Below are 107,085 nucleotides of genomic sequence, written 5' to 3'. Positions count from 1 at the left end.
ATATAAAGGCAATTCCCCTCTTAGGCGCAATTCCCCTCTGATTGTTGACTTTATATGGCTTTTTTTTTCTAACAAATGAAATTTACATTAGTTCTAAACTCGGTAGCAGAATTTACGGAATGATTCTGCAACGCCATCTTCATAAATCCAAATTTGTCTGCTACTTCAACGCATTCAGAGAGAGATTATTATAATAAACAAGAGCAAATTACATACAAGAAGCAAACATAAGGTCCTTAAAAATTGTAAATTTTATATTTATTGTTGTTTAATATTTCAAGATGAATTTTAGTCAGGACGGCCACCTTTCTATTTGAAAAAGTTTCTTATATTAATTGCGTAAAGTATATATTTTAATGTATGATTTTTGATTTAAAAGATTTAATTTAAAGTTATTCTCCACACCACTTCATGTTAATGATTCAAAAGTTCATAGAAAAAGTCATTTTGTTCCAGTTATTTCTTGAGTAAACTTTTAAAATGTTGACAAAATCAACCGAAATTTTGAAAGCTTTCAATTTTATTGTCCATAACTGTAAGAAATATTTTGCAAAAAGCGTAGTAGTTCGTAGGCCTGTTTTTATACAATGATATTAAAAAAATGGAATAAATAACATACCTATACAGTTAAGCCAATACAGTAACTAGTAACGTCTGTAAGAGTGACAGAAAAAAAAATTCTTTGCTTGTTTTTGTTATTTGCGGTGCTCTTATAATTCAGTTTTCTAATTTTTATTAGTAACAATGTTTAAAATGTTAGAAATGTTTAAAAGAAACTCAGCAACCCACTCATTTGTTTGCTTTTTAAAAATAAAAACTTATATGAAAAATAAATTTGCAGCGCTCGCTGCTGAAGGGTTTCTGCTACCGATGTTCTAATATTACTCATTAAATATTTACTTTAAAATACGCTGTGCTGGCAATAAAAGTTTAAAACATTGTTAGCACGAATATAAACAAATCAATAGCAAAGCTATCACTAATTTTCAACCCTTCTGATTGTCGCTACCTTGTATATAGAATCTAACTAGTTTTGGATATCACACCTTTATTTTCAAGAGCTTCGAACATAAAATCATCCAGTAAATCACCCGGGCGTTATTTTGATGACTTTAGTATGCTAAAATTGGAAGCCTTGTGATAACATAATTGTTATTGACAAATCATTACTAATTAGTTTAAGACAAAGTTGTAGAAAAGTTTATGGCGGTCAATCTAAGACTATTAGCATCGTTTGAGCACAAAAAAGTTGACATACATTTTTACAAGGAACTAAATTGCTTATTTTGAAACATTTCATAATCAAAATCTTCCAAGAGTATAACTGAACAGATTATTTTACTTAACCATAAGGTCTGTCAAGACTTTCATGAAAGCAAAACTGACAAAATCATGAAGCATACAGCGCAGTATTATAAACGTCGTGTTATTTTTTTTTAACACAGGTACCCTCACATGTGACCAATGACGTCAGTTCCAGCTGATCGTTTATAAGCAAAATGGCGCATGTTTGGGTTGAGCTATGCTTCTTCACATAATTTAGAATGCTAATTAACGTGAATTAATTAAATAAAGTGCCATATCGCACATCAAATTTGTTGAAATATAATTCTTTTTCTTAACTTGGATTTATTATTTATGTATTTTATTGTAACAGTGATATATTCTTGTTTTGCGTACCTGGCAACTAGTTTGTTTATGTTCTACGTGGTTTCATGCCTGTCTTTGTGTTAAGTAAGAAATGTATAGAGAAAGAACTAAAATCGTTCTAAAAGAATATTTGTATAACAATATAGAATGTGTCACTTAAGAAAATTGATACTGGACAGGCTTGACTTACTCAAAATAGAATGTAAAGAACAGTTGCTAACTAAACAAATGCCACGATTCAACTGCCAATCAGGATCGAGATGCCCACTCTATGTCACTTGAGGTATCCCATTATAGGGAAATAGTCGATAGGTCTGGGTCTATACTAGCAGAATCACCTGTTTTAAAATTTTGATTTGGTGTATTTAGAAATAGAGACAATAAAGAAGGTAAAATACTAGAATAGCCACCTCTTGGTGACGTTTTGAAATCTCGCCAAGTTGACATTTATAACATGGATCAACGTTGCTTTTTGATTGTTAAAAAACAATTTAAATTATAACAAATTTATTTATAACTTCATTCATACAACTTCTAAACTAATACCTTGTCATACGCAAAACATCATACATACTTAATTTACTCATAGAAAACCAGGTACCTCTCCTAACACTCAGACAAACATCACGCTCAACCACATTCAATCCACGCTTTCGTCATCTCCATTCAAAACCATGCTCTGTATCCTTTCGCTTTGTCAAACTCTTTTGATCTCCACATTTAAGGCATTCATATGTTTTCTAAATTAAATTTTGATTCATACACCATTAAATCATCGCTCTCTTACCTTTTGCATTCAATAAAGTTAAAAATTCAGTCGTCCATTCGCTCGCCATTTCAATCGGTACCGCACAAAAAAATTTAGAAAAGCATTTTATAAATCTATTTACCTTACTCAAATTCCGAAAAGCCATTAAAGGAAATATTTGAGATATCGTCTCGTCCAAAATAAGGTCAACGCACTCTTCAGTTCACTGGTTCATTGTCAATAGATCCAGTCTTAACTTCCACTAATCCGGAATGGAAAGTCCCACCTTCGCTTCCATCTTATGTGTTGGAAATACCAGAACGCTTAAATGAGTTTGAGATAGTCTATTCGGAGACGGCCACCCAAAAGCCAATCACATCTTGCCGAGTTAACATTCCTGGCAAACCTTTTTAATTTCCCAGCAAGGGACTTATGATTATTCCTAATGAATAACAACTATTGTCTTCTTAATACACTTTTAAAGGGCGCCATGCACGAAACATCTGCTGGCTGCAGAAGGCTTGAGCACCCTGCTGGAATTAAAACTATATTTGTATCCAGACTTTTTAATTTTTCAGAGACTCGAGATTCTATGGATTAAGCCAGATTAAAAATTAACCACTAAACGTCATTCCAATTTTAACTCCAAAACCTTGTTAGCCGTCATTCATCCATTGACAAAGCAGGTAACTTTAACGTGTTCTGGTATTTTATTTTTGAGCCCCTTTTTAATCCATAGCCATAATCCATTTTAATCCTTATTCAATTCCCCCTCTTTTTTATTCCACATCCTTATCTGTTCCACATTCCACCAGTCTCAGCACATCCCTTTGTATGAAATATTAGGATTTCTTTTCCTCAGTCGTGGCTTTGTTTCTTCCATCCTTATCTATTCCACATTCCACCAGTCTCAGCACATCCCTTTGTATGAAATATTAGGATTTCTTTTCCTCAGTCGCGGCTTTGTTTCTTCCATCCTTATCTATTCCACATTCCACCAGTCTCAGCACATCCCTTTGTATGAAATATTAGGATTTCTTTTCCTCAGTCGTGGCTTTGTTTCTTCCATCCTTATCTATTCCACATTCCACCAGTCTCAGCACATCCCTTTGTATGAAATATTAGGATTTCTTTTCCTCAGTCGCGGCTTTGTTTCTTCCATCCTTATCTATTCCACATTCCACCAGTCTCAGCACATCCCTTTGTATGAAATATTAGGATTTCTTTTCCTAAGTCGCGGCTTTGTTTCTTCCATCCTTATCTATTCTACATTCCATCAGTCTCAGCACATCCCTTTGTATGAAATATTATGATTTCTTTTCCTCAGTCGCGGCTTTGTTTCTTCCATCCTTATCTATTCTACATTCCATCAGTCTCAGCACGTATGAAATATTAGGATTTCTTTTCCTCAGTCGCGGCTTTGTTTCTTCCATCCTTATATATTCTACATTCCATCAGTCTCAGCACGTATGAAATATTAGGATTTCTTTTCCTCAGTCGCGGCTTTGTTTCTTCCATCCTTATCTATTCTACATTCCATCAGTCTCAGCACGTATGAAATATTAGGATTTCTTTTCCTCAGTCGTGGCTTTGTTTCTTCCATCCTTATCTATTCCACATTCCACCAGTCTCAGCACATCCCTTTGTATGAAATATTAGGATTTCTTTTCCTCAGTCGCGGCTTTGTTTCTTCCATCCTTATCTATTCCACATTCCACCAGTCTCAGCACATCCCTTTGTATGAAATATTAGGATTTCTTTTCCTCAGTCGCGGCTTTGTTTCTTCCATCCTTGTCTATTCTACATTCCATCAGTCTCAGCACATATGAAATATTAGGATTTCTTTTCCTCAGTCGCGGCTTTGTTTCCTCAATCCTTTTCTATTCTACATTCCACCAGTCTCAGCACATCCCTTTGTATGAAATATTAGGATTTATTTTCCTGAGTCGCTGTTTTGTTTCTTCCATGTGCCTTTTACTAATTTTCACGCCAATTGACTTCGTAAATTTCCTCAATCTTTCAGCTTCGCTACGCTTTCTGCCTTTTCTGTCAGACTTCACAGAACTGGCGTAGGAAGCTGAATATGTATTCGAGGTCCTTCGACCTATAAAGAAACGACAAACGCAAAATTAAACAAACGAGATGAAAAATAAAAGTTGCGATCGCCTTATTACGATCACTGGTTACCCATTGGTCAAATGCTTTTTCTTTCTGGATTGACTCCGTTAAACGTCACAACATTTCAAATCGCGGGTTGCAAAAACTGTCTCAATTGATCATCGGATTGGTTTTCAAATCCTGTCTATGTACGTGTTTCAAAACGTCACAGAATACTTTTCCTTCTTCAGTATTCATATTTATATTGGAATCAAGCCAGTAAGTTATATTGGAGTCAAGACAGTAATTATGCGTTAATAATAAAAAGAATATAATAATACTTTAAACTATTATTATGTAAATGCATTGAAAATGCCTGCTAATGAAAAGAAAAACAGCAGCGGTTGCCATAGTAACGCATGCGCACTGTTTACTTTACTCTTGAACACAGTTGAAAAGTGTGTGTACGCCATCAAATCCAAACCATGACCCATTTTGCCAATGGATAAAAATTAAATAATAACGATGATTCAAAGAGCAAGAGATCAGAAGCATAAATGGCGAAAAAATAAACCCTTTTACCTCTTTTTCTAACGAAATCTAACTTTCGCATAGGTATAGATATCAAATAACCAATAAGGTTTAAGAATTTTGGTGGTGTGATCGGACGTTCAAAATAATCGCCTCTAAATATCTTCCGGAAACCTAGTTTGGCAAGATTTCAAAAACTTGCTTGGCGAGATTTCAAAAAATCACTACGGTGTGGACTATTTTAGGTTGTTGTTGTTGTAGTTAATTTACGTCGCACTAGAGCTGCACAATGGGCTATTGGCGACGGTCTGGGAAACATCCCTGAGGATGATCCGAAGACAATATAGTATGTGTCTATCAAATATAAGGTTAAGGTTGAAGGACAAGGAATTTAGTTTAAATGAATTATAAATAAGAAGCGAGAAGATATTTTAATAAACAACGACAAATATTTTAAAACGAAGCGTTCTATTTATGTATCAAATCTGTTGCCATCTGTTTTTATAAAAATGTTAAACTTTTCTCCAATGTTATAAAATTAAACTTATGCGAACCTAACATGATGATCCAAAGACAAGCCATCACAATTTTGATCCTCTGCAGAGGGGATGGCACCCTCGTTTCGGTAGCCCAACGACCTGCACGCGAAGTCGAGCACTTTACGGTAGAACAGTTTAACGAGGACCCATACCGCACACCCTCGGTCCCTACGCAGACTGATCCAAGTGGTTTCCCACTCGCAAACTGTCCGCAGCCAGTGATGCTTGACTTCGGTGATCTTCTGGGAACCGTGTCTTAACGATCAGTCCACTGTGGGACTGGGCTATTCTAGGATTCACCCAATTAAAAATATATTTTTACTAGTGGGCTGCGCCCCCTGCTCACTAACGCTCGCCAAACCCCGAAAATTGCCACGCAAGCTTCGCAAACCAAGCTCGCTTTGTTCGCTACTAATAAATTTTTTCGCTAAAAATTAAATCTCTTTAGTAAATACTAAGTCATGAAATTTATCAAAAATCGTCAAATAAATTCGTAATATATAAATTCGTGAAAGAAAAGCACTTTCGACAAAATACTAAAATAGAGATCTATCGACAAAGACTACTCACTTCTGCCTAGCTTAATAGTATCAGACTGCGCAGCTGATAGGGTGAATTTCGGAAGAGTTTCAGTTTCCGTTTTTAAAAGCTCTATATTTTGAGCCACCTCAGCTAGATTTGGCATGTGACATTTTTAGCGGCAATCATTGGTCGATTTACTAGCGTTGCCATTCGGGTAGTTGTAATGAGGCTTTTTTTGTCGCCGTGTAAGAGAAATATATATATAGATTTTTTAATATATATTTTATAAAAAAATTTAACGCTAACTATATTTAAAAAAACTTACAATGTCATCGAAACCAACGCCAATCTCGTTCTGTTCTAAAAATTTGGATAAAAAAATAAAATAAAGGGGGCGTTCAGATACTTACATTGCATGCTTCATTATTTTTCTTGCTTTTGTTAGCCTTGATTTCTGTCAAGCTCTATTAATCTAATGATATTTCTTTTGAATACATTAAATGTAAAATGATTATCTACTATAATCTTGATAATTTATGTTTTATAAAGTTTAGTTTACTTGTTATGAATAAAACGTTTATCTATTTCTATTAAAATTTCTTTTCTTTTCATATCTTACATTATTTATTAATATTTTACGTATGAAGGATAATGATTAGTACCTAATTAAATTACCCTAATTCGTCGCTTTGAAACTAAACCGTGGTAACTCAAAAAAGCAAGTTTTTCAGGAGAGCGATTTCAAACTTTCCGCGCTAATGCTAATCGCGGCAATGCGATGACGATTTATCTGCTCTCTAAATTAACTTTATGGAACTATAAAGATAACAGGTTGTTTTTCTAAAAGGGTGACTTTTTTTACACGAACTGACCCCAAAATCTCATTTTTCGACTTTTTTGAGTTACAACGGTTTAGTTACAAAGCGACGAATTGTGCTTAGCGTCCTTTTAAATGAAGGAGACTTTAAAAAAAGTGGTTGTACAAATATTTTCTTATTTTGCTGAAAACAATATAGTATGTGTCTATCAAATATAAGGTAAGATTGAAAGACAAGGAATTTAGTTTAAATGAATTATAAATAAGAAGCGAGAAGATATTTTAATAAACAACGGCAACTTTTTCTGAAACTCTTCTTCGTAATCTTTTAATCATTTGAACGATTTTCTCCCCCCACCCACCCCACCATGCTGCAGTGGGTGGGTAAAATTTCCACTGTATCCTGAATATTGAAGCATCATTAATGATTTTCTCCCAATCAATTGATTTCAACAGATTATCCGTTCCAACGAAATTACTTCCATTGTCACTATACATTATTTTGGGCCGTCCTCGTCGAGCAATGAATCTCCTGAATCCTAACATGAAGCAGCTTGTTGGCAGGCCTTGAATTAGTTCCAGATGCGCGGCTCGATATACGGAGCAAGTAAACAAGAGAATCCAAGCTTTTTTTGCCATCTTGCAAATGAAGCGGGCCTGCTAAATCTACCCCAGAAACTTCAAATACCAAAGAATCGCGAATTCTATCCTCTGGTGAGGGTGTTGGCACAGATTCCACTCCCCTTGAATCATGTCTTCTGCATCGAACACATTTCAGAATCACACTTTGGATGGTTTTTCTCCCTCTCAAGATCCAAAAGTGTTGTCTGATATCAGCCAACACAAATTGTACTCCAGCATGTAAAGACTTCAAGTCGTCGCTTTGAAACTAAACCGTGGTAACTCAACAAAGCAAGTTTTTCAGGAGAGCGATTTCAAACTTTCCGCGGCACAGGCTTTCTAAATTCTGTTTTTAAATCACTCATACCTAAGCATCTTGGAATTTTGACATCATTCAATAAGGACAAATCATCATGCCAGGTCTCAAACTCTTTTCGGTAATTTTCTGGTAATTCTATATCCCATCCTATTTTAAGAGTCCAAGTGTGCTGTACTATGATTTTAGGAGGTACAAAATGCCAAGTGGATCGAAAATCTTTTGAACTGTAAACCAAACACATCTTCTTGTTCGGGTAGGTTTCACTTAATATTATTCAAATCCCAAAAGATGCTATCTTGCTGTTTGTCCCAGAGTAATCCCAACACATGAGTAGGTTTTTCAACATTGGAATTGTCGTGCGAGTATTCCCATCCTCTGAGATCAAAACATACACTATGTAACAATTGGGTCGATTCCTGAATAAATTTCTCAAGCTTGTGTTGACTAGGTACTGAGGTTATGCAATTGTCAACATAAAAAGACTTTTTCAAACTATCAGCAGTGTCTTTAATATCTGGTGGGCCTGCTTCTGGAATTGCATTTATTACTGCAGACAAAAGGAAAGGACTACACATGAGTCAAAAAACTACTCTATTATGTCTAAAAATCTGGCCGGACGCGAGTTGTAAAATGTTCCTTAAAAACTCTTCTGTTTGGTAGGTAGTGAGAAGCTTCTCAGATTCTTGCACCAATTCTGTTATTTTAGAGTCTTCCTATTCATTAAAAACTGCATCATAATCTTCGTATCTGCCTTCAGCTTTGAGCTTCATTGAAGTTGAAATGCATCTTCTTTCAGCAACGGACTTATTTTGCTGGAGATAATCTTTAGCTTCCAGCCATGGCAAATGAACTTCGTAACGCCCATTTTCATTCTTCGTGACTGTTTTCTGAAAATAATCAAATGCTGCTATCTCTAACTCTTTTCTCGACTTGGTCTCTATAGGATCTCTTATACCTAAAATGTCAATATCTCATAGTTTTGTTATGCTGCAGGTCTGAGAAAGGAGTGAATTTATGATGAGCCTTGCAAATCCATTTTCTGTTTCTTTTGGAACTCTCCCCATAATAATCCAGCCTAATTTTGTTTCTGTAGTCGTTAAACCACATTCCAGTTCATACATGTTTCCAGTAAAAAGTTGTCCACAAATGTCAGCTCCAATGAGTAATTCAATTTCCGGGTCACATTTACCCTAATCTGTTGTCCAAATTTTCAGCTCTTTCAACCAAGGTCCTTTTCGTAGTCTTGGCAAATTTCCGCAAATAACATTTTGATCCAGAACTTGAAAAGTACAGTTGTTATTATCTTTCAAGTTTGCAACTGTTATGTTGTAACCTTTGTGAGATTCATTCTGTATACTGGAACCTCCAAATAAAATATGTGTCAAATCTTTTGAGCCTTTTTCCACATTACCCATTTTATTGACTGTTTCTTTTAGAATATACGACTGCTGAGAGCAACTTAAGACAGCAAAAACAAGCTTTTTCGTGTTTTATCTTTTCTAGTGTTTCTTCATAAGACACCCTAAATCCCTAGTTGGAGTCAGATTTATTATTTTGAGTAGAAGAAGAGAACGACAGAATATTTTACTTTCTGATAGTCTCGTATCATCCTCCTCATTCATCAAAGCTATTGATTCTGGGTAAAATTGCCAAAGAATTACCAATATAGAGTTGTCTACTAATGTTCCGAAGGACATAAACCAGCCTGCCATTGTTTTAGCAGACCTGAAAATCTGCATTGTGGTGCAATTCCCCCGCCATATTTGTTTAATCCTCTCGATATTATTCGGGATCGAAAATACTGGAATACGTGGCACAATTTGTTGAACATCTATCTCCTTCCGCATCCTAACAAACCAAAGCTCAATAAGTCTATTCATGTTACCTGCACAATATGCTGCATTTACCTCTCTTATATAGTTACCTATGTAGTTACCTTTTTCTCTTATATAGTTACCTATGTAGTTACCTTTTTCTCTTATATAGTTACCTATATAGTTACATTTTGATTCACATTTGTCAGTGCCAATATAGCCGCATCATAAGCCTGTGGAATATCTGCGCCTACAGAAACCTGCACCAGCACTGGATATATATCCTGTACCGGAGCAGGAGTTGAAAGGAGTTTGTTTTAGATTTGCTAGTGGGGTTCTTGAACGGATCGTGATGAATTTCGTGATTGAGTTGTAGGTGAACTTCGTTGAAGGGGAGGTAAACTGCACATAAAAGAAGCATGACCTTTTTCTCCGCATCGCCAGCAAGTAATATCATGAACATAGTCAGTAGCAGGGTTATATTTACGTCTTTGTTCAACTTGCGAATTGAAAGTTTTTGACTGTGATTTCGGTGCTGAAAATAAATTGTTAGCTGATTGGCATGACATATTTTCTTGTTTGAAACTTCGAATTGCATCAAGTGCGGCAGCTCTGTCAATTAATTCTTCGACGGTCATCGAATTCTGAGTAGCTAAGGCAATCTGCCATTTTTCTTCTGTCACCAATTATCATAGAAATGCGATCAGCTTGTGGTATAGTAAACGGAACTTTTTCAAGAAGAGCATCCTTAGCATAAATATAATCAACTAAACTTTCATTATTTTTTAATTTACGAGGCGTCTGATGAGCTAAAAATTCTTGCATGTAATACGCATTTTAAATCTGGCAGTTTTCCATGCAGTCCAGTCATTATTCGAATAATTAAAAATTAAACTTATGCGAACCTTGCACAAGGAATGCGAGATGCTCCGCTTTCTGCCAAATATTCTAAAAAGTGGTAGAGAAATTAAGAATAGTGGGTGGCTGACTTTTGTTGATTTGTGCAAGCAATTTAAAAGCCTCACTAAATAATAACTGGAATAAATTTGGCATTTTATACATCAGAGGAGCTATTTGTACCGCGGAAAAGGGAAAACACTGGTAGTGAAACCAATTTATAGCTATCTTCTTTTCGGTAGCTTTATATCACAACCCAAATATGACTACTAACTCCTAGTTCGAGTTATAACATAAACAGAACTGTTTCGTATTAGGAAAAAAGTAAATATTGGCCGATGATTTATAATCATAATAAAAAAATTTAAAAAATCTAGAAATAGTTTTGCTACCATTATTTTTTTCCCGGGTTACAAACAGCTGTGCATAAGTTTGAATTAATTTCACGTATGGTTAGGCAAATTAAAAATTATTAATACTATACTGTAACATAAATTTGATTATCATTAGAAAAATTTAGTAACGAACGGGACAAATTGGTAGTTCTCGTTTATACTAATGATATAAAAATCTTTATTTCAAGCCTTTTCACAATATCTTTCTAAACCTTAAGTGGTAGGCAACAGAAGAAAATATCCTCTGATTTTAAACATAATTGTACTGTCAATTTTGTCGTAAAAGCACTTTTTAAATCATAGCTATTATATCTTTAGTGCTCATTTGTGGCCACATTCTGGAAAAATTTAAAGAATATTCTGGAAAAAGATGGATGAAAGAAGATTTTTAACTGCATCCTACACATCACATATATGTTTAAAATAAAAATGTTTATATGGACCTAACGATTTCGTAAAATTGAAACCTTTAAAATGTTTAATTACCTCACGAAACTTTTGTCACCACTTTTTTTTTCAACTTGTAACCATCCTGTCATGGGTTTAATTTTTTTTTTTTTGTTCTTTACGCTTATGATAATTTTCACTTTTCGTAAATGGAGATTATTATAATTTTTAAAAAAATTTGTCTCACTAATCGATTAAAAAAACATTTTTCTCATTAGAACTAGCCTCAACATATCTTGATATTAACCTATTTTCCACCTTGGGGACGGATAATTCATAAAAGCATTCGTACAGAATCAGGATGTAAATAAATAAAAAATGGTAGCTTAAATGTAGGCGTTGCTAATTAGACAGACTTACTTTGCCTTTACTTTAATTATTGTTAGTTTAATCATATATATAATCAATGTTACTTCAAAGTATAACTAAATAATTTTCTTTTAAACTAAAGTAATGGTGAATTAAATAAATTAAACAATTATAACCCCACCCACAAATAAACTGCTAAAGAACTACTTTGGTTACCAGTTTTATCTTTTTACCTTGATTGATACTGTTTTATGCTGGCACGTATTTGTGACAGTCGGCGCGAAAGGGTTAATAATTATTTTATGTTAATACAGTGACGTGTATTTTCACTAATTTTTCTTCTTTTATTTTTAAGGGTATTGAAGACATTTATATAAAATAGTAATTCAATTAGAGTAAACTCTTTCTGTTGAGGAATTTTTTAACTGCAGTAGTTTAATTTTTTTTTAACTTGAAACGGTTGTTGACAAATTCGAAATTTATAATTATTTATTTTGAAATTAATCATATGTTTTTATAATGGATTAAAGTTGCAAGTTCTGTTAATAAAATAAGACAAATTTCATTTAAAAAAAACTAGTGTTCAACCAAATGATTTGTTTGTTCATTGGTTTAGCTAATGACGCATTTTATTTCTCAAATAAAATATTATTTATCTCACAGGAAATTTTTTTTGTATCTTAATAAATGTAATTTAAGCTTAATTTAATAAAAATATCGCATTTTATAAAATTTCAATGGTTAGCCTAAAAAATTTATACGGTATAAATTTATAATAAGAGAAATATTTTCACGATAAAATAATTTTGTTTTAATAAATTAGTATTCATCTTTTGTTTAAAACATATTCAAGATTTAGTTTAATAATAAATTATGTATAATCAAAACAAACTCTTAAATTTTAGATACTTTAATTTTTATTCCTTAAATTTCGCTAGAGAATTAAATTAAACAGCATCGTAAGCCAAGTTACTTTACTAACAGAAAGATAAGAATTAATGTATTCTTCATTAAAATGTGAAAGGTTTTCTGAAAATTTAAATTGAATTTGCAAATCAAATCCCAACAGTTTATCGTTTTTAATTTTCGAAACCTTTTTTTTTTACCGTTGTCACGTTTCTAACATATCGTGAAACGTGAAAACATGAGATAAAAGATCTATTTTTACTTTAAGCCTTCTTTTTTTAAAATTTAAATCGAAATATTTTAAGCAATGTGTTATCATAAAATTTTATAACAATATCAGTCAGTTTTGATTTATAATAAAATATTGAGAAATACTTATTTAATTTCTGAAAATTTGCAAAACGCAAGTTCTTTTTTTAACATGATGCGCTGTTATTTTAAAGGTAATGTATGATATTTTATTATTCTTGAAGATGAGGAAAAAGCAAATAAAAGTTAGTATACTCGAAAAAATAAACAAAAGCATTATTATTGGATTTTATAATCAGATTAAGGCACTCTTATCAAAAAAATATCGATTTTTAGGGAATAACATGTCATTTTTATAATTTCTTAACTAAACTAAACTCAGTGGCGCTACAGCCCATAGAGGGCCAATGCCTACTGTGCCCATCTCAGTTTTCTTGACCTTGTGCTCTGGGGTGCAGGAGCAGATGTTCCGGTCAGGTGGTCAGCCGAACGCGGAACCCCCAGTGTTTAGTTCCCAAGCATGCTTGGTACTCATTTATCGACCCACTGAAGGGTTTGAAAGACTGAGTCAAACTTGCCCGTCCCGAGGATCGAACCAGGAACCTGTGGCGCGAAACGCTACCGCTCAGCCACCGGGCGTCTTTATAATTTCTTATGTGTTATAATTCCTTAAAATTTTTAAGCTTATTCAGAAACCCTATCTCCTAAACCACCGCTGCCCCTTTATTTTTTATTTTATAATCGTCTCTGAACAGCCGACCCAATTTTTGTTTTTGATTACTGATATTCAACTCCGTAGACTTGTAATTTTGAATCAATCCAGAAGACAAGGGAATTCCCGGATTAAGTGTGGGGAAATATTTGTCTTTGTGCAGGACTTTTTGATGGAGCAAACTCGCATTTGCGTTACATGGAGAGGAAAACCTTCCATGGTTTGCCTAACGGCAAGAGGACTTTAACCCATAATCCGTCTACCACTGAGGATATTTTACGTCAGCTCTGTGGTCGGTGCTAGCCGGATGCGGAATTCGTATCGACCAGCCATCGCTGGGATTCAAACCAGGTTCACCTCATTGAAAGGCGAATGCGGCTGCGTATTTTACAGTGTTGCTATAACAGTTTAGTTCTGTTTCTAATAGTTATTTATGGTTGTGGTTTGTTTATCTTTAGCCTACGCCCTTCATCTTATTAGGAAAATGGACAAAAATGTCAATATGAAAAGAAAGGTACAGTTTTGTGAGTAAATGTGAAAAAAGATTTGTAAAATGAATTGCGAATAATTTTTTATTGCTTGAGAAAATTATTCCAACATTAACATAAAATAAAATGTTTTTTTTTCTGAGTAATATGATGTTGAATAATTGAGAATATGATGTTGAATAATTGAGAATTTTCATCTATCGCTTGTAAAAATATTATAGTAGCAACCAAAAACCGAAAAATATCTCCCCTAGTTACAAACGATGTTTTTCATATTCTGCTAAGATTTCCATGCTCCGACATTAGTTATTTAATAATACAAAGAGTAAAAGTTAAAAATCACCTCTATCTTTACACTACTTTAGAGCATACACCAATTTTACTTGATCTGTATTATCAGGTTTTTGCCCGTGTTTTTAACCAACATCGCCTTACCTTTTTGGGAAGCACGATTTTCTGTATAAAAGACTTGTTAGATAAAAATCATCATCCTAACATCTTTGCATTTTTACCCGCTATTGGAATTTTAAGCTGTATATAATTGTTTCATACTTCTTACCATTTTAGTAAATTTACCGTGAAGTTTTATTGATTTTAAATGTATATAACTTTACAACATTGTTTTAGAATTTTCACAATCTTTTCTGATTTTATAAATGTGCTTCAGTTTACCTATTAATCTGTTTTTAAAACCGTGTGTTTGGCGCAGCATGTCCTTTTTTGGACCTTTGTGCCAATAAACCCTAAATTCAATTCAATTCAATACCTGTTTTATCATGAACCGTTTTATTAATTACGTCAATTTTGTTAGACTAATTTATTGTACTACAGGTTTAGACCCGATTACGAAGTCCAATCCTGTCTTTTATGCAGCAGAAAGGAAATAATAGTTAATACAATATATTACATTTTAATGTATTTTAAATAAAAAAAATTAAAGGTTACATGAAATAAAAACATATCTCGCTGACGATCGCGAGAGAGAAAAAAATATCAGATGAGCAACATCTCGTGAACGAACTTGTTTATATCAAAAAAGAAACTACTGTTCACTTCAGTTCAAAGTTTGGAAGTAGAAATTGAAGTAGCAGTCTCAATCTCACAACTGCGTCAGGGGGCAGTTGTCGTTTTTGAGTTTGACTCAGCAGTGAGGATACTGCAGTACAAGCCTATTATCGGGGCAGATTTTTTGCGACATTACGGTTTGTTGATAGACCTTAAACATGGTTGTCTTAAAGATCCGCTGACCAATCTTGTCAGCACGGGCACTAAGTCCGCGGATGACACACCTCAAGTAACTTTAATTGCAAATGACGCTGCTTATCGGGATATTTTGAACAAATACAGTGATGTGATACGCCCCTATTCTAAAATCAGAGAGGTAAAGCATAATACCGTTCACAGGATCTTAACTCGCGGACAACCAGTTTTTGCGCGACAGCGTAGATTACATCCGGTGAAATTAGCGGCAGCCAAACGCGAATTCGAATATATGTTAGAACATGGTATATGCCGCCCTAGCACATCAAATTGGTCTAGTCCTTTACACCTGGTGCCTAAAGACAACGGAAATGATTTCCGACCGACTGGAGATTACAGAGCATTAAACCGGATCACAATTCCGGATAGATATCCTTTGCCCCATTTACAAGACTTTTCCAGTCAATTACACGGTAAAGTTATTCTTTCGAAAGTAGATTTAGTTCGCGCATATCACCAGATACCAGTACACCCAGACGATATTTTCAAAACTGCAATAACAACCCCATTCGGCTTATACGAGTTTTTATTCACGCCGTTTGGATTATCCAATGCGGCGCAAACATTCCAAAGATTCATTAATGAAGTTTTGCAAGGTTTTGATTTTGTTTTTGTTTATTTGGATGATATCCTTATAGCAAGCAGTACAGAGAAAGAACATAAAAACCACATCGAAATGGTTTTGAAAAGACTCGCGCATTACGGTCTTCGCATAAATTTAAACAAGTGTGTCTTGGGTGTCCCGGAATTATCCTTTTTAGGTTATTTAGTAAATAAAGACGGAATTAGGCCGCAACCGGAACGCGTTGAACCAATCTTAAAATGTGCATTGCCTCAGACCACAAAGGAATTACAACGTTTCCTTGGGTTATTGAATTATTATCGTAGAAACATTAAAAATGCTGCCCATATTCAAGCCCCTCTTAACGATATGCTTAAAGGCAGGAAAACTAGAGAAGAAATCACATACTCTGGCGCAATGTGATTTCAAACCCGATAATAAAAGTCGCCTTTTTGTACCTGACCCTATTTCAAAATTAACATATTTAGTGGATAGCGGTAGCGATGTTTGTGTTTTACCGTACAAGCGACACACTTTTAAAATTAGCAGCGAAAATAATATAACATTATATTCCGCGAATGGTACAAATGAGCAACATCTCGTGAACGAACTTGTTTATATCAAAAAAGAAACTACTGTTCACTTCAGTTCAAAGTTCGGAAGTAGAAATTGAAGTAGCAGTCTCAATCTCACAACTGCGTCAGGGGGCAGTTGTCGTTTTTGAGTTTGACTCAGCAGTGAGGATACTGCAGTACCACTACAGGTTTAGACCCGATTACGAAGTCCAATCCTGTCTTTTATGCAGCAGAAAGGAAATAATAGTTAATACAATATATTACATTTTAATGTATTTTAAATAAAAAAATTAAAGGTTACATGAAATAAAAACATATCTCGCTGACGATCGCGAGAGAGAAAAAAATATCAGATGAGCAACATCTCGTGAACGAACTTGTTTATATCAAAAAAGAAACTACTGTTCACTTCAGTTCAAAGTTCGGAAGTAGAAATTGAAGTAGCAGTCTCAATCTCACAACTGCGTCAGGGGGCAGTTGTCGTTTTTGAGTTTGACTCAGCAGTGAGGATACTGCAGTACGTATTTTACTTTTGATTTATTTTTTAAACTTTTTGCTTACCGCAGCCTGTCGTTATCGGGGCCTTTTTCCATTAAACCTTACATTCAATTTATTTCAACCCATTTATGTTCAACATTTAACTACTTTCATATTTTCTTTAACAAGTATGTGCATTTAATTTTGCATAATTCCCCAAATTTCTATTGAATTTCGTTGATTATTTTTTGAGGTAAAATGTCAAATAATGAGTAAAGAAAACATTATTTATATAGTGCTTAGTTATAAATATTTAGTGCTCGTAGTTAGCTGAAAACTGATTTAATATGAATGAATATTTTTTATAAACAATTTTATTATTTTTTTACACAAAACTAAGAAAGAGAAAATGTGGTTTATAACTATCTCTCGTAATAAATTTTTTTTAAATGGATAAAATGTAGCAAAATGTTAATACTTCACCTTAAGGTATTCTTTTTTTTAAAACTTCTTTTCTAATAGAAATTTCCTACACTATTATTCTTTCCGTTAATTTTCTTATTCATGAAATACCCAATTACGTTTGTTGAGATCAATTAAAGCGTGGGGTAATAGGAAACATATTTTCTTTTTCAAAAGCTCTATTTTTAAACCCTTACTGGAAGATTTAAGATAATTATATCAATTTAAAATTCCATTTTCCCTTTAATGAGTTTCGACGATAATGTATCAATTGATTTACATAGTTTGATTGTTTTGGTTCTAAGTTGAAAAGTGAAGTAAGTAAATTTTATTGGTGTATATTTTATGACATTGTCTTTAGAGGCTTTGAGTATTAATATTAAAATATCTATAATTTTAGCTTTAAATGAATATAAATAATAGATTTAAATTAAAATTGATGATTTCTTATAAATTTCCTTTTGGGTTTCCGAGTGATTTCTTTTATTTTTAATAATCGCAACGCTGCTTTTCTATTACTACAATTTTATAGGGTTCCCCAAAATTTCCGGTTTATCTGTAGAACCATATATAGAATTTCAGAAAGTTTTATGCTTGACTATAAAAACCACAATTAAACCATGATTTCCATAATTTTGCTTTTCTTTGGTCTATTCATGAAGTAAATGCATTTCTTAAAAAAGTCAACAACAAAAAAATATCAATATTTTATTCAAATACTTTAAATGTTTCAATGTGGTTTCAGAAATACAATATTTATGACGAATACAATATTTTTTGAAACAAATAAAGTATTAAATTTGTTCAAATATTTAATATTGTAACTAGAGCAGTTTACAATAGTTCTATCCCTACAAACTTATCTTACATAAATTAAATTGAAATGTTATAAAAGAGTGACAATTTGTTGAAAGCAGGATACATCAAATTAAGAAATTTTTCTTTTAAATTACAAATTTTGAAAAAAGTTTTCAATCTTCTAAAACTGAAATTAAATTTTAAAAAATATAACAAAAAAATCTGAATATTTTATTCGAATACTTTAAATGTGGTTTCAGAAATACAATATTTATGACGAATACAATATTTTTTGAAACATATAAAGTATTAAATTTGTTCAAATATTTAATATTGTAACTAGAGCAGTTTACAATAGTTCTAAACTTATCTTACATAAATTAAATTGAAATGTTATAAAAGAGTGACAATTTGTTGAAAGCAGGATACATCAAATTAAGAAATTTTTTCTTTTAAATTACAAATTTTGAAAAAAAAGTTTTCAATCTTCTAAAACTGAAATTAAATTTTTAAAAAATACGTTTTTTGTTGAAGTAAAAAAGAAAATAAGTTCCACCGTTTTCCTTAACAGCTTCCATTTTCTTTCGAATATCTCGATTCGTTATTCATCGCCAAAAGCTTTGAATTCATCGCTTTCATAATTATTTCAACAATCCCTGCCATAAAATCTTGATTCGATTAAAGAACCGTGGCATAACTAGGTCTTTCATGTTTAGGCTTGATTGTATTTTGCCAAGAATGTATGGAAAAGATGCTCTAGGAAATCTGGCGATGATTTTACTGAAAAGAACACAGCTCATTTCATTGTTAATCTCGGATGAAAAGAATATCTTCCTCAGATAAGTGTGATGAAATTCTTTTGTGAAAGAGACTTTTTCGATTATCTTGAAGAAAGGAAGAAACTGAAGATGAAGAAAGGTGTTTAATCCTGAAAATGAAGAACTAGTTTTCTTTGAATCTATTTTTAAATAAACGTCATCAAATTTTCATAAAGATCCGAAGTATTTTATAAAGAATGCAGGGGAGATAGATATTGAAATGTTAATGTAAGGTTGAAATATATTTTTATATTGTTGTATATTAGTTAAGTTCCAGCTTTTTATTTTATTTTAATATATCATAATTTGTTTCGTAATTTTTGAAGGATTATATGGAACGCAAAAATTGTTTTTCAGAAAGTTATGAATCTTTGATTCAAGTACAATTTTTCCGTATATTTAATATATTTTTTTATAATTTTCCAATTAAAAAAATACGTTTAGTTGTAATAAACAGAAGCTATTTTTAGCTAGTTGAAATTTTCCTATTTTATTACCACGTTTATATAAACTTGCCTTCGTGTATGTCTGTCCGGGTGGAATTTTGTAATCGATTTTAAACTAACTTCCCGACTAGCTACAAACTTTAAATTTAGCACACAGTTCAGAATTGGATGACAATGCATGAAAATGAAGAGAAAAAAGACATGCAAAGTAAAATAAAATTAAAATTTAAAAAAAAAATTATTTTCGAGATTGTCTTTTGTTGTCGATTCCATTATTTCAAATTATTACGTGTCAGGTGAAAAGATTTTTGTTGTCGGAGTATTTTTATTGGCTGAAAAATCACGTGGTAGGATCCAGTTTTTCCTCATTCATTTCCGTTTTGGTTGTCATCAGCATAAAACTAATGAAAGTCGTAAAGGTATTGTTTTTCTATAAAGATTTTTGTATCCCTAATTTAAAATAAAAGTTCTATTACTTTAGTGGTCTTGTAGTAGTCTTGACTACTCTTGACTAAGAAAAATAATCTAAATAAAAATATATATTTTTAAAAACCACGTTTTTTGTAGTGAAGAATAATAATTAAAAAATAATAATTTTTTAAAAATATAAAATAAAAATTGAAAAAATCATAGTTTAAAATAAAAAAATTCAAAATAAAAAGTAATATTTTTAAAAACCACGTTTTAGTAGTGGAGAATAATAATTAAGAAAAAAATTGAAAAACGAAAAACGTGGGGCGCATGAAATACATAACAGTACAAATACAAATTTTCTTACTCATACACATGCACAGCCACATATACATCCACATACATATGCATATACAAAAGCATATTCCACATTCAGATACAATTACTGATATGCATACACATATTCTCAAGAGCACGCATACACACACTAATATAACATTACTGTTATGTATTTCATGCGCCCCACGTTTTTCGTTTTTCAATTTTTCTCTTAATTATTAATCTCCACTACTAAAACGTGGTTTTTAAAAATATTACTTTTTATTTTGAATTTTTTTTTTCCTTTAAATTTCATGTCATTTAGGGAACAGCTTTTGAAAATTAAAAAAAAAATTTAGCAGATTTAGCGAGTTATTCATTACTGTAGTGTCGAGGCGGTAGCAATATAGATATTGACCATCCTATTCCAGGATCCAAGATTACGAAACAAAGTTCGGAGTGGACTGCTCCATTTTTTTAACAAGTGGAGAAAGGTCACGGATGTATGTCGACCTTTTTCCAGAAATAGGTAAATCAGACAGAATTCATTTTCAAAATTTAGAAAAGGTCACGGATGTATGTCGACCTTTTTCCAGAAATAGGTACATCAAACAATTCATTTTCAAAATTTAGAAATCGAAAATAAAACATTACCTTTCTAATGACAGAATCAGGTTGGAGGCCTCAAGTCTGAAAAAAAAAATTAAATGTGGTGACAAATGTTTAATGATGATGTCCAGAATTTCAAAAGGTTTTAGTTTTCTACGAAATTTCTGCTGGTTCGATCTAAGATAATTATTTAATATACAAATAATTTTTGGTAAATAGTTAACCCCTTAATGATCGGTTAATTTTCAAGAAAACTGTCATAAAAGTGTCTATTTTTTTATCCCTGAAAATTATATGAAACTATGTGTATGAATAATATATATTTTCATTTTTGATTTGTTTTTAGCTTGAAATTTAAAAAAAATTAATTTATAGAAAAAGCCAACATTCAGTGTTAAATGTTGGTTTTCCAGCAAGCAATGAAAATTTTAAAAATATGTGTTTTAAAAATATCGTGGTACTGCTATCTGGCGTGTAAAATGAGAAATAAATTGTTTTCCGGGCAAAAGAAAAAATTTATTAGTTTCCAGCCCGTCAATATCACGGGAGCGAGAAATAACGAACGAAATCTCAACCTTTCACTTTCACGGGAGCGAGAAGGAAGGATTTAAAAAATAAATTTTATCTTGAGCACAAACCAGGTGTATTCACAAAGATCCTAACTAGATAACTTTGCTAAGATTACAAATACACGCATTTGATTAGTGCTGATTAGCTGACTTTAGTGCTGGCATCTGGTTTAAAATAAACTATCTATTATTTCCTTAAAAATATCCTGGTACTGCTATCTGGTGTGTAAAATGAGAAATAAAAGGTTTTCCGGGCAAAAAAAATTTGAATTAGTTACCAGCCCGTCAATATCACGGGAGCGAGAAGGAAGGGGTTAAAACATTTTTCACGATTTTTTTCTACCGGTTTTTAAATTTGTTTCAGATAGGGGGCACCCTAACAATGCGTTAAAGAAAATTTAGCTGCTCCCTTCTGGCCACACTTGTATTAATTTTTACTTTTTATCGTATATTTTATTCAATTATTTTTCTTGAATTGTTAACTCTTTACTTTTAAATTGCGGTTAATGGAACCATTACGTAAAAGCAATTTTAAAAGTTAATTTAATGTTTTCCTTTTAATGTCTATCACTAATAGCTAAACAAATTTATCGCCTAAATTTCCTGCGGCAAACATCTTGACTATAAATAAGTAATAATGAGTAAAAGAAGCCGCTGCTTTACCGCTAAACTTTTTGAAATGGATTGTATCGCAAGCTTTAAATTATCATTTGCGACTTCAGCAACCATTTCGCTACTTGAACAAACTGTATGTTTTGCGTTGTTCTTAAATTTCATGCTTGCAATTAGCTCATTAACACAGCTGTACTTCTAAAAATGAGCTTTATGTTATCAGCAGGATAGAATCCCACGGGGCTCCACTTTCAATTTAATGAATAAAACAGCACTTAACAGTTTCCGATCGCTGCACACATTTCACTTCATAAAATTGCGAACATTTTACGCTCTTTGGAATGAATAAAGTAGATGAAATGGAGACATTATCCTCTTCTGTAATGTCTACAATTTATCATATGTTGTTTTTAGGCAAATTAATTTAAAAATAAAATGAAAATTATATTTAAACTGTTAAGTACAAAAAGCCCTTTTTATTTTGAAGAATCTTATAAGCAATCAGCAAATGTTAATAAGTCATTAGGTACATATATTTACGTGAAAACTATGTATAAAATTAATATATTCACTACGTAATTTTTGTTTCAAAATAATATTTTTCTTTATTTTAAGTGGAAGTATAATTTATATTTACCATTTTATTTCTGATTTTTAACGTATTTGTGTCTAGCTTTCTTTTAAAAATATGGTTTTTTTCGGAATAAATGTTTCATTATTAACATTTATTGTATATAAACAAGATAATTTTCTGTACCATGATATATTGACAATATAAATAATTGTATCTGTATCCGAATTCAAGAGGTTGTGCTGTTTCAAAAATAAAACGATAGATATCAGGAAAGTACATTCCTGTAAAATTGTTATTGAAACGAAACCAAGTTTAAATTAATGACCATGGTCTAAAACACGGGGTATAGTAAATATTTGCTGCCATTATTTATTTTAAATGTAAATGCCTGAAAAAATTTATTATTTTTGGGCAAAATTTTGAATCTCCAGCTAATTTTTATTTTTTTAAAAAAACAAGCAGAAAAAAATATTAAAATATAAAAAATTAATAAAATTAAATAAAAATTTATTTAAATATTTCTTAAAGAAAAACAAACATAATAATAATTTAAGTTTTCCTCCTTTAAAATACTTTTCCTTTGTGAATGAAATAAATAAAAATTAACGAATAAATATTTATGAATTTTATAAAATACTTTTTTCCAATGAAGAAAAAAATTAATTTTTTCAAAGAATAAGCAATCGAAGAAAGCAAATGTTTTGTTGAAATGCAATTTTTAAAAAAATTAAAAGTTTTTTTTTTCTTTAAAACAAAATTGTAAAATTTGGAAAATTTTTACTTTTAAATAACTCCCATTTAGCTAGAAAAAATAACAGTTAAAACTAATAAATACATTTTAAAATTGCAAATTTATTGAGTAGAATACTAGAACTGGGGTATTTTAACTTTTTAGTGCCAGCTGAACGCATTCTATCATGGAACATTTTACCTTTTTATATCATCAATGTTTTAAGATGGTTTACTAAGCCATAGCATAACATATTATCATCTACCATCAAACTTTTAATCACCATCGTGAACAATATAAAGATTACAAAGCTTTTTTTACAGATGGATCAAACTTTTCGAAACACGTTGCAACTGCTGTCGTAACTGATCATCATATCATAACTAAAAAAATTTATCTATGTTCATCAGTTTTTGCTTCAGAATGTCATGCAATTATTTTAGCCGTGGAACACACTTCTTCTCAGAATTACAAAAAAATGGTTGATAGGTACTGACTCAAAGAGTTGTGTCGATGCATTTAGTCACGGAGTAAGTAAACCTCATGCCATTTTACCCCTTATTTTAAAAATTTACAATAAATTTGCGAATGATAATTATGATATTCTTTTATCCTGACTCCCTGGTCAAGTTGGAGTTCCAGAAAATGAAATGGCAAAAACTACTCAAAACATTTCAAACCGGCCACTGACATATGCAGGTATTAAAAATGTTATAAATAATACATTGGCTAAAAGATGGGAAGCAACATGGACGAAAGAAATTAATAATTAACTGGTTTCAAATTAAACCATCAATAGTCCCTTTTAAACCATTAAACATGCCTAGAAAATAAGAAGTCATAGATTACGAATTGGTCACACACGTTTCACCCACAAACATTTATTATTTGATGAATCAGCTTCTGTGTATTTAAGATGCCAAGAAGCTTTAACAGTAATACATGTTTTAACCCAGTGCATTAAATACAAACAAGTTAAACAACAGTACTTCAACCATGAATTTCCAACTTTACAGGTTTTAGTTGGAGATACTTCTCACAAAAATGTTATTAGAGACATAGGTTTTTACTCAAGTGAAAAGTGCGGTATAGCCTAATATGGCTCTTGCACTAGAAATAATAACTAATGTGTAGAAGAGATAAAAGTTAAAAAGTGCAATCAGCTGAGATAAAACTGCCGTTTTTTCAGTGATGATTCTAAAATCTTACCATTCGGCGACGCATGCTCATCTCCCATGTTTTTTTTCTTAAATTTTAATAATAAATCAAACTTTGGGGGGACATTTTTTGTTCACCCTAAGTTTTCATTAATTTAAACATGGTTTTGTTTCTATAGGAATTTTACAGACTTGTACTTTCCCTGTTAGTATAAACAAAAATCTATTATTACCACTATTTGTGGTTGGGCACTAAAGGGTTAACTATCAAAATTTATTTTGTGTATTTAGCAAGAATTAAAATTACTTAAAATTTAATTGATGCGCTAAGTATACAATAAAATTGGTCCTTAAAATTATTTTGTATGATGTCCCTCTAAAAGAAAAAGAATGAACTTAATTTACATTCCAAACGTCTCCTACTTTAAAAGTAAATAAATAAACTTTGTTAACTCTTTTTTTTTCCCACTTAAATTCGTTTTGGTGTTAGGGGAACAGAGATATTCTTTTACACAAAAATATATTAATAATCTAAGCAGAAGTTGTTTTATTTTAATCTAAATGGTTCTATTAGTTATGAGCAATTTAGCTAAAACCCTGATTCCAAGCCACTCTTTTCAAAAAGAAACTTTATTTGTCCCAATAAAATGTGCGAGAACGCAACGTCAGAGATAAATGGGTTAATAGTCAATTCATGTTAGACCTTTTCTAAACATCTCAAATGTCATAATTGAATCGATGATTGCGAAAGCCAGTCATCTTCACTTTTTTTTCAAAATTAAGATTCTTGCATTTTTAAGTTTAGCGAACGCAGATACATGGCTAAGACAGGCCTGAAAGGAAAAGAGGAAAAACTGGTAGTGCAACTATTTCAATAATAGATGATTTTCGGAAGGAGTAAATCTAATCTTATTAATAAACAATTCATTACTGTAATTTTTTCTCGGGGAAGAAGGAATTCAATCTATAAATTGCTTCTGTTAAAGAAAAACTTGATAGTTATGGATATTTTATTACATTGCTTGTAGTGATAATAAATTAGTTGTGTTGCAGAAAAATAATGAAACGTTTTTACTTCTTTAAACTTTCTTTTTTTAAAAAAAGCATCTCTGATTTATTAAGATATCTACATATCCCGCAGAGCTTAAAGCTATGAGAATATTTCGTAAAAAATGTCGAACAGCAGTTCTTTTAAAACAGATCACTTAAAAAAGCAAAACTGAGAAAATTAAAGAACTCTCTAAAAACTTCTTGCGTAAATATTTAATTATGTTTAGTTATTTTTCTATTTACTTTGTTGTTTAAATAAATAAATACATATAATATTAAAATATCACATGCATATGTAATAGAAAGTGAAAAACTTACAACGAAAATTGGAAAAAATTATTTCAACAAGTTATCTAAGTGTTTTATTTACCGCAAATTGTACTGAATTATATCTCAGATCGAGTTATTTCATTTTTCAGAATTCCCAAATTAATTAACAATTAAAATGAAAAGCATTGATAACGAGGGAAGATATGTCAAAGCGCTTGGTTGAAACAAAATAATAAATCGTTTTTTGTCTCAAATGCTGTATTCCATTCTTAGATAATTATTTTTTGCACCGATAATGAACTAAAGAAGAAATTTTTAGAATATAATTTCTTTTAATTCCCTTGGGAGATTTTATATGCATGCTTAAATCATTTTTAGGCTGTGGTGCTCGAAATTCTTTTAATTCCAATTTTTAAACTGAAACTAAATATAAATACACGTTATTCGCTGCCATGGGTAAAAATATTTTGTCGTTGCTCTATGAATTCTATTTTAGTTGCTGAGTATTCATTAAATATCGATTGAATTACAACCATATTTCTTTTATGAATTAAAAGAGAGACTATCTCGTGTTAGTAGATATGTGCTTCCATATATCGCTCATGGGCTGCAATATCGGCGCAACTCATAAAATCATGTTTTGAGATAAAGTGGGTTTAAAGTTTTCATTACTCAGGAAAATGCATAAGAAATGATTTAGTTTGCTTAAACGAAGATTACTTCAAGTTATGAGTCTTGCTAGTATTGCTGCTGAAAGGAATGTGTTTTTTTATATTTACACCTGTTCTTAATCCAAAACGCGTGTTTTTTGAATAATGCCACTGTTGTAGATCATGAGGGATATTTAGTAACTCCATGTATTTAAAATGTGTACAGAGAATTTAGTCCAACTTCCTTTTTTTTTATCTTCAAGGTAGCTTCGAAAACAAAATTATTTTTTTAAAAAGAATAATTTTTCCCTTTAGTTTCAAAAAATATTTAACTTAAAAAAGCGATATTGCAGAAAATTAATTAAATATAGGGCCGGGATAGCTTCGTCGGTAGGGCGCTGGGCCCATGTCCAAGAGTTCGTGGGTTCGAACCCAGCCGGCCGAAGACTCCCCGTGTAGTAAAGTGACTGATGCATGTTAAATCTGTCTTGTCACAAAAGTCCTCCATGTTCCCATAACAAATCAATACCTCTGGGGGTACTGGATTGGAGATCGATCATTCTTTGATTCAGGTCAAAATTACGATCTGTGGATGTATGAATGGGTTCGCTTTATAAGCAGATGTGAAGTATGATGTGGCGAAGTCGAACTCTTGGCCATAGATGGCGCCACTGAAAAACAAGAATCGCACTTTCTGCCTTAAATTTGCTCGGTTTCACCAAGCAGGCTTGCCCGTGTGGCAAGTGGCATTAGCACCAACCATAAATTAAATATTTTTGGAGGAATACTAGTACACAGTTTCATCTAATCCAATGAGATAGCCAGGAATATTCTGAAATAATGACCAAAAAAAAAAAACTTTTTCACTATATATAGCACTAAATTAATACAATGACTTTTCTGTACTATAAAACATATAGAGGGGTTTAAAAATGAAAGAAATTTAATAGCTTTAAGTTTAAATCAGTTGGCTTTTTTTTCCGTGAAACAGACTTTTGAACAGAAATCACACAATAATACTTTAAGCTTGTTCCTCTATATTATTACATGCTTAATGTGCCTATCTTTTACTACGAGAAACATTATCGAAGATTTCTACCTGAAGTTTAGCCTTTGGGGGCTTATACCACTATGTATATATGCCCCACTATGAAACACCAAGATGTTGGAGCTGCTCTTAATTACCTGTGTTGGAGCAATTTATTAATTTGGTTTCTAAATTCTCTATTGTATTGTTTATTTTTGTGAGTTGCGCTTAATCTTTCATAAATTGTAAACAAATTAAATACACCTCTGTTGAAGAATGCAATGCAGCAATTGATTGTATAGTTGGGCATGTTGCCATTGATGTATATTTTGTTTGATTTTGATAAAGTCACGGGTGTACGCCCAACAGCGCCACTTAAATGGGCACTTATCGATCTTAGACTCCTTTCGTGGTGGTAGCTATAGCGGTGAGCCCAGTTTTTATATATTTTAAAGATAGCTTTTAGATATTTTAAACATGATACGAAACCTGCATCAAACAATTAAAAATATGACTAAGGAAGGAGTTTTGAGACGTTGAACGTATCTGAAATAAATCTTCCTATTAAATAGAATTTGCTGAATTAAATTGGTAGAGTAAAAAATAAAAATTTTCTAATTGATTTTTTCGAACTAATGGTGTTGGAAAATAGAAGATCGCTGTTTTTCATTCTTCTCCAACAAAAAATGACCTTTATGCAATAGGCTAAAACAAGAGAAAATTAAATATTACGTGATTGAATGTTCAAACGTGTTAAACGTTTTGATCTATTTCAGTTCAAAATGTTTAAAAATAAGAAAAGCCAGTTTGAGTGGAAAAAATGTAGTTAAAATATGATTTAGACAACACGTGTAATGATTTTGAACAACCTATGTGTAATAAGTAGCTTTTGAAACAGCTGCGACTGTATAACAGATAATAAACAACTGTTACAAAGATACTCTGCTGAAAATGTCATACAGTGATGGTAAGTCTATAACTAATTTTAACGGAAATTATATGAGCTACTTTATCAAATCAATTCCACGAAAACGAGAGAGTGGTACTAATTTGCATTGTTTTTGTATTTTTTATATAAAATACTTGCACCAAATGTGACTAATACTCTAGTTAGTTAAACTGATAGGCTGCAAACTAAATTTGAGCAAAACTATATTGAATTTAAAAAATAAGTAACTATACTGACTTACCTGGTATAAAGTGTAAGTTGCCCTTAACCGGAGTTGAGTTACGAATAGAAAGTTTAATGATTTAATAGAATCTGTAGAATAAAACTTAATGGAATGAGTAGAAGTTCAAAAAAATTTTCTTCAAATTCATATACAAATGAACTTTTCAGATTTACTTTTAAACTTTTTTTTTCCGTTTAAATTTTACTACTCAAAAGAAAAATTTAATAAAATTTATATAAAAAATGAATTAATCATCTATAAAAATATTTTGTTGAATCTTGTTTAAAAATTTGATAAAGCTAGAGAACTTTCGCAGTCCCTCAGCTGGAATAACAACTTATCCTAACACGGTTATTTCATTAGAATGGCTGCTTCACTGTTACGCTAAAAAAAGAAATTTTTTTTTAAAAAAATAGCACATTAATATATTCGCTTTCATCTATTCTGCATATTTTAACTGTAAAAAATAATGAAATATATTTTTCAGCTTCATTGAAAAATAAACTAAAATTCGAAGAAAATAAATCAAAAGATCGCCATCATACTGAAACTATAGTAGATTGTAAAGTATGTACATTTAGATATTGTAATAGGTGTATGTAATGCTCCTTAATATTTACTGTAGTAAAAAATTATGGTTTGAATGCTAATCACATCCTTTTCAGTGTTCCCGGTTCTAGAAAATATTTTGAATTTTTTAAAAGAAAAAAAATTGAATTCTTTTTAGTGTAGCCTTTGACACTTGTACTTACTTCTTGAGGAACAATTTTCATTGCAGTTATGAAATTACGATTACATTGACATTACGATTACAGGAATGAACAATACAAGAAAGACTGCTGGTAAAAGTATTTTTTTTTCTATCAACAGTTGCATTTGAAAGGCAAAGAAGCTGAATTCAGTTTACGATGAAAAACCTTAATAATTACACACAAAGAGACTAAAATGTTAAAGTAAGACATTTTTTTTTATTAATGAGGATTTTTAATAAGCTAAGACTAGAACGCTCGCCTCTCAACAACCCACGCTCAAATCCCCGACATGAGATAGCTGATCAATTTGTATACTGATTTTGGCTCATACCGACTTCAGTACTCACTTAAAGAACCCCCAACCTAGTAACTGACGAATTATGTGTTAGAATTTCCTTGACGTTCGACAAACCACACCATATTACGCGAATGCGGGATCCAAAAGTTTCCTTGTCTTCTGGGTAAGATAAAATATTGCAACGGAGTTGATCGTCGATTATAGATCGGCTGTGAAAGACCGGTTAAAAAAAATTCATAATCAGCTTTTATTGTTCATATTTTAAATGCAACTTTTTTTAACCTCAGTTGCTTTTTGATTTAAAAAGAAATTCCTCTTTTATTTGAAAGTAATATTTTTAAAATTTTATAAACGAAAAAGAAGTAAAACAATTCAAAGTAACAGCCTGAACTCCATTGACACACTGAAGACAAACTCAGTAATTGATCACGTCATTTCAGTTCGCCTGCTATTATTTTGTGATTTACAGACGATGCCCTCAAACTTATCAAAAAAGCACTTTTTTTGACAGCTTCTAGTCTTTTTCCACCATTGTCTTTCACTTTGTTTTCTCATTTTGGCAACATGTCTTTCGGCAACCAATGACAATGTCTAATATCGTTCCTGATGGATAAAGCTATTTGGAAACTGTCATTTATCTATGAAGTTTCTTTCCCTTCTAGAGATAAAGAAGAGAAAATCTATCACTCTTTTTAGAAGAAGAAAATCACACATTTTTGTTTATAAAAGGCCTATTTTTATCATTACTTTCAAAAGAATAACCTACTTCGATTAAAATGTGAATTTTAAGTTAAAGAAGTTCTTCGAAGTTCGCCAAAGAAATAACTAAAGTAATAACTAATAAATAACTAACTAGAATAAATAACTAAAGTTTAAACCCGACGCAGCAAATTAATTTTAAATTACATATCATCATACTTCTCTGAAAAGAGTAGTCTAGACTTAATGCTTAAAAACGTACAAATGCTTAAAAACGTATTAAACTTTTTAAAATATTGTCTATTTTACGAAATTTTCTTTTTCAGATAAAAGTATTTTTAAAATCGATTAATAATCCCAATTTTTGCATGTTTTTATAAGTCTGAAAAATTTACATTGAAACAACTCTCCAAATTATAAAAAAAATCAAACGTGAAACAAACGCTTTTTATTTTCACAAAACTATGCGGTGATTCCCTGGAGGAGGGTCAATTAGAAATTATTCAATTTTTTTATTAGTATTACGAAAATTACTTATTCACATTTAGTATTAAGATATTTTACTTATAGATACATAATTACATATTCTTTGTTCACAAATATATTAATTAGTTTCATGCATCACGTAATGGACAAAACCTTGAAACTACCTTGTAACTTTTTCTTTGATATATGTAGTTTGCGACCATAATTAGCAAATTGGAAGCCTAGTTAAATATTGATAAACCTTAACTCAACAATCATGAATGTCATAACGATAGTGAAAAATAGCATATTGTTTACTCAAGCAGCGTTTCTTAAGACGAAAAGTTCTTTGAAGAGCAATTTAAGTTTACTCTATTAAAATCCCATGCAAATTCAAACATATAGAGCGTTCTGCAAAGCTATTTGTTAAGGGAAATTGAAATTTTATTTTATAACCGTCGTTGAACAGCCGACCCAATTTTGGGTTTACGACTACCAATGTACAACCCAATCCAGAACACAAGGGAACTCCTGGATCAAGTATTGGGAGAAATATATATATATATATATATATATATATATATATATATATATATATATATATATATATATATATATATATATAGTATTAAGTAAAATTATATATATATATATATATAGTATTAAGTAAAATTATATATATATATATATACACACGAAAGTACATTCATAGTATAATAGTATGTAAGTATATACGAGCATTCTACGTGCACGTAAGAACTTTTTTATTCATAAGATATATGTAAATATCTACGCATAAAAAAATTCATGTACGTACGTGTACATATGTGAATTCATGTATATATATGGTTTGTATATATATGGTTTGTACGTGTATTGTAGTATGTTCATATGTATGTACAAAACGTTTGTATCATCTTGCATTATACGTCGGCATATACAATGTAGGCATGTATAAATGTGTGCATATACAAGAAATATATGTATTTACTACAATGTATGCACATACATTATGTGTATATAAGTCAAATTCTTTAACCATCAAGACTATGTCTTTTCATGGACTGAGATGCAAAACATCGTTTGCTTAAGTATGTCTTATATAAGGAATTTAACCATAAAACCAAGGCAAGTAGGAATATTTATTTTTATGTTATTTTAACTTACACCAGCGTAACATTATTGTTTTATATAAGTTCTTACAGTTAGTTGTGCTAAAAATTGTTTATAACAGTTTCGTTATTTAAGTTCATTTTAAAATTTTGTTCCAATATCTATAAAACTCAATTTCTTATCCTTTTTGAAAGCAAACAATAAGCTTATTTTAAATTCCTAAATATAATTTTACTTAAAAAATTAAACGCTTTTTTGTCATGTAAACATTTTTCTGAACTAAGTTATATAAAATTATGTTATATAAAAATAATCAAACATTTTATAAAAATACTTGGAAAGGATTTTTTATTGAAATATTTGTAAAATTATATAAAACAATTAAAACTTACACTTCATTTTAAATATCATTTGATTTAGTCATTTAAATTGCTTGAGTTGTTATTCACGGTCGTTATAATTAAGGTTTTGAAATTTCGATAACTTACATAAATTGTATACCCCATTGCCATCTCTGTGTTGTTTTTCACACACGTTATCGGCTCCTTCTGTTTCAAACTTCTCAAATTATGTCGCCTGGAAGTGACAAAGGATTTCCGAAATTTTAATTCTTGATTCTGTCATTCATCTTTAGAAAACTTTAAATAGCCTGGTGGCGATAAAGTTTCATCATTAAAAATTTTGTATAACTTTTTCTATATTTTTAAAGTAACAGCAAAAAAGACAAAAGATTTTTTTTTTTATAAAATTGCCTATACTTGCATAAATTTTTATAATTATTCCATTCGTATTTTATTGCTTGTCTCTCAAACAACTGAAAGCTTTAAAATTTATTTTAAAATATGAGTAATCTAAACATTTCTAAAGTGAAAAAATAACGCTCAAAGCAATTTCTTGAGAAATTAGAAGGAAAAAAAATGCGAAAAACTGAAATTGTCTCTTCCACCATTATAGGGTAGTGTACATAATACCTAGGCAAACTATAGATTAACAAATGCTATTTAAGCAGAGTATGAAAACAATTCTATTGATGCTATTATATAAATGATAACTGTATTCCTCAAACATACAAAGATTATTCTGAATACAGTTAAAAAAATAATTCAAAATACATAAAGAAAAGTGAAAGTTGCACAAAACAAAATTTATAATCTTCATATAAAGAAAAAGAAATTAAATTAGCCTTTTTATAATAAAATAGTAGGCTTAACTGACATTTTAAATTACACTGCATTACATTCGGAACGAACCTGAGACGTATTTCTTAATTGTCGGTTTCTTTAGCGCAGTATAGCCATTTTTGGCTCTGGTGCCCATAAACTCCATCCAACCAATCATCTGGAATTCTATTGAATGCCTAGGAAATATGTGAAATATGAATAAATTTACACAGCGATGTCTAGTTTTTACGCATTTGATAGAATGGTGGATTTCAAACTTTGCCAGTAATATGTAGACATACTACATGAAATGTCTAAAAAAAAATATTTTATTATCTTATCCTCGAACTTAACTATTTTTGTTTTTAAATTATTAAAAACTTTTTTTTAGATTTTTCAAAGGGCTTTAAGAGATAATGATAACTGTAAAAATAAGTTTAAACTTAACCCGCCGATGTATCATTACTTTCTATCAACCTTTCAGGTTCAAAACTAGTTGCTAAAAAACAATTATTTCACAGATTCATTTGCATTAACAGTGTTCAAATCTGAGTAATATTTGATTACATCTGTTTCAGTAAGAAGAAGGATTTAACTACCTTCTACAGGAGCACATATCACAAAACACAAATTTTGGATAGAAATTCGAAAAAGAAAATGTCAAACTGAAATTGTTTCTTCCATAATTGTAGTGTATATAATGCCTAGGCAATCTATAGAATGACAAATGTTATATATGGCAAAGTATGTAAAATAATATTCCTGTTGAGTCTATTATATAAATGACAAATGTATTCCTCAAAAATACAAATATTCTGAAAACATTCTAAATGCCGTTAAAAAATAAAATTTAAAGTAATTAAAGAAAAGTGAAAGTGCACGAAACAAAATTTATGATTTTCATGATGAAAAATAATAAAATAATAATAAATTAAAATAAAAGAATAATAATTTAAAATTAATCTTGTTATAAAATAGTAGACTTAACTTACATTTTAAATTACACTTCATTAAAATGTTTTACTATCTTATTGTGGAATCTAGTTTTTTTTAATATTTACAACATTTTTTCGACTTTTAAAGAAGCTTTAAGAGAGTTTGTTAATTGTAAAAAATAAGTTTAAATTTTACCAGAATTTGCCAGTGTATTATTCAATTGATGCTTCCAATCAATATTTTAGGATCAAAACTAGTTGCTGAAATAACTAGTTTCTAAAAAAAAATTCGTTCACGGATTATTTTGCATTAATAGAGCTCAAATGTAAGTAATATTTAATTACATCTGTTTCAATAGGAAGAAAGATTTAACTAACTTCTCTCAGAGCACCTAACACAGAACACAAATTTTGTTACTACCTTGTTAATTTTTCAAATTAACATTTTTTTCAAATACGCTTATTGAATTAGATAAATTTAAAAAAAATTATTTCAATTTAATTATTTTGCATAAGATAATTTAAAATAAAAAGATAAAGCAAGTTTACATAAAACGACTGCTTGAAATTTAGATATTTCAAACGGAAGCTTGCAATTTCGTCAGGTAAATGATTTTCTTTTATTATTGCATACTTAACTCTAAAATAAACAAGATTATCATAAAAAACTATATTGTTTTGGTTAGAAATCATAGCATTTTTTGTAACTTTTATTTGCTTTCACAATTAATTTCATGAAAAAACATTTTTAATATGAATAATTGAAATCATATGTGTTAGTTCACCCAAATTAGTGGAAACAAATAAAATATTAAGGCATTTTATCTTAACAAACAATTGTATTTGAGGTTTGAAAATTCTTGTATTCGGCGAATCGATGGAACGAAGCACAAAAACAAGTTTTTTGAAAAACTGGGTGAAGTTTGGGGATTTCGTAGATGCATGATCAGTCAAAAGTTGTAAAGTCAGGAATTCGTTGCATGATCAGTCAAAAGTTGTAATAATACTTTCCCTGCATATCCCGGACCATTCTTTTCTAATCGTTCGCATCGTTAAAACTCGTAGGTAGTAGCATGCATATTAAGTGCCAACTATTTCTGAAGAAAATATGTTCAGTCATAACATAAAATTACTTACTTTTGCAATTGAAAACTGTTAATTGAGAATTTTAAGAACTAATATAGTTGCTAAAAAATAAAATTTTATCTTTATCGATTTACCATTTTTCAATGTTTAAAAAATCATTATAATATAGTAGATGGCAGACTCATTGGCTAAAGATGCTTCTTTGGAACCTTTACAGCCAGATATGCCTTTCACTTTCAATAAGGTCTTTGCAGAATGCAAAAAAATGTTTATGGACCTCAGGAGGATTCCTCCTCCACGTAGTTGGTATTTCAGAAAACGTCCTGGAGGTGCCTTGCTTTTTGAGGACCTAGAAACCAATAGACTTTGTGTCTCTCGCTTGTTCAGGGGCGAAAGACTTTTCGACTTGGCACTTGTAGGATTGCTCAGGCTTCGCCCGAGCATATTCTAAACTGTATTGATTTTAAGATCCACGAGGGTTTTTCAAAACCTCATCTGTTTTTGAACTTATGGTTTTAGTCTAACTGGGATGGACCTCTTGGGGATCAGAAACAACAACATTATAATGTAAAGATAACTGAAAAGACAACCTCTATGGGTCTGATCGGGGGTAATCAAATCCCTGTAACTTAAGAGTAGAGAGCAGGAGTGGTAATTACCAGGACGGCCGGGTCTCTACTTTAACAAAGCCACACTTACTTACACATTCCTTTAACTCACCCCCCTGTTGCAAGTACTCCCAAACTGTAAATATTCATTAGTGTTTATTTTTCCATTGTACTTCAATTTTGCCTTTTTTCATGTACTTTTTATTACTTGTAATTTTATTATTACCTAATAATAGCAAAATGCCATTTATTTTCTCTCACGAACTCCATTTTGCTCCCCAAACTTTATTTTTTTCATGTATGTATCTTAGTCTAATTTCAGGATGAATGGGAAAAATGGCCGTAAGGCCTCAGACTCCCAGTTCCACTACAACGATCGAATGGAACTGAAAGGATTCCTGTTTTTAAGTTTTAGAATGTGTATACGATACCTCAGGATCGATTCCGTGTTATCGGAGTCCATTAGGTGTTAAAAAATGAACTTCAAATTTAGTCAAACGGTATTCTTATTTTGCTCAAATTTATCTAAATATATTGAATGAATTTAAATAACAAATAAAAACAAATGACGAAACTCTGGGACTGGACAAGTTTTAAACAATTTGTAATATTTTTTTTCAACTATAGAAGGTATGCTAAAACTCTAGCTTTGACAATATTTACTATAAAATTTTGAGTTATAAAGACTTCAAAATTAAATTTTGGATTGAATCGATTGAAAACGTAAAAAAAGATGGCAGGGACTTAATTGGCAAACATAAATGCACCAAAGATTTGTACAAACGAACGAAATGAATGGGAGAGCGAAACGAAATGAATGGGAGAGCTGAAGAGGACTGGCTCAGGACAATGGTGCCTGAAAAAAGAGATTAGAGGCCTTATGTGCCAGACGTCGCGAAGGGGATAAGTAGATATGTCTGAACTGAAGCTCAAGCTTTATTTAATATAGCATAATTTTTGGTACTTAAATGATTATTATCATATTTTTTCGTTTATTGTGTTTAAAAGCTGGAAAAGTTGGCTCATCTTCACTGGTATTTTTCTTGATAATTGATATTTTTAAAGTGTCGACACGATCCGGCACGAAAATTATAACTGTATTTTTTTTTTCAGAAGTAAATGGAGGATCCGGATCAGGCTTGGTTGAGACAAGAAAGGAGATGGAAGGTAACAATACAAACTTTAGCATTTGATCAATTTTTTAATATTTTTTAAATAGTACTTTTGTAGAAGATTTTATTGGTGATTGTACAAAAACTGATTTAGATTTCGAGTCATTAATACTTTGAAATCGAGATAATTGTCAAGTCTATAATTTGTTTTAGAAGTAAACGGATTTACATACTTGGTAGAGATAGGAAAGGAGATGGAAGGTAACAAAACAAGCTTTAGCTTTTGATCAATATCTTAATATATTCCAAAAAATACTTTTGATAGAAGATATTATAGGTGATTGCACAGAAACGGATTTAGATTTCGAGTCATCAATACTTTAAAATCGAGATAATTCTCAAGTCTATTATTTGTTTATATCATTTGTATTGTTGTGGTTAAAGTTTATTACACATGAGATGAACTAGACTCAAGTTTCAATAATTGAAAAAAGTACCTTTCTATGAATCATTCGTAATAATGGATTATTCACAAAAAAAAAGCGTAAAAATATAGCAGCTAATAAAATTAATGTGTAAATCAAGAAGATTTTATTAAAACGTCTGTGAATATTTTTTTATAAAAGATGTTGAATCACTTTTAAAGCCCAAAGATTGCTTGGAGTATAGCATTCTTTGATTGATATATCAAAGACGCCATCTTGTATGGTCTTTGCAAAAGAATTTACTAAGTGGAAAAATTATAATATTTAAAGTAATCAAAACCGTTTTCAAAAATTGAACTACTGTGCTAATGCTAAAAAGAGTAATTGCCTCATATACAACTGTGATAAAAATTTATAATTCATAATTTAACTATTAATTGTTATTGTATAAGAGGTAAGAGGTTATTGTTCAACTTTTTCAAACAGCGGCCCGCCAGGTGATTAGTGAGCGGAATTCTGACCCGTGGGCTCTTTGCAGTTGGACAGCCCTGCTGTAGCTCAAGACAACGCATGATATTTAAAATTTACTGCAAAAGTTACCTTCTCTTGTACTTTAAAATTGCTAGCCTTGGATATTTTATTTTTCCAGAAAGAAATATTTAAATGATTTTCTTAACTCTTTTTGTGGTTTTTCGTTAATAGCTTATTTAACCTAAGCTTATAAGCTAAGTTACTAGCTTATTTAACCTAACAACTATCCGATCGGTCAATTTCCTTACCGGACTGAAAGTGTTATGGACGGTCGTGATTCGATTATGATCTGGAAGGGTTAAAAATGAAAGGTGAAGTAGCTAAAATATTAAATTTGAACAATTAAGTCGTAGAAATTTCACATTTCTGTAAGGTTAATCATCTTTTTACCTTCATTTTTTTTCTTTACATTTTTGAGGGGAAAAACATAAATGAAATTTTTGAATTACTGTTTATCTTTTACTTAGTAACAGAGAATTAAATGTGATTTTTTTTCAAATAGATTTTGCAGAGATTCTGAGCTGTAAAATTTGTTTAGCAATCCAGAGTCATTATTTTAATATTTTCCGTATGAAATTAACACTGCTTAGGTTTTTAAGTTAACACGATTTTGTATTGACACCCTAAGAGTTAACGTCAAAATATTTTCTGAAAATAATTGTTTACATCAAGGATTTTATTTTTGCAGGCATGGAGGAAGTTTTTGCTGGATAAGCATTTGACCAAGTTTCAAGAAAATAACAGGATTAAATCAAGAAACAAACATTGTGTTTACGATATAAAATAAATGATTTTTATCTATTTAATAAAGAATTTTTATCTAGCTTTGATAATATTTTCTATAAAGTTTTCAACTAAACCAACTCGAAGGCTAAAATTATTTTATTATGAAAATGATTCATTATTAATAACTTATAAGTCTTTCTTCCAAACCGTTTTCAAAAATATTTCTGCTCTACGGTGCAGCTTGTATCGAAAAAGAATTTATTTTTGTAAACAAAACAGGTAGTCCAGAGATGCCAACCTGCTCCGGACAGCAAATATACATTTAAAGTGGTAGTTTATCAATTGTGATTCTTGGTTTAATAAATTCAATTTAGTAGATTTTTATCCACCACTATTTTTAAATAATTCGTAGGCTTATAAAACTCACTATTTACAATACTTACGTAATACTATACCTGTTAGAAAGCAAGCATAATAGTGAAACATTTGCAAAATTTACTTTGTTGTTATTTACCATTTTTTTAAAAATTATTTTGGCGTGTCCGGAGCAGTTGGTATCTCTGGGCAACCATTTAACTAACTCTGATTAAAATAGAGAATTATTCGTCCTTGGATTATTTTTATTTTATAATCGTTGTTTACATGTGTAAGACCAGTGTATTATGAATAATTCGCAGCAAACAATTTCTTTCTTTTTTTCTCTCTCTGAAGCTTAAAAATGAAACTGCTGAAACTATTTTCGTATAATCTAATGAATAACCGTTGTTAGTCTATTGATTGTTAGTCTCGCAGTGACTACTCTTCAGTTTTCTGTTATTCAATTGAGTCAGTTACCCCCCCCCCCAGGGGCACACTCTTGTGTGACGGGTACGGCGTACCCGGGGCCCCGAGCTGGACCTTAGCATACTTCAATTTCTTCCTTGCGACGGTCCTGTTTTGAGTTTCTGACCTTCACATTTAAGTACATTGACCTTCCTTCCTTCCTCAGTGGCACGACAGCCCCGGGTGGGCCCTGGCCTTCTCAATCAACTTCCTCCAGGCCTGTCTCTGCCTGGCAGTTGTCTTCCAGTTTGAGACTTTTAAGACTGAAAAGTCTCTTTCCACGCAGTCGGCCCATCTCAGCTTTGGTCGACCTCTGGGCCTTGATCCGATGGGCTGAGCCGAAAAGATTATGTTTGTCGGACGCTCTCTGACATTGTACCTAGTACATTGTACCTCTCTACATTGACCTAGTGAGCGAAAATTATTTTATTTACTTTCAAATTCTGGATATTATTTGCAGAATATTGGTTTCTAGACTATCGATGTATATTTTTTCTCTCGTTACGTTGATATATTTATATATATTATCTTGTTATTCTTATTTATTATATGATATATTATCTTGTTGCAATTCCTTATTAGATATCGATTCTCATTCTTATCGTGGTTGCCAGATTAACTGGTAAGGACTTTTCGTCTTGGTCCGGTGTAATATTGGACCCTGATGAGAAGAAACCACCCGCGTGTTCGCCGTGCGTGGAGACCCGTGTCCCTGGAAAAGGAGATCCTGGTAGTTGAGGGGCATCTTGGTACCCCAACACACTGCTTTGGCCCCTGCTTCAGGTAAACGGGAGGTGCAAAGTGGCCCGTATGCATCAATCGGCCAGTCACTAATGTCATCTGTTGGCTAGGGTCAAGCCCGGAGTCACTTTCTGGGCACCTCGTTAAGGGTGGAGGCTGCTTCAGGGGTGACTTTCGGGCGTATAACTATTGGTCAGCATTGATGTTGAGTAACAGATTTATATCTATTCCTCGCATCCCCTGAGTTGGACTCCGTGGTGGGTGGTGCCGCCGATAGTGGAAGTTTTATTTCTTTTCCTATGGCTGAAAATGAACAGGTGTTCAGTTCCGCTCACCAGAACAAAAGCGGAACAGCCTCATCACCTAGTTTTAATCTATCAAATTGCTCGAATTACGACCCCTCCAAGTCAAAGTTCCTTGTTTTAAGTTCTGCAGAGAAGAAACTCTCCTCTATGTCACCTTTTCTAGTCCAAAAATCGCTTGAGACACACATTGGAAATCCAAAACATGTCAAACCGATGCCATCTGGAGACTTATTAGTTGAAACAAATTCTACCAAACAAACAACTTCACTTCTCAAATTGAATCAAATTGGAAACGTTAAAATTACAGTAACCCCTCACAACACTCTAAATATTTCGAAAGGCGTAATTTCAGAAAAAGCATTACAATCCATGCCAATCTCAGAAATTTTAGAAGGTCTCTCTGATCAAGGCGTTATAGATGCACGCCACATAACAATCAAGAAAGGTTCAGATATATTTACAACTCAACATATAATTTTAACTTTTAATAGTGCTGATCTACCTATTGATATTAAAGCTGGTTACCGAAACTGCAAAATCCGTCCATATATTCCAAATCCTTAACGCTGTTTTAAATGTCAGAAGTTTGGTCATTCTACCAACAATTGCAGAGGGAAAGAAACCTGCTCCCGCTGTGGCCAACCTGGACATTCATTCAGATCCTGTTCATCTCCTGAAAAATTTGCCAACTGTAATGAAGATCATTCTGCTAATTCCAGACGATGCTTAAAATGGGAGCAAGAAAAGCAAATTTTAAGCATAAAAGTAACGCAAAACCTTTCCTACTTCGAAGCTAAAACTAAATTTTTAAGCTCGCAACCTCGACCAAATGTTTCGTATGCCGCAGCAGTTATGAATCCGATCTCAAATACCAAACATACTAAATCTGTAGGCTGTCAATGTGACTTTACAGAATCCGAAGCACAAAATAATAAGCCTAAAACAGTATTGCCCAGACAAACAGCCATCCAAACAATATCCTCCCAGTCTCAACAAACGAAAAATCCGGAAAAATCTGCATCTCCTTCACCTATACAAAACACATCTGAAAGCCAAAGATACGTGAAATTGACGCCTCAATTAATAAACAAATTACAACAAAAACTGACTCAGTCTCCCGTAGCCAGCAAGCTTAAATATATACCAAAAAGTAGACAAAACAAGTTCCATAAAGACAAGTTAAAAAAAACAAAGAACTTTCGCAATCTGATGCAATGAGCACCGACGAAGATAACCGTGACGAACTACCTTACCAGCAAATGCAAACTGACGAGGGGTTGGAGGCTCCACCAAACCTTTGTCCGAAATCTAAACTAAAAATTAAAAGATAATAAATGGCCAAAATAATATCCTGGAATTGCAGAAGTTATAACGTTACAAAACAAGACATAATTGATATTATAAATAAATTTTCCCCTTGTTGCATTTGTCTTCAAGAAACCGCTCTCAAACCAACTCAAACAATTAAACTACATGGTTACAATATAAACAGAAAAGATAACATCAATAACAATAAAGCTTGTGGCGGAGTCATGATTATGACGTCCGCAAGATATCCGTCTAATATGTTATCGCTAAATACTAACTTGCAAGTAATTGCTGTTCAACTATCCCTTCAAATTCTCTTAACAATTTGCTGCATTTACCTTCCTCCCGGAGATAATATATCCCAAATTGATTTAGATAACTTGATCGGTCAACTCCCGCAGCCATTTATAATATTGGGAGATTTCAATGGCCATAGCCCTACTTGGGGAAGTCCTGACTCAAATAATAGGGGTCTCCAGATGACCATCTTCTGTGTCTTCTTAATACAGGGGAAAGTACCTACTTTCACGCTCCATCGCGATCATTTCATGCTATAGATTTAGCCATATGCAGTCCATCTATTTATCCATATTGGTTATTTCATGTTCATGACGACCTCTTCAATAGCGATCATTTTCCATTAGTACTTACTTACACAGGCAGTAACAGCTGCATTTTATCCAAAACACCGCGAATAAAATTAAACACTACGAACTGGGTTAAATTCACCACCTGGATACATATTGACGAAAGCATAGTAAACCAAGCTGATATAAATCTTGCAGTTGATCATTTCACAGATATGATACTAGAAGCAACCAAACATAGTTCAAAATTGTCATCCACAAAATTACCAAAAACATCCTAAACCATGGTGGAACAATGACTGTCAAAAAACCAAGAAAGAGCAAAAACATTACTGGCAGATTTTTCGTAAACATCCAACCACTGATAACCTTATTGCTTTCAAAAAAGCCCGATCAGTGGCCCGAAAAACTCGACGAAACGCTCAAAGAAATTCCTGGAAAAATTATATCTCTTCCATAAAGTATAACACACCATCAAATTTAATCTGGAATAAAATAAGGACGATTTCTGCTAAATATACAGCACATAATATCCCTATTCTTAAGTGTAATAATTCACCAATCTCAGATATACACGATGTTGCGAATGCCGGTGCTTTTGCTCAAGTTTCCAGCTCTTCTAACTACCCAGAACCATTTGCTTCAATAAAAAGAAATAAAGAAAAAATTAAACTAAAAACTAAGAATACAAATAGCAAATATAATGAACCCTTTACATTCAACGAAATTCAAATAGCTCTAAAAAATATTCATCCAACAACACCTGGTCCTGATGATATTCACTACACTATGATTCAAAACCTTCCGGATAAAATTTTAAGTCTTCTCCTAAAACTTTATACTAACCCTTGATTCCCACATTGACTCTGATTGAGACTGGATCATTCCATTTATTTCAAAGGTGGAGAAAGTAGAAATTGCTGCGCATCATTTCGGCGCACGTGCTATACAGTAAATCCGATTGCAATATCTTCTTTGAAGACACATAGGCTCCTATTCTTTCTGTAAGCAGATTTTTAAAATTAAAATGACGGCGCCATTTACCAATTTCGGACTTAAATATATATTAACTTATACATTTCTGATAAGTTTTAAATTAATCTGATGTTTTTAAATATCATATTTTTTACACTCTGATTACATTTTTTAAAATCGTAACTAATTTTATATAGTGTCTGAAATATTATTTTATATATCTTCTTGTATTTTTATGAAGTTGAGGTAAGAAAATCTAAGTAAAATATAGAAAGAGCTTAATGAAATTAAAGATTCATCATAATATAGAATTTTTTAAAAATAAAGATGATAAAAACGCATGGGCGGAAATTATTTTATTTTATAAGCATATTTGTATATTTCTCTATTTGCAAAAGATGTATTTAATTTTTTTATATATATTCCAATCTCTATGAATGGATAATCGTGACTATTCTACAAAAAATAAATAAATAAATAAATAATCAAAATTTATTCTTTAAAATTTAATTTCTTATGCAATTAACAGATATATTTAATTACATAAAAATGCTAAATTGAACGTTATTTCTATCTTCATTTTGTTCAGAAGAAGTTTTAAATACATATTATTGCATTGCCATGTGCTAATAATGTAGAGAACCACCAACAGGAATAAGATGAATAAAACATGAAATCCCATTATCCTTATGCGCATACAAAGTGTAAAGCCCAAAAGTGATTTTGGTACTAATTGATTTTAGGAACTATGTGTTGGCGACTTTTTTTTCACATATCTTCGTCTATATGAACATTGATATATATATATATATATATATATATATATATATATATATATATATATATATATATATATATATATATATATATATATATGGAAAACATCACAGCTGTCCAGTTTGTGAGGAAACAAAAATTTAAAAATGCAGAATAGTTCTTTAATTTTAAGAATAAAAAAATTATTTTTCCCACCTTCTATTAAATATCTGCTTAAATATTATTTTTTAAAAACACCTTTTAGTTAGCTATTAAATATCACAATTTCTATTTAGAGGGAAATAAAACCACACACACCGTGATGGCGAACATGGCTACATGGTCCCTTTAATTGATAAGTACCTTTATAAAATAATAATTTTATCTTATGAAAGAAATTATACTTTTATATTATAATTTTATTTTATGAAAGAAAAATATCAAAAGAGTTCAAATACATTTATTTAGTGAGATTACCTCAAGAAAATGAAAATAACGCCACAAAAGTTTATAAATGGATAATTTTTACCAACAATCTGAAATGATATAGTAAATATGAAGAATATTATAATTTTCCAATAGAAACAATAAGTTATTTGTTTGACACACAGATTAAAGATGGCACTATCACATTAAATTATGAATTTGAAGCGTAAGTAAAATAAATATTTTTACTTGTAACTAAAATACATAACATATACCTTTCTTATCTAAGTTTTAAAATTTGAAGTTTTCACTTAATTATTCTAATGCACCAAGTTTTGAAAAAAAAGATCAGGAAAAAAAATCATCACCATTCATGGAATATCTGAGTTTTAAAACGTATTAAAATTATTTCACCAGCAGCAAAAAAGAGCCATAATTACTTTTATGCATTATCCGCCGACGATTTTCGCCAATTTAAAAAAATAATTTTGTCTGTCGTTCAAATTTAAATATTTTCTCATTTTTTGTATGAATAAGTTATATTTGTATTTTCTTTATGATCAATTACTATGAAAAATAAATTTGAAAGATACCAAATAACTTAACGAAATAATGGCGAATAAGAATCTTTTTTTGGCAGAATTTCCGCAATAGCACTGATACTAAAATGGCTGGCTGTTTCCTATTGTCAACAGCTGAACCGTGTCATGTTAGAAACTAAAAAAATAATCACAAAAATTGGTTAACTTAAAGCCTACAAGGAGGAAACAGCTATTTTTTATTTTTAAATTAATTGCCAGTACAAAAACCGTGCAGTTTCGCTTGGTTATTGGCCAATTTCACTGACTTACTGAAATAGATACTGAAATTATATATTTCGTATTATATGAATGAAAATCATAAATACCGAAATGAAAATATTCTCATCTTTTGTTTGAAAGATGAAAGTAATAGGCTATGTGCTAAATGAAAAAAAAATTTATTACAAGAAATAAGCCAAGAATAAAAAAGATTAAGCATGGATGCTACATTAAATTTGCATAAAAAATTTCGAACCAAAATATTTACTTCAAAAATTGAGAAATTTGTGTAATGATTTCATTTCTTTTTACTATCATAAGAAAATAGCCTATTTGCAGAAAATTCGGGGAGAGTTTCATCAGGATACAAGCTTGAAGAAATTAAGGTTTAAAATTAAGGTCATACAATTGTTTAATGATGAGTATTATAAAAGTAGTTTAAATGTATGCAAATAAAATTAAGCATATAGTAGAAAGGAATTGCGTTAAAAATATTGAATTCTGAGTTCATTTATCCTTTTCTCTATTTTTTTTTGTTGTTGTTTTCTTTTAGGAATTTTGAATTTCCTTTGAGGATATATTTTTTTATTGGAAGGAATAGCTTTCCATTCTTCAGAAGTGGGCAATTCTGAATTGTTAAACGCTTGCATTAGAGCACGAATATTTTTTAAACCATCTTCAATTTGCTGTAAATTTTCAAATGACTGAATGGATTGGGCATCACTAGATATATCCTTGCAATATTGTTCTATAGCTAATTTTTTCTCATTCATGTCTTTCCGAGGTTTTTTATTCATCTGCTTTAAAATAATGTTCTTTTCAGTATTCTTAGAAATTTCGTCATCGTCAATAACCAGCATATTCTCCTCGGATGTACTAGGGCCAATATCCTCTTCGACTTTCTTACACACGTTTTTAAATTTTTGGCATACAAAGTGAATATGCTTGCAGGTTACGTATCTTATACTAAAGTCTACACAGCTGCACGACATAGTGTGAATGCATATATTGCAATCTATGCATGCAGTAGTGCAACTACAGCTACTGCTCTCTTTTTCCACTTCATATGTAAAAATTTTTCCATCTTCCTCTTTTGATACGATATATTGTCCATCATTCATCTGCATAGCTGAATACATTCTGGCATCCATTTTAGTGCTTTCCAAATGGCGTTTCATTATAAGGTTGACGCGATTCGTCAGCTTACCGCGTTCAATAGCGATAACCCTATTGATAAGTTTTTTTGCCATTGCCTTCATTACTGTCTGTTAGGATTTGTCCAGTCTTTTCATAACTACACCGCCAGATTCCTCATATTTGATTTGGCGGTGCCACCGTTCTAACTTCATATTCGTATTTATTTTTAAACCCTTTCTAAAGCAATATGCCCATTTTTCTGCTTTGGACATGTAATACTCCTGAAAATAGCTGAGAAAAGCTTCTTCCTCTTTGTATTGTACAAAAAAGTTTTCAGCTAACTTTGAAAAAGTAATTTCATCCAATTCATGTATTATCAGCTTCATGTCTTTTTTCATGTTTTCTCAAACCACTTCATTTTTTACTTTGGAGTTGAGGTTTTTATTTAAACTTTTCATAACATGCCAGGAACATAGCAAATGTCGCGGTTCGTTTTTAAAAGATTTCACCCAGGCATTCAAAAATGTTGTTGTGTCATCGGTCATCATGACACGGGTTACAAAACTTGACAATCTTTGTTTAATAGCATCAAAAAATGGTTCTAAACTCTCAGAAGCAATTCTCTTAGAGAAGAAAATTGCTACTGGCAAACCCTCGTGGTTTTCATCATGGACTAAAATTGTAGTTAGGTGAAGCCCATACTGGTTAGTGCCATGGGTGTCATCTAACATGATGCACTCTTTTCCATAAAAATCCATTAACTCAATTTGAGATTCAGTGGCTATTCCTAGCAAAAATTCTTCTTCTTCAATTCCTGGATATTGATTTAGTTTTTCACCGATCGGCTTGTATATTAGAACAGGATTACTTTCTTCCTGCATCATTTTCTTCACAGTTATATCAACTGCCATAGCATCATCGTTATGCATAATATTGCTAACATTAAAACCTTGAGCAACATTGTAAATATCCTGACGTATAGTAAGTCCTAATCGCTTCGTTGGCGAGAACTTGGCTTGAATTTTGTCCATCACAACACTTATTGGTATCCCAACACCAAGCATATTAGCCAACGTTGCACGGTTTTCTTTTTGCAAGGGAAGTTTTCCTACTTCGCATTTATGACCTGCATGAGTTGATTGATATTGCACAGTTATTTGAGTAGCTTCGTGAACAGTTTTTTTAGTAGCAGTGATCATTGCTGGACAAGTGATGCTAGTTTTTATAGATCCTGTATATTTCGAACGTCTTTTCCTTTCTATTTCACAAGGTTTGTAAATACCACTTCTGTGACATCTGTAATACCGAGTTTCTGAATTTTCCTTTAGTAATGAGTTTTTTAAGATAAAAGAAGAGACAGTTTGCTGCTCGATGTCACTTTTCCACTGGTCAAAATCAGATTGACAAAAAAATACCTTATCATGAAAAGTTAATTTAATTTCAGGATGTTCCGTTTTTATATGATTATGGAGATCTATAATTGTTCGGGTTTTTAAACTGCATAGACCGCAAACTTGGTTGCAAGTTGCATTGTTTATAGAGTGAACATTTCTTTCATGCCGGCGTAGATTACTGTTTTTGGAAAAAGTTTGAACACAATGTGCACAGGAAAATTCATTCACTTTTTGCGAGTTCATGTTGTCAATATTATTTTCGGAAGACAATACTTTATCCTTATCCATGTGATCATTAACCAAGTTCTGTTCCGAGTCGTCAACATTATTTTCCAAAATCAATACTTTATCCTTATCCATGTGATCATTAACCAAGTTCTGTTCCGAGTCGTCAACATTATTTTCCAAAATCAATACTTTATCCTTATCCATGTGATCATTACCTAAGTTCTGTTCCGTGTCGTCAACATAGTTTTCCGAAGGTGGCCCTAAAAAGAGCCTTTTTGTTTTAAAATCATTGGACATAGCACAATGTTAGCAATCAAACCAACGCGTTATGTATAAACTTGATAGCCAAGGATGAGAACATGAGAGTCAGGGTTGCCAGACTTTGAAATTAAAAAGTACTACAACTTTATCTGAAAAAATACCATAAAATACTACATATTTTTGAACGCCATCTGCTGCAGTAATTTGGAAGTATAAATAATATTAAAAGGATAAAATGCTATTAAATGGATAATAATACTATTAGAAAGATAAAATAAAACCCAGAAAGCATGTAACCTTACGACAACGTTGTGTTTTAACTTTATTTTCATTGTCACGAAAAGGTTTGCAGTAAAAACCTTTTTTCAATAAAGCAAAAATATTGCAATTTCCAACCTTTTTTCCTAAAAGGAAAACTAAATGATTTTTAAAGCTTTTTTAAAAAACATTGTTACTTAGGCTAAAAAATAAGCAAATGGCAAACCTTAATATTTTCATTTTTGTTCGTTGTCATGATAAGGTCAGCAGAAATATAAAGCTGAAACCTTTTTCCAAGGAAAGAAAATAAGGCAAATATTAACCTTTCCAGCGAAAATATTAATAAATAATTAGAAAATATTTTGCAAAAAACCTCATTTTAGGGAAAGCAAATAAACGAGTATAAGACCATGCTTTTGGATTGTTTTCTAAGGTCTGCGAAAGTATGCAGCGAAAACCTTTTTTTAAAGTTTTCTTGTAGTCACGGTTTAGATTTAAAAAGTTGGGAAAACATTTCTGTTGAGTCTGAATCATATCAAGTCAAGGGCTTTACCGTCTTCCTGTTATAACGAGAAATACTTTAGCAGTTTTCGAGTTTTGCTTTTTTAAGAAAATGTGAACCCAACAAATAAAAGTTAACGTTAATTTTTCGAAACTTTTCATTCGAATAATCACATTAAAAATGAATAAAATTTAAAAAAATTTCATTTTGATCTTCAATATTTTTTTTCTTCAGAAATTTAAATTTTTTTTAAAAATTGTCTTTAGGGGTCCTATGCGTTGCGGTTCCTTTAAAATGTGTGGCCTATTCTCGTTTATGTTACCTCATTGCAGACCTAATTATGGTATAGCACTAAAATATCCGCACCAAGAGAGTTTTATTTAAAATATTCGATACAAAAAATATACAAAAAATTCGCCCAACAGTCCCTTGTGAACTAGATGGTCCACGATTTGTGACTAACGGCGTGATGGTGACTATAAAATCAGCATCACGCACCTTCCGTTTTTATTTTCACGACAAGCTGGTACCTGCTCTAAAGCTGGGTAGATTCAAAGCCTAGACCCATAGCTTTATTTCATCATATCTTAGGAGTGAATTTAAAAACTTTTTGCGCACAAAACTCACTGTATAGTGTGCAAAATAAGAAACAGACCTCCCTGAATAAATTTTGATCTAATGACCGGATCTTCACGTTTTGTGACTCAATTTTAATGGTTCGAAGGGATGGCATAGGCTAATTAATGCAGACGATATTTTAACTTACGAAATCAGGCGCAAAATTTTACTTTCCCTGATGTACATACCTTTTTTCAGACGCATTTAGATTTTGAACCCCCAAAATATAGTGGGTTGCCGCAGTCTGGGGAATATGTTCCATATTGTTTGATCAGGAGAGCGATCCAAAGTTTGGATCCCTTAATTGTAATTTTACTTTTTGCGTCTTTCGCGATATATCCAGATCTTTTTAAACAAGTTGAAAAATTTTGAACAGAATTTAAAAATTCGTTATTCTAAAGACAATTACACGCAAAAAATTATTTTTCGTAGGCATTTATTATTTTTTATTATGTTATTAAATAATAGCTGTAAAAATTTTGAATTGTAAGGCATACAACTTCTTATTAAATTTTAATGTAGGTAATTTTGCATGGCAAAACACAAAGTTGAGTTAAATCGGTTGAATTGTTCCTGCGTATATTTAAAATTCGATTTCTCAGAAACAATTTAACCGATTTTGCTCAAATTTTATATTCTGCCATGTAAAATTACCTATTTCTAAAGGATGTAAAAAAATACATACCTCATAATTTAAAATTTTTCCGACTATTACTTTATAAAATAATAATAAAAATATTTACTAAAATATACTTCTTCCATAACATAATGGATAAACGAATTTCATAAATGTGTGCAAATATTTTTCAATTCGCTTAAAAAGCTCTTGAAATATGGTGAAATACGCAAAAAGTAAAATTAACATTATGGGAATCAACTGTTGGACCGAGCTCCTGGCCAAACTATTTAGACCATATTTCCTTGATTGCGGCTAACCTCTAGATTTTGGGGGTCAGAAATCTAAATTAGTTGGAGAGAAAAAGAAATTATTTAGAGAAAGTACGATTTTTGTCTGATTTCGTAACTTAAAATATCGTCTGCACTAAGTAATAAGCATTTTTGAGGTTATAGTCCTAGAACGTGAAGATCTGATCATTAGATAAAAAGTTATTCAGGATGGTCCGTTAAATTTTTGCACACTGTATAAAATTTCAATAATATCAATTGAATTTTTACCGATCAATGTTATAAGGTTGAATTTTTCAACTCTATTTCACTTGGTAGAGTTAAAAATATATTAAGTGCATTAGTGGATGTATCTGTATATTTATAAATCTTATTTTTTATTCATATAGTGTTTTTATTTTTAGTACTTTATTTACAATTTAACCGTGAAATTAAAAAGTTATAAATTCTGATTATTTTATTTTTGAAGAATAAAATTTATTTATTTATAAAATTATATTCAAGAATTTCTTTCTTTATCGAAAACAAAATAGCTAATTAAATTGTATTAGCATTTTTCTAATGTAATTAATGCTTGTAATCGTTTTTGATTTCTAGTAATTTATTTTTGTTCAATCATTATTTAGAATAAATTAAAATTGTAATCGACACCTAATTCTGGACAGCGACTAGTTGAATTGTATATAACTAACTGATGGTCAGCCCCAGTCTACCAGCAGCGACAAAAAATGACGCAAGCGGCCAACTCATCCTGGTGTGAGAGATCCCTTTGACGTCGGGCTAACAGTAAGAGATTTCCTGAACGCAAATGTGGTGAAATTTTATCGAAACAAATTTTCATAAAAGCACAAGATGGTCTTAATACTTGACAAATGTATTCCATTGTCTCCTAGATTGGGTTCAAAATTAAAAGGTTTCAGGCATGAAGAACTGTATTTAATATCATTTATGTGAGGTGTATATAAATAATTGTTTGAATGTTTAGTTTTGGTATTATTCAATTACAATCAAGTCTTGTAGATATGTTATTTGTACGTAGAGATTTTACATATAATTTTGAAATAAATTTGTCAAACTGACAATCAAACAATTTGCAACTACAGTAAAAAGTTTATGAGTCTCTAAAAAGTTTATGAGTTAACAGGTACGTAAATGTTTAACCATTGCTGATAATTTGCATCAGTTTTTCAGAGTGAAAATTTTTTTTATATGCATTTTCAACAAAACACTGTTGAAAATAAAAAATTAGTATTAAAATGTAAAAGGAAGTGATATAAGAAAAAACACGTTTTTCTAAAGGAGGAGGGGAGGCTAAAAGTCAGCTTAATTAAATTTTACTCAAGTCGTTTAAAAAATCTGGTCTTTTAAACCTCTACTTTTCCTTTTAACGTCTTATTTGTATTAGCTAACAACTATATATCTAAAATACATAAAATGAAAACGGAAAAGCAATAAATAAACTTTGAAAAAAAGTTCTTTAAAAAACTAGAAAAACTTCTATTAGCCCTGCTGTACTGAAACTTTAAGGCAATACTTTATGTTCAAACTTCAAAATTCTCATTCGATTAAAAATAATAATAAAAAGAAAAAAGAAACAATCTCACTAAATTTAACATTAGAAAATTATTGTAAACCTGATTCCCCTCCATCCAATAATAATGTCTTAAAAACTTACGTCATGCGCAAAAAAGCACTAATATTACTGCTGGTGATCATTATCACTCTTGGAGTTTGCTTTCGCAATTAAAATTGAAATTGGAGTTTAAGTTTTATTGACATTCTGTTATATTGTTTCAAGTTAAAGATATTCGATTTTCTTTTCAACAAAAAAAGTAGGTACACCGTTAGATTGTATTTCATTTTCTTTATTAAGTATTTAATTTACGTATTGTTATTTTTTTTAAGATTATCAATTAATATTACCATTTAACTTAGAAATCTAAAACTTAAATTTATGCTTGGGACGACACAACCTAAGGGACATTGATTATTATGCTCTCTTCTTAATTTCAATAAATTTTAAGTAAACACTGAAACTATAATTTAAATTTAACTATCAATATTTTAATTTATTACTCTTATTATTATTTGACATTAATTTTTTTTTGGATGTACGCGTTGCCTGAAGATTCATGTAAATAGTTCCAGAGACATTGCAAAAAAAAGCAAAAAGTACAATTTAAATAACTATTAAAAAATGAAATTAATACTAGCGTTAATTAAACTTGCATTAATATGAAAATATAGCTCAACTAATAAAAATAATATTTCCCAAATTGGAGATTTATTCATATTAAAATTTTTATGACGCTTCAGACTACTTATCAGGATTTTAAAATCCAAACTGTGTATTACTGTGTGTGTTTGAATCTGAGTTTTGCCAAACGTAGCATTTATAATGCTTTCTTCGCGCACTTTCGAGTTTATTTAAGGCTAGAAGATTGCAATTTAAATTTCGGTAACTTTCCAATTAGCTTAAGCTCATTAATTTCTAGACAGAATAATATGTGTTTTATTCGTTTTCTAACCACTATAAGTAGAATTTATTGCTTATAGGAATAATCTTCTATCGAAAATGTGACTTTTTTTCCTAGTAGCAGGAATGTTCAATTTAGAATTGGAACTCTGTGCTATATGTCAAAACATATTTTAATCGCTTTCTGTCCACTATTAGCACAATTTATTGCCACATTATTGGCTGATAGGAAGTCATCATAAATCGAAATGTTAACCCCTTCCCGACTAGCTAGTGCGCGAATTCAGACTAAACGTCTTATCGGGATGCATGCACACCGTCGCTTAAATTAATTACTTTTATAATTTTGCGAAAAAAGTTTAGATTTATTTGAACGTGAAAATCGCAAAGAATTAAATTGACATTAAAGGTTGACCCAAACTTTCGATCCTTCTCCTACCTAAACTATTGGAACCATATTTTTAATATTGTGACAACCAATTTAAAGGCAGGAATTGAAATCCTACTAAAAGGAGGCATGTTTTTTCAACGAAACACTTTTTTATTGTTGTCTGGTTTTATAATTTAAAATGTAGTCTACAATAATAAATTAGGATATTTAAGATAAGGCCCTTGAACCAAGTTTGGGTCACGGTTTAGAACAGCGGTTTCCAACTGGCGGCCCGGGGGCCGCATCCGGCCCGCGAAGCCTTTTTTCGTGGCCCGGGAACTAAAATATATTAGTTATTTTTTTTTGTGGGAAATTTTCGTACAAAATCTGTATGGGTTTAGAATACTTTTCTAGTTAACAAAAACCTAATTTCTTCGTTTCAATGAAATTTTACATACCAGCGGTGCAAAAATATTTATTTCTCAGGTTTTGCATTCAAGAAAATATTTATTCAAATACAAAAATAATCGTGAATGTTGCTCTTTTTTATTTCTTTTTTTTTTTTTTTTGTATTTTGTGAATATAATTTAGCAGAAATTTTCAGAAATTTTCTCGAAGAAATTCTCCGTTTTAACTTTTTGAAACCACTCAATTTCGGCGAAAATATTTACGCACACATTTATAAATTTAAAATGCACATATCTATTATCAGGTGATTGCAGTAGACAAACCTCAATTTTCTCATTGAACATTTTGTGTGCTACTGTATAAGTTTTATGTCTTAACAACTTGATATCTGTTGCACATCAATTGTTTAATACATAGCTGCACATTAAAGTTATTGTAGCCTGAATCATTTAATATGCAGTTTGATATTTTTAAAAATCTACTTCTTATTTTAATTTGTAATTCAATAGTTTTGTTTTGTACAGCTTGGTAAAAATCTGACAGAAATATTTAATGTTCCTTCAAACATAAAAGAGTCCTGTATAAAATTTTGATAAAGTTGCGGCCCGCCATTTGTGTTTTTAATTGTGGCCCCCGGCCTCATCTAAGTTGGAAAGCCCTGGTTTAGAACAACAGATTTATTATTTTAGGGAACTACCCTTTTTAATCCTGTTTTAAGTGGTTCATAATAATACTCTGTTATTATAAACCACTAATCATTACCGTGTAATAAAATACTCAGTCAGGAACAGTTTCTGCGATCATTAGTAAAATACCACGGATAACCCCAACTGTATCTAAGTATTAGATAGTATTGAATTTGTCTGTAATCTGCAATTTAATGCCCTGTTTTCATATTCATTTAAATACATTAAAATTTTATTTGACCATCTGATTCTGAAAAATTGTCAATTGTTTCCTGTATTTTTGAAGAAAAAACAAAATTTTAAAATAAAACGAGATTTAACGTTATATTTCTACGCTAATTATCTGGTACAATGTTGAATTTTTTTCTAAAATTAAAAAAGTGTCAAAGATTTTCTTTTTTGTAAATTGAAGGGCAATTCTTGAGTCCTCTACCCAACGCTATTCACTTAAGTAATTTTGTTTGAAAAATTGCTTGTTTTTCTATATCAATTAAGTACTTTAAAAATTTTCTTAATCCGACTGAGCGTTTCACATTTTTGTAATTTCGTACGGAAATTTCTACTCAATACACAACTTTTTCATTAAACAAGAAAAAAAAAATTGGATTTCCATCAGAAAATGAAAGAATTAAAAATGTTTTATGTTTTTTAGAAAGATTTCATGTTTAGCTGCCATGGTAAAGACTGTATGGCCTTTGTGGCAAATCTTCTTAGAGGGTTAATAACAGATGAGGTGGCCATCTGCTACAGTTTAACTGGAAAAAGTTAAAGTGGACAATTGAAAAACTCTTTTGAAAAGACTGACATTTACAAGATGATTAGAGGTAACTAATAATATATATATATATATATATATATATATATATATATATACACAGAAGAATTATAAAATTTCATTCGCATTTATTCATTTATTCACTTTTTTTAGATGTTTGCATCCAGTCTTTTGATACATTTAAAGAAAACTATTTTAAAGAAGCCTTAAAAGTGACTGGCTTTCACAAGCCAAATTTAGAAAAGGGAGAAGGTATGTTTTATTTTGTTTTTAAAATATTATTGAGCAGATAAATTTAATAGTACATTAATATATAATTTTAGTTCATTAATATATATTTTTCTTTATATATAAAAAACTTGTAGTTGATATTTTAAATTATTGGCAATTATAAATTATGAAAAAAAAATGAAGAGTTTTATTTGTGTAAAATCTTTTTGTAGTGACGTTTAAAAATATATACTTTTAAGAAATTTTTTTTCATTGTTAATAATTCATTAATGGTAATAAAAATACCTGCTATTATTTATTAATTATGTGTGATATTACATTTAAATTAATATAAAAATTCCAATAACAGTTAAATGATAATCTTATAAAAGTATTTGAAAATCTTAAATTTACTGTAAAATGAAATCCGATCAAAATTTTAAAAATTACTCTATGAATTTAGCGAATTCATGTGGAAATTTGAAATCAAACTAAATTCTGTAGCTCTGAAATGCTTACAAGTAGGCACGCAAACAAACTCAGGAGTAGACTTATTATTTTATTGTATATGGACAGGATGCGCGAATACTTTTATTTATTTTTATTGATTAGTTTCATGTTTAAATTATTAACGGAGTCACAGTATAACTTCATAGACAGATTCTGGTGCAATTGTTTTTTTTCCTCGTATTTCACTAAAAAAATCTGTTTAAAAAGATTTTTGTAGTTTTCCTATAGAAATTTCTATAAAAAAATTACCTTTTTTTTTCAAATTACGAAAAAAAAAAAAACAAATTTACTGTAAAATGTTTTGATCTGAATTATTATGCATATTTATTTGGTTTGTTCAAAGTCTTTACTCTTCGACGACTAAAAACTTTGATATCGAAATAACAACAAACATTATATTCAACAAGTTCAGCTCAAGCCAGAGAACAACGAAACCTGTTTTCCACAACCCTTTACAATGATCAACACACATAATGGGCATGAAGTTCTCTCGCTTCTCATGAGATGACAAGACAACCACAATTCTAATTTCTATGGTAAACACCATCTCTTGATCCACAATCAAAATAAAAATTTTAGATATCAACTGTACAGACTTTTACCGAACTGTGTATGATCTGATATGCAGGAAGAAAAAATCTTATTTACAAAGATTTTTTTAACAGTTTTTGTTTCAAAAAAATTCATTTACTATTTTTTTTTCCAGTAGCACGAAGAAATTTTCTACTAATCAGAGATCTTCTATAATATGATTAATACAGGGTTTCTGTTTGTTTTTACAGTGTAGTTTCAATTCCACTGATGTAAATTTTCCCATTTTATTTTTCAGGGAAACGAGAGCTGGAATAACCACAGTTGCTGAATGTTCTGAATGTTTGACAACTTCATTTTTTATTTTTGCTTCGACATATTTTTTATTTTTATATTGATGTGTAATTTTTTATTTGATACAACAATTATTTATGGAATAAATATTTGTTTAAAAATCTATTTATTGCTATTGTATTTTCTACATTTGAAATCCAATTGTTTTTGAGAAATTTTTAACCTATTTGAGCTACAAAATATAAAAACTGGCTTTTATTTTCTATAGATAATATTTTAAGAAGTGTCCCATTTATCTAGACAAAAAAAAATGCTTTTCCATAATATCAAAGAAAATAATATTAATGCCAGTTGTTAGCACTATGAATTAAATGTTTAAATTTTGTTTTATCCTGTTATATACTTAAAAATTAAGGTAATTTTTCTGTGTGTCCAATTTATTGATTTAAAATATAAGCGTTGCAAAAAAAAAAAAATTCAAATATTTTTAACATTCTTATTTTGTTGAACAAAAATTTGAACTATTTTAGCATTTAAATCTTAATTTTTATCATTTTTAATGACTTCCTGGTGATTATCAATTTTAACAGGAACTTTAAAATAAAAATCAGTATTAAAGAAGTGAGTTTAAAATTTAAATATATAAACAATATTTATAAACTTCATGAACAAGGAAATTTCTTATACGTAGGGAAATATGCAAACATTCTTTTTTAGCTCAAAGAAGAAATATTTGGAATTTTTTCGCTCAGTTCTTACAGCAAAGTAAGTTAGACTGATTAAAAATGACTATTTCCCCCAAAATAATCAAGCAAAAATGATGGAAAGGAGAATTTACCTCGGACTGAGAAGCTATAAGAAGAAAAATATAAAACAAATAATAAAACGCGCTGTCATACAATCGTGGGAGAGATGACATCACGTTCAGAATGACGTTTTAGCTGACGTACACTAGCAATAGTATTAAATTGCATTGTCAATGAAAATCTCATGACAAGGTAGATTTTAGCTGAGCATACGAAACGCTGCAAACGAAAACCTTATAATTACGTAGATTTAAGATGATTTTCATCTTAGAACTAGCTTTATTCAAGGTTTTTTTCCCGCTTGAAAACCTTAAGACAACCTCGTTTTATGGTTGTTATGTAGAAGGTTTTTTTCTAAGGTTTTGGATTAGGGTAATGTGCGTAGAATAGAGCAGATTGTCGCAGACCTCGTTTTAAGGTTAGAGGGTTTACATGTAAACCGTATAAAAACCCTTTTCAGGTTTACATGAAAAGGTTTTTGTTGGGTGAAAAAAACCTTATATTGCTATCTGGGAAAGGATATATTACTAAGAATAAAATAATTTTGAAATAGAAAAACAATTATATTTTCCCTTTTGTGCACTTTAACTTCAGGTGAACGCGTAGTAACAAAGATTCAAATCAACAATTTTGTCTAAAAAGAATTGTGTGTATCATAAATGTCTCTTGTGCATTGTAAATGATTTATCAAACATTAAAAAAAAATCCCATTTTCATAACATATTCTACATAGGAAGAAAAAGCGTAAAGTCTGTTTTGGTTGCACAAAAAGCAAGTTATATTACATTATAATCTACAAACTAGGAATAAATCAACTTTTATTTCTTACAATCATCACTAGATAAAGTGACTAGTACAAAACGAACGGTTAGTGGTACAGCTTGATTTCCACGGCGACTGCTATTTAAAACATCGCCAGGCTTGAATAATTTGCATTTAGTTTGTGGCTTCCATATCTAACAGTTTATCATGGTCACTGTAAAAATCGAGATGTATCCAGTAGTCTTATTTCAAAAATCGCTTTTTACTTCAAAAAACTAGAGTGGCACTTCTCTTTGATATAAAAATTAATTAAAAAAAAACATTTGTACAGTCGGCAAAAAAAAAAAGATATCACCCTGAATAACTTTCGTTCTAATGATCGGATTTTCACGAACTAAGTGTTAATCTTAATGGTTCCTGGGGGTGACCTCAAATATGCTAATTAATTAGTGCTAACTATTAATTAAGTTACGAAATCAGACACAAAAACGTACTTTCTCTGAATAAACATGTATTTTTTTTTAGATATTTGGATTCTTAACCTTCAAAATATAGGGGGTAGCCGCAATCTGGGAAATATGGTCCCCATAGTTTGGTCAGGAGAGCGATCCAAAGTTCGTACCCCTTAATGTTAATTTCACTTTTTACGTTTTTAGTCATATTTTAAAAACTAATAAAGCAATTCGAAGAAAATTTCACCCAGTCATAAAACTCATTTACCCAAAGATAATTTCACGAAAAAAATAATTTTTAATAATTGTTAATTATTTTTTATTATTTAATTAAATTAAGGATGAAAAATTTTTGAATTATAAGGTATGAATTTTTTTATACCATATTAATCTATATATTTTTCAATTGAAAAATCTAAAGTTTCAACTGTTTTTATTTATTAGAAGCTGAGAAAAATTAAAATTAATTATTTTTAAAAAAATAATTTGGCGACAATGAAGAAATGATTAAATGGAGCGATTAATATTAAAATGTGATAAACTTGCGAGGAACTTGACTTCGCGCGCTTAGCATAAAATTTCATTCATATTTTTTTCGCTAATAATCGTTTGCTTATCTTTTCATTTTTATTTTTTTAAGCTATAAAATATGACGTTTCTTCTTTAGTCGTCTAAAATTCTATTTGCAATTTAGTAAAGAAATTTGAATAAAACATTTTATTGAATAAAATACATTTTATTCAGAGAATGTGGAGTTTTATAAAAGCATGCTTCTGATAGAATATGATTATACAACAGATTGTGCTTCTTTAATGTGATTATTTTTTTTTCTCAATAACTGATAAAATTTCAATAATATACATACGAATGAATAAATTTGGAATAAAATATTCATCAATTTCTTGAATATATATTTTATAAATATTAATAAAAATACGCAGTCAACATTTTTAAGCATCTCTCACAACATCGCAAATTTCTCAAAATCTTATAGGGTAAACTAACCAGTGAAGGAATACTTAAGCTTAGCTTGTCTTTAAAAAAAAATCATAAAAATTTCAAAATTTGTAATTTTAGCTAAATGACGTATTTGTTATTAAATGCATGTCGACATATTTGTTATTAAATGCAAATTATGTAAAAAAAATTTAGATAACTTACATAATATTGTTTTAAGCTTTTGGTGGTTTAAATAATAAGTAGTAAGATAACCAAGTGAAGGAACAGTTCTTAAATTGAATAAACACTAAATTTTCCAGTGAATGAACACTTAATTTTGAGAATGTTTGATGCTCGTTAGGAATCCTTAGGCCACACAGATATCTGTCGCCCTGTAGATGCCTGAATTGACTGATGTTAACACAGGCGGGCATTAGGAAAAAGAAAATCTTTTAAGTTTTCGTGCCCCCATTTCAGTATCTTAAGGGCCTTACGAGCTCTATTTAAAAAGAGAGTATCATATCAGATATATATATATATATATATATATATATCTGATATATATATAACAAAAATAATCATAGTAGCAGTATTTGGTGGTAAATGTAGCTTATCGTAATAGAAGAATATGCGAACGTAAGTTTCAGAATGTATCGAAACATGTGGATGCTATTTGCTAATCATCTTTATCCAAAGAAAACCATGTAACGTAAATATCTAGCAAAATGAAGCAATTTTTTAAACAATGAATCATACAATATGCAACATATTATTTCAATATCTTATTCTTAAACATAACATATTTCAATGTTTTTAAAATGCCACTAAACATTCAGCAATTCATTGAGTTATAGAAAAAAGAAATCGTAAATTACAGAAAACCTTGTGAATAGAAACCTTGTGTGCATTAGAATTACTATACAATCTACATTTTATTTTTCATGCACTTTTTTTTTCTTCAAACTTTAATGCCTAGAAGACTCGATTAAAGCTGTAAAAATCATTATCCCTAAAATTTTGTATATAGCTATTATAAGTTATGTTAATTTGATTTTAGTATGAAATCCTCGAATAAACATAGCAAAAATATCATAATCTAAATAATATCAGATAAAAAGTTCATGTGTTTAAATTCTGAAAACTTATAAATCGATTCAAATTTTCTTTTCAAAAGAGATTAAAATAATTTTTTATTTTATTTATTTATTTATTTATTTTTGCTTTTTGGACATAAATGAACTTAAAAATTGTCTATTGCCTAGAAATTTCGAGGTGTTTTCTATTAACTATTAATTAAAACTCTCAGAGCAATCACAAAACATTATTTCAATTTTTTTACAGTCAGAAATTGGTTGCCTAGCAACCTAGTAAAATTAAGCGTTTCTTTTTTGAATCAGTCAAGGTTTATCTTAAAATATTTATTTGCGCAGGCGACTTTTTTTGGCGGTTTTCTGGACTATCGCCAAATATATAAACCTTTATTGCAACCCAATTTACGACCCAATTGTTTTAAAATTTTGTCTACCCCCCCTAATTCAAGTGTCTAGATTCCAAATATGTAAAAAAAAATACATGTTTATTCAGAGAAAGTACGTTTTTGTGTCTGATTTCGTAACTTAATTAATAGTTAGCACTAATTAATTAGCATATTTGAGGTCACCCCCAGGAACCATTAAGATTGACACTTAGTTCGTGAAAATCGGATCATTAGAACGAAAGTTATTCAGGGTGATATCTTTTTTTTTTTGCGGACTGTACAACACTTTTTAAAAAAAATACTATATAGAAATGTTATTTTATATTTTATTATTAAAATTATTTATCTTTAATTTTTAGTGAAACATTACTTACCATACGTATTATTGAAAATACTACTTATGGCAACCCTGGTGAGAGTAAATCCGGCGCATGCGCAGCAATTTCTACTTTCCCCACCTTTGAAATAAATGGAATGATCCAGTCTCAATCAGAGTCAATGTGGGAATCAAGGGCTAGTAAACTTTATAATCGCATTTGGATCGAAAGAGTTTTTCCAAAAAACTGGTCAACTGCTTATGTTATCCCCATTTTAAAGCCAGGAAAAAACCCCGAAGAAACTACTAGCTATAGACCTATTGCATTGACCGGCTGTCTTTGCAAGCTTCTTGAAAAAATGGTGAATCGACGCCTTATGTTTCTACTTGAAACCCAACATCAACTTTCTGAATACCAAAGTGGTTTCCGTAAAGGTCGAAGCACTCTTGACAATTTACTAAGACTTGAAACAGACATCCGTCATGCCTTTTTAAAAAATCAACATTTAGTTTCAATTTTTTTCGATATGGAGAAGGCATATGACAGAACATGGCGGTATGGTATACTTAGGGATCTTATTAATTGCGGAATCGGTGGCAACATGTTCTATTTTATCAAAAGTTTTTTATCAAACAGAACATTTAGGGTAAAAATTAATTCTGTTTTATCTGATATTTTTATCCAGGAAGAGGGTGTTCCTCAAGGTAGCGTTTTAAGCGTGACGCTTTTCATTTTAAAAATAAACGACATTTTACTTCAACTTCCTCCATCAGTTTATGGTGAATTGTTTGTTGATGACTTTCGGATATCATGCCGATCTACTGATATGTCACTTATTGAACGACAAATGCAAATAGCTGTCAATAAAATTTTAGTATGGACGACAGAAAATGGTTTTACATTATCTACTCAAAAAACTCACTGTATGCATTTTTGCCGCAAACGTGGTCTACATCCTCATCCGGAAATCATTCTAAATAGTTGCGTTATACCTGTTGTTGCTGAAACGAAATTCCTGGGAATGATATTTGATTCAAAACTCACATTTAAACCTCACATAAATTACATTAGGAAAAAAACCTCTAATTCATTAAATATTTTAAAAGTTCTTACTAATTGTTCGTGGGGGGCTGACATGGACGCAATGATTAAAATATATCGTGCTGTTATACGTTCAAAACTAGACTATGGCATTCCCGTATATTCATCAGCTCGTTCATCTGTTTTAAAATATCTAGACACAATTCATCATCAAGGTCTTAGAATATCGTTGGGGGCGTTTCGAACTTCGCCAATTGAGAGTCTGTATGCGTTATGTTCCGAGCCATCTCTTTATTTTCGTCGCTCTAAACTGTCCCTAGATTATTATTTCAAAATTAAATCAAATCCACGTCATCCGTTGTATTCAGGTGTCATCAATCCGCAATTTACCACTCATTTCTCTTCACGTCCATCTTACATCCCTTCATTTGGGTTAAGAATCATAAAAATTTTAAATGATTTTAATATTTTCAATTTCGCAGCTTTTACTAATATAGAGGCTATCCCACCTTGGGTTAATCTCTCGATGTGTGTCTTAGATATTTTTAGAAATTTCAAGAAATCTGACACCAACTCTAGTGTTTTTAGCCAAAAATTTTATGAACATCGCAATAATTATAATGATTTTAAACCAATTTTCACTGATGGTTCAAAACATGATAACCATGTTGGTTGTGGTGTGGTTATTGAAACTTTTACTATATCTGAACAATTGCACCAAGGCGCATCAATTTTCACTGCAGAATGCTACGCTATTTTACTCGCTCTAAATTTTATCTCTGACCAAACTTACCGCAAGTGGATAATTTATACTGACTCTCGCAGTTTTACATCAAGTGTTCCTCACACCGGGCGAAACACCATGATATGTAAAATCCAAAGTTGTTTTACAGAATTGTGTGGTGAAGGTTTCCATATCTACTTTTGTTGGATACCATCACATGTTGGCATAAGGGGGAATGACCTTGCTGACATTACGGCTAAAACCACCCAAAATGTAAGCAATAACCTTATAACATCTCTTGATTTCAAACGCATATGTAAATGCACAATACAACTGGCCTGGAAAGAACATTGGTATAAACAAGCTAATAATAAACTGCACGAAATTTATCCTAATCTTGACAACTTTAAAACAATACATATTGATCGCAAAACCCAGGTTATTATCAATAGACTGCGCATTGGACATTCTCGTTTTACTCACATGCATTTACTAAAATCTGAACCTGCACCTAGTTGTTCTCTAGGTCATGTCGACATTACTATTAAACATATTTTAACCGACTGCGAACGATTCAAACATTTGAGGAACAAACTTTTTGGTAGCTTTTATCCTAATATTCAATCTTTACTTGGTGACCCTATACATCACAACCTTTTAAAGTTCATCAAAACTATTGGACTATATTCTCTGCTTTAAATAATAAATCAGTAGTTTGACCTAGAGTCCGACTATTGACCTAGTGCCTGGCGCAGCATAGCCATTTCTGGCTCTTGTGCCAATAAAATCCAACTAACTAACTAACTGAGTCAGTTACAATTAACCTTTAACTCTTTAATAGTAAAGAATCATTTTTAAATGCACAAAAGTTAAATTCGCAGACACCCAACTTGGAATGTAGATAATAGTATCTTTGAAATAATAAACACAATATCATAAAAAAATCAATTAAAAAACCAAACATAAGAAAAGGAATAATTTCAGTTTCAAATTGCAAAAATGAACACCGATTCGTTCAGAACAGCAACCGTTCCTACTATCAAAATGGCAGAAGGCGACACATTTGAGAATCTAGATGCGGGGAGACAGTAAAAACAAAAAAAAGCAGTGGATTTTTTAATATTCGTTTTAAAATTTTACAACCAGTTTTTTAGTTTGGGAGGACGCTAGACAACTTAATATAATGTAAATCTAGTTACTAAAGAAGAAATTGCGTTAAAACATTTTATTAACCCATAGTTCACATAAACTAATATTTCACATGAGTTAAAGTTTTTAAATACAGTACAGTTCAACACGGAAGTGCACTTTACTGGATCGGTTTTACTGACCAGTGATTACTAACCCCTTTTTTAACAATGAAAAAATAATACTGAAATTTATTATTGAAGATGATTATCATCGATTGATAATATTAAATCTTTAAGAACAAATCTCTGGCCACCTTTTTTTTTTTCAAGTAATTTTCTTGCCTTTACCAAATGTTGCAATTATGCCCTTTAGGTACGAAATGTATTAATTTCATACAAGATAATCAATATTGCTTTAGTTCAAATATATCTGTTCTGTTTGGATATAAAACAATGTGAGACTGTTAAAATAAATGGGCCAAATAATATGTTAAAACTTAATTTGTGTTACTTCTTATATTTAATTTAACAAACGTAAATATTTTTTTTATTCAAGAGAAAAATTCAAGAACAATTTAATATAATTGCCAACATTGTTAAAGCCGCTGAAAATCCTTCATTGAGTAATATATACAGAGAAAATAACAAATATCGATTTGATTACATCGTAAATAAATTGTAAAACACTTCATTTTATATTTTCACAGAATAAAATCGCTTTTTTCGGGAATCATCGCGATTTAAAGATAAATTTAAAATAAAGAAAAATTTATATGTTTAAACTTTAATTGTAGTAGTCAAATGTATTTTACTTGACATGAACTAGACTAAGAAAAGTATTCAACCACGGGGAATCGTTATTGATTAAAAAAAAAGCATACAAATCTAGCAGCTACGTGTATTATTTATTTTTAACAACCTTATTATTTAAAAAAAATTAATATGATTTAATGTTTATTTAAGGCTTAACGATAGCTTTGAAAGTCATATTTTTTATTGATATTTCGTAGCTGTCAACTTCTACTGTCTTTGGAATAGATTATAAAAAGTAGTTGTATAGTAAAAATCAAGGTTTTGGTATTGAAAATGTTTTAAAAATTAAGCCATTTAGCCAACACTTAAAAAGGATAACTTAATAGTAGGTAAAATGATTTACATTTTTTAACGATTTGCCTTTTTCAAATTAAAATTTATAACCTAAAACATTAATGCTGTGACCAGAGAAAAGAAAAACTTTCCAACAAACGTACAAATTTACTCCAATAGTAGTTTTATTGCAGAAAAAATTAAAAGAGACAAAGAAAACTTATATATCCTTTTATGAGACACAACAAAGAAAAGACTTGGCGCCGGACTAACTAGGACAAAAAATGGAAAAATAAAGCAGTTTGATGTGTGAAATTGTTTTTGCATTTATTTATTATTTTATTAAATATATTGGAAAAATATGCATGGCTTTAAAAAAGAACAACAGTTCTATTTTCTTTAAAAAAACGTTTGTAATTCTGTATGAATTGATGTTCGATGTTATATATAAAAATAGAAATATATCACACCCCGGCAAGAAAAGTGACACAAGTCAAAAAACGGCATTTGAGAAAATTCAACTTAAACAATATTATAAAACTTATTCTAAAATAGCACAATTTAGAGATAAGACATCCTTTGAGCTTGATGGAGAACTTCATACATATTTTTTATTGACATTACCTCGAAATTGCTGTTTTTTGACTTGTGTCACTTTTCTCGCCGGGGTGTGATATATACTTTTGTGTTCTTCTACATAAAAAATTTATATTTGTTCAAAATAAATCACATGAAGAGTGAATTATTTGAACAAATTATTTAAGGTTTATAATTTTATTACAGCTTTTATTCGCTTATTTTAGTTTCAGTACTTCTCAGAACTAACAAATACTTTTATTATTTATATAATATATGATAGTGATATGGTTAGTAATTAGAGCTTACATTTTAAAGCTGCGTATAAGTATATATAATTACAGTATCCAGCGAAGTAGAACAAATGGAATTCGGGAATTTAATTTCTCCTTCTCAATTATTTATTTGATGTTATATTCTAATTAAGCAATTCAACATGATTATTTTTTATTTTAAAAAGTCGCCAAAATTAACGATAAAGAAGCTATCGTTGCCTTTGTACTATATTAAATCGAGTTTCACTGCGATTATAAAAATACTAGGGGGCCAAGCCCCCTGTTCGCTACCGCTCACCATCTCCGATGATTGCTTCGCAATAATTTTTAATAACAGTTTTTCTACTAAAATTAAAAATATTCACTTAACATCTTTGTACTAAAAGGATTTCTGTTTACTTACGCTCTTGCGCCTCTACTTCCCACTTCCAAATATTACTATCTATTAGTATTATAAACATTTAGATCTCTTGGTGAACAGAAGTGATTTTTTAATTATCATTTTTTAAAAATGACATTTATATTCTTAATACATTATATTGTTCAAACAAATTTGATGAGTTCACAACCATAATTTAAAATTTTCACTAATAATAACAGTACTGAAAAATAACTTTAAATTATGGATACAAAAATATTTAAAGGAAAACAATACCTTTACGACTTTTGTTAATTTTATGCTGATGACAACCTAAACAATATGGAATTGAATGGGGGGGGAAACTGGATCCAACCACGTGATTTTCCAGCCAATAAAAATGCGCCGACAACAATGGAAAACGAGGTCAGACTTCTATGATTTTATGTTATATAGAGATACTGAAAAATACACACTCGTAATAACTCTCTTATAGGTATATTTCCTCAGCACTTGCTCATACAATTGATCTTGAACGATCTTTGGACACATGGGAAGAAAAAAAATCAAAACTGTCAACTGTCAAATATAGAAACTGAGTGATTTTTTTTCCAAGCAAACTGTCCGGCTTCTTTGAAAACATCTTAAAATAGTTGCCAATATAGCATATAAAAAATTCTGCTTTTATCAAATGATATAAACAGTGTCTCATTTCCTTAACCTAATTAATTAATTTTGAAATTTTTTGTGCGACGTATGCGGCCGAGCATTGCGTGGCAAATATACTTGTATGATCACTTTTCATAATAAGTAGCAAGAGACTTTCAGGTGAATTTTATTTTTTAAAAATGCCGATTAAAAATATATTTTATTAAATTGCATTAAAACTGTAGCTTTTAAAGAGAAGCCGATTGCAATATCGATCAGGGCCGCAAAAATATTAAAGTTACGTAATACAACATAAAACTGAGGGGGGGGGAGAATGTTCCTTAGTATTACTTTTATTCAAAGCATTAAAATATTTTTGGGAAATAACAGTTACGATTTTACGCAAGCTTGTGCTAGGAAGAAAAAAATCTAAATCTATTCGATATGTTAATTATTATAAGTAATCACTATGCCCAAGTGCTGCTTTTCAATTTCGAGCTTTCTTACAAAGTTGTTTCTTTTTCTAAATTTTAAACTCTCCCTATTTTATTTTAAAAGTTTGCTCACTTTGATTAGTTTTGCTTGTGGCCTTAGCTTAAAATGAGTAATTAAAATTGCCTCAAGAGGACAATAATGAGCTACGGACTGTGAGTCAAAGTGCTCATTATTTATTCGAAAGATATAAAAGAGATTTAACTTGAATTGGAAATCGGTAAAAATCTTCTTTAAAAAAAATTTCTATCCAATAAATGTTTTATCTTTGTACTTTCAAATTCCTATGCGCTTGTTTTGTTTAAGCAATATTTTCTATTGCTAATTAAAATCACGAATTACGTTAGCTGAAAATTATTATTATCGAAATAATAACTATTAAAAAAAATAAACAAAACACGAAATATGCACAGAAACTTAAAAATTGAGTTGAAAATTTATTTGTAGTATCTCAATACATTTTTATTTCTGGTCAACTGCGTTTGGGTGTTATTATTTTTTCAAAAGAAATAAGTTCAGTTTTGATAATAATTGTATCTAAAGCAATAAGAAATGAAACAATCTAACATCTTTAAGCGAAAAGTGTTAAGTGTTTTCCTTAAAAATGAAAATTACTTTTAAGTATTACGAAATGCTTATATCATTTCTGAAAAACAATTTCTAGGAAAAAAAGACTAAAATATCAGTTTGTAAAATTATTTGAATTAAGCAACTTTATTGTGTGCAAGAAATTTAATTTTGAGAGAATTGGTAGAAATAAGGCCATTGTTTTCTAAAAAAGAAACTGAACATAAGTTGGCAATATCTTCTTTGTCATCACCACTTTCATCAAATTCTTCAGCATTTAATTGAATTAAGCAACTTTATTGTGATGTAAAAAATACACTTTTGAGAGAATTGGAAGAAAAAGAGTCTCTCTTTTCCAAAAAACACTGAAAACTAGTTGGCAATTTACACTAAAATAAGTCTTATTTAATTAAATAACAAAATATTTAATTTTTAGAGTTACTTAGTTTAAAAAGAACACCGTTTTGAACTAAATATTTTTAGTTGAATTGTTAATATGTCGTTGCAGTTAAAATATTATAAAAAGTTGAAAAATTATACTTTGATCAGAAAAAAATAAAAATTTAATAATTATTTTACTATTTTATTTTTAAAAGGATACTGCAACCCTTGTCTTTTAAGCTGGGTAGATCATTTTAAATCTCTCTCTTTAATTTTCACAAATAACGCAATTGCTTAATATCTGGCCAATATATATATATATATATATATATATATATATATATATATATATATATATATATATATATATATATATATATATATATATGTTACCGTTAAAGTATGAAATCCGTTATTTCATAGAATACCTAGTTATTCCATGAAATAACTGATCGTGTCCGTTAAAGTGTAGAACTCTCTTGTATTTCATGGTTTAACTAGTTATTTCATAGAATAACGATCTTCAGCCCGTTAAAGTGTAAAATAATCTATAACTTAATGTTCAAAGAGAAAGAGAAAAATGTTAAGAAATTCAAGCGAAAAAGATGAAATTAATGTCGGATAAATCTCATTCTGAAGCCTCTGTGGGGTTTACCGTCCGTATCCCAGTGCCTGAAGTTGACAGAGGAAAAGTTGATGCCAAATCTATTTTAGCTATCATCATAAAAATAACCGAAGAAGGATTTTTCCAATTGGGCACAAGAAACGGCAGCATAAAACAATTATATTCCCGATCCCAGTTCAGTGTCTGCGAACAAAAATTAATTAAAATCGAAGAACTACCGGATGTAGAAATATCGCTCCGGTCGGTTGCTACAGCTCAAAGTTTAGGTAGGGGAGAGTGGGGTCAATTGTAACAGAGCAAAAATTTCGAGTGTTGGGTTCTAGATTTGGTTCCTAGGTGGCGCACAAGTTGTATTTAATAAATCTACATGAACACCCCTGATGGCAACCATTTTTATGTACTTTTGAAAGAGTTACATCACAAAAGATATTTTCACGCCACGCAAGTACTTTTTTTGGTATTAGAATATTATATTATAACAAAGTAATTTTGTTTAAATAAATAAAAATTAGTAACCGAATATGTAAGTGGACACCTTAATTAACCTTTCAATAAAAAAAAGATTAGTTTTGCTAATTAACTAGCATTGTTTTTTACAAATGAAGCTGAAATGGCGTCTTGGGGACAATTGTAACAATAAGTAAAGGGACGATTGTAACTGCTGAAAATAAATAATCTTATGTTTACAAACCATTACTTAACTCTTTAAGAACCACCAATAGTTTCCTATATCATTTATAATGTGTTGCATGTGCATTATTTTATTTGTCACCTTTCACAGCATAAATTAAAATTTTTAATCCCTTAAAGTTAAACCCTTTAGGTTTCTGCTCATTATTATTTTTACTCCTAAAATATCACTACTATTTTGATCAATCAAAAAATATATCACAACTATGATAATATGTATAATTAACTATGTTTTAGTTGAATTTATGAACTGTTACAATTGACCCCGTAAGTGGGGACAATTGTAACAAGTGTACGACTGTCCAAAATTGTTAATAACTAATATAATAATATTTAAAATCAGGTATTTATTTTTTTTCTAGTAGAGGATAGTCTACTTTACTCGTCTGTCAATTAATACTAATAATATATTGGATTTTTTGTTAGTTAAAAATAGTTAAGTAACAAATGTTACAATTGACCCCATTCTCCCCTACTGGTCAGGGATTTAAAAAATGTTCGTGTAAAACACAGTGTGTCAACAAAAAATGTTTTTGTTTTAGAAAAATTTGTTCTTTGTAATTCCAAGTGTCATTTTAGTAATCCTTGTTGTAACAAATAATTATATGGTTCGTTTCCATAAATACCATTTATACGCTGCATAAATTAGATAAATTGCTTCTTTTTCATTTTAATTGTCTATCATTAGTTTATTTATAGACTACCTAGTTATTTCATTTTAGATAAATTGTTTATTTTACACTTTAACTGTCTCTCATTAGTTAATTTATATAATACCTAGTTATTTCATAGAATAACAAGTTAAAGTGTCAAATTAATAACATATTACACACTTTAACGGACATGATCAGTTATTTCATGGAATAACTAGGTATTCTATGAAATAACTACATTATATACTTTAACGGTAACATACAGGGGCGTACGCAAGGGGGGGTTAAGGGGTTTAACCCCCCCCCCCCCCCTCTTGAGCTCAGACAAAGTGAATTTACAAAATAATACAGACAGAAATAAAAATTTCAGTAGAAATTATGCTGGCTATTATTTTTTAAGACTATATATTTTTATTTGTCTTATGCCTACTTTTTTTCTCACGGTATTTCTCAGAATACTGAAAAAACATTTACTATTATAGGGTTGTACTTTTGAAACCAAATTCACGTGATACTGTTACGGGCGAGCTCCGATCACTGGTTCCTTTCTGTCCTGCCAGTCGCGATAGTTTTCGAGACTGGCTGGCATTCGCGAGGTCAGGAATCCTAGACGTTCTGTCGTCTTTGAGACAATTCGAGAATTTTGTAGATGCGGTAAAAAAAAATTATATGAAAGGGGGAACGGAGTACAGTGGAGTTAGTTAGTCAAACTAAGAGTTATCTCTGCCGCTTGTCTGTCTTTCGGAGCTTGTTTCTAAATCTGTTTTGTTTTGGAGACACTGTGCTCGTTGAAGTTATTCATTCCAGCTCGAAACTTTGAGATCGTAGCTTAGCGGATATTTCTGTGCCAATATATATGTATATATTTTTGCTGTTCTTGGATCTTTAGAATGTCAAAACGCAAGAATTTAACAATTTTTAATTACTTCGGGAAAAATTCACGACCTGAAATTAGTGAGGTGACAGCATCTAGTACCAATGTAAGTTTTTCTGTTGAACAGAAATGTGATACTTCCGTTGAAGAAAACGTTTCTAGCGTAACAGAATCTGATGAATGTGAAAGCGGCCCTCAAAGTGTTACTTCCCACCCATATGACATTGGACTTTTTTCAGAAGATAATACATGCGAGGATAAAAAACGGGATATACTTAAAAATGTTTGGGAACCCAATCCAGCATTTGTTTTTCCTGAAAAAGGAAAAAGAAAATTGAAATTTCAGTACAAATGGCTTTATCGCTGGAAATGGCTTGCATATTCAGAGGTTAAGGGTGGTGCTTTTTGCAAACTTTGTGTACTTTTCGCCCCAAGTGGTGCCGGTTCTGGAAAGCAACCTTTAGGCCAACTGTGCAATGTAAAATTTGACAACTGGAAAAATGCTGTAGAGCGATTTTCTGAACACGAGAAATGTCTTTATCACAAAAAATCGATCGAAACTGCTGGGACATTAAACGATATTTTACTTGGAATGAAACCTGTGGATGAACAAGTTGACAGTGCAGCAAGCAGAAGAAAATTAGAAAATAGAAAAAACATTACTCCAATCATTGAAACCATCCTATTTTGTGGAAATCAAGGTCTCGCTCTAAGAGGACATAAGGATTCGGGAATAATTGCTGAACAACCAGGTGAAGAGAACGACGGAAATTTTCGGGCATTGCTTCGTTCCGGAGTAAGAACGATTCGACTCTTAAGAACATTTTGAGTCAAGCAGAAAAAATGCTCAGTATACCAGCCCTCGATTTCATAACGAAGTTATTGAGGTTTGCACTATTTTAATCCTGCAAAAACTAGTCAGCAAGATTAATGATGCAACTTGTTTTTCCATTCTTGCAGATGAAGCAACTGATATTGCAGGTATAGAGCAATTATCGTTATGCGTTCGATGTGTCGATAAAGAAAATTTTAACATCAACGAACAGTTTTTGCAATTCATTCCGGTGCATGACTTAACCGGAAAAGCAATAACAACAACAATATTAGACCAATTACAGTCTATGAAAGTTGATATAAAAAAGTGGTGCTGCATCAATGAGTGGGAAAATTAATGGTGTACAAGCCCACGTAAGAAGTATTGTCCCATCAGCACTCTATGTACATTGCTCTGCTCATAGCCTCAATTTGGCATGCGAAATAACTGGCATTAGAAATTGCTTAGGGACAATTAAAACATTAGACAACTTTTTAAATACTCCAAAAAGACAGTATGTCCTATCTTCAGCAATAGAGGAGATGGAAACCAGCTCTAAGAGGGAGAAAATTAAACAGCTATGTGCAACCCGTTGGATGGAAAGATACGACTCAGTAACCGCTGTGGTGGAACTTTCCGAGTCTATCGCCGAAACACTACAAAAAATATCAGAATGGAAGGATAAGGAAACAGCTACCCAGGCTAATTCTTTACTGTGCACAGTATCTAATTGCCAGTTCGTAATATCTCTTTTGTGCATTTACAAAGTTTTCACCATAACAATCCATCTCTGTAGATACCTACAAAAAACAAGCATAGATTTGATAGAGGCAGTGAGTCTTGCAGAAGATGTCATTAAAGATCTAAAATTAATGCGTGAAAATGCCACTGAAACATTCTCTGAAATATTCAGCTCTTCTTCTCTTATGCTAACAAGCATTGGATCTTCCACTTCCATGCAAATCCCTAGAATAACGGGAAGACAGAGAAATCGCGATAGTTTTCCCTCATCGACACCGGAAACATATTTCAGAGTTAGTATTTTTATTCCATTTATAGAAAATTTTATAACACAATTAGACTTAAGATTTGTATCGCATCGTGATATTTTGAAAGGATTTCAGTGTCTTCTACCTGCTGATCCTTTCATTTGCCAACCTTCAAATATAAAGGCTTTTGAAGCATTAGTGGAATTTTACGCTCAAGATTTGGATACCTGTAAAGAAAGCCTTAAGTCTGAACTAAAACTCTGGTATAAAAGATTAAAAAGGATTAGTGAAGACGGAGGTAGTGTTCCAAAAACTGCGGCGGATGCTCTTGGAATGTGCAATAAAGATATAACACCAAACATTTTCAAACTCCTAGAAATATTGGTCGTTCTACCTGTTTCAACAAGTGCAAACGAAAGATCCCTTTCTACTTTACGCCGTTTGAAGACTTATTTACGCAACTCAACGGGAAATAATAGAATGAATGGATTGGCGCTCTTAAGCATTCATAGAAAATTTACCCCAGCTGTAGAAGACATTTTAAACGAACTTGCAAAAAAAACCTCGTCGTTTGGATATTACTGTATAAATCAAGAAATTTTTAGCGTGTTTGTATACTGGTTTAATTCCCTATTTGTAGGTAAGTTATTTTTTGGTTAAATTCATTGATTTTCTATGGAATATTCACATTTATACGATTATTATTATTGTTACAGTATGAGTAGTTTTTTCTGGCTTGATTTATTTCTACTTCTTAATAAAAATAAAATATTTTACCTCTTATTATAAAAAAATTATATTCTTAAACTTAAAAAATAAAAACAAAATTTAACTAAACAATGTTGTCTAAATAAAAAGTCAAAATTGTCTAGCTGTCTAAATTAGGGAAATAATAGTGCTTTATTACATACTCGAATTTCTTTTAGTAATTTTTGAAAATTATGACCCCCCCCCCTTGAAAAAATTCTGCGTACGCCACTGGTAACATATATATATATATATATGTTACAAATATAATTGTGAAAACACGCATATCTTATTTCGTTACTAGATACTTAGAAAAATTTCAAAAATAAACTATATAGTTACGAGCCATATTTTTTCTTAAGATTCACTCATATCTAATATGCTTAGGCGATACACAATTCGACAGATAAAAACATTATACACCAGAAAATAACAAAAAAAAAGAAATTAATTTGTGTTAATTTTTCATTTTAATTTAAGTAAATCTGCATATGTTCGTTCAATTTTAAAACACTGTTAATCAAGAGGAAAATCAAGAACTAAATGCTATCGACAACATTGTTAAAACAGCTGGAAGTTTTAAAATCGTTCCTCACGTAATGTAAAGCGAGAGAAACATTTCGAAGAAAATTCTTTGAAAAATATTTAAAATATTAAATGGAAATCACATCTTTTTTAAATAATAATGACTAGAAGATATAGTTAACAGTGTGTCTGTCTCCTCTTTAAGAACGGATTAAGTACCAGTCATGAAAGTCACGACAAAAGTCGTGACTTTCATATTTACATATGGTCACCGTACCACTATTTAAATCATTCCATACTATTAGTACGGATATAAATTAAAGTTTCGATTGCTAAATAGGCATCAAGAAATTATTTCAAGATGAATTTCAATTTCTTCAAAATTGTTTTCACCACTGGAATTTTTCTTCTGTTTTAACTTTCTGGTAAGTAAAAATTATTATTAATCCTCTCTATTGGGCATTTTAAAAAACGAATTGTGGTGAATTGATTGACTAAACTTATATATAGAGGTTTCTGTTTACTTAGAAAAATTTTTTACTTTGGATTTAAGAAAAATATCCCGAACAAAAGTTATAAAAATTATAAATAAATTAATTCAGACAAAAAGACCTAAGCAATTTTTTTAGTGTCTTCATTTAAATTTTTTTCTATCATACATCTTCATTTTGATTCTATATTAAATTGTTGCCATCTTTGTTTTGTTGAAAATGACAAAATAATGCGCAAAGTATTTATCGAGAAATTCAAAAATAAAAATGGCAAAAACGGATATTGTTTGTTCCATTAGTGTTGGGTATTGTATAGGTTATCTATAGAATGACAAAGTATGAAGAAAAAAATCTGTTACGGCTATTACATAAATGCCAACTGAACTCCTCAAAAATACAAATATAATTCTGAGTGCCGTTAAAAAAAATAATTCAAAATACGTAAAGAAAAGTGAAAGTTGAACGAAACAAAATTTATGATTTTCATAAAAATAATAAATTTAAATTAACCTTCTGTCATATAAAATAGTAGGCTTAAGTGACATTTTAAATTACACTTGATTACATTCGAAACGAACCTGAGATGTATTTCATAATTGCCGGTTTCTCATCAGGAATAAGATAGAATGCCTAGGAAATGTGTGAAATATGAATCAATTTATACAGCGATGGCTAGATTTAGGTATTCTATAGAATAGTGGATTTCAAACTTTGCCAGTAATATGTATATCTACTACATGAAATGTCAAAAAATATATTTTATTATCTTATCCTGAAACTTAACTTTTTTTTAAATATTTACAATATTTTTTTTCGATTTTGAAAAAGGTTAAAGAGATTATGTTAATTGTAAAAAATAAGTTACAATTTGTAATATTGTGTTCAACTGTAGAAGATATGCTTAAGCTTTAACTTTGACTACATTTTCTATGAAATTTTGAATTAAATATTAATTATAAAGACTTCAAAATAAAATTTTGGTTTGAATCGATTAAAAACGTAAAAGAGGATGGCAGGGACTTAATTGGCAAACACTAAGGCACCAAAGATTTGTACAAGGCAAAACTAAATGAATGCAGAATGTAAGAGGACTGGCTCAGGACAATGGTGCCTGGAAAAGAGATTAGAGGCCTTATGTGCCAGGGGATAAGTAGATCTGGCAGAACGGAAGCTCAAGCTTTGATAATATTTTCTATAAAGTTTTGAATTAAACAACTCGAAGGCTAAAATTATTTCATACTATAGCATAATTTTTGGTCCTTAAATGATTATTATCATATTTTTTCGTTTATTCTGTTTAAAAGCCGAAGAAGTTGGCACATCTTCTCTGGTATTTTTCTTCAGAATTCATATCATTAGTGTCGTATTATTAGTAGTTTTAGTTATTCATATTATTAGTAGTTTTCTTGACAATTTTAAAGTGTCGACACAACCCAGCACGAAAATCATAACAGTATTTTTTTTCAGGAGTAAACGGAGGAGAATTCGGATACACATAGCAATACACATTAATAAATTTATCAATTTCTTAAAATATTCCAAAAAAATTACTTTTGGTAGGAGATTTTATTGGTGATTGTACAGAAACGGATTTAGATTTCGAGTGATCTATACTTTGAAATCGAGATAATTGTCAAGTCTATTATTTGTTTATATCATTTATGTTGTTTTGGTCAAAGTTTATTACACATGAGATGAGCTAGACTCAAGATTCAATAATTGAAAAAAGTACCTTTCTATCAATCATTCGTAATAATGAATTATCCACAAAAAAGCGTAAAAATATAGCAGCTTCGAAAATTAATAAGTAAATCAAGAAGATTTTATTAAAATGTTTGTTAATATTTTTTTAAAAGATGTTGAATCACTTTTAAAGCCCAAAGATTGCTTGTCATTCATTGATTGATATGTCAAAGACGCCATCTTGTATGGTCTTTGCGAAAGATTTTACTAAGTGGAAAAATAATAGTATTTAAAGTAATCAAAATGTTTTAAACATAGAACTACTGTGCCCATACTAAAAAGCATAATTACCTCATATACGATTCTGATTCAAATTATTACTACATTATTTTTAAATATTATATAATATGTTAGGTGTATACCTTTTCTTCGTACTGGATGAAAGAAAAAATATCAACTAATCAGTACTGAACAACACTACAAAATTGTCGACAAAACTTCTAGACAAATACCAACACAAACAATAAAGTTAAAAGGATTCCAATGTTTTTTATTCATTTAGAATTATTCGTTGCCCATTTTGGTTAATTTAACGAGTAACGTTATTAGATAAAACGAAACACATTTTTAGTTGTTCATGTTTCAGTTTAGTTTTCAAAATAAAGACTAACTGTATTCAGGATCTCCTGGCATAATGTTGTTGCTCAAGGCAACTCATGATATTTAAAATTTTTCGCACTCAAGTTACTTTCTCTTGTACTTGGAAATTTATAGCCATGGATATTTTAATTTTCCAGAAAAAAAATAATTGAAATGAATTCCTTACCACATTCTGTTGTTTTTTGCCTTAAGTTACTAGCTTTTAACCTAAGAACTAGAGGATCGGGCAATGTCCGCACTGCACTGAAAACGTTATGGGCGGACGTGGTCCGATCATGATCTGGAAAGCAAATAGGTAGCGGTCAAAAATGTCAATTTTTCTTTGAAAAAAATGCAATGGTGAATTACTTTAATGATACAATTTGAACAATTTTGTCGAAAAAATTTCCAGTTGCCTTAACGTTAATCATCGATTTAACTGTTGGATTATTTGAAGTTCATTTTTTTTTTAACATTTTTGAGGGGAGAACATTTGGTTGGCATACAGAATGCCATGCTCTGTTGGAAATTTTTAAATTACTGTTTAACCTTTACTTAGTAGCAGAGAATTAAATGTGATTTATTTCAACAGAATTTACTCAGATTCTGAGCTGTAAAATTTGATTAGCAATTCAGAGTCATTATTTTCATATCTTCCTAATGAAATTAACTTTGCTTAGATTTTTAAGTTAATACATTTTTAGATCAATACTTTACGTAACGTAAAAATATTATCTGAAAATAATTGTTTACATCAATGATTTTTTTTGCAGGCTAGGAAGAATATTTTGTTGGATAAGTGTCTAATCATGACCTTCAAGTAAATAGTTTGATTAAATCAAGTAACTAATATTGTATTTATGATATTAAACAAATGATTTTGCGTACTTTATAAGTCAAAAAAATTCTTTTTTTGTGTAACCAAAACAGGTAACCATTTTAATAACTCTGATTAAAAAAGGGAATTATTCGTTCTTGCATTATCTTTGTTTTATAATCGTTGCTTAGAAATGTAAGACCAGTGTATAAAGAATACTTCAAAGCAAGCATTAATTATTTTTTCTATTTCTGAAACTTTAAAATGAAACTTCTAATACTATGACCGTATAAACGCATGAATAACCGTTGCTGACATCAGAGTTTTAGTTTCTCAATGCGTACATTTAAGTTTTCTCTTATTCAAACGAAACAGTTACAATTTATCTTTCACTTTTTAATAGTGAAGAATCATAATTATTTTTAAATGTACAATAGTTAAGTTCACTGACACCTAACTTTGAATGGAGATAATAGTATATTTGCAATAATAAACACAATATCTTAAAAAATCAATTAAAAATATCAAACATAAGAAATGGAATAACTTCAGTTTTAAATTGCAAAAAACACCTATTCGTTCAGAACAGCAATCTCCACTCTTATCAAAATGGCAGTAGACGACAAATTAACGAATTTACACGCGGGGAGACAGTATGACATTCAACTTTGAAACTAGCACAGACTGGTGGTCAATTATTTTCCCTAATTTAGACAAGAACCTACGCAGAAGTGAAAAGCAGTTTCCAATGTTAAATTAAAGAGAACAGAAGAGAAAATCTTATTCAAATTTAGCTTTGCAGACTAAGCAGTGAAGAGTAAAAATACAATCTCTGTAGTGCAATATAATTAAGTAGACCAGCGTCCTACTAAAACAAAAGCCGGTAGTAAAATCTCTAAACGCATGTTTGAAAACTCACTCTTAAACCTTTCCAATTTAATATTCCTAAAAAATAATAACTCAGAGATTTTCTTATAAAATTATTTTTAAAAGAAAAGAAAAACAGTGAAGTTTTTAATATTCGTTTAGATATTTTACTACCAGATTTTTAGTTTTGGGAGGACGCTGGCCAGCCTAATATACTATATATTCAGTTACAAATGAAGAAATTTTGCCAAAACATTTTATGTAACTCATTGTTCATATAAACTAATATTACACATGAGTTAAATTTTATAAATATGGTACAGTTCAACACTTTGAAGAGCGCTTAACTAGTTCGACTTTTCTAACCAGTGGTTACCTACCAGTTTTGTTAACAGTGAATGAAAATGCTCTAATTTATTAGTAATGACATTTATTATCATTGATTAATAATAATATGAAATCTTTTAGAACAAAACTCTGGCCACTTTTTGAAAGTAGTGTTCTTTTCTTTACCGAATGTTGCAATTATGCCCTTTCCGTACGAAATGAATTAATTTAATAAAAGATATCCAATCAAACATATCTGTTCGGCTTTGACATCAAACACCATATGACTCATAAAATAAATATATTTCATGTTCCATATAACCCTCAATTTAATTAAGTAAACGTATATGTATTTTTATTCTAGAGAAAATTCAACAATTTTATATAATTGTCGACTTTGTTAAAACCGCCGAAAATCCTTCTTCTCAAAGCAAATATTTATTTAAAAATGGCATCGTTTTTACTGATTTCTTTATTACAATAGGGTAGCAATAAAGCTTACTAACCACGTTATTTTCTTTAAAACAAGCTTTTAATTTTCAATGAATTTATACAATATGAATTATAGTTAACATTAATTATTATGTTTTTCTATATACTTTAAATTAATTTATTCCAAGCCAATAAAATTCTCATGAGAAGCAAAATGTTAGAATCTTATATTTTTAAACTTTTAATTGGAAACGAAATATTTAAATTTTAAAACGTGTCTACGTTTAAATAGTACCCACGTTTCGAATCAATTAAACATTTTCATTTATATTTGAACAATCATAATTATTTATTTTTTTATTTTAAATACGATTTAATTAAAATTCAAAAGCGTTCCTGACGCGTACATATATTTTAATTATATTTCTAAAGAAATGTATTTTTAAAAATTTAAACGTACGTAGAAATATATTATGCGCACTGTCCATATTTACCCACCTACGTACTGAAAAGTTTCTTTAGCTGACCCTTATTGAAAATTTACTCGAGTCAGTCAAGAATGTTAACCATTTAACGGGCCACTTATTTCTAGTAAAGGTAAATTAAAGTATTTTTGGAATTGAAATTGTTTTAAGAACAGTAATTGATATATAAAAAAAAACTCATTTAGTTTATAAAAAGGCCATTTTTTTGGTGGTAAATATATTTAACATGACCTATTAGGAACTTATTGACTTTTATTTTTCTTTATTTATAAAATAAATTCCTTAAATGGTACAAACTTCAAAAGGAATTTATGTATTTTATAACTTTTATACGTTTTTTAAAAGTGACAAATGGTTACCAATTTTACTCAAACTCACTTCAAGAAAGCTGAAGTTATTGAAAAATGGAAACCTAAATTAAAAGTGGTAAAACGTGGTGGTAAATATACTTACCACGGCCTTCAAAAGGGTTTAACTAGACTAATATTATGTTTTATTCCGCATTTATTATTTAATTTTTGCTGGACTGGGTTTGATATTTTTTACAATCATGTTAGGATTCCAACCAATGATTTGTGGATCCTACCATTACTTCCTTAACGCTGTGTATTCCTTTTTCAAACGGATTTGCTAACCATGTCTTTCGGACCTTAAGCCCCATATGCACTCCCATACTTAAAAACTAAAGAAATCTTTTAGTTCACAATTCATAACGTGCTGTACGTTTTTAAATTATTTTTTGTACACAGGGAATCCTACAATAATGCCCACCAACATCGTCTTAAATGAACACACATTTAGCGCGGCAAAGATTCTATGTGCAGTGTGCTGCCTCAAATCATTAAAAGTTTTGAGACAACATTTAATCTTTCTCATATATTTCGTAAATACTTAGCGACAGTGCTTATATTAATTTTTATTAGTTTATTAAGTCATTCGAAAACCCGAGAATACCAGTAATTCAACAGTAGTTTGTAGTTCATTTCCGATGGCATATTTCTCTTTTTCAATCTAAAAAACATATAGAACTAAGTAAAAAGAATGTAGTCGCATTTTTTTTTTTTTGAAGATTGTAATTAAGATCAGCTTTCTAGATTTAAATTCAAACAAGATAATGTTGATGTTTTCCTCTGACAACAAAGCGCATAAATTTTCATCGCCATTACCAAAAGCGAAATTTGTTTTCTTGTTTTAGTCATTTTTCTGAATTTACATTATAGCTTTACATGTCAAGCTAATGGTAATTTTATTTGTTATATTTCGAATAATTGTTACAGTTATTTCAAGCCATAACATGCCATGCTCCTACTCTGTTTTCTCACAAAAAAAAACTCTTTTAAGTTTTTAATTATAGATAATCCTTCGAAAAATTAATTAAAAGAAATTACAGACATACAATGAGGTTATTAAGCTAAACTAGGTTTTTGAAAAAATTCTTTTTTTAAGTTTTTTTTCTTTAACCAATGATAATACATACATAGATATACATACTAATACATCGCTGGTTCAAAACTAAAACGACACTTCTGCATTCACTTCTCATTTAAATAACATGACAAGTGAATGCAGAGTGAACCAGCGATATATATATATATATATATATATATATATATATATATATATATATATATATATATTATGTTTGTAGATTATTAATTCTATCAGTATAAAAAAGTATTTCATGAAATGAAATTTATACACTTGATAAAAAGCTGTATTTCCTATAGATGCATATATATATTGTATGCTTAGACATTAAATAAACATAATTCCACAGATAAAAAAAATAATACACCAGAAAATTACAAAATTTTTTTTATTTTGTGTCAATTTTTCATTTTAATAAGCAAACCTGCATATTTTCGTTAAATTTTAGAACTCTGTTAATCAAGAGGAAAATCAAAAGCAACTTATATGCTATCAATCAACATTGTTATAACAGCCAGAAATTTTAAAATCGTTCATCACGTATATGTATAACGAGAGAAAGATTTTATCGACAGTTTCCTTTGTGTGATATTTTAATATTGAAATGAAAAGAAAATCACCTTATTTGAAAATGATCATGACTCGAAGATATAGTTAATGATGTTGTTTAAGATTTTAAGTCATTAACCTATGTATATTTGACAGAAGCGCCACCTTTAAGTTTCTTTAGATTTATTTGTTTTAAAATTTCACTTTAGGTTGCGTGGCAACCTGAGATAGTTTTTGTTGTTGTTCTTTTTTTGTTGTAATTTAGAATTATAATTTCTAGAATCCGTTTTTGATGCTAAATTATTAGTTATTAAAAGATTAAAGTTTTATATTTCTTGTCATTCATCTATAGAACTTGTAGTTCATTTGATTGATTTTATTTAAAAGGCGTCCGCATTATTTATTTTAACTTATTAACGACATTTTGTAGCGTCCGCGACAGGACGGTTGATACGCTACTTCTGATTTAAAAAATGTTTTTAGCATCAAAAGGATTTAAAAAGGAAGATCTTATTATTGTTGCCCAAGACATTGGCGAAGTATTACCTCCAAAAGCTACTGTATCGGATCTGAAAACAATCATTTTGAAAAGTAAAGAATATTTAGCTGATCCAGATTTTGTAACAAGTGTATTGGTAGCTACTGTCAATGATCGACGACAAAAGGAGAAATATGAAGAAAAATTGAGACAAAGAGAATATGAAGAGAGACAAAGAGAATATGAAGAGAGAGAAAATATAAGAAAACATGAACTGGAGTTGGCGAGACTTAAATCTACATCGCAAAGAACCAGTGAGTCTCCGCCAAATATTATTAGAACCAGTGCCAGAAAGCAGTTTAATTTGCCAAAATTAGAACTTAGACAATTTAGTGGAGATTTAAGAGATTGGCTACCATTTTGAGGACAATTTGAACAAATTAATAGCTATACAGATATTGTCCCTGAAAACAAATTTCAATACCTGATTCAAGCTACAACTGTTGGATCTAGAGCTAGAGAAGTTGTAGAAAGCTTTCCTCCAACAGCTGCAAACTATACCAAAGCAGTAGATAGCCTCAAAGCCCGATTTGGCAAGGATGACCTTTTGGTCGAAGTTTATGTTAGGGAATTGTTGAAGCTCATAGTTTCCGTTCAAAAGCATGAAAAGATATCATGACGTCCCTTTATGACAAACTAGAGTCATATCTTAGAGATTTAGAAACGTTAGGTGAAACGATCGAGAAATGCGCTTCAATACTATTCCCTGTGGTAGAATCTTGTTTCCAAGAAGAGTTTCTGAAAGCCTGAAACCGAAGTTCTTCGCGCGTTGCTTCAGTTGACGCCAAAGAGCGATTAACAAACATCATGGCTTTTCTGAAAGCAGAAACGGAAGGTGAAGAAAGAATTAATTTGGCCATGTCAGATTTTGGCTTGAGATCTTATGAAAAACGCCAACCCTTTAAAAAGAAAGCAAGAGATTTGCCAACAAAAAGATTTCCAACAGCAGCAAATCTATTGACTACAGATGTAAAAGATTTGAAGAAAGGGTGTGTGTTTTGTTCTGGGAAACATAAAAGTTCAGATTGCTTTTCCGCTCGAAATATGACTTTAGCTGAAAGAGAGAACATAGTAAGAGAAAGTCAATGTTGTTTTGCCTGTTTAATGGAAGGACATCCAGTTCGTAGGTGCAAAGCTTTTATAAAATGTGTCATATGCGGTGAAAGACATGTGGTACTAATGTGTGAATCTTTAGCTGCAAAAAATCGTGAACCCGATAAATCTGGGCAGAAAAGTGAAAGTTCTGAAATAAACAAGTTCAACATCACGTACGGTCCGAAAGTGTTCCTTCAAACTATGAAACTAAAGCTGATATCTGATAGAAAAGAAATTGTGGTGAGAGCAGTTTTAGATTCTGGATCACAAAGAACATATATTTTAAAAAATTTGACTGAAAAGATGGAATATGTGCCCTTGAGAAAAAAAACTCTCATACACTCTTTGTTTGGTGGTCATAATAAGATAAATTTGAACACACGTGTTATAGAATTAGATTAAGGAATCCAGAGAATAACTTGACTTGTAACATGGAAGCTTTAGATCAAGCATCTATTTGTGATACTATAACACCTGTTAGTTTTGGACCCTGGTTAAAATGAAGAAATGTATATAAAGTTGTCAGACGTCGGATATGAGTCACAACCAGTTCAAATTCTGCTTGGAGCTGACGTAATAGGAAAACTCATGACTGGAAAAAGAAGTGTTTTGGCCAGTGGATTAGTAGCAATGGAGACACTACTGGGATGGACTTTAACAGGGAAAGCACCTGAATATGATTTAACGTCAAGCAACGCAATGTTGGTTACTTCCCTTTTAGTAAAAGAAATGGATATTTCTGAGCTGTGGAGATTAGATTCTTTAGGAATAAAAGATCCTTCAGAACAAAAATCTAGAGAGGAACTGCAAGAAGCCTCAATGGAACATTTCTTAAATACAGTGAAAGTTGAAGGAGATGCCCGTTTTATAGTTAGTCTGCCATGGCTTGATGGGCATTTGCCTTTGCCAGATAATTATGATTTGGCGTTAAAGAGATTGCAAATGACAACACGCAAGTTGAAAACCGACAAATTGTATGATGCCTATGAAGAAGTGTTCAAGGACTGGGAGAAAGAGGAAATAATTGAAGAGGTTCCAAAAGAAGACATGGGGAATACCTTGTCACTACTAACCTCATCGACCTGTGATAAAGGAGAGCAGCACAACTAAAATCAGGCCCGTGTTCAGTGCTTCTTCTAAGAGAAAAGGAGTTCCTAGTTTAAATGATTGTGTAGAAAAAGGGTTAAATTTGATAGAAGTAATTCCCTCAATGATAAATAAATTTCAAAGATATTAATTTGGTGTAACAGCTGATATACGTAAGGTTTTTTTTTGCAAATAAGTCTTTATGAAAATGATAGAAATTTCTTGCGATTCTTATGGTATGGAGAAGATGGACAGCTGAAACATTTTCGTCATCGAAGAGTTGTGTTTGGCGTTTCTTGTAGTCCGTTTTTGCTAGGAGCCACTATTCAATACCATTTGAATAATAAACTAGAATAAGCAATGGGAGGGAATGAAAAATACCCCAAAGAGATTATACAGGAACTAATATGCAGTTTTTATGTAGATAATTGCCTCACAAGCGTGAAAACTGAATCAGAGCTGAAACAATTCATAGAAGTTGCTACTAATATTATGGCTGAAAGACAATTTGATTTACGAGGGTGGGAGTCTACTAACCCATCAGAACCTAATTCTAGTGAGACCAATATTCTGGGAATGAAGTGGAATAGACAAAGTGATACTCTGTTAATTACAGAGTAAAGCAAGAATCGCACCTAGCGGAAAAAAGGAAACAACGATTGCTCGACTTGAACTTCTTGATGCCACAATTGCAGCTCGTCTATCTATTGTAATAGTAAAACAGTTTCAGACGCACAAAGTTCATTTCTGGACAGACTCAACAACTGTATTAACTTGGCTTAAAAGAGAAGACACATGGGGTGTATTTGTGGAAAATTGAGTTCAAGAAATCAGGAAATTGACTCCAGTAAAAGCATGGAGGCATTTGCCCGGATCTATGAATCCCGCAGACTTACCAAGTAGAGGTTGCTCTGCTAAACAACTTGGCAATTCGAAATGGTGGGAGGGCCCCAGCTGGCTATATCTTTTCCACATGGAATGGCCTGAAGCAGCTGACGAAATTTCCATTAATGAAGAGGAAGTAAATTTGGAAAAAAGAAAACAAGTAGTTATCTCCATGGTAAATATTGAAGTTACGGAAATATGCTGTAATTACTTTTCAACATATAGCAGAAATGTAAGAGTAGTCGCTTGGATCCTACGTTTGTCCACAACGTTTCACATCAGGATAAGTTAAAGGGAAATTTAATCTGTGAGGAGTTAACAAAGGCAGAAAGTGTGATTTTTAAGTCAATGCAAACAACGCATTTCCAAGATGATAAATTTCTAGCCAAAATACAAGCTTTTCGAGATAAAAGTGATATTCTGAGAGTAAAGACCAAACTGGTACATAGTGATGAGAATGAGAATTTCAGATGTCCAATCCTTTTACCTGCTAACAGTGTTGTGTTAGAATTAATCCGTGAAGAGCATATAAAAGCGATGCATGCAGGTCGTTCCATCTTACTCTCAAGACTCAGAGAGCACTTCGCAGCAAACATTAATTTTTTTCTCTCTCTCTGAAACTTAAAAATGAAACTGCTGAAACTATTACCGTATAATCTAATGAATAACCGTTGCTAACATCAGATTGTTAGTCTCGCAATGCCTACACTTAAGTTTTCTCGTATTCAAACGAATCAGTTACAATTAACCTTTAACTCTTTAATAGTAAAGAATCATAATTATTTTTAAATGTACGAAAGTTGAGTTCGCTGACACCCAACTTTTAATGTAGATAATAGTATCTTTGCAATAATAAACACAATATCATGAAAAGTCAATTTAAGAAATTAAAAAGGAATAACTTCAGTTTCGAATTGCAAAAATGAACACCAATTCGTTCAGAACAGCAATCGTCCCTCTTATCAAAATGGCAGTAAGCGACAAACTAACGAATCTACACGCGGGGAGACAGTATGTCCTTCGACCTTGAAACTAGCTGACGAATGGTTAATTCTTTTCCCTTAATTAGCCAAGAACCTTCGCAGAAGTGTAAAGCAGTTTCCGATGTTAAATTAAAGACAACAGAAGAGAAAATACGATTCGAATTTAGCTTTGCATACAGGCAAAGCAATGAAGAATTTAAAATACAATCTGTATAGTGCAATATAATTAAGTATACCAGCGTCCTATTAAAACAAAAAAAGGCGGTAGTAAAGTCTCTAAACGAATATCTGAAAACTCACTGTTTAATCTTTTCAATTTACCGATTAATATTACGGAAACAAAATTTCGCAGAGATTTTCCAACAGAAATATTAAAAAAAACAGTGGATTTTTAAATATTTGTTTTGAAATTTTACTACTAGTTTTTTTAGTTTTGGGAGGACGCTGTAACTCCTTGTTCACATAAACTAATATTTCACATGAGTAAAAGTTTTTAAATACAGAACAGTTCAACACTTTTAAGTGCACTTTACTGGTTCGGTTTACATGCCCAGTGATTACTAACCCCTTTTTTAACAATGAAAAAATAATACTGAAATTTATTATTGAAGATGATTATCATCGATTGATAATATTAAATCTTGAAGAACAAATCTCTGGCCACCTTTTTTTTAAAGTAATTTTCTTGCCTTTACCAAATGTTGCAATTATGCCCTTTGGGTATGAAATGTATTGATTTCATACAAGATAGTCAATATTGCTTTAGTTCAAACAAATCTGTTCGGCTTGGATATAAAACAATGTGAGACTGTTAAAATAAACGGGCCAAATAATAAGATAAAACTTAATTTGTTTTAATTCTTCAATTTAATTTAGCAAACGTAAATATTTTTTTTATTCAAGAGAAAATTTAATATAACTGCCAACATTGTTAAAGCCGCTGAAAATCCTTCATCACGTAATATATATACAGAAAATAACTAGTATAGATTAGTTTACATCGCAAATAATTTGTAAAATATTTCATTTCCTATTTTTATATTATCACAGAATAAAATCGCTCTTTTCGGGAATAATCACGATTTAAAGATAAATTTTAAATAAAGATAAATTTATGTTGTTTATACTTTAATTATAGTGGTTAAGTGTATTTTACATTACATGAACTAGACCAAGAAAAGTGTTCGACCACTGGGAATTATTATTGATAAAAAAGCATACAAATCTAGTAGCTACGAGTATTACTTATTTTTAAAAAACTTATTATTTAAAAAATGTTACAATAATTTAATGTTTATTTAAGGCTTAACGATAGCTTTAAGAATCATATTTTTTTATTGATATTTCATAGCTGCCTACTTGTATTGTCTTTGGAATAGATTTTAAAAAGTAGTTGTATAGTAAAACTCAAGGTTTTGGTATTGAAAATGTTCTAAAATTAAGCCATTTAGCCAACACTTAAAAGGATAACTTAACAGTAGGCAAAATAATTTACATTTTTTTAACGATTTGCCTTTTTAAAATTAAAATTTATACCCTAAAACATTAATGCTGTAACCAGAGGAAAAAGAAACGAAGAAAATATATATGTCCCTTTACGAGACATAACAAAGAAAAGACTTGTCGCCAGGACTACATACAAAAATAAATAAAGCTGTTTGAAAAAATAAAGCTGTTTGATTTGTGAAATTTTTTTTTGCATTTATTTATTATTTTATAAAATTTATTGGAAAAATATGTGGCTTTTAGAAAGAGCAACAGGTCTATTTTATTTAAAAAACGTTTGTAATTCTGTATGAATTGATGTTCCATGTTATAAATAAAGATATAAATATATCGCATCCCGGCAAGAAAAGTGACACAAGTCGATAAACAGTATTTGAGAAAATTCAACTTAAAGATTACTATAAAACTTATTCTGAAATAACACAATTTCAAGAGAGACATCCTTCGAGCTTGATGGAGCACTTCATACATATTTTTTATTGACATAACCTCAAAATTGCTGTTTTTTTTTACTTGCGTCACTTTTCTTGCCGGGGTGCGATATATACTTTTATGTTCTTCTACATAAAAAATTTATATTTGTTTAAAAAAAATCACATGAAGAGTGAATTATTTGAAAATATTATTTAGGGTTTATAATTTTATTACAGCTTTTTTTCGCTTATTTTAGTTTCAGTACTTCTGAGAACTAACAAAGACTGAAATATATTGCTATAATTTTATTATTTATATAATATATGATAGTGATATGGTTAGTAATTAGACCTTATATTTTGAAGCTGCTTATAAGTATATATTTTAAGTGGAAAAATTACAGTATCCAGCTAACTGTGAAACAAATGCAATTAGAGCATTTAATTTATATTTGTCAATTATTCATTTGGTGTTATATTCTAACTAAGCAATTCAACATGATTACTTTCAATTTTAAAAAGTCGCCAAAATTAACGATAAAAAAGTGCTTCAGCAAAAACTAACAGAAAGTGATACAAATAAGATATCATTGCATTTCTACTATAGAAATAAACTATCACACTCGTAAAAACTCTCTTATAGGTATATTTCCTCAGCACTTGCTCATACAGTTGAACGATGTTGATCTTAAACGATGCTTGGAAAGATGTGGGGGAAAAAATCAAAACTGTCAAATATAGAAACTGAGTGATTTTTAGTAAGCGAACTACTGTCCTGCTTCTTGGTAAACATCTTAAAATAGTTGCCCAAATTGCGTATATAAAATTCAGTTTTTATGAAATGGCGGAAATAGTGTCCCATTTCCTTAATCTAATTAATTAATTTTGCAGTTTTTTGGTACTAAGTATGCTTGCGAGCATTGTCATGAAAAAGATTGTTGTAGGATCACTTTTCATACTGGTAGCAAGAGACTTTCAGGTGAATTTTTTTAAAAACAATGTCGATTGATTAAAAATATATTTTATTAAATTGCATTAAAACTGTAGCTTTTAGAGAGAAACAGATTGCAATATCAAATCAGCAACAAAAATATTTAAGTTACGTAAGCATAATACAACATGAAACTGCGGGGAGGGATGTTTCTTAGTATTACTCTTATTCAAAGCATTAAAATGTTTTAGGGAAATATTAGTTACGATTTTACGCAAGCTTGTGTTGGGAAAAAAAATCTAAATCTATTCGAAATGTTAATTATTAGAAGTAATCCCTATGCCCAAGTGCAGCTTATCAATTTCGAGCTTTCTAACAAAAATGTTTCTTTTTCTAACTTTTTAAACTCTCACTATCTTATGTTAAAAGTCTGCTTATTTTGATTAGTTTCGCTTGTGGCCTTTGCTTAAAATGAGTAATTAAAATTGCCTCAAGAGGACGATAATGAGCTATGGACTGGGAGTCAAAGTGCTTATTATTTATTCGAAAGATATAAAAGAGATTTAACTTGAAAAGGAAATCGGTAAAATCTTCTTCAAAAATAAATTTATTCAATAAATGATTTGTCTTTATACTTTTAAATTCCTATGTGCTTGTATTTTGTTTAAATAATACTTTCTATTGTTAATTAATATCTGAACAAAGTAAGCTGAAAATTAACATCATCGAAATAATAATTAAAATATTAAATAAAACACGAAATATGTACAGAAACTTAAAAATAGAATTCCATGAAAATTTATTTGTAGTATCTCAATACATTTTTATTACTGGTCAACTGTGTTTGGGATTTATTTATTTTTTTTTTCAAAAGAAATAGATTCAGTTTTTGTCATAAATCTAAAACAATAAGAAATGAAACAATCTAACATTTTTAAAAGAAAAATTTTAAGTATTTTGCATAAAAATGAAAATTACTTTTAAGTATTGTATAATTTTGTTTATGTAATGTTTATATAATTTTGAAAAAACATAATTTAGGAAAAAAGATTTTAAAATTAATTGAATTAAGCAATTTTATTGCAATTGAAAAAATGCATTTTTGAGAGAATTGGAAGAAATAGAGTATCTCTTTTCCAAAAAAAAAAAATGTAAAGTACTTGGCAATTTACACTGAAATAATTCTTTTATTTAATTAAAGATAACAAAATATTTAATTTTTGGAGCTTACTTAATTTAAGAACACCATTTTGAACTAATTATTTCTTTATTTTTGATTTGTTAATATGACGATGCAGTTAAAATATTATAAAAAGTTAGAAAATTGTAGTTAACTTTTACTACAATTTTTTAAAGAAAAAATTCATAATTATCTTATATTCATCATTAAAATTCGAAATTATCTTATTAAAAATTCATAATTATCTATTAAAAATTATAATTATCTTAAAAATTCATAATTATCTATTAAAAATTATAATTATCTTAAAAATTCGTAACTATCTATTTTATTTTTGAAAGGATATTGCGACCATTGTCTTTTTAGCTCTCTCTCTTTAAATGCCCTCTCCGAAAATTGCTTAATTTCAGAACAACATATAAATATGTATGTTACAAAGATAATTGTGAAAACATTAATGTCTTATTTCGGCATATGTTTCACTTAGATTAATTTCAGAAATAAACTTTTTCATAAGATTCACTCATATTTAATATGCTCACACTATACACAATTCTACAGATAAAAACATTATGCACCAGAAAATAACAAAAAAACTTAATTTGTGTTAATTTTTCATTTTAATTTAGAAAACCTGCATATATTCGTTAAATTTTAAAACAATATTAATCAAGAGGAAAATCAAGAACTAAATGTTATCGAAAACATTGTTAAAACAGCTGGAAGTTTTAAAATCGTTTTTCACGTAATGTATAGCGAGAGAAAGATTTCTAGAAAAGTTCTTTGAATAAATTATTAAACGCAAATCACATCTTTTTTAAAAAAATCATGACTAGAAGATATAGCTAACAATGTGTCTCCTCTTTAAGAACGGATTAAGTATCAGTTTTTGTCGTGACTTTCATATTTACATATGCTCGGCGTACTACTATTTAAATCATTCCAAACTATTAGTATGGATATAAATCAAAGTTTCGATTGCTAAGTAGTCATCAAGAAATTATTACAAGATGAATTTCAATTTCTTCAAAATTGTTTTCACTACTGGAATTTTTCTTCTGTCTTTACTTTCTGGTAAGTAAAAAATTATTATTAATTCTCTCTACTGGGCATTTTAAAAAACTTGCGGTGAATTGATTGACTAAAGTTATATTAGAGAGGTTTCTGTTTACTTACAAAAAAATTTACTTCGGATTTAAAAAAATATCTCTGAACAAAAGTTATCAAAATTTTAAATAAATTAATTCAGACAAAAAGACATCAGTAATTTTTAGTATCTTCATTTAAATTTTTTTGTATCATACATCTTCATTTTGTCTCCATATTAAATTGTTGCTATCTTTCTTTTGTTGAAAATGACAAAATAATGAGCAAAGTATTTATTGAGAAATTCAAAATTAAAAATGTCAAAAACGGATGTTGTCTCTTCCATTAGTGTATGTAGGGTACTGTATAGGTAATCTATAGAATGACTAAGTATGAAGTGAAAAAACTGTTACACGCCTATTATATAAACTGTTACGCGGCTGTATTCCTCAAAAATACAAATATTATTCTGAAAATATTCTGAGTTTTGTTAAAAGAAGTAATTCAAAATACAAAGAAGAGTGAAAGTTGAACAAAACAAAATTTATGATTTTCATAAAAATAATAAATTTAACTTAACCTTCTGTGTTATAAAATAGTAGGCTTAACTGACATTTTAAATTAGACTTGATAACATTCGAAACGTATGTATTTCATAATTGCCGGTTTCTCCTCAGGAATTCTATAGAATGCCTAAGAAATTTGTGAAAAATAAATCAATTTATACAGCGATGGCTAGTTTTAGGCATTCTATAGAATGGCGGATTTCAAACTTTGCCAGTAATATGTATAGTTACTACATGAAATGTCAAAAAATATATTTTATTATCTTATCCTCGAACTTAACTATTTTTTAAAAAATATTTATAAAATTTTTTTCGATTTTTAAAGGTCTTAAAGAGATTATGTTAATTGTAAAAAAAAGTTAAAATTTGTAAATTTTTTTTTCAACTGTAGAAGATATGCTTAAGCTCTAACTTTGACAATATTTTCTATAAAATTTTGAATTGAATGTTAATTATAAAGACTTCAAAATAAACTTTTGGATTGAATCGATTTAAAACGTAAAAGAGGATGGCAGGTACTTAATTGGCAAACATAAATGCACCAAAGATTCGTACAAAGCAAAACCAAATGAATTTGAGAATGTAAGAGGACTGGCTCAGGGCAATGGTGCCTGGAAAAGAGATTAGAGGCCTTATGTGCCAGGGGATAAGTAGATATGTCTGAACTGAAGCTCAAGCTTTAATAATATTTTCTATAAAGGTTTGAATTAAACAGCTCAAAGGCTAAACTTATATTTAATATAGTATAATTTTTGGTACTTAAATGATTATTGTCATATTTTTTCGTTTATTGTGTTTAAAAGCTGGAAAAGTTGGCACATCTTGTCTGGTATTTTTCTTGATAATTGATATTTTTAAAGTGTCGACATGATCCGTTACGAAAATTATAACTGTATTTTTTTTTTCAGAAGTAAATGGAGGACCTTTCAGATTAAACTTGGTTGAGACAAGAAAGGAGATGGAAGGTAACAATACAAACTTTAGCTTTTGATCCATTTCTAAATATATATTCCGAATAATGCTTTTGGTAGAAGATTTTATTGGTGATTGTACAGAAACAGATTTAGATTTCGAGTCATTAATACTTTGAAATCGAGATAATTGTCAAGTCTATAATTTGTTTAGATCATTTATGTTGTTGTGGTTAAAGTCTTTCTATCAATTATTCGTAATAAGTACATATTATTCACAAAAAAGTGTAAAAATATAGCAGCTATGAAAATTAATGTGTAAATCAAAAAGATTTTATTAAGATGTCTGTGAATAATAATTTTTTTTAAAAATGTAGAATAACCTTTAAAGACCAAAGATTGCTTGGAATATAGCATTCCTTGATTGATATATCGAAGACGCCATCTTGTACGGTCTTTGCGAGAGATTTTACTAAGTAGAAAAATAATAGTATTTATAGTAATCAAAATGTTTTTAACGTTGAAATACTGTGCTGATACTAAAAAGCATAATTGCCTCATATACGACTCTGATTCAAATTATTAGTACTTTATTTTTAATGTAAATAATATGCTTGCTGTATACCTGTTCTTCGTACTGGATGAAAGAAAAAGTATAAACTAATCAGTACTGAACAACACTAGAAAATTGTCGACAAAACTTTCAGACAAATACCAAGATAAAGCTAAAATGATTCCAATGTTTTTTAATCATTTAGAATTATTTGTAGCCCTTTTTGGTTAATTTAACAAGTCACGTTATTAAATTTAACGAATTACTTTTATTAGTAGTTCATGTCATCAAAATAAGGACTAACTGTATTCAGGATCACCTGTCATAATGCTGTTGCTCATGACAACACATGATATTTAAAATTTACCGCACTCATGTTACTTTCTCTTGTTCTTGGAAATCGGTAGCCATGGATATTTTAATTTTCCAAAATATTGAAATTAATTTCATACCACATTTTTTTTTCTTGAGTTACTAGCTTTTAACCTAAGAACTAGCCGATGGGCAATGTCCGCACTGCACTGAAAGCATTATAAACGGACGTGGTCCGATCATAATCTGGAAAGGCAAGTAGGTAACAGTCAAAAATAACCCCTTTTCTTTGAAAAAGATGCAATGGTGAATTGGCTTCATGATTCAATTTGAACAGTTAAGTCCAAGAAATTTCCGGTTGCCTTAACGTTACTCGTCCATTTTACTGTTTGATTATTTTATGTTTGTTTTTTTAAAAAAACATTTTAGAGATGAAAACATTTGGTTGGCCTATAGAATGCCATGCTCTGTAGGAAATTTTTGAATTACTGTTTTTTAGACTTAACTTAGTAGCAGATAATTAAATGTGATTTATTTCAACAGATTTTGCAGAGATTCTGAGCTGTAAAATTTGTTTAGCAATTCAGAGTCAATATTTTAATATTTTCCGTATGAAATTAACACTGCCTAGTTAACACAAATTTATAATAATAATTTACCTAACGTAAAAATATTTTCCTAATATGATTGTTTGCATCAAGGATTTTTATTTTTATTTTGCAGGTATAGAAGAAGCTTTTGCTGGTTAAGCATCTGACACCATGACCTTTAAGAAGATAGTCTGTTTAAATCAAGAAACTAACATTGTGTTTAAGATATTAAATAAATGATTTTACAAAATTAATAACTCATAAGTCGTTCTTCCAAACCGTTTTCAAAAACGTTTTTACACTATGCTGCAGGTTGTCTAGAAAAGAAAATTTTTCTATTGTAAACAAAACAGGTAACCATTTTACAAACTCTGATTAAAATAGGGAATTACTCGTTCTTGGATTATTTTTATTTTATAATTGTTGTTTACATATGTAAGACCAGTGTATAAAGAATACTTTGCAGCAAACATTAATTTCTTTTTTCTCTCCCTGAAACTTAAAAATGAAACTGCTAAAACTATTACCATATAATCTAATGAATAACCGTTGCTCACATCAGATTGCCAGTCTCGCAATGCCTACATTTAAGTTTTCTCTTATTGAAACGAAACAGTTACAATTAATCTTTAACTTTTAAATAGTGAAGAATCATAATTATTTTTAAATAAACGATAGTTAAATTCACTGACACCCAACTTTGAATGGAAATAATAGAATCTTTGCAGTAATAAACACAATATCATGAAAAATCACTTTAAAAAAATCAAACATAAGAAATGAAATAACTTCAGTTCAAATTGCAAAAATAAACAACAATTCGTTCAGAACAGCAATTGTCCCTCTTATCAAAATGGCAGTAGGCTACAAACTAACGAATCTACACGCGTTGAGACATTGTGTCCTTTAACCTTGAAACTAGCGCAGCCTGATTTTTAATTCAAAGCAGTTTCCGATGTTAAATTAAAGAGAACAGAAGAGAAAATCGAATGATAATTGAGATTTTGGTACAAAGCAGTGTAGAGTAAAAAATATAATCTGTATAATATAATTAAACCGATCTGTGCCCTATTAAAATGAAAAAAGCCAGTAGTAAAGCCTCTACACGGACATCTGAAAACTGACTGTTTAACCTTTTTAATTTACCGTTTAATATTCCGGAAACAAAAATTCGCAGAGATTTTTCAATAGAAATATTTAAACAAAGAAAAGAAAAACAGTGGATTTTTAAATATTTCTTTTGAAATTTTACTACTAGTATTTTAATTTCGGGAGGATGCTGGACAACTTAATATAAGTCCAGTTACAAATAAAGAAATTGTTTTGAAACATTTTATGTAACTCCTTGTTCACATAAACAATATTTCACATGAGTAAAAGTTTTCAAATACAGAACAGTTCAACACTTTTAAGTGGCTCGATTTTACTGACCCAGTGATTACTTGCCCTTTTTTTTAACAATGTAAAAAATACTGATTATCATCGATTAATAATAATATAAAATCTTTAAGAACAAATCTCTGGTCACATTTTATTTTAAAGTAATTTTCTTGCAATCATGCCCTTTGGGTACGAATTGTATAAATTTCATACAAGAAAGTCAATATTGCTTTAGTTCAAACATATCGCTCACGAGCTACAGTAGTGGCGCAACTCAAAAAACACGAGTTTTGGACTAAGAACATGTGTTTTTTTTTTAATGGCGGGCGCTTAGGGTTTGTCCCATTGACCACAGAAATGCCAGAACTGCTACTCTCTTCTCGTTACCCAGTGTGCACCTGTGGTGAACAAACGTACAAGTTTACTCCAATAGTAGTTTTATTTCTGAAAAAATTAGAAGACACAAAGCAAATTTATGTATCCCTTTATGAGACATAACAAAGACTAACTAGAACAAAAAATGGAAATTGACGAATGACGAATCTAATGAATGACGGAAACTGACGAATGGTTAATTCTTTTCCCTTAATTAGCCAAGAACCTTCGCAGAAGTGTAAAGCAGTTTCCGATGTTAAATTAAAGACAACAGAAGAGAAAATACGATTCGAATTTAGCTTTGCATACGTGCAAAGCAATGAAGAGTTTAAAATACAATCTGTATAGTGCAATATAATTAAGTATACCAGCGTCCTATTAAAACAAAAAAAGGCGGTAGTAAAGTCTCTAAACGAATATCTGAAAACTCACCGTTTAACCTTTTCAATTTACCGATTAATATTCCGGAAACAAAATTTCGCAGAGATTTTCCAACAGAAATATTAAAAAAAACAGTGGATTTTTAAATATTTGTTTTGAAATTTCACTACTAGTTTTTTAGTTTTGGGAGGACGCTGTGACTCCTTGTTCACATAAACTAATATTTCACATGAGTAAAAGTTTTTAAATACGGAACAGTTCAACACTTTTAAGTGCACTTTACTGGTTCGGTTTACTGACCCAGTGATTACTAACCCCTTTTTTAACAATGAAAAAATAATACTGAAATTTATTATTGAAGATGATTATCATCGATTGATAATATTAAATCTTGAAGAACAAATCTCTGGCCACCTTATTTTTAAAGTAATTTTCTTGCCTTTACCAAATGTTGCAATCATGCCCTTTGGGTACGAATTGTATAAATTTCATACAAGAAAGTCAATATTGCTTTAGTTCAAACATATCGCTCACGAGCTACAGTAGTGGCGCAACTCAAAAAACACGAGTTTTGGACTAAGAACATGTGTTTTTTTTTAATGCTAGAATAAGCTTTTTTTCGCTTATTCTAGTTTCAGTACTTCTCAGAACTAACAAAGACTGAAATATATTGCTGTAATTTTATTATTTATATAATACTAGTGGGCTGTGACCCCTACTCGCTAACGCTCGCCAACCCCCGAAAATTGCAACGCAATCTTATATGATTTGCTTCGCAAACCAACCTCGCTTCTCTCGCTACTAACTTAGGTACATTGCAAATGCACAAAATTCTAAAAATTTAAAACAATCATTCAAATCCATATAAAACTTTTTTTTTTTAAATTACATCTTTTTAGTAAATACTAAGTCATGAAAATAAATTTAAATTCAAATAAATGACATGTAATTCGTTAAACCTATTAGAAATGTGCTATAGTATAATTCGTAATATAAATCAAAAATCGTCAAATAAATTCGTAATATATAATTTCGTGAAAAAAAGCGCTTTCGACAAAATACTAAAATAGAGATCTATCGACAAAGACTACTCACTTCTGCCTAGCTTAATAGTATGAGATTGCCGCAGCTGATGCTCTCTGGTTATTTCAGTTTCCGTTTTTAAAAGCGCTATATGTTGAGCCACCTCAGCTAGATTTGGCATGTGACATTTTTAGCGGCAATCATTGGTCGATTCGCCGTGTAAGAGAAATAGTAACGTAAACAAAACAAAGCAAACGTGGCGACCGGCGGAAAACAAATACAGCCAAAATTTGGGAGCCACGTAAGAGAATTATATATATTAGATATGATAGTGATATGGTTAGTAATTAGACCTTACATTTTGAAGCTGTTTATAAGTATATATTTTAAGTGGAAAAATTACAGTATCCAGCGAACTGTGAAACAAATGCAATTAGAGCATTTAATTTATATTTGTCAATTATTCATTTGGTGTTATATTCTAATTAGGCAATTCAACATGATTATTTTTAATTTCAAAAATCTCCACAATTAACGATAAAGAAGTTTTTCAGTAAAACTATTAGAAAATGATACACAGAAGCTATCGTTGCCTTTGTACCATATTAAATCGAGTTTCACTACTATTATAAAAATATACTGAAGAAAAATCTGTCCTAGGGTACCGAAGTTAAGCAACCAAGAAATAAACGTAACTATCACACTCGTAATAACTCTCTTATGGGTATATTTCCTCAGCACTTGCTCATACAGTTGATCTTGAACGATGTTTGGAAAGATGTGGGGGGGAAAATCAAAATTGTCAAATATAGAAACTGAGTGATTTTTAGTAAGCGAACTGTCCGGCTTCTTGGTAAACATCTTAAAATAGTTGCCCAAATTACTTATATAAAATTCAGCTTTTATGAAATGGCGTAAATAGTGTCCCATTTCCTTAACCTAATTAATTAATTTTGCAGTTTTTTGGTGCTAAGTATGCTTGCGAGCATTGCATGGAAATGATTGCTGTAGGATCACTTTTTATACTGGTAGCAAGAGACTTTCAGGTGAATTTTTTTTAAAACAATGCCGATTGATTAAAAATATATATTATTGAATCGCATTAAAACTATAGCTTTTAGAGAGAAACTGATTGCAATATCGATCAGCAACGCAAAAATATTTAAGTTACGGAAGCATAATTCAACATGAAACTGAGGGGGGGGGTTATGTTTCTTATTATTACTTTGAATAAAAGTAATAATAAGAAAAAAGCATTAAAATGTTTTGAGGAAATAACAGTTACGATTTTACGCAAGCTTGGGTTGGAAAAAAAAATCTAAATCTATTCGAAATGTTAATTATTAGAAGTAATCACTATGCCCAAGTGCAGCTTTTCGATTTCGAGCTTTCTTACAAAAATGTTTCTATCTCTTAATTTTTAAACTCTCGCTATTTTATGTTAAAAGTTTGCTTATTTTGATTAGTTTCGCTTGTGGCCTTTGCTTAAAATGAGTAATTAAAATTGCCTCAAGAGGACAATAATGAACTACGGACTGGGAGTCAAAGTTATTATTATGAATTCGACAGATATAAAAGAGATTTAACTTGAAAAGGAAATCGGTAAAATCTTCTTTAAAAATAAATTTATTCAATAAATGATTTGTCTTTGTACTTTTAAATTCCTATGTGCTTGTATTTTGTTTAAATAATATTTTCTATTGTTAATTAATATCTGAACAAAGTAAGCTGAAAATTAACATCATCGAAATAATAATTAAAATATTAAACAAAATACGAAGTATGTACAGAAACTTAAAAATAGAGTTCCATGAAAATTTATTTCTAGTATCTCAATACATTTTTATTACTGGTCAACTGTGTTTGGGTTTTTTTTTTTTCAAAAGAAATAAATTCAGTTTTGGTCATAAATCTATCTAAAACAATAAGAAAAGAAGCAATCTAACATCTTTAAGAGAAAAGTTTTAAGTGTTTTGCATAAAAATGAAAATTACTTTTAAGTATTACGAAATGTTTATAAAATTTTGAAAAAACATGTTTTAGGAAAAAAGATTTTAAAATATAAATTTTTAAAATTAATTGAATTAAGCAACTTTATTGCAATTGAAAAAATACTTTTTTGAGAGAATTGGAAGAAATAGAGTATCTCTTTTTCAAAAAAAAATTTAAAGTAGTTGGCAATTTACACTAAAATAATTCTTTTATTTAATAAAAGATAACAAAATATTTAATTTTTCGAGCTTACTTAATTTAAGAAGAACACCGTTTTAAACTAATTATTTATTTATTTTTGATTTGTTAATATGACGATTCGGTTAATATATTATAAAAAGTTAGAAAGTTGTAGTTAACTTTTACTACAATTTTTTAAAGAAAAAATTCATAATTGTCTTACTATTTTATTTTGAAAAAAGATACTGCAACCATTGTATTTTTAGCTAAATAGATCGCTTTTAATCTCTCTCTTTAAATGCCCTCTTCAAAAATTGCTTTATTTCAGACCAACATATAAATATGTATGTTACAAAGATAATTGTGAAACCATGAATGTCTTATTTCGGCATATGCTTCACTTAGATTAATTTCAGAAATAAACTTTTTCATAAGATTCACTCATATCTAATATGCTTAGACGATACACAATTCTACAGATAAAAACATTATGCACCAGAAAATAACATAAAAACTTAATTTGTGTTAATTTTTCATCTTAATTTAGCAAACCTGCATATGTTCGTTAAATTTTAAAACACTGTTAATCAAGAGGAAAATCAAGAACTAAATGCTATCGACAACATTGTTAAAACAGATGGAAGTTTTAAAATCGTTCCTCACGTAATGTATAGCGAGAGAAACATTTCGAAGAAAATTCTTTGAAAAATATTTAAAAATTTAAAATATTAAATGGAAATCACATCTTTTTTAAATAATCATGACTAGAAGATATAGTTAACAATGTGTCTCCTCTTTAAGAACGGATTAAGTACCAGTTTTTGTCGTGATTTTCATATTTACATATGCTCGCCGTACCACCATTTAAACCATTCCATACTATTACTACGGATATAAATCAAATTTTCGATTGCTAAATAGGCATCAAGCATTTATTTCAAGATGAATTTCAATTTCTTTAAAATTGTTTTCGCCACTGGAATTTTTCTTCTGTTTTTACTTTCTGGTAAGTAAAAAATTATTATTAATCCTCTCTACTGGGCATTTTAAAAAACTTGCGGTGAATTGATTGACTAAAGTTATATTAGAGAGGTTTTTGTTTACTTACAAAGAAATTTAATTCGGATTTAAAAAAATATCTCGGAGCAAAAGTTATCAAAATTTTAAATAAATTAATTCCGACAAAAAGACGTAAGTAATTTTTATTAAATTTTTTTCTATCATACATCTTCATTTTGTCTCTATATTAAATTGTTGCTATCTTTCTTTTGTCGAAAGTGACAAAATAGTGCTCAAAGTATTTATTAAAAAATTCAAAAGACAAAATGTGAAAAACGGAAATTGTCTCTTCCATTAGTGTAGGGTACTGTATAAGTAATCTATAGAATGACAAAGTATAAAGTAAAAAATATGTTACACGACTATTAAATAAATGACAACTGTATTCCTCAAAAATACAAATATTGTTAAACATTCTGAGTTCCGTTAAAAAAAGTAATCTAAAATAAAAAGAAAAGTGACAGTTTAACAAAACAAAATTTATGATTTTCATATAAAAAAAAATAAACCTTGTGTGTTATAAAATAGTAGGCTTAACTGACATTTTAAATTAGACTTGATTACATTCGAAACGAACCTGAGATGTATTTCATAAATTGCCGGTTTCTCATCAGGAATTCTATAGAATGCCTAAGAAATGTGTGAAATATAAATAAATTTATACAGCGATAGCTAGTTTTAGGCATTCTATAGAATGGCGGATTTCAAACTTTGCCAGTAATATGTATACTTACTACATGAAATGTCAAAAAATATATTTTATTATCTTATCCTCTAACTTAACTATTTTAAAAAAAATATTTATTACAATTTTCTTTTCGATTTTTAAAGGTCTTAAAGGGATTATGTAAATTGTAAAAAAGAAGTTACAATTTGTAAATTTTTTTTTCGACTGTAGAAGATATGCTTAAGCTCTAACTTTGTCAATATTTTCTATAAAATTTTGAATTGAATGTTAATTATAAAGACTTCAAAATAAACTTTTGGATTGAATCGATTGAAAACGTAAAAGAGGATGGCAGGTACTTAATTGGCAAACATAAATACACCAAAGATTCGTACAAAGCAAAACCAAATGAATTTGAGAATGTAAGAGGACTGGCTCAGGGCAATGGTGCCTGGAAAAAGAGATTAAAGGCCTTATGTGCCAGATATCACGAAGGGGATAAGTAGATATGTCTGAACTGAAGCTCAAGCTTTGATAATATTTCCTATAAAGGTTTGAATTAAACAGCTCGAAGGCTAAACTTATAATTAATATAGCATAATTTTTGGCACTTAAATGATTATTATCATATTTTTTTCGTTTATTGTGTTTAAAAGCTGGAAAAGTTGGCACATCTTCTTTGGTATTTTTCTTGATAATTGATATTTTTAAAGCGTCGACACTATCCGGCATGAAAATTATAACTTTATTTTTTATTCAGAAGTAAATGGAGGAGTTGGACTAGGGAAAAGAAGGGAGACAAGAAAGGTGATGGAAGGTAACAATACAAACTTTAGCTTTTGATCCATTTCTTAATATATTCCGAATAATACTTTTGATAGAAGATTTTATTGGTGTTTGTGCAGAAACAGATTTAGATTTCGAGACATTAATACTTTGAAATCGAGATAATTGTCAAGTCTATAATTTGTTTATATCATTTATGTTGTTGTGGTTAAAGTCTTTCTATCAATTATTCGTAATAAGTACCTATTATTCACAAGTACCTATTATAAGTACGTATTATTCACAAAAAAGTGTAAAAATATAGCTGCTATGAAAACTAATGCGTAAATCAAAAAGATTTTATTGAAATGTCTATGAATAATTTTTTTAAAAAATTTAGAATTACTTTTAATGCCCAAAGATTGCTTGGAATCCAGCATTCATTGATTGATATATCAAAGACGCCATCCTGTACGGTCTTTGCGAGAGATTTTACTAAGTGAAAAAATAATAGTATTATTTATAGTAATCAAAATGTTTTAAACATTGATTTACTGTGCTGATACTAAAAAGCATAATTGCCTCATATACGACTCTGATTCAAATTATTAGTACTTTATTTTTAAATGTTATATAATATGCTTGCTGTATACCTGTTCTTTGTACTGGATGAAAGAAAAAGTATCAACTAATTAGTACTGAACTACACTACAAAATTGTCGACAAAACTTTCAGACAAATACCAACACCAATAATAAAGCTAAAATGATTCCAATGTTTTTTTTATTCATTTAGAATTATTTGTTGCCCTTTTTGGTTAATTTTACAAGTCACGTTGTTAGATTTAACGAATTATTTTCATTAGTAGTTCATGTCATCAAAATAAGGACTAACTGTATTCAGGATCACCTGTCATAATGCTGTTGCTCAAGTCAACACATGATATTTAAAATTTACCGCACTCAAGTTACTTTCTCTTGTTCTTGGAAATCGGTAGCCATTGATATTTTAATTTTCCAGAATAAGAATATTGAAATTAATTTCATACCACATTTTGTTGTTTTTTTTCTTGAGCTACTAGCTTTTATCCTAATAACTAGCCGATGGGCAATGTCCGCACTGCACTGAAAGCATTATAAACGGGCGTGGTTCGATCATAATCTGGAAAGGCAAACATGGTAGCGGTCAAAAATATCCCTTTTTCTTTGAAAAAGATGCAATGGTGAATTGGCTTAATGATTCAATTTGAACAATTTAGTCCAAGAAATTTCCGGTTGCCTTAACGTTACTCGTCCATTTTACTGTTTGATTATTTTATGTTTATTTTTTTAAAAAACATTTTAGAGATGAAAACATTTGGTTGGCCTGTAGAATGCCATGCTCTGTAGGAAATTTTAGAATTACTGTTTAAACTTTACTTAGTAGCAGATAATTAAATGTGATTTATTTCAACAGATTTTGAAGAGATTCTGAGCCGTAAAATTTGTTTAGCAATTAAGAGTCATTATTTTAATATTTTCCATATGAAATTAACACTGCTTAGTTAACACAATTTTGTAATAACAATTTACCTAACGTAAAAATATTTTCTGAATATGATTGCTTACATCAAGGATTTTTATTTTTATTTTGCAGGTATGGAAGAAGTTTTTTATGGTTAAGCATCTGACACCATGACCTTCAAGAAAATAATCTGATTAAATCAAGAAACTAACATTGTGTTTAAGATATTAAATAAATGATTTTGCATAATTAATAACTCATTAAGTCGTTCTTCCAAACTGTTTTCAAAAACATTTTTACACTATGCAGGTTGTCTAGAAAAGAAAATTTTTCTATTGTAAACAAAACAGGTAACCATTTTACAAACTCTGATTTTAATAAGGAATTACTCTTTCTTGGATTATTTTAATTTTATAATTGTTGTTTACATATGTAAGACCAGTGTATCATGAATACTTAGCAGCAAACATTAATTTCATTCTTCTCTCTCTGAAACTTAAAAATGAAACTGCTAAAACTATTACCGTATAATCTAATGAATAACCGTTGCTCACATCAGATTGCCAGTCTCGCAATCCCTACATTTAAGTATTCAAACGAAACAGTTACAATTCACCTTTTACTTTTTAATAGTGAAGAATCATAATTATTTTTAAATGTATAATAGTTAAGTTCACTGACTCACAAATCTGAAAGTAGATAATAGTATATTTGCAATAATAAACACAATATCATGAAAAATCAATGTAAAAAAATCAAACATAAGAAATGAAATAACTTCAATTCCAACAGTAAACACCAATTCATTCAGAACAGCAATCGTCTCTCGTTTCAAAATGGCAGTAGACGGCAAACTACCGAATCTACCCTCGGGGAGACAGTATGTCCTTCAACTTTGAAACTAGCACAGATTAGTGGTCAATTCTTTTCCGTAATTCAGACAATAACCTACGCAGAAGTGCAAAGCAGTTTCCAATGTTAAACTAAGGAAGAGAAAATATGTTTCGAATTTAGCTTTGCAAATATGCAAAGTGAAGAGTAAAAAATACAATATGTATAATGCAATATAATTATGAATACCAGCTTTCTATTAAAACAAAAAATGCCGGTAGTAAACTCTCTGAATGAACAACCGATTTTATTGTGTTTAACCTTTTCAATTTGATATTCCGAATACAAAATGTTGCAGAGATTTTCCGACAGAAATATTAAATAAAAACAGTGGATTTTTAAATATTCGTATTTGAAATTTTACTACCAGTTGTTTAGTTTTGGGAGGGCGCTGGACAACTTAATATAATATAAATTCAGTAACAAAAGATGAGAGAAAGAGAGAGTTGTAAATTTTTGGGGCAAGACCCATGATTTGGCTACACCGCCCCTAAAACTAGGTTAAAAGGTCATATAACGCAGTTAAAATTAAAGCACTTGGTCAAAATCTATGAACCCCAGTTTAAATCCAAACGCGAGGTTAAATTTGAAAAAAACTTGGTTACAATCAAAACAAAACTGAAGTAATTAGGCTAAAATCAATATAATTAGATAAAACTGGTTAATTTATTAAAATTTGAACTAAATAGAATCATAAAATCCGATGTATTTAAGTTAAAGTATTAAGTTAGTATGTGGTAGTAAAGTGTGTTAAATAGCGTCTCCAAGTAAATACAATAAAGTTGGAAAGTAGCAGTTAAAGTACTGGCTTCTTTTCAATTTAAATTTTAAACTCAGTGTCAAGAAATGTTTCACTGTAAGAGGTTCGCGGCAAAAATTTCATTCAAAAGTTTCATTTAAATTAAATACTTATGCGTTAAACGAGTATGACCAATTCGTAATATGTTAATGGCGACTTGTGATTTTCTGTTTTGGTAACTTGGGGAAAATGGTTTAAGTAATGGTTTTATTTCGTGCAGCTTGTTATTTAGTTCCCCATCCCAGTCAACTTGTCTTTGCTGCATTAGTGAATCCGCAATACATTTTTGAACATCATATAAAGATAGTGATTTATTGGGGAGATTGTGTGTTGACTTGGCTATTGAGTCAGCTTTTACATTACCTGTAATGCTTACATGTCCCGGGATCCAAACAAATATTATTTCAAAGCTATTGTTACTGAGGTTTAAATATATACAGTCAGTCACAAAAGTCTACATACACCCGCTAATATTCGCAGATCTAGCACTTTACTCATATTTTTAAATATACAACTTTATTTTCGTTAACATCTTGGATAAAACCTCATATCTAACAAAAAAAAATTATGAACAAATTCGTTAAAATATAACAAAAATTAACAACGCATTAAATTATATAGTCACAAAAGTCTACATACAGAGACAGAACAATACAAACTTTCAGAATTAAATGCCAAAAAATGTAACATTAATACTTTGTAGGACCTCCCTTTGAAGTAACAACTGCCTGAATTCGGTTTGGCATCGACATAACCAGATTTTTTGTCGTCTCAGGTGTAATTTGAGACCATGCAAGCTCTATTGCCTTCTTTAGGGTACCTTGCTTGTTACCGATTGCTCCCGAACTCTCCACTTCCTCCCAAAGGTGCTCGATGGGATTAAGGTCTGGGTACTGTGGTGGCGAATGGAGCTGTTTAGGCGTTTTATAGAGTAGCCATTCCTTAACAATCTTAGCTGTATGTTTTG

At 30.2% G+C, this 107,085-nt stretch overlaps 1 protein-coding gene and 3 long non-coding RNA genes across 5 annotated transcripts; all 4 read left to right on the top strand.

Annotated features, from left to right (window-relative positions):
• The first annotated feature begins 51,081 nt into the window (after positions 1-51,081).
• Positions 51,082-56,967, top strand: LOC147803481 (uncharacterized). 2 transcript variants are annotated; one of them, XR_015429115.1, is made up of 4 exons: positions 51,082-51,328; positions 55,135-55,306; positions 55,411-55,509; positions 56,807-56,967. It is a non-coding gene; the product is annotated as an uncharacterized LOC147803481 (long non-coding RNA). The 2 variants fall into 2 exon arrangements; XR_015429114.1 differs by lacking the exon at positions 51,082-51,328 and adding an exon at positions 52,221-52,374.
• Positions 56,968-84,608: 27,641 nt separating this feature from the next.
• Positions 84,609-85,211, top strand: LOC139426876 (uncharacterized). The gene has a single exon (XM_071186996.1). The coding sequence runs from the start codon at positions 84,609-84,611 to the stop codon at positions 85,209-85,211; it is 603 nt and encodes a 200-aa protein (XP_071043097.1).
• Positions 85,212-92,000: 6,789 nt separating this feature from the next.
• On the top strand, positions 92,001-95,360 carry LOC107454412 (uncharacterized). Its single transcript, XR_001585445.4, has 3 exons — positions 92,001-92,159; positions 93,646-93,702; positions 95,237-95,360. It is a non-coding gene; the product is annotated as an uncharacterized LOC107454412 (long non-coding RNA).
• Positions 95,361-101,112: 5,752 nt separating this feature from the next.
• LOC107454388 (uncharacterized) lies at positions 101,113-104,684 on the top strand. The gene is made up of 3 exons (XR_001585441.4): positions 101,113-101,440; positions 102,921-102,977; positions 104,561-104,684. It is a non-coding gene; the product is annotated as an uncharacterized LOC107454388 (long non-coding RNA).
• Positions 104,685-107,085: the final 2,401 nt, after the last annotated feature.

Source organism: Parasteatoda tepidariorum, chromosome 9, assembly GCF_982258835.1.
Source record: "Parasteatoda tepidariorum strain Cologne lab strain chromosome 9, Ptep-v5.0, whole genome shotgun sequence".
Lineage (NCBI taxonomy): Eukaryota > Metazoa > Arthropoda > Arachnida > Araneae > Theridiidae > Parasteatoda > Parasteatoda tepidariorum.
The sequence above is the reverse complement of the archived record's forward strand: the minus strand, read 5'-3'. Positions and strand labels throughout refer to the sequence as shown.

Bases quoted from the DNA above. Each gene is read 5' to 3' on its own strand.
- LOC139426876 (XM_071186996.1), top strand. From the start codon at position 84,609: ATGTATATAAAGTTGTCAGACGTCGGATATGAGTCACAACCAGTTCAA.